The sequence below is a fragment of the Cryptomeria japonica genome, chromosome 2, assembly GCF_030272615.1.
Source record: "Cryptomeria japonica chromosome 2, Sugi_1.0, whole genome shotgun sequence".
In the NCBI taxonomy this organism is placed as follows: domain Eukaryota; kingdom Viridiplantae; phylum Streptophyta; class Pinopsida; order Cupressales; family Cupressaceae; genus Cryptomeria; species Cryptomeria japonica.
The window spans coordinates 209,003,135-209,142,595 of NC_081406.1; the positions used below are offsets into that span (position 1 = coordinate 209,003,135).

The 139,461-nt window shown below is 33.0% G+C and overlaps 3 protein-coding genes across 3 annotated transcripts; all 3 read left to right on the forward strand.

Annotated features, from left to right (window-relative positions):
- The first annotated feature begins 5,712 nt into the window (after positions 1–5,712).
- Positions 5,713–47,543, forward strand: LOC131074963 (peroxisomal (S)-2-hydroxyacid oxidase GLO4-like). Its single transcript, XM_059216528.1, has 11 exons — positions 5,713–6,075; positions 7,066–7,190; positions 7,286–7,332; positions 7,773–7,850; positions 7,998–8,122; positions 16,220–16,268; positions 32,448–32,510; positions 43,628–43,697; positions 43,920–44,020; positions 46,823–46,927; positions 47,191–47,543. The coding sequence occupies exons 1-11, from the start codon at positions 5,933–5,935 to the stop codon at positions 47,347–47,349; spliced, it is 1,065 nt and encodes a 354-aa protein (XP_059072511.1). The 5' UTR covers positions 5,713–5,932; the 3' UTR covers positions 47,350–47,543.
- Positions 47,544–61,416: 13,873 nt separating this feature from the next.
- Positions 61,417–77,892, forward strand: LOC131074944 (peroxisomal (S)-2-hydroxyacid oxidase GLO4-like). Its single transcript, XM_059213869.1, has 6 exons — positions 61,417–61,614; positions 66,973–67,097; positions 67,194–67,240; positions 67,627–67,713; positions 67,861–67,985; positions 77,773–77,892. The coding sequence occupies exons 1-6, from the start codon at positions 61,472–61,474 to the stop codon at positions 77,873–77,875; spliced, it is 630 nt and encodes a 209-aa protein (XP_059069852.1). The 5' UTR covers positions 61,417–61,471; the 3' UTR covers positions 77,876–77,892.
- Positions 77,893–78,078: 186 nt separating this feature from the next.
- Positions 78,079–121,456, forward strand: LOC131074947 (peroxisomal (S)-2-hydroxyacid oxidase GLO4-like). Its single transcript, XM_059213870.1, has 4 exons — positions 78,079–78,127; positions 117,991–118,091; positions 120,914–121,018; positions 121,298–121,456. Exons 1-4 carry the CDS (start codon positions 78,079–78,081, stop codon positions 121,454–121,456), a joined length of 414 nt encoding a protein of 137 aa, XP_059069853.1.
- The last annotated feature ends 18,005 nt before the right edge of the window (positions 121,457–139,461 follow it).

Genomic DNA, 139,461 nt, shown 5'->3' on the forward strand with positions numbered 1-139,461 from the left:
TCATTCGCAAGTTCCAAATTTTTTGAGAAATATCCAGTCAAAGTTTGATAATTTTTTGCACTTAGGGCACTTAAGTGACAACACTGCTAGGGTATGGCACTGAGCGTTAGGCTGAGTTGGGATACAAAATAGGAGTATCCCTAGGGTAAAACCGCCTAACCAAATGTGTTGGCACTACTGGTTCACACCCACGATGACTTTTGAATTTTTGCAATTACTAAGCATAATTAACCATACTTATTACATCCACATAAACAATGAATTTTTTTGGCTCAAATATGTCAAAGTGCATAGGAGGTAGAACATGAAATCAAATTATCTAATTTTGTTTACTTGTCATTTATCATTACTAATAATCCATGTTATAATTAATAACAATACCAATATGGTCATTAAATTTGGTGAAGTTTCCCAAGGCAACTAAATTTAACACTTTAGATTTAGATGGAACAAATTATATCGAATCTCAAGATTATATAATATAACTATGGTATTGTTCATTATTTAACCATTGTTCATTATTAAATTTAAGATTAAAGTTTCAAAGATTGAAGACATGCACATGAGGAACAAATTATATCGAATCTCAACTTCTATATATCAAATTGTCGAATAATTACAAGTGTATGCCCATATACAAAAATGGCATAAATGCCAACTCAAACAAGATGTATGCCCACATACAAGTGTATTTCCATATACAAAATATACATGCCGAATAGTCAATATATGAATCCCAAAATGTCTCTATCACATCCTAATCTACCGATGGGTCATCAAAGTCAATCCTCTTCAAAGCACTCTTTGGCTTTGAAGGATCCTGCACAAGAAATATTCAAACCACAATTGAGATTAGTTTATAATAAATACATTCAAAAAATTAGTTCATCAAACTCAATATACATTGAACTATAATTGAACTCTAAAATTGAATTCTTGATTACCTCAAGTTTACGTCTTCTCCTACGAAGGTCAGGAGCCCTAGAATATGCCTATGGCAAAGAAGGGATGTTACTGATATTTTTGTAGACAACCTATATATATTCACAAACATAAAATTGATACAAGTTAGCATATAATTGTCGTTGATAGGAACATATTTACTAAACACAAAATAAAATAAACACATACTTGAGGCATCTCTTCTGCTACTTCTTCAAGTATTGTGGAAGCAGTCAACAAGGATGTGAAACCAACAATTCCCTGTACATAAAAATGACAAGTATGTGAAACTATCAATCTATGTAGACATGTATAATCATTATAAGTTCTTTAAACTCTTAATTCAATCAAATTTGTGTTCAATTTCCTTTCCCTTGACTATCATTGCACTTCCAGAGTTTGGATAGCATTGCACCTCACTCGCACTAGGTGTGTCCTACAAGAGTAAAATAAGATAAACATACATAAGTTAATATATATAGTTTAATTAATGACAATTTTAAATTAAAAGCATGCATACAATAAAAAATGTAAATGACTAAGTGCAAAAATATGTATCGTGCAACTGTGAAGGCCAAATGAATTGGTCGAGAGGGTGGTTTATTGGACTTGTGACATCTCCTCCTTAGACATCAACTGTTAAATAGATCATGTATATAAATATCAATACTTAATACTATCTTTTATAAATGTTCATTTAAAATCAAATGCAGTATGAAATTGCAACTTAAGTCTTACCACTATATTTTCATTGTACGATGAAGGTACCTCCTTGTTTCTAGCATGTGAGAACTCCCCATAGTGTGCTCTAGTTCTTGTCCTCTCATTTGGTACACCAACCAATATCATGGACATCATACTCAAATGTGTCAATGGGATGATCAATAGGTTGTCCAAGAGGACCTAAGCATATGTGATTGCACATAGTGTAAGTATGTGACACACAAATATGTGGATGCAAGGAGGATGTGTTAGTGCTATCCAATCCACCGCCAACATCAAGGTCATGTGGCTAAGCTAGTACTGTGGTCTGAGAAACCAGAAGGCCACTCAAAGAGTGAATATCCGACATAGTCCATGATGTTGTATCTGCAATAATATATAGAGGCTATATTGGAGGTGGGCAAGAAATGTGAGGAGGGGGAACATATGGGCCTTGTACTACTTGAACTACCTCAAGTATATCTTAGGTCATGCCTCCCCCCACACCCTAGAAATGTCTGGTGTCAAAGTAGTTGACATGCTTGTCTAACATAAATTCAACATATAATTTCTTAATGAAATAAAATGGCACATCAAAATTGTTGTTGGATGGTCTATCAAAAACCATCCACCAACGATCCTAGAAGTTAACTCGCATAACATCATTTTGACATAATTTTGGTTTTTTAACATCAATGGGTTGTCCAGTGCAAGGATTAATAAATAGGGAGACTATTTCGACTTTTGATATTTTGAGGTTCTTCACCTTGTCATAGGACAAGGTCCATCCACATATCATTTCCTCATGGTATCTTGTGACAAAAGAAAGACATTGTGCTAAGAGGTGATGATTTATACATTAGAGATTATTGACTTTAATGCGGCTAACATCGGGGATAAATGAGGGATTGTACTATAGACATCAACAATGCCCCTGAACTATTCCTAATTTTGACCAATTAATTCATGAATTGAGGGGGGTTTGGTAGTGGAGTGTTTGGCAGTTGTGGCGATTGTGGTGGTTGTGGATTTTCATTGTTCTCAGCCATATTACTTGATTGAAGTCAAAATTTAAATTTAATTAATGGATTTTAAACAATAGAGTGTGTTTCAAATAAAAAACCTAATTTATAACTAAAAAATCATAAAACAAATGAAAAATGCAAATGAATGATAAAAAAGAAGTAATTCGAAAAAAAATCATACGATGAAAATTTGTTAAAGCAATCAGATATTGAATTAATTCGGATATCAAATCGCTCAAAACTCCAAACCTATGGGTAAAAATGACCCACGATGGGCATAGTCTGGGTATATAAAATACCCTCAAGTATTGGACATCCGATACCTTTTTTAGGTTTTCCATTACATATAGATAATATATAATTAAAATACACACACACACACATAACATAATTTTAATATAAATATATAATATATATTATTAATATATAATAATAAATATGTATATCAATATAACATAATATTAATATATAATATATATTTTTCACGTTTTTGGGCAAATGGAAAAGACGTTTTTTTCATATTGCCACTTTTTGGCCCCTCATGATCCTATACATACCCTAATTTTAATATGCTTTATTTTTTAAATATTGCAAGTAGGTTTTATAAATTTGAGAAGAGGCTGATTTGAAATTTTTTAAAAATTAAATCATATTAAAATATTTTACAAAATATTTTTTTCACTAGAGAAGAGAAAAATGACGTCGAATGAAAAATGAAAAGTATCAAATTCAGCTATGTTGGACTTTAAAATGTTATTAAGAGGAAAATATACATCAAAATTTAATTATTTATTTTTCTTTCTGTATTGAATATGTACGTCATCTATTTGGCAAATTAAAATCAAGAAAAAAACCTGATTTTCAACACACACACACACACACACAAATATATATATATATATATATATATAGAGAGAGAGAGAGAGAGAGAGAGAGAGAAGAGAGAGAGAGAGAGAGAGAGAGAGAGAGAGAGAGAGAGAGAGATGTTGAAAATCAGGGGATCTAGACGACGTCACAAAAACAAATTATATATATATATATATATATATATATATATATATATATATATATATATATATATATATATATATATATATATATATATATATATATATATATATATATATATCCCATTCTCTATTTTCCATACCCGCCCTCTCTGTCTCTATCTCTCTCTCGTGTTATCCCTCTCTTCCTATCATCTCTCATCTTTAAATTATTGGTACATAATAATTGATCAAAAGTTAGCGCACATGTGCACACACACACACACACACACAACTCTTTGTCTACCTCTACATCTTTGTATTTCTTTTCACACACATGTTTCTCTTCTCTCTTCTCCATTTCTCTATTCCTTTCCCTTCTTTAACAATTTGCATCTCTCTTTCTCTATGTATGTATGCATGCATGCATGGAAAGAGACATTTAATATTGTAGGAAGGGGCAAAAGCAATGATGTGAGTGCATTAAGCTAAACTCTTATATTTTACCTTAAATCTGACAGCTATTTTCATTCCAAAATATTTAATATAATATTATATATAATATATGAAATACCAATAAAATCTTTATTAAAATTTTTGCATTGTCTTTCTTTACCATAAACATAAATATAAATAAATTTTTTTATAAAATGTTTACATAAAATTTTTATTACTAAGACAAGAAAGCAATGAAAAGAATATAAAGATGTGTACAAATGAGTAAAATTATTTAGAGTTTTCATGAGTAAAATGGTAGCAAAGTCAAATTAGATCTTTTTTATTTAATTTTAATAATTTTAATAAACATTTTATTGGTATTTCATATATTATATTAAATATTTTGAGTTAAAATTGTGTGTGCTTATTTGATCCTCTTCTTGATGACAAATCGAAACGTCTATCAAATAAGCACACATAGTTTTAATCCAAAAGAATAGATCAAATAAGCGCACACAGTTTTAATCCAAAAGATTTAAATTTTGTATTCTAATTCATGAACTTTAGAAAATTGATCCCATCTAACACATAATTAAACAAGACGCATTGCCTCAAGTTCCTGTCTACAAGTGTTAGATATAGTAGTTATTGTTCGGTAGAGAAGTTAATGATTGTAATTAGATTAGTGGAAACAGAGCTTTCATGTATAGTAGTTATTGTTCGGTAGAGAAGTTAATGATTGTAATTAGATTAGTGGAAACAGAGCTTTCATGTACATCGTTAGTCATCTAGCTAATTGCTCTTTATTTCTAACTCCCTTTTTTTTTGGTGATGTGTAGGAAGACAAATGTTTGTAGCAATAAGGAACTTAGCACCGAATTTTCGCTCATCTTATTTTCAGTCAATTTAATGCTTTTTCTTACAAGTGTGTTTGAATAGGTTAGAATTGTGTTCAAGCAATCACATTAGAATTATAAAACATGGACTGTCAAAATTATTTGTAGCATCTTGCACCCCATCTTTGATTCAAAATAATGATTAAAATAAATTAAATATAATTAATAAAAAAATTGTTATTATTTGGAGTTATTATATATAGATTTTAAATATTTGTATCTAATTATTTTTTATGTCATAATAATGTATTGTATATTATACAAATAATAGATACAAGAAAAAAATTGAATAAAATATTTAAAAACAATCAAAATATTAAATATGATTAGTTGTTAGATAGACAATAAATAAAGTAAGTAAGTATTTTTTAAATTATAGTGTCTAATATGTTTTCGAAAATTGTATATTTAAATGAATAAATATAAATGACATCATGAATGAAATCAATTACAATTAGCAACATGGTCTATGCAAAAATCTCATAGATCTAATCACAAATGTCATCCAAGAAAACAACATAATGTTAAAGTCAACATGTACATTTAGTATGTTGTATATAATATTATATATGTCATTATGATCTCGCAAAATTTATAAAAAAATAAACAATAATTTGATTTTTACATTGAATGAATAGATCAATATCTTGGGCCAAAGTCAGAGTTTTAACTTTCAACTCTAGCCGCCTTCACACTTTCCTAGTCTTCACCAAACATAATATCTCTTACATGACATTACCAAAAATATTTCATTCCAACACGCCAATTGATGTTATCAGGAACCTGTACATGACGTGCCACTTTGGATGAATTGGATCTCAGCTTTTTATAATAACAAGTGCCTATTTAGATCCATACTGATACTGCTGCTTACAAAACATCTCTACAGCAAATTTCCACAATCTCAAACCCATTATCTGGCTTAGATATTAGTAAAACAACAATGGCTTCAGAGGCTGTAAATGTGAATGATTTCAGTGAGTTAGCAAGGCAAGTGCTTCCTAAGAAGATATATGAGTTTTTTGCGGGAGGTGCAGACGACGAATGGACACTCAAACAAAACATCGATGCTTTCCACAGAATCAGGTTGGTTTTTCTTGAAAAAAAACGTAAAAAGAAGAGAATTTGATATCTTAATTGATGTGAAATGCAGTGATAATTTACAGCAATATTGATAAATTCTTGTAAAATCTATTCATTTTAAAGGCGAATGTATTCTTGTAGTGTTTAGATTTGGTTATAAGTATAATGACCTGTGTTTGAATGGCTTTGGGTGTTGGGCGTTGTTCTTCAGCATTGGTTCTTGTCTAAGTCATACTTTTGTTCCTAACACTGGTTCATCTTTTAGTCATTTGTGAGTTTGTTTTTTCAATCTGATATAAGAGCATGAGTGTATATTGATAAATTTTTCAAAAAGAGTTAGGGATTGAAAGGTATCCATCCAGTCAAAATTATTTGGGGCATGATGACGTTATCCTTTATAATACATCTCTAAGGGTTTGAATCTTGGTAGTTGATCTAATCAAGGAACATAACATCACTCTTACCAGTTATACTCTACGAGTCTGATTTTTAATGGAAGATTTTATATCATCTATAAGTTTGTTTTGCTATCTGATGTAAAACCACAAGCCTATGCTAACACCCCTTTGACAAAGAGTGAAAGACGGAGGGATATCCACCTAGCAAAAATTGTTTAGGGAACAATCTTGGCCTCATCCCTTAGATAATAGTTCCAAGGGTTTGAATCTTGATAGATAGCATAATCAAGGAACATATCATCACCATTGTCAATTGTACTCCACAACTTCATTTTTTTAAATGAAAAATTTTATATCATATACAAATTCATTTTGCTATCTGATATTAGAATGCAAGCCTATGCTGATGCCCCTTCAATTATAAAAAAAAAATATATATACAACCTGTTAATTTTTAAAAAACACAAACCTGATCTTGGTTCATGCTATCAATAGCCATAATAATTAGACTAAACAACAATGCTTCAAATACTTCGTTCTTTGTGACCACAGAGGAAGCTAATTAAGGTGTTTTACATGCAAATTGATTTAACAGGCTTCGTCCAAGAGTTTTGATCGATGTAAGTAACGTAGATATGTCAACCAGCATATTGGGATTCAAGATCTCTTCACCGATCATGCTTGCTCCCTCGTCTTATCATGGATTGGCCAATCCTGAAGGTAAATTTCCCAGAATCAATTTTTTATTTATTTTTCGCTTAAGTTATCTTATTAGACTTGGTCCAAAGAATTTAATCGTGTCTGGTTTTTAACAGGGGAGCTAGCAACAACAAGGGCTGCAGCAGAGGCTAATACAATCATGGTAAAATCAATATACTGGTTTATAACTCATTCGTTTTTTGTTGATTTTACATTTGATGGCTCAGGGGGAGCTAGCAACAGAAAGGGGAGGTCTTTTCTCCAGCCGCTAAACCCCCTCGTTGGGGTGGGGAGGCTCTCCCTCCCTTGAGTGGGGTTTTTGGTCTTTTGATTGGATTTCTTGTCTGTTTGACTGTGTTTGTTTGTCACCGCTTTTGGGCTGTTTTTCTTTTTGCCAACATCATCTCTCTTGATGTTGCTTGTTTTCTTTTAATAATTTTTGACTATGTTAAAGATCAATGCCTTACTTAAAGCTACTTTACTAATAAAAAACAAATCAAAACTTAGAATATAATATTTAAACTCAAATCCCATAATATAAATCATTAAAATGAATATATTTCCTAAATCACCTAGAATGCTTACTTTACCCAGTCTTTGCAGATTGTTTCATTTTCCTCCAGTTACAATGTTGAGGAGATTGCAGCCACTGGTGATGCTGTTCGTTTTCTTCAAGTCTATGTATGTGAACTGTAAACCCTTGTGGGGTTTACTAGCTATCTTTGAATTTTAAAAGATTTGCACTTCGTATTTAAGGCTAGTAAAGAAGAAATTAAGACCAGAACCGGAATTTATACTATGCCATTTTTGTTTTTCTTGTTGAAACAGATATATAAGGACAGAAGTATCTCAGCTGGAATAATACGACGTGCAGAGCGTGTGGGATACAAAGCAATTGTTTTAACAGTTGATGCCCCGAAGCTTGGACGCAGAGAGGCAGACTTAAGGAATGAGTAAGAATTTCATGATAACCTTATTTTCGTATGGACAGAATGATAACATGGATTTTTTAGTTCTCCACAGGGAGGTTCCAATAGATATCTGTGAGAAAATCATTACGTTTTTCATTTACCAAAGCTCAATTTCAGGAAAAAAAAAAGTCTGTCTTAAAATTACTCATCTTTATTGAATTGGTTTCTAATAAGTGTGCAAACCTTTCTATGTGTTAGATAATTACAAAAGGATATTGAGACCACACACATAATAAATTGGAGGCTTTTAAAATTCTAATATTGATTATTATTTATCAAAATCTACTTGGTAGATATGGACAAATCTTCTTTGTGGCAATGAAATGGTTCTCATGTGGCTTGGAAAAACATACTATTAGGTTAACTTATCTTTTCTTTTTATAAGTGTATTATGTTGCTATTTAATCCTCTACATAAACAATCCTTTTCGGTCATGTTTCAATCAATCTTTTTTATCAAGAATGACAAGCTATCACACCCAAACTAGAAAAAACACAGTTTTCTCAACACATCACCATTGAATCATAAACCCAATTTTGCACATACACAACATATGAAACCTAGAGACAAATATAATTTACACTAGACCAATATTAGGGAAAGGGTTTCCAAATAATTCTTTCAACCTTCTATGCTTTTCATGCTTCCTAGAAAACCAAGTATATTAGAGAGGGCTAGAAACTTGTTATTAACATTTTTGACATTCTCTTTCTTTTGAAATCCATAAGTAGTAGGTCTTCAAAGCTCAAGATCCTTCTTTTGAGAAAGAAGATGCCCTTCAACAATGCATCAGTGTGGTTTTTTGTTGGGTATTTTATTTAGAGTGGGTTGTGTTTGACCAATTTCTCACATAAGTGGATCTATGTGAGACAATTTTCACTATAGGAAATTAATCATATGTAGGCAGTGATGGCGTCTCCTACAAGATCTAAATTGCTTTGTGTGATGCTATTTTTCTAGACCATGTTTAGGTCTATTTTGAAGCATATAATTATTGGTCTGTTAGCAATTATATCAATAAAGGAAAGATTAAATTCATGCCAAATCCCATAAATATAGAAGAAATATAATTGGTGGCCAATCATGTTGTCGAATATTTCTTGCAAAATCATTGCCAAAGTCCTTTCTCTTCATTTGTGTCATTTTCATTCTATTATCTTCCACGATGAGAAAACATGATTTATCAAGAGCAAATACATACTAGATATTACTATAGCTATTTAGAAAGGTATATTTAATACCAAGTTATTTTCATAAAAATGATTTTCCTAAATATTATGATTACATTAAAAAACCATTTAATTGTGCCCTTCTCTAGAGCTAGGGTTTGATCCCAAGTTTCTTTGTTCTATTGAAATGCTGCTTACAAATGCCTCAATTTTCTTAAAATTAATGTTAGGAACTCCTCCTCTTGGAATTTTCAAGTATATCCAACAGGTTTATTTTCTTGTTGTTTGTTTTTATGTATTGGATTTATAATTCTTTGGCTACTTTCTATTGTTGCTACATAGATGTGTGTCAAAGGTGTTTCCCTTACCACTATTGACCAATAGATTCTCAATGTCCACTTTACAAATGACTCTTTTCTTACTCACATGGAAGGAAAGGATAATGTCAAAGGTGCTTTAAAATATCTTGACACTTTATATTTTTCTTTGGGATATAGCATACAAAGGTAGAAAACCTAATTATATCATCAATCTTTTTCAACCAAACTTCCTTGGCTTAATGTCTTTCGTAGGAAATGGGTTGATCATGTTGAGATTTTCAAGCACATTGGAATATCCTTGGCTCATTATTCTTCTCCTTTTTACAATATGTTCTTGTTCATGAAATTGGAGATAAGTTACATAATTGTATAGTCAAACCCTCTATCTCCCTAGAAATTTTTAGATTGTTCCAAGGTGCTTGCAACAACTAATTATTACTCTTCCCATTAGACTCCATCTAAGGCTTCCTTAAAAAACTCAAAAAGTTGAAAATAAAATTTTGATGAGATTCTTCTATGTATGAAAATAAATTTTATAAAGTTACATAATAATTTTATTGTCTTTCTTACGACTTTGGGTGTCTTCATTTTATTAATGCCTAACATCCAAGTTTTTCCTTGTGTTCGAAATGGATTACTAAGTTTTTCAATGGAATGAGGCATATGAAATCTTGTTATGAAACAATATTTCTTCTAGGTTTCCTCACTATATAAAATCATGGAAAGGGATATAATTTCACTCCATTATCATTATGAAGACTCCTATGAAAATATTAGGCACCTTTTTTACGAAAATCATGTGGAAAGATTGGGATGGTAGTAAACCCTAGTTCTATTGGAATGTGAATGACTTTAGAATTGGGTTTTCTATCAACCAATTCTCTCTTTGGTAGTCTTCTATGACCAATTTATAAGATCAACCTTTAGCCAAAGTCTCTTGGATTCATGTTCTCGAATTTTCATCAATGAATTTAATTCATTTCATTACTCTTTTTGAGATCCACTATAAATTGGTTTTTGTAGCTTGAAGTGAATGTGAAATAGAAAATTTCCAACTAATATTTTTAATATTTTTAGATCATTATTAAATTTTTTCCTCTATAAATGCTTCATAAGGTTATGATTAGCTACACCTAACTACAATGGAAAGACTAGAAATGGTATCCAAATACTCCTTTCCACAATCATAATTCTTGTAAATTCTCTTCATGGCTTCCTCCAAATCTGCCATTGGTTCAAAAGGTCAATAATAAATGTAATATACAATCCATAAATACGACACAACAAAAATAAATCCATTGGTTAGTCATTTTCAAGCTTTCTCATTTGCTTCCAGTGCATTGTTAAATGAGATCTCTCCATTGGTTCTCATATAATCCATTTGGGTGTCTCTAACCCCCATTATATTTATTTTTATAGATATTTGAAAACACTCAAGCACCTCTTTTGTTTTTTTCCCATGGGCTCAAGTTGATTGGACTTGGATACATGATTTATTTACCTCCTTTCAACCTAGGCTTTTTTCTTGTCACATAATTCTTTTGAGTTCATTGGCCATGAATGTTGACTAAGTTCACCCAAATTTGACATGCTTTTAGAGAAGATTTTGTTTAATACTTAAAACGATAAAATCATAACATTTTTTTTAGGAGCTACTATTAAGTCATATTCCCCCTTATATACTAGGTGAGTGTACAAAGATGGGGAACCAAAAGGAGGTCTCAATTGGCCACTTTTTTTTTTCTAACAAAAATAAAGAAATTCTGACCTTGGATGAGAAATTGAAGATAATTATGCTCAAAATTTTAAGATGTGACAACAACAAGAGTTATGGTGCTCTGAATATATTTTCTAAAGTGATATATATTTTCTAAGTTGTAGAGATTAAGGGGTTCAAATAAGGGGGCCACACAAAGTGGTCTTGTTTTTATCAAAAAAATATAGCATAGCGTATGGTGTGGTCCTCCTAAAATGTTAACTTTTTTTAGTAGTTCAAAAATCACTTTAGCGATAAATTAGCGAACACTATGTAGTTTATGCCTAATTTTTCTTCTAATTTTTAATGAATATATGATTTTGTACTATTTTTCATAGTGGACACATCTTGAAAATTAGAAAATTGAGAATGCTCCCCCCTAATTTTTTTGAAAAGTAATCGAAAATGTTTTTTTTAACATGTTGAATGGAGTCTAGTTTCTAAAATTATATTTTATTCCAAAATTTGATGAATGAATAAAAAACTATTCCAAAATTATCACAAATTGGTTTTTGAAATAAAATGGATACACTAACAAAAGAAATTAAAGATGATCAAACCTTAACATACTCAAAATGTGAAAAAAATTATATGGTTAGGTAGCTAAGCGAGAGCTTAATTTTATTGTGGTATTTTTTAACTTTGCATTGAAACACATGCAAACGTGATGGACATTGCACTCAAAATTGTGTGAGATTTCTTACAATTTCAATACACATGTCTTTGGGTATTGAAATAGTCATCTAACCATTTGGGTTGGATGCCTAGGACAAATCCAACCCAAAGGGTTGGAAATTATCAATGCAGGTATTACACCTCATAATAGATCCTTCATTCTTCTCATAAAACTATGGTGTATTACTCAAATGAGAGAAATCCAAAGTCAACCAAAGGATCTTACCATTATCTAGACAACCTAAGGCATCCCTATCATGTGATTGAGAAGTGACAAACAAGACATAAGTTTCTTAAGACCATCCACAACTTAAATATTTAAGAGAGACATGTGAACCATAAGAGAAATTTCTATTATGATCAATGTGATTGCAACCACATATGTTCCCTTGAGAGGAAATGAGACCTTGGTAGAAGGAGAAGGTGTTATGTAGACAAAAATACACAAAGTGTTGAACCAATTCTTAAGAATAGTCTACAAATGAGATTTTTCATTTCAAAACCTTGGCATATTGCATCTAAATTTGTACAAAATTATTTAAAAAAAGAAGATTTAGTGGGAATCACTCCACTTTTTGGTCCCATCTGATGCAGAGGGGTATGGGATTGCTCCTAAATGGGCTTGGTTTCCTTCTTGTCTCAAAGGGTTTCTTGTTGGCACCATCCCATGGTCCAAGTCTCAACCTTCCAAAGGTTCAAGGTGACTTCCCTACACCCTCCAAGGGTTCCTCCTAATCAGGACAACTCACTTTCACAAGGAGACTCTCACTCCCTTGACTTCAACCCTTCAACCAAGACCACTAGCAACCTCAATCCCCCTACCAACAAGTACATCAACTCAATCAAAGAATTTCACACTTGCAGACATTAGGACATGTTTAGAATGACATTTAAGATGTTTGGAATCATCTGCACCACATTTAGAAGTTATCCAATATCAAATGCATCTTTAAGCCTAGACAATGCACTTAGGCATTTAGGGTCCTAAAACTGATTTTTCTTCAATAACCTCAAAGGGCTCCACATGATATAGGGGTTTAATTATTGTTTTGAACACCTTGTTGGTATTTCTCTCAGACTACAAATTTTGGTATGTGGGTGATGAGCATAAGTATCCTAACCCTATGACCCCCCTACAAAGGATGCACTAGCTAGTCTGCAACAAATAACAAGAAAACTCTTCACCAGTCAATCTGCCCAAGGAAATTATCAGATGGAGAGGGTCTGCACATGTGAGAAGAACATGTCCATGCCAAGAAACTTCAGGTTTCAATCCGCTGGTGAAGGTTTTTACCCTAATCTATGACTGCACAGGCTTGCCACATCCACCATGTCAAGCCTAGGGCTTCAATCCCAAGATGTCAAACACAATCTCCTGCCTTAAAAATTGAAAGAATCCTTTATAATACATTCCACTCCATCATTCCAAGAGGTTTCAATCCATTCCCACGTTGGAATGTGGAGTTTTGGGCCAAAAAGCATCAAATCCCTGGTTTTTGAAGGTTTAACAGGGCAGCGAGAAAGAAAATTCGATATCTCAGCAACCACAGAACTTCAAGACCTCATTCCAAGTGCAGATGAAAGGTAATTCATTATAATTCCTTCCCCAATGACTGCCCCAAGTCTAAAAATCCGTACAGGTCTGTACAACACGAAATAGCAGCAAATTTCCCAGAAAAAAACACTGTAACAGCAGTTTGAAAGCAAGAAATCTTGTTTTTTCTTCATTCCAACCAAATGACTTCGTCCTTTAGGCTCTTATCATTCCTAAGGACTGTTACAACCACCCTCAACCACCCAAATAGCGGTTGAGGAACCATTTTTCAAATGAATGTTCATGTTTTTACATTGACAACCTTATAATAAGGTCCTTAAGTGACCAAAAACTTAAAATCTAGCCTTCACCTAGAAAAATAACCACACTCACACCTATTTTGACCCTCTCACACCAAAAATGTATGCATGATACCCTCATAAGGCTAAAAAACCAAGGTGACAACACTTGGTAGCCTAAGGGCTTATTACAAACAAAAGGACCCAAATATAGGTCTTGAAATACAAAGGAAAAGAAAACCATTATAAGACCTTCAAAAGGTCATGGAGCCATGTTCCTTATAGAAAATGACATAAAAACTCATGGGGTGCCCCTGCACCACCATCTAAGACATAATGCAAGCATGTTATAACGTGTTCATGTTGCAGGCTCATGCTATGACTTTGTAATGGTCAAGCCTAGGCTTGGTCACTACAAGGCCATCACATGAGAAAATTATAACGTGCTTGCATTTTGAAGAATACAAAATGTTTCTAACTTTCCATTTCTGTCTACATCTCAGACGAATTCCCTTGATCATAATATATACATGAAATATACCATAAATATAAGTCATGTTTCAATATGTCTTTTTCCTTTCTAATACTTTAAGTTATATTTCATGTATATGTTTGTATGATGTTTGAGAATAGTTTCAAATTTCTAAGAGTTATAATGAAGATTCTAGATTTTAGAAGATTTAATAATTTTTTAGAGAATCAAATTTTAGTAATCAGGTCAAATTTTAGCAATCGACGAGCTCCTCTCTCTCTCTCTCTCTCTTGAGATCTATACCTATCTCTCTCCCTATCACTCTTCTTTTATCCTCTCTTTCTACCTCTCCCTATCTCACCCTCTCCTCTCTCCCCCAAGATATATACCTATCTTTCTACCTCTCTCTCACCCTTCACCCTCTACTCACTCTATATATATATACCCCCCCTCTCTCTCCTTCTTACCTCTATACTTATCTCTCCCCCCCTTCCCATTCTCTATCTCTCCTTCCCTCTATACTTATCTCTATTTTACCATCCTCCGTCTCTCTCTCTCTCTCTCTCTACCTACCTAACTACCTCTCCTTAACTCCCTCCCTCCTTCCTCTATTTATCTATATACCTTTACCTACCTCTTCTATTTCTTTATATTACTTTACCTCCCTTCTCCTTCCCTCCCTCTTCCATATTTAGTTGTTTCTTCTTTGTTTCATCTCTTTTCTGTCTACTTATCTCTATCTCCCCTCTACCTCTCTCTCTCTAGATACCTCTCCCTCCCTCCCTCTCCCTTCTTCCCTCCCTATCCCTCCTTCCCTCTCCATTTCTCTCTATCTCAATTATCTCTTCTCTCTATCTCACAACTTTCCTTCCCTTTCTATTTATCTCTATCTCTATCTTCCTTCATACCTTTGTTTTCCTCCTCTTCTTCCCCCCTTTGCCACTTCTACCTATATCACCTCTCTCTCCTCTCTCCCATCTCTCCCTCTCTCCCTCTCCCCCTACCTATTTCTTGACTTCTCTATCTTATATTATTCTCTATTTATTTCTATCTTCTATTTCTCTCTCTATCTACATATCATAACGTACTATAATTTATATGATATATCTAAAAAATTTATAGGATGTTTTCCAAATTTCAAGGGACACTTCTAGAAGATTTGTAGAGACTTTAAGAAAATTCATATAAAATATCTTAATCTTTTGAGAAATTCCCTTTTGAATCTTTGAGATGAGAAAGTGTCAATGTATGTGTACTCTATCGAATATGGAACTTTAAGTACTATTTATTATTTTTACAATTGTTATTTGGGTTTGAAGTAAAAAGACAAGATATTTGTGTTTTATTCTTATCATTTTCATAAAATTATGATATCATAATACAATATTTACATTAGAAGTACAAGTTTTGTGATTTATTTGGTTTAAATAACTTCTTGAAAATAAAATTTATAGATTTTTATATGTTCTTCTAATCTTTTTCATAACATAATGATACCATGTTGCTTTTTTAATGGTAGATATACTATATGTAAGAACTTTCTAATGTGGAAGCTAATAAATTCCTTTTTATTTGAAAATACCTAAACTCCTTTAGATTTGATTCTATTTAAAGATAGTTTATATTTGACATTTTATCTTCTTTTAATAGAAGGATAATTTATTTTAAATATTATTAGAAAAACTAAAAATCATTAGTAAGATTTATTAATATCCTAGAAAATATCTCAAGCTATCAAATTAACATGTGTTAAAGATAAGAAACAAAATTGATTCATACATAGCTAAGTCTTTTCCAAAATCTATATAATACTTTTGAATTGAGCTTCTAATAGATGGTGTAATCTTATGGCAGACTTGTTACACCTGTTCCAGGGAACCTTAAAGGATTGATATCAGAAACGGTGAGTGATCAAAGACTAATTAAATTTATGATCAATATTTCCTTCTTAATATGAATAATATGCTAAAGGACATCTTATTTTCTATATATACCTTTTTCAATGTCGGATTACTCAGATTTTTAGAATAGCAACAATCCTAATAATTGTTATTACTTCTTAAGGAATTATTTAAAAGGATAAGTTCAAATTGAAAAAATATATTATATAATCCATAAGTAGAAATCATATGATTTTTATATAATGATTAAATTAGCCTAATAGTTGGTAGAAAGAATACACAAATTTCTTGGGAAAATGGTACTACAAGTTTAATGCTTTCTTATTGAGGGTATGAAAAAGTTATTTTGTAACTACAACATCGTATGAATGTAGATCTAAGATAGTACCAGTGTTAAAGTTATTAATATGAGAGTTGATATCCTCTATTACCTTGAATTTGGTAACTCTACTCCAAATCTTCAGCAAAAGATGTCTCTTGTAACTTTTTTTATGAGAGGATCATTAAGGTTTTCAAGATGGATGTTATATCTACTAAAAAAAAGTAGTGCCACGCTACATCGCTTGATGAGTTATAAACCTATTGATTATGAAACACATATTCCTTTGATCCTATCTTTTGTTCATTTGCTTGAGCCTAATTTATCCTTCATTCAATACCTTTGGATTTTCAATCTTCTTCTTCTTTTTTTTTTTTTTATCAATGTCTATACTTTAATCTCTATATAGAGGTTTAAAAATGACCATCACTATTATAAAGCTATCATGATAAGTGTGAAAGATACCAAGCCATAATAAAAAAATAGAATTTCCATAACTTCCATAGAGGTTATGTAATTGGAAAGGGTGATTTTGATATTAAAATCTAAGAAAATGGTCATAGAACTTTACATAAAAAAAAATTCCATCAAGATAGTAGAGATATTTAAAGTATCAAAATAGCTAGAAAGAATTGGATGGCTTAAGTTGAGATGAGTGCTAGAATAAGAAAAAATAGACGCAACACACAAACACCACAAAAATATATAAAATTAAAAGAAGTTAAATCTTATGACTAGCAACTATGGAATCCTAGTCCATAGTCATAGCATTCAATGTATCTTTGCAATTAGTGGTGCCCAAAGTCATTTGATACTCATTTTTCATATTTTTCTTTGAAGCTTCAATTTTTTCTTCATTCTTTTTCATGTTGATCTTCATTTGAAGGTGATGATGCCTAAGATAGTTCTCTTCATTATATTATTAATTATCTTCATCAAATTATTTACAACCTTCTCAACCTTAACTAACCTATTTCGGTATAACTTCATAGTTTCGTACATATCATATCCCATTTCTCACTATAATTATCACACTCTTTGTCCATTTCCTAAATATTTTTAATAATTTTTACTGACATAAAGATCCTCAAGGGTAACAAAAATTTTACCTAATTTTTCATTATCATGATGCTCTATACCATCTTCCTTCATTTTATCATTATTGGAATCTTTACTCTTCATTCCTAATTATTCAATCTCCTCTTCCTTGTATGAATTAGGAAAAGTTAAATCATCCAATTATTCTCTCTCTCTCTCTATTTGAGGTCATTTCATTTAAAAAAGTTTGAAAAACCCTAGCATCATCTATTTTTCCCTGAACTCTACCCCCTTTATTAGTTGCACTCGCTTTAGTGAGGCCAATAAATCTATAACCTTCCATAATAATATTAGCTTCTAGACTTCCTTTAGTATGCATATCTGTTTGGTTTAAAGACTCAACTTCCTTGTAAAGGTCCAAACTAGCTTTTCCAAAGTTAATTTAATTTTTTTTCTTGGGATTATTAAACAAAGAACCTAACCTATCCACATTTTTTTTGAGAGATAAATATCTCCTGAGGGGTAGGTTTTTTATGTATTATTTATTTAAATCTTGAATACCCTTCTTAGTAGAAATAGGGGTGGGAAGGTGAGGGTCTCCCTTATCTATATCCTTAGCATTAGAAGTCGAATCCTTATAAAAAATCGTGAGTTTATTTTCCCCCTTCTCCATAAAATCATCCTAAAAATAATATTAATGTTCATCTTGAGCTTCCATAACAAGTTTTGGTGGTGGGAAAAGCGAGATCGGGTGACTAGGACCTAATCCCACTTTTGCCAACACATTGAGAATATGGAAGAGCCTAGGGAGATAGATCACTTTGGCTACTTCTTGTGATAAAGAGAGATAAATATTATCTCTTAGGGTTTCTATTCCTCTTGTTGCAAATAATGAGAAAAACTAGGGTTTGATTGATCAACTAGACTAGGAGATGAAGAATAAAGCACAAATGAACTTGAAATTGAACAAAATTGCAAATCTGAAACTGAGATACTAAAAGAATAAAAGTGAGAGGATTCTATATGTGTACCTAATTCTAAAAATTGAACAAAACTGACCTGGACTAGGGTGCGATGCCACTGTCTTGTTTCTGCAGATAGGAGGCTACAACTGAGAAACTGCAAATTTGAGATCCTGAAGCTGCAACCTACTAAAAATCACTGAAAATCAGGGGGAACATGGTGCCACACCACTTTCCTAGGAAGGACCATGAGATCACGCCTCTTTCCCAAGCAGATCTGATGATTCTGGGTGATTCTTGTGCCTTTTCCTGAGTTGAAAGTACCTCTGGGTACCTGTTTCTGCACCTACAATTGAAAAGGGAAGGCCTGGGTGGCTATATGGGGTTTTTCCTTAGTCAAACCCCTATTTTGGTGATTTCTACCTCCACAAATAGCTGATAATGTATTGAAAATGTGTGTGCTAGAACCTTGTGTGTATGCAAGATCCTAAAATGAAAGTAAACAATCTAGAGCAACCCTAAAGAGTAAACCCTAAATGTTTGTAATTGACAAAGTAAATGCTCTAAATCAATTATGAAAATTGATCTAAATTATGAATGTAAATATGCAAAGTGATGTAAAGAAGCTCATACAAAGACATGAAAATAACATGAAATCATACCAATCCCCAAGGGAGAGATATTGCCACTAGATCTCCTATTACTCTTCAATGTCTTCAAGGATCCTAATTGATGATGAATGCTTGATGAAATATTGTTGAATGTTGTTGAAGACTCCACATAGGCTTCTCTTTCACTACATAGAAGGCTCCTTGTGCTCGCTCCAACATCCATTTCCTATATTTTCTGAGATGCCTTCAAATGAAGAAAGAGAGCTCTTATGTATGAAACCCTAGATCTTAATTTCGACTTAATTCCGCCTTTAGGCCGACCTAGGAATTGAATTTCCCACCAATATTTTGGGGTTAAGAATTATAATATCATAGAATTGTGCTCCCAAAATATTGGGAAAAAAGTCGAGGACTGTGGCGGGAACGCACATGGTCCAACCAACTTTTCACCAAATTTTCAGGGCCATTAGATATGATGATATTAGAGTTAATCCCAAAGTTACAACTGATTTTGAGGTGTTTTGATATGTGAAATTGGGCCTTAAAGGTTGAAATAGGACATAATTAGGGTTTATGATTAAATGATTTATTGGAGGAATAAAATAAAAAGGGGCACACTTAGGGTAAAGGGCCCACTTTTATAATGTGTGAAGTGATGAAATATGACTTTAGATTTAATTAAATTAATTAATTAAATGCTTAAAGGGAAATAATAATGCAAGATGCAAACACACTAAGGCGGGTGCTAACCTAAGTGTGAAATTGTACCACCTTAGCAAGGGTGTACAATTTACGACACTAAACAAGTATTTTCTCAAGAATAGGCACACATTTATTTTTATCATTCCCACTCTATTTTGAGGTTTTTGAAGGATTATTAGCATGGATATTGGGGGGGGTTGAATAAAGATTAAATTAATAGAGGGAATAAAGTAAACCTAGTTGGAGAGGGGGAGATTTATCTCCCTAAATGAATTTTTGAAGTGAAGACATCTTAAAGAACAAAAACAATTAATAATATTTCCATACCTAAGGTTGTCTAGGAAGGGAAAACGATAATATGAATTGCAGAAAATTTATCTTCAAGTAGAATAATTAATGAGAGGAAAACTAACTAGGGATTTTGGTGAAGGGAGCATCATTCTATCATAACCATTCTAATGTCAAATAGTTGATTCTCTCTCCAAAAATGACTATGAATTTATTTTCTTTTGACTTTTCAAACTATAGAACCTTTTTACCATTGGAATTAACATGAATTGCTTTTCTAATAATATCTTCAATGATATTATTTTCTTTGTTTTCCATCTAATTATTTGATTAGTAGTATTGGATACACTCATGTAGATTATTGTCTCTAGAGAAGGTTCTTAATTAAGCACTATAGCAAAACAAAAATTTGATAGTTGTTTACAACTCCTTCATCTTTTAGATGATGTTTTTCATGTTCCTATTGTTTTGGGACACTAATTTGGAGGCTTATTGTGTTTTAGATGATGTTTCTTATGTTCCTATTCTTTTGGGAGACCAATTCAAAAGTTTCTTAGTCCTTCACTCCTTTTTCTCTCTTTTGGAGAGAGTTTTCTCCCAGTGGGTTTTTTCCTTTTGTTTAGTTGTGAGAGATTTGTTTTCCTTTTATATTAGGTACCTAATGAAGCCTTTATTTGTTTGGACCCATTCATTGAATTTTATGTATGTAGTTATTATTTACTTCTCCCTAAGTTTCTCATAAGGGGGGCCGATATTAGTACATTTTGTATTTAGGAAACATGCTTTTTTAAGCTTAAGTTCATTTAGTGGAACTAACTTTAGCTTATTTGATCTAATTTTAGTTCCTTAATTTTAGATTAGGTTTGTCTTGATTTTCTATAAAGAATATTTTGTGTTATTTTGCATTTATTATGTAATCTTTTCTTTTAAGGAATATAGCAATTCTTTTCATGCTTCTCTCATTTGTAGACGGTGTTCTCATTTCTTGTTTGATCTTATAAACTTGTGTTGCATACTTCAATAAAGAATGCCTTATATTTTCAATATAGTTCCTAAATTTCTAAGAGGGATTTTTAGTAATCTTAACCAAATCAAGGATGACCTTAGAGTCACCTTCTATATCAATATTTTGATACCATAAATAAGAATGTGTCTTCTTTTCCTCTAGAGAGCAATGACCTCAACTTCATTGTTTGGTTTTATACCAATACACATAGAAATTAATTCAATTAAATTTCCTTGATTAGCATGAATTATATCTCTTGAGGCACCTTTAGCCAAGTTTCCCTTTGAGGCCATCAAAATTCAACTTCATTCAACTCTAACATGGACATTTTCATTTTTTATATTTTTTGACTAAAGCCTCTTGGGAATCTATATTATTAAGATACTTTTTGATGCCCTAATTTTTTCTTATTATTATTTCTTGGGCTATTAGAAGCTTTTGGGGTATTTTAGAAGCAAAATAATTCACATTTTCCTAGATAGCATGATACACTATTAAAAAAATAGTCGAATAATCTCTTCTATTATCCAAAAAGTTCTATTATTATTTTCTTTCTAAACAGTCCAAGTAACATGGAGAGGCAATTGAATCCAAAGCTCTCTTATAATATGATGTTTAATTTTTTTTTTATCATTATAGATATGCATGAAGTATTGGCATAGATGTTTTTCCTTGACACATTTCAAATTTTCTCCATCATTTCTTTTAGAGGAAATAAAATTATTTGAAATAGATGATGAATGACTCTAAACATTTTTGAAACTTATCTTCTTGTTCACATTTTCCCTTTTTCTTTTTTAGAGATCACACAAGTGTTTATTATCCTATTTGTATGTAAGATTTGAAGGTTTTAGGTGGTTAGATAATCAAAATTAATAGTCCTACTCCAAATTTCTTGTAATATATTGTAGGAGTTGTAGACTCTAGGATTACCTACAAAAACAAAGATGCCTTCCACAAGTAAGTGTTCAAGAAATGAACTTTTTTTAAATATTGAGATATGAGATATGATCAATGGGAATATTACACATGTACAATGACCTTGATTATATAGAAAAGGTAAGTGGTAGGATTAAACAAGATTTTGACATGTCTTAATCCTATGCCATGCCACAACCACTTGGAATTAATATTTAATGACATAGGTAACTAAAAGTAAATGATCTATACATGACACCATTATAAAGAACCTCTATAAAAGGAACCTTATAACCTAAGTTAAATTAACTTGTGAATAGGTCCACATTAAGTAATTAATTAAGAAAATACCTTATTAATTCTAACATCCCCCTTAAGTGCAACTTAGGGAGGACTAAAACCTATGTAAATGATCTGTAAGAAGGGTCTAGACTATAAGGTCATTTTAGGTACCCATGTATTAATGATTGACAAGAATAAAACTACTTGGGAAAGAACCACCACTCACTCCCTGCCCCCACATACGAGGGAAAAAGAGAGACTATTTAGCCCCTCAAAAATTAATAATCAAGGGTAAGTGTTTAAGGAAAAAACATGATCCAATGTCAACAAACAAATTGTCTCCCTCTCAAAAGAAACAAAACTAATTACAAATATAGGAATAATTCCCATTTAGGATAGGAATTGAAAGAGAGAAGCATGAAGAAGAATGATGATGAAGATGACACAATCCAATCAAGTAAACATCCAATCAAAGAAGAAGGTGAAAAATTAGGACCTTATAGATTCAAGTGATTTTGAACAAGATCCCAAGACAATGATGATTTGACAATTGGAGTGTAATGACTATCATCAAAAAGGATAGATAAGTCCAAAATGTGTCCTTCAACTTTGAAGACAAATATACTTATGATGAATAGGAATGGTGGAAGTCTTCATCAATGACTCTACATAGGGATTTTGTTAGTGTGAATGTGGTTATATCCTAACTAGTTCTTAGTTGGAACCTATTCACATGGTAAGTTTAGTTAGGACCTAGCTTGCATTTAAATTAGTTTTCATAGGATTATATTACGTAACTTGTTATTTAATAGTGCTCATAGGATCGTGTTAGTTATCCTAGGTGACACTCTTGAAGATAGATTATAATGAGGCAATGCCTCATTATTTAATATTTGTTTTAGGCATTTATCATTATGCATTGGGAATTTACTATTTGTATCAAGGGTAGTTGTCCCTAAATCATCACACCTTTCCCATATATACAAGGTGCTTGTACATTGCATCAAATCACATTTTTATCTCCATTTGATTAATATCATTTGTCTTGTTCATGCAAGCTCTTGTTAGAACATTCTCTTGTGGAAGACATTTTTCTTGGTTGGTTCTTCAAGTTTGTAGCTTCATAACGGGTTCATTATCATTTCAACATGGTATCAGAGTTTTGGCCAAGTAAAATCCTTCCCTTGTTAGATAATTATTATTTTGAATGGAGATTTTGTTGTAGATTGATCAAGGGTTTCAAAAGAGCTAGTTATAAATTCTTGGAGGAAGTTGATTATCTAGAATATTTTGGGCCAAATCTAACCCTTTTGTTGCATCCATAAGACTTGAAAACCTCCAAAATGCCTACAAATTGACCAAATCTTACACAGTCATCCCAGGCTATCAAAGGTTTTCTTTGTCATCCCTATCGTCGTACAAAATGAATTCAATCGTATGAATCTATATTATATGGATTGCACGAACATGTCAAAAAAATCAGTCACTCCATCAAGATTATTCGCAAAGAAAATTGCTCTATCCAGACAATCTTTTGTGAAAATTTGACATTATTGGATACTTTTTTGGCATATATTTTCTTAGTCCCCAGAGATGGTATGATTGTAGGTATTGGTATTTGAATTTTTTTTACAATTTTCTATTTTGCCTCTATCAAAGGCCAATTTCATTTTTTGCATTCATTATTAAAGTTTTTGATTTAATTCGGGGTGCCTATTTTAATATTTGGTAGCTGCATAGTTGGTATGAGGCATCATTTTTTTGGTGATTGTTATATTATTTTCAGGGAGTGCACTTTTATTAGAGGCCATAAATTTTTTTTGTGGGGTCATGCTTTGTTCTAACTTCTCCTATCATAAGTCTTGTCACTCGGTCACTAGGACTTCTTATGGCCACACTTTTTGGGAAATCCATTATCTTTCCCATCGAGGTTTGTCTTTATGCTAAGGGATTTCTATCTTCTATTGCCACCTCCACCAATGTCAGTGGTTATTCAAGACATCCACTTGCTTTGCACTCACTTTGGCCCTTGTGGGCCCCTCTAGCCACCATTTTCCTCTTTGGGCCCATGCCCCTTGTTTTACCCAAGCAAATGGGCTCCTCTGTATCATGCACTTGATCAATGATTGGCCCACAATTTAGTCCTTGGGGCTATATATTTTTTTCTTTATCCAAGCACATGGTCATATTGGTGACCATGGCCTATTCGTCTAGGGCCCTTTCTTGGCCTCACTAGATTTTTCATTGGGCTCCATATAGGATTTTTTTTTCCACTGAGCATATCTTGGGAATTCAATATTAGATTTTTTCAAACCATATATCTTTGGAAATATGGTTCTACCAACTCCACGGTGATGCAGGTTATTTTTCTTGATTTTTTTCATTCATCACTCTTTCTTGTAGCTTGAAGTCAACCCTTTATTTTGGACTCTCGAGCTCATAAATTTTTGCAACGATCTCTGATTTATATGATTCTTGTAGCATCAGAAAGGTATTGAGGAGCTCTATTATTCAACTTGTGTGCTTTTTCCAGATTCAAGCCCATGTATTATCTATTAAGTTTTTGCAATTTTTGGAATTTTCTTGATAACTTGGACATCCTACTACTTGGAGAGGTACAATTTATTGGGGGGCTTCTTTTTTAGTTTCTTATCATATATTAGAGGTTTTAGATGAGTTTCTATCATATATTTTTCTATTTTCTTTATTCGTGTGTTGTGGCTCACATGGATGATTTAGGATTTGAGGTTCTCACTCGTCATAATTATCACACATGGAGGGTGATGATGAAAATATTTCTTTATTCTAATGGATTATGGTCTACCTTGAATGAGAGACAACCTACTTTCACCATGTAGCATGAGAAATTTGCACAAAGGAAAAAATGCGATGAGGTGATGGGCTTGATTTCCATGCATGTTTCATATTGCTTGTTCTTCCATATTGAGGGGTGCACTAAACCAAGAGGGGAATGGGATAAATATAAGGATCTCTTTCGATCAACTAGTGATGTAAGAGATTTGAAATCAGAGGTAGAATTGGCATCTCTTTGTATTGATTCATTTTATACTATTGAGGATTATTTTGTTAAGTTCAAGTCTTTTGTTTCTAAATTAGGGGGTTCTTGGCCACAGATTAGTCCCAACAACCTAAAAATTAGTGGGCTTTACAACTTGATTGGATTTGTCCTTTAGAGAAATATTCATTTCAATTTTCCAACTTCCCTTTGAAATTTTAGTAATCCTAGATTGGTGCTTGGGCTCTTCATAACTAGTTCTTAAAACACCATAGTAAGAGTTTAAAATCAATTTAGTATGAGGAGGATTTTCTCTTTTACTCAAATCCATCTTGTACCTATGTGGGGAATTCCTCTTGAACTTTATTTACTTCACAAATTTTTAGATAATCTTGGGGTGGAGAAAAATCTTGTATTGGAGACAACATCCTATTATCTATTTGTGATAGAGTGAATGCCACCTCCTTTGGATACATTTCCCTTACTAGTGATGAAGGTGTAGAATTCAACATAGGTTTTTCATGTTGAATAGGTGTAGGAATACCAATATTTTTCTTTTAAATTTCCCTTAAAATGCCTTGGATTATGTTTTTATTTTCATTTTCATTAGTGTATTTCATTCTGTTTTATCTTTACCACTAGTTTTAAAGGAATGATATTTTCTCTAAGTAGTTCAATAATTGAGTTTTTTATAGCATAAAAAACTATGTACCCTCAAAATTTTACATTGTGTCTTAAATCTACCATAGAATTTACCTTTGTAGTGTAATGCCCCGCCAGGAACCCCGAAGGAAAAACCCATAACAAGGGTGAAACAATTTTTTTTTTTTTAAGTGTAAACATCATAAATGCATTTACACAACATGCATGATAACACAAGCGTAAGTCTTACACCAGAATTCCTTAAGGGTTACCAACGGAGAATTACCTTCAAGAACAAAATCCACAAAATCATAATCCACATATGCATCATTAACTCAATGATCACAAGAAGCCATAAGCAAATAAGGATTCATCAAAGAAAGATTGAAAGGATACAATATAATTTCCACTTCAATAAGCATTTACTAATATCATCAAGGAAACTGATAAAAACATCCCAACAAAGGATTACATTGCTCTTCCAATACATAGCTTCTCAATAAACATATAATGAGAGATCTCATCCAATTACAAGGTTACATAAGATCAATATTACAATGATACAATGACCACAAGGGTCTCCAAATACCAATAATCTCCAAAACATGAGATGAAGCATGAGCCACGAACCATAGGAACACCTGCGAAGCCAATCCTCGCATGAAGGTACAAATCTGAACATCTGATGGGAAGTGTCACTACCACCCGACCATGTAATTCCCAAATGGAATCACCCCACCGTGCTAGGAGATAGCTGAGGACCCTCAAACAAGCATAAACATGACATGGTCGACAAAACAATATGACTCCATGACAGCACATAAAGACTCCACAAGAATCTAGGTGACTCAACATCACAAAGACACAAATGAACCAAATGAGAGAGTGTCATCGCATAGCTTAAGATGGATACCATGGTACAACCTCCACAGGTCCCGACTCACTATCCTGGTAACCTCTCCCGAACCTCCAGTTCCAACTAAGTCTCATGGGGAACCTACCAACCTTTCGTGAAGACAAGGTGGTTGGTTTGCCATTCCAGGCCTTCTCGCAACATTATGAGCCCTGTACTAGCACTCACCTATGCACGAGGTACAATTATCTTTATTAATGTTATGATACTACCCACCTAATCAATTCATTAGATTACCAATTATTATCTAACTTTCACTGGGTCGTAATGCCTACCACTTTGGGTGCAACCCCCAAGCGAAAGCCACTCTCTCAAAGGACACTACACAAGCATTGTCACTCCCCGAGGACCCTATGGCAAAGTAGACAACCATAACACCACTATCAGAAACAAGTGGTCAAACAAGGACATACTGACTCTTGGCTAACCATAAGGCAAAGACACTACATGGTTAAGACAATGAAGTCAACATATATCTCTTGGTCAAAGGAACCAAATACGCCTCCACAGGATGACTGAACCATAGACCAAAGCAACACATAATACACTTGCAACATCATTGATTGAAAAGAAATGAAATAAGGCATTCTTTCAACAGTCACATTATTCAATTTCCAATTCAATATTCCATCAGGAATGAAATCCACATTAAACATTCAACCGATTATAACATGAATTCCAAACAGGCTTTTAAATCATTTTTAGATTATATCCAAATCTACCAATTGGAATCTCTAATTCATGCCTTGATTTCCATTGATCAATTTATTAACCACATAATAAAAATCACATGAAACATCACCATTTATGCTTAACATAAACACCCACATCCACATGTTCACTTAATAAAATTAAATAAATTTATAACACATACTGGTTTGCACTAGTAAGGCACAGGGTCAAGTGGTGGCAAAAGACAACTCGTAGTAGTGTTGCTGCCGTGGCAACATACACTACCTACCGGTAGTGCCGCTACCACTAGTAACAACCCTACTGATCGGTAGTGCCGCTACCACTGGTAATAGCCCTATCGATCAGTAGTGTCGCTACTGCTGGTAATGGCCACTACCGATTGGTAGCACTGCTACCAATCGGTAGCGGTACTGCTGACCGGTAGTTCTGCTACCGCTGGTAGCAGCCGCTACCAACCGGTAGCAGTCCTACCGATCGGTAGTGCTGCTACCAACTGGTGGCAGTCCTATCGACCGATAGCACTGATACTGCATAGCGGTGCTGCCGACCGGTAGACACTACCGACTCACATGATGAGACAAACCCATCACGGGAGCAGTAAAGTCTACGAACAAACCAAAAACACTTGCCTCCAAAGCATTCTAAAACCAAAAGATCACAAAATCAATAACCAGAAATAAAATTCCATTTTCATAATTATTTCATGAGCACACACAATCAGTGCCAATTTCCAAAATCTCTAGGAAAAGTTACCAGCAAGGTAAATGGTGAAATAAACATACTGGAAAGAATGATTGGCAAATTCTTGATAGTAAGAAGCAAGGATGCAACCAACAAACCCAATCTAAAATTATTTCTTTCCAAAGAAGAGGTAAATCAAGAAGTTGTTTGCAATGAACAAATAACACACAACAAAGAAGAAATGAGACATTCCTTTCATGAATGCACCCTTATGCTAATCGCATCATAAAATCAACTCTATCAAACAATCTTTCTTCCATTTCAACATTCCAAAAGAATCTACATGCAGATTTCATTTTTCAATCACACAGGAAGAAAACTGAAATATACAAAATCAAATTAAAACATCAAAATAGATTATCTAAGCTAAAGAAAGGGCAAGCAAGAAAATGAAGGAACACCAGTCTTACAACCAGGTCGAATTTCCAGCTCCTCCAGGAGTTTTTTTTTTCAGAATTCTTTACTTCTCTCCAAAAATTCTTCTTCTTCTACTACCGTGAATCCCCAGAATGGATGCCCAAAAATATCTTTTAACCTATGCTTCTAGGTTAAAGTTATTTCATCCAATCAGATTTAAATATTTTAAAACTAAAAAGGCAATCAAATTTATTTCTTTCCCAAAAATAATAATTCTTTCCAATGATTAAATTAAAAAAGGCCAAATGGAAAAATACAAAGGAAAGATTTTATTTATTTCTTTTTCCATAAATACGTCCTTCAACATAAGCATTTAACCTTTTTAAATGGCTAGGCAATTTATTTATTTCACAAAATATCAATGCCACATTACACAATATATTAAGCCATTTAACCATTTAATCTAGCAATCATTAATTTAAATAAATCAATAATAGCAAAGCATATTAATCAACTAATTACGCCAACACAAGATAGCATCATCCATTTAAATTAAATAACTATTTAAATAAACAGAAACACGCAAAACCAATAAAGATGAAATGACGACTCCCAAATGACCAAACCAAGACACCATGACTCGCATAACAACCAAATGGGGAAACACAATCGAGTGACAACACTCACACGAGTGTAACTGCGGTCAAGCTAGGGTACAACAACTATCTCCTCCACTCCCATCGGATATATAAGGCATGCTCAGACCTGCGAAACTAGGTGGAGTCAATACCCCGTACCTACCCGATACTAGTACCTGCAATGTCCTGCACCAAAGAACCACACGTGCATATAGACCAATATATATACATATACAGACACGACACACACACACACTGATGAAGGAGAATCGTGATGTTTCCTATCTCAATGGAGTGAGTGAAGGAAAATCAACCCCTCGCATCCCAATACACTTGAAAACACACAACAAATAAATAACGCATCGCAATATAAGGGAAAAGTGTCAGTCCATGATAAAGATCCATAAAATAACATTATTCATAAGCATTGAGACACTGCATAAAATCATACACCATAAATCTAGATAAAGCATGAAATAACATCGCATAATATCTGAATCAAAATACAATAATGTTCCACAGAATAGTCACTGAAGTAACTCAAAACATACAAAAGAGGCTGATCGAGGAGCAGTTCTAGATGTAGCCTATTTTAGGTCCATTTGAGCCCAAACCTTGGCTCTTTTCCCCTACCAACATTTCCTTGGGTTTTGGATCATAGTATTTTTCTCACATTTTTTCTAGGAATGCATGTCAAATTCTAAAGAATTTTGTAGGTAGAAACCTTCACATGAAATTGAATTTGTGAAAAAAGAGTGTATGTACCAAACTTTATGGTTGGTAGAGATAAACTATGAATACTATAAACCATGTTAGGATCAATTTTTATGTCTTCTTTAGATTCTATGTGGCCTAAAAAAATTCCTTCAACTTCTAAAAAAATAGATTTATTTGGATTCAAGGAAATATAATGAGATATATACCCCTCAACTATTATCTACAAATGTTAGAAATGATCACCATAACTTTTTGAAAAGATTATAATATCATAAAAGTACACTATAATGATAGTATTTTCCAAGTCACTTGATGCATCATAGAAGGAGAGCCTAAAGATTGACTAGATGTCAATCTTGCAATAATTATGAACTTGGGACATCCTGATTTTTTTTCTCGAAATCACTTATTTTTTTAAAAATAAAATGATTTAAGCCTTGAGAAGTTCCATTTGAAGGATTTAAATTGAAGAGGATTAGATCAAACCCTCTTAGACGAAACGCCCTTGGATACAACCCCTTTAGTCTTAAATCATACATGCAATGATGTCTCCTCAACACTTAAGAAAACATTGTCAAAAATCCATTTTTATTTTATCTTTTCGAGTCTCAAATGAATTCATTTAGAAGTTACATTTTTTAAGTATGTAGCCCTTATTATAAGTTTTCTAAAAAGTATAAATTTGAATATATTTAATTTCATTAATACATTTTTTTTTATTTCATGTGAATGTAGTTTTTCATTGAACATTAAGGTATTTGTTTCACATGTGTGGAAAAATAGAAACTTAAGAAAAATGTTTAAAAATGTCTTTTTCCTAGGTATTGATATCCCCATTACAACAAAAAAGTAGAAATTAATTCAAATGCATTCAAAAAAGTTATGGATGACAACACACACCTGTATCCACATAATAATAACCCTAACTTAAAAAAATAACTAAAAAAAATATTTGCAACACAAAATTATAAAAAAAAATCCATGTACTAGATACTGGTGTGACATATCTATATTTTAAAAATTAAAATTTAATCCCTTCTATAAAAAATGTTATGCACAAGGACATAAACACCACTTTTGAAGAATGCCATTTTCAATAATAAAAAATAAGTTATTAAAAGTTATGTAAAAAGATTCACAATTTATTTCTAATTAAAAAAAACCATATATTTAAAATCGATAAATTTTTTTTCACAAATGAATAGCTTTATTCATTTTAAAATTCTTAATGAATTAGCTACTAAAGTGTTAGAAAGTGAAGATTTGGTGCAAAATACTAATTTCACTTTGCTGATTTGACCAAAAAGTGGGAACCATTATTGTGAAATTTAATTAGAGTTGAAACAACAATATATATTGAGAATAACAAAGAAAATTATCATTGATTTACTATTATAAAATGATTAGAAACAACTCATTGCCCTCTCACATTAAGATTATGAATAAAGACTATATCATAGGTCACCACATGCTTATTACAAGATTGCATGCAAATATATGACAACTATTATCACTCTACTACTATATTAATATCACAAATGAACTTGCTAATTACTATCCTCTTAATTATTCTATTAATTTTGGATGGATTCCAAGGATGTTTATATATTATCTCCAATATTTAGGAATGATCCATGTCAGTCATAAGATGTTTTGAATCTTGATGTCTAGTATAACATATAATTTGGACAAAACCCATTGGTGAAGGTTTGGGTGTTGAAGAAACTTGATTTAATTTTATTCAAAGGTCCCTGTGGTTTTGTATTTCCTTGAGATATATTGGGTTAAATTTCTCAAGGCATGGAAAGTTTATGTACACCTCACTTGATGAATTGAGTGTTTACTATCTTAAGTTGTGATCTTTTGACAATGACAACTTTTTACAATCAACTCTAAAATTTTTCAGATATAATGCATATAAGCTTATGTTAAACTTTGATTCTCTTTCATCATCACCAAATGCAAAATTTGATTTCTCTTTCAAAGTAGTAGTTGTTTTAGTGAGACCAAATGAGATTTATATGATTTTCTTGCATATTAAGCCTATGTTGCTTTTTTTTAAAATGGAAATTCTCACCATACATTTTTCATTTGTATAGAAACTTTTGTTCTTCATAATATTCCCTAGGTGTCATGTTGCTTCTATATGAGGTGTCAAACAACCTAAACTCACAAGTTCAAAAGATACCATGGTTGTTCCATACGAATACTAACTTTTCTACAAATTTACTATCTATTATTTATAATTTTCTGGCAAAAAATATTTAATGAAAGTAAAATACAATTTTTTTATAAAATATCAATGACTTTGTCTAACTTTTATGTCTACTCCTTGTAGGAGGAAGATTCAACATTTGCGTCTGCTGCTACTGCAGCTTTGGATAGCTCTTTTACTTGGAAGGTATTAATCATTTTCTAGAATAATAAAAATTCCTCTCTACTCATATATTTGTTCTTTTTCTATATAAAATGTTCATTTAAATACCTTTCTAATCTTACAACTACCAAATAAATGTGAAAATTGATTTGCACTTCTAATTTTGATATGCTTCAAATTTTGAAATTTTAATTATTTTTTATTATTTAAAAAAATTACAATTACAATTTAATTTTTTTTTATTTTATTTTTAATATAAATACTTACAACATTTAGCTATAATTTTTTGACACTTAGAAAAGGTTTAATTATCTACTACAAACCAAATATGCGACTTTCTCCAACTTCTATCTAAATTATGATTAAACTTTAGAGAAAACAAACTACATTATTTTTAAATAATTTTTATTCTTCATTCTTTAAATTTCTCTTTTGTTCATGATATGAAAATGTAGTAACATCTTTATTTAAATGTACCTTTAACATGCAGTATTATTCTTAAGCACAAGTGTTTTTATTTTCAATGCCTATTAGTGTTTTGATTTTCTTTTGGAAGAGGAATTAATCATATTAGTGTGTGAGGTAAAACTTATCTTTAAATAATTTGGGGAAGCTCTTTGAAATCTAAACTAACCCAGACATTAGACTATAGGTAAATATACAAAGAATAACACCATGCACAATAACTTTTGGAGACTTTTATAAGGAAAAAATTGTCCTAGAGTATGTGAACAAGACTAATATAAGATTTTATTTTAATTTTTTTTTAAATATATCAAATTGTAATGGTGAGAAGTAGAGCTCACATGTTTATGAATGCAAACTAGGAATAAAACGTACTTCCAAGAATTACATTTAAGGAGAAGGATGAATTCAATTGGTTCAATGTCATAAACTTTTGAAAAGCACTAAGCATAAGATGGATTCAGTTCTCCTTGATTTAGTTGAAAATGAACTATGAAAATAATGTAAATTGAATGTAATATCTAGGGTTAAAGATGTAAAATTGACAATAATCAACATGCACAAATAGTTTCAGATCATATATCTAGACAAAAGGTATAGATCTGTACATAGGAAACAAACAAGAACTTGTGTATGAAATTTGGTCTTAGAAATGTAGGACAATGGTGCTTGGGCACCACTATTTAGAAGTGTTGAATGTAGACAACAAATATATTTTTGGGATCACGATTTTGTTTTAAGTGTTTCTCTAAAGTTTCATCAGAAAAGAGTTAGACAATTGTGTGCAAGTGACCTTGTCCTTTCTTTTACACCTTTGCAAAAGCTAATTCTGTACATCTCTATTTTCTCTTTTGAAATTCGTATCTGTTGTCTCCTGAATCTGTTACCTACACATAGTAGAGGGAAAATTGATTTTGGCTTGATAGGGGTTTTCCTAGGTCAAACTCTAGGTTTGGAATTAACCCTATAATTGAATTAAAATTAAGTTGGAAAACGTGCCTTGAAAGGGCATAGGCTAGATCTAAAATTGAAATGTTGACTTGGAATGTTATATACCATCATGAGTCTCATTCGTGTTGTAGTCTTCATGAAAAGGTTGATGTTGTTATGTAGGAATGAATAGATGTCTTCATAAGAACCTAATCATGGATGCCATCTTGAATGCTTAAAATCTAAATACTCAACCTCTCCTTTGTTGCCTTGATGATGCTTGATTTCTTTCTTACTTGAGTTTGAATAAAGAGTAAATTTATTTAACAAGAGATGTATCAAATGAGGGATTAGGGCTTGTTTTTATATCTCACCTCATGAAATGTGTTTGAGATTATGAAGCATGCTGATACAGAAAAGGAAATCATGCCTACATTATTCAACCGTTGAAGGGTCCAAAATTGCCCCCTTTTGGCCTGGACAAGAGTGTTTGGGTGCCACTATCTAGAGGATTATTTTAGCACAAAAGGCCTTAATGCTAAAGTGGGGTCTAAGTGATTATGGAATTGTATAGGGATATAATTTATGATGCTGAACAAATGAAGAAAAAATTAAATAGAAACAATTAATACATTTCCACTACATTAAATGAGAAATTAATAAGCTTGTGTGCATGAAAATTGAATGAATAATTATTTTTGATATACAAACCATTGATGATTTTAAGAATTTAACAATTTAGCAAGATACAAAACTATAAGTAGGATGAATAACAACACCAATACAAATACTAATAATATTCTTTAATTTCATTCTAATTAATATAATCAAAACACTCTAGTCATATAGATAACTCAAATTCAATAATTAAATGATAATTTTACAACATAAGCATAGCCATTGTTTGAAGACATGCATGGAATCATTGTGACTAACCATAATATGTTAGTCCATTTTGAAAATAAATCAAGTGTAAAATACTTGCACATCAAGTCTTGATTGAGTTTTTCATAAAATCATATATGTATCTTCTTAAGTTTCCATTTTAGACTCTCCTGCAAGAAAAAAATAAAAAACACCAAATATTAGTTTTCACTCAAAATTTCATTATATTTCGTTGATTTTTATTGAGTATTTACCAAGTCCCACCTCTAAATCAGAATGTTTGAATGCCAAGTCTAATGTTTCCAACAATGAGTGTAACATCCACTATCATGTGAAAATATTTTTCTCAAAACACTTATTATAAGTTTACAAGGCCCAATCTTTAGGATTTCAAGATAATAATAATTAAAGTACCAAAAAAAATGTATTTAAAGCTAACCTCTTAAAATTTAAAAATAAATCACTTTCAAACTAAAGCTAATCTAAATAAAGTTTATATAGTAAAAGCTATCTTTATAAAAGTATGCAAACAAAATATATCCTTTGTTCTCTAAATATATGATTATCTAAAATAACAAACATCCTTCAATGTTTCATCTCGATAAGGTATAGTGTTGAAAGTAATGGAAGGTGACATTATTTAGGAAGTGGATAACATCCTCTTGCACAAAAATATCCCGCTAGGTAAGATAATGTTTAGGAGAGGATAGAGCACCTTTATTCATCACTGCTTTAGGATGAAGGTTTTCAAATAGGATATGATCCTCTTGCACCAAAGCATCCACATGGGGAGGAAAAAATTTGGGAGAGGGACAAGAATCCACATCATCATCATTTATAGAAGGCACATACTGTTGGTTCCAAAACCAATAATCCCCGAGTCCTAGAGGAATTGTCACTAACTCGTCGACAAACTCGGGGAAGGATTTGGCCAACTTGACAAGACTCAGTCACAAGATTGAGAAATCCTACACTTTTGGCTCTGTGAGACCAAGGTGGGTGAACCTATGTGATAGCCTACAACATTTAGCTTTAGTGAACTCTTGACATCACATGAAAACAACAGATCATCCCAATGAAAAAGTACTAAGGAAGATGGTTGAACTCCTGGTTATGGCTCTAACCTTAGTTTCAGCATCTATGCATCTCATTGAGGGGTTTTCTACATCAACCTACTCCTAATGCTAAAAGGAAATGCAAAAAGTAAAAAGATTTATTATGAAACGGGTCCTGAAAATTGTAAACAACCCCATGATCAGTTCCTTGTATGGGCAACAAAGTATACCCTCAGTACGCAACCTTACACCTCAATAGCTTGATTTGCAACCACATAAATCTTAGCATCAATGCCTGACATCAACACCATTTAGCTTGGTTCTTCCTATAGTCATACTTAAAACCCTACATACAAGAGATAATATCCATTATCCTATTCAAGCACTTTAGTCTCTTTCTTAAAGAGAAGCAGAAAATAGAATAAACACCAGGCTCGCTGGGATAAAACTCACAATCCTTGATTGTCTATTTCATAAACAATAGTGTTACATATAGGAGACAATAGTATGAGAAACCTGTATTCTTTACTTGCATAAAATGATTACAAGCACTAAAGTGCAAAGCATACACAAACTGAAAATAACTCTAACTGTCATAAAAGTCTATGCATTGTACATAGAAGCCATGCTTCGAGAATGAGGAATAAATTAAATTCAGAATCCCAATAACTTAGAAGAGAAAAGAAAGATATACTTCAGAAAGAAGACTTAGAATAAAACCCTAAAGGCATCTTGAGAAAGTGACTTGTCTTCTCTCTCTTGAAATATGCACTTCAAATCAGCTCCTCCTCTTCCTTCAAAATTTTCCAAAAATGTGCACTTGCATACCCTACTGGAAAATCTGTCAATATCTGTCAAAATATACAAAATGCCATGCTTAGGCACATGTTAATTCACTTTCTGCACCTTTGCCCAATATTACCACATTTAGTCACTGCCCACTTCTGACTTAAAAAGGGTTCCTTTCCCCCCTTTGGATAAAGTTATTCTTTATTTTCTGCTCACTGAGTGAGAACATCTCACTTTATGACCACACCATTTCCAAATTATTAACTGAAAAATGCTCCTTTCAAAGGAATATCCATTATGAATAATAATGCCCCTCTTTGTTCTCTTGATAGACAACCATCATTTGAGAAAAATACACCTATAATATTCTCATTTTTCTCTGCAACAAAATGTAATATTTCCACTTGCTATAGAGGTTTCACCCCTGGTAAAACATTTTACCCCTCATAGTTGTTTATATTTCTTGACACTGTTACCCTAAAAATCATGATTTCGCCCTTTTATTTCAATATCCATGTATATATTGATCTCCCTTTTTAAGTTCATAATTATCAATTAGCGCTGGGCTTTCAATCTGGCATTTTTCTCTTAATTCAAGAACCACCGCAAGCATAACAATGATGGTACCACCTTAAATCATAAACATAGCGTTGTTGTAACAATGTCATTTTTCAATTTTATGTTGTTTTTCTTTAGACTTAGCATTCAATTTTTCAATTTTATTAAACCCATTTTCAATCTCTATCAATTGTTGTAATCAAACCCAACTCCTTCTTGGTGATGTCCATCTAGTTTTCGTTAATAGGGGCCACATTTTTTAGCAAATCTGAATATTCATTTGCAATCTTTGTACAAAATAATCGGCGTTCTTTATGCTTTTTGGCATTCTTCATGGTGGATTAGGAGGATTCCATGACATACTTCCTAGAATGGATTCCTTGTCTGAGCAAGCGACGTTCACATTCACATTGCGCCCCATTGTGGTATGCATTCTCAACAATATTTATCTTACCTATCTTTGTACATCACTTTGTCACTGTTGAAAAGAAGTGTTTAGAATGATACACTCGACAGTGTTCGCCTAATCGGGCTTGCAACATAGAACCCATTCCACAATATGCCCAAATCCCACTTACGCTTTGTCCTAAATACCCACATGACTTTTCAACCTTCACATTATCAAGCCATGCATAGAACATCCTTCATCATTGAGCCTTCACACTATGAAGCAATGCCACCATTTTCAATCGCTCCTCTCTCTGCATCTTCCATATCTCATATCAACTCCATCGATCTTCGCCATACATACTCCGCAATGGACATCAATACAACCACATCGCTTCCCCTTTTTGGTAAGATTGGGACTTTGCTGAACCCCCTCTCTCACATGTTTGACCTCTACTATCTGCCACACCCCATGGCACTGGAACAAAAAACGAACCCTCAACAGGATCCATTTCATTTTACGCATCTTCTAAAGTTGCCCCATATCATATGAGAACCACTTATTTGTACTTCAAATGAGGCTCTGCAACAACGTCGATCTCCAACCTGCTTCACACACATATCTGGTAAGTGTCGTCGTACTCACCTCATTCTACATATGTTTCCTACATTAGTCCCTCCTTTAACCACGCGAGCCCCTTGAGTTACAGTGCTAAGCAATGGCGAATCCCTAAAAAAATTTCCCTTCGTGCAAATGCATCTTGCCCTAATTTCTTCTTTTCCTGGGCATTTACTTTGTGTTTGACCCGCATTGCCTTTGGGTGCCCACTTCATGACCTGCGGGACAACAATGCTTTATGCTTGTCTATTTTCTTATCCCGCGGATGTTCTTTGACTCCTGTTGGAGCCTACGGGATAACACATTTTTCTTTTGACCCAACTCCACTTCTTATCCCGCACTAGATTTTCTGCCCCCAAATTCCACGCGGGATAAGGTTTTATCCTTTCCCATTCGCATTTTAACTTACCTCGCGACCATTTTCATTTCCCCTCAAAACTATGCAGGATAACATTTGGTTTTAACCCGCCTCCCTTGCTTATCCCGCAGGTCAAATATGTGCTCCATAAGATGGAGATTTTCCTTCCTCATGCCAAACAATTATCTCGCGCATCACCTGGTCACATATAAAATGCCTTGATAAGGTCCCTGATTTGTTTTAAACTGGCAACGCCCACAAAAAGAGGGACCCATTGTGAAAGGAGGGATAACTTATTTGATCCTCTCAATGAAGTTTTATAATAAATGAATGACTTTATCCTCCCACTCTCCCTTTGATTTAAATTAGGCCCATGAAGGATTTGCTGAATGACTATCTCATCTCTTTTAAATCATCTAAAATGATTAAAAACATTTCTTCTTCCCAAAATTGGTTACTTGGGTAGGTAAAATAATTTACCGATCTTTATTTTGCCCCTCAAAACAATAATGAACATTATTGCAATATTATTTAAAAGAAATGATTTAAATAATATATTTTCCCTTCAATGGATTTTAACTGATCTAGTCTGGCCCCAAAGTGGGCCTGATTAATTTTTTTTTTCGTTCTTAAACAACTGAACTTCTCAATACGCTTTGTTTTACTGACTGAATGTCTCTAGGATCCAAGAAACAGAATCCAGAATATTTAAATTTGACATTTATGTAACCCTAGATTTTGCCCAAAACACTCGAGGAGCTCCCAGAACAGGCCTAAAATTGACCAAATCACTTGACCAAGACTTGCAAGCTGACACGCTGATAGACTGCAATACTGAGAATCTAGGGCATTTGACGGATCATCAAAATGACATCTGAGGCAAACGATATTAACTTTCAAAGTTGCCTACTTAGGCCTGTTTGAAACTGAAACTGCTGAGTCAATTTGAGTAGCCTCTGAAACTTGATTTGAAAAAATATCAAATTACCACTTAGGGAGCTGCCACTTGGCACACTAGTAGATGAATATACCATGAATAGGTGTGCAAGAGGGTTTGACCTAATTAGGTCACATGTCAAAATTATTAACCCTCAAAGTTGGCTTCTCTGATTGACTGAACTGCTGACACTGGGAAACCCTGAAATTTTTTCATTTGGAATGGGCTTCAAAAAGTGGACAAACGAAGAGTTGGGGGGCTAAAATCTTGGAATCTGGTAGATAATTTTATAGAGAATCATGGGGTACAACTGATTTAAAGTGTAGGTCAACTGAGCATGAAATATGAATTTTCAAAATGGCCCTCAAATTTCTGTTTGACAATGTTCAGTGGCAAAACTGAACTTTTTGCAAATGGAATCAACTTGGGAAACTTGTCAAACAGATTCATGGGGCTAAGCCACTTGGCATAGGGATTAAAAAAATATCAGGGAATCATGGATAACTCTCTATTTAGCTTGATGATCAATTGACAAAAAGATACAAGGCCTCAAACAGGGCTACTCAGAAAAATGCAAACAGGTAGAAAATGCAGACCTAACCTCAGGACCTCCGAAGGAGACTTCACAAATGCATCATAACTGATCTAGGGAGGCTGAAAATAAGCATATGGAATTTCTATAAGGTATATAACCATCCCCCAAAGGGATTTCTCTTGACAATTCACCGATGCAAAAATATGAGCTCACAAAAACAACTACTCAAGCTTGCTCGACAAGGCGATTCTAAATGCAACCTACAAAATTTTGAGCTTGGGTCTTCAAAATTAGACAAATTTTTAAAGTCCCAACACGTACCAAAGGTACACCATACAACATCTATTAAAGCTTTTAGGAAAGAAAAGCATGTTAAAAATATTTTTTTAAATTTCATTATGCAATAAATTAAAGTGTAATTAGAAAAATTCAAGTAATGATAATGAAATATGTAACTAATTAACAAATTGATAAAATGCAAGAATGCCTAGAAGTAAAAAAAATGTGTGATTGTATGATATGTCGGATTCACCAAAAATGACATGTAGGAAAAGTGATCCTAGACTAAACAATATATTTACCTAGGATCAAGGTCTTTTCCATCATGTAATTGAGAATATAAAAAAGAACATAAGGCTTGTATCTACAAGGGAGAGCCTAAGATGTTAAGTGTTTAGTCTTCTTTAGGATTGTGAAGTGTGTGCAAATGAACTATGCTAATAATATCTAAATGACTAAGCTTGATAGAATGAAACAAATACAACATAAAATACAAAAATAGTAACACAAATATGGAATGTGGACATGGAGAAGAACTTCAAAATAAAATTTGAAGCTGACTATGTAGGACAAAAGTGCTAGACGCTTGTCTTTGATGGTTGTGGATGCTCAAGAGATGACTAGAAATTAAATCAAGAACCTTTGTACACTCGTCTCCTAAAAAATTGGGTCAAATTGGTAGGACAGGTGTTGGGAACCAAAGTCCCAAAGTTTTTGTCTATTTAAAATTTAGAAATATCTATTAATGTTTTCTATGCCTTCTTGTATCTCCTCACAACTGGATCTAACTCTGCACACAAGAAAAAAAAGATAAACGGTTGTGTTGTATAGTGGTTTGCCTAAGTGAAACCCTATGTTAGTGTTCCTATCTTAACAACAACGATGATAAGATAAAGTGCGTCCCCTTGCAAGGATAGAGGCTAAATCAATGATAAATGTTAAAATGATAATATTATAATAGGTATGAAATCTACTCAAGGAGCTCCACATAAGGGTGGTGATGTAATAATATTATGAAAGTCCTATAAGTGTCAATGCAACAACATAGCGATGATAATAGATAAAAAAAATAAAATAATGACCTTGTTATAATTTAATACTAGAAAATATGCTTGAGATTCACTTATGTCAACAATCCACAAAGATTCTTTATCTCAAAGTGTATGCTAGAGATCAAATTATTTCATACTAGTTTATGAATAAAAAATGGTGTCCTTATATATGACTTCATATCCTTCAAATAAATTAAGCGAAGACCAACAAACATGATTGGGTTTTAGGGTTATCAAAGACTTATAATTGAAATCCCAAAATTCAAAGGGGAAAAGTTGGGACGTTGGCATTGGATGCACTAATCCAAGAATAACATATGTTTAAAAGGGCTTGAAAATCAAGAATTTGATAAATTTTGCCATATAGGTCCTCGATTGAGCATATTCAAACATGATCAAGCATATGAACTATTTAAAATGAGTGCTAAACATGATGTGAAATTGTAGGGTCAATAATTTATGATTCTACAACACCTATTCTAAAATAAACAATATAAGGCTCATGATTGCACTTTATACTAAGTTCAATTCGGGTCTACATCAAATGGCTATCAAATCAACATTTCTTAATGGTGATTTAAAAGAAGAATCTATCTTGTTCAGGATTTGTAAATAAAAAAAACTAGCATTCGATACGTAGGTTATAGAAAGCATTGTATGGTGTCAAATAGGCACCAAGGTCATGATATGAGAAGATTGATAAATTCTTCTTTCAACAAGGGTATATCAAGAGTTAAAATGATTCATTTTTTTACATAAATAAAGATGAACATGGAAATGTTGTTTTGATTTTATTCTACATGAATAGTTTAATCATAACAAGAAGTGCTATGGAGTTGATTGATGGAATAAAAAGAGATTTATCATAAGCATTTTAAATGAAAGATCTTGAAAAAATGTATTATTATTTAGGAATTGAAGTATAAAGACAATATGGTAAGACTTTGATTACTCAGAGTATGCAAAGAAACTGATCCAACCTTTTGATATGTAGGATTATAATGTTGTATCTACTTCATTAGAGCAATATTTAAATTTTTCTATTGACAATTGCACTACAAAAGTCAATAGGACTTTCATAGACAGATGGTGAGAAGTTTGAACTATCCAATCACTACAAGACCTAAAACTGCACCTGATATTACATACTTAGTATACTTAGCTAACTCGTGACTAAACTTCTTAGGCCTAATTGAGAAGATACAAAAAGAGACATTCAAAACTTACAAGGTACCATAAATTTGGGCATTGAATATACTAACCATTTCAATTGATGTTGAGTTGATAGGTTTTTCATATTTTGATTGGGTAGATGATTTAGATGATTGTAAATCAACAAACAGTCATGCATTCATCATAGGTGTAAGCATTATTTCCTTGTCTTTTATCAAATCCTAGTACAAAGCATTGCATGTACTACTTGTGAAGTTGTTTGGATAAAGTGTATTCTTGAAGATATTGGACATGAGCAAGAAGGGCCAACTCCAATTAAATGTGAAATTCAAAGTTCAATCAAGTTAGTAAATAGTCCATTTTATGATGCAAGATCAAAGCACATCGAAACACAACATCATTTTATTAAAAAAAGATTCAGTCACAAAAGATAGAGCTGCAATATTGTAACACATGACCATGTGACTGATTTATTCACTAAGCCATTGGACAAGATAAAGTTTTGCAATATTGTAACACATGACCATGTGACTGATTTATTCACTAAGTCATTGGGCAAGATAAAGTTCTACAATATTGTAACACATGACCATGTGACTAATTTATTCACTAAGCCATTGGGTAAGATAAAGTTTGTACTATATAGAGATATGTTAGAAGTCCATCAAAATTTAATTATTCATTGAGGAGGAGTGTTAGAGAATAATTTATAAAAGAACTATGCCTATAATGTATATTGTCAGTAAATGATTGTAAACATGTTTGTTAGTCTGTCAGTTGGCACTCATTAATCTTCTCTAATTTGTTGTCAATAGTTCCAATTTGTTGTCAATCATATTCATTGTTGTAAAACTCCTTAGCACAATTATAAAATGACTGTTGATATATATATATATATATATATATATATATATATATATATATATATATATTCTCTAGTGAATAAAGTATTCAGTGTGTGTTTGTTGTTCTATTCTTCAAACCCTATTTGTTATATGGTTACTATCTAGAATACGACCAATAACTCTCTAGAAGCCCCAAAATTGAGTTTTCGGCTTTAAAATACATTATGATATCTGCAACATGCCTAACTCTATTTGTATTATTGAGTTGGTGCAGGATATTAAGTGGTTGCAATCAATCACAAATTTACCAATTTTGTTGAAGGGAATACTGACTGCTGAGGATGGTTAGTATTCATGTAGAAATTCATCTTTCATTTTCTGAATTTTCTTTCATTGGATTTGAGTGTTCTCCACCTAATGTTATGGTACATCTCTTACAATCTCAATAAATTCTGGCCATGACCCAGCATTTAAATTTATCTTGTTTATTTGAAGAATAGCCTTTAAGCCAGGTTTTAAAAGAAAATATTAAAAACAATAACTTCAATTCTGTTCATGTTCAACAGCTGAATTGGCCATACAAGCAGGAGCTGCTGGAATTGTTGTTTCCAATCATGGTGCTCGTCAACTTGATTATTCTCCAGCAACTATTACTATTCTTGAAGAGGTTAGTTATCTATCGTTCCTTCTGTACAAAGGATTTTGTTGTCTAAACTAATATTTTTGAAGGTTATTGAATGTTATTGTTAGACGAGTATTCAATCCGAGTGGACTATAATTAAACTAGCATATATGTCTTAAATTTTAATTTAATCTATATAAAATATGTGGAGAGATGTCCCTTTTGGAGGCGTTTATTTGTAAAATTGATTAAAAATTGGTAGCTCGAGAACGATATTTCTCAACGTATTTTATATAGATTAAATTAAAATTTAAGATATATATGCTAGTGGCAATTGTGCAACGCGACATGGATTGCATAAAATAAATCAATATATAAAACGTTCTTTTGAGTTGTTCAAGATAAAAAATATTTTGTTTACAGGTTGAAAAAATTCTTATATAGTATTAAACATTTAGAAAAATAGTTTTATCTAAGAGCCAATCAGATCTTACTCTATTTATCAAGCATTTTGGTGAGGCTATTATTATTCTAGCTCTCTTGGTGGACGATCTTAGCTACATAGAAAACTTAATGAAAATCTTGTTCTAACATTTTGCAACACTTTCAAAAAATAATATGTGAAATTCCAACTAATGTAATGATAGTCTAGGGCTCTAGGCCCATATTAAACTTTTCATGGACTAGCTAAGAGTTGAACCTAGGATAGATCTCATTTGCTAGTGGTGTACTCTACCACTAAGTTGTAACCAACCCTCTTGATGTTTGGTATATTTTTGGTTTGAGTGGCTCATTTTTCAACACCCCCTTGAATGATATTACAGTGCTCAAGGATCCTAACTTGGCTTGAATTGGCTCTAATAGAATGTTAAACTTGTAATGGACTAGCTAGGATTTGAACCTATGACCCCTCATTTGTCATTTGGGTGTTCTACCACTAAGATACCATCCCTCTTGGTGTTTGGTTCATCTTTAGTTTGAGGGCGGCTCATTTTCTTACACTTTAGAAGTCTTTTTAAGTGTGTTAATACAAGATCACCCATTGTAATGAAACATACTTAAAGACATGCGATTCTCCTCAATGACTTAGATAATGGGTTACTAACTTGTAGTTGGCTAAGTACATATTTGATCTAATATTTATTTCTATTATAATAACACACTAATGTGATATCATATAAAGTTATAGATACGAGATCATAAGTAGCAAAATATGTAAATATATAATCACAATATTCATTGTACAAAGCCATCCTAACGATAACATGAACCTTCCAAGTACATGAGATGTTACAACCAAAAATAATATAGTAGACATGTCAAGTTAGAAAGAAGACTGAACATCAACATGCAGTCAAGATCATGATTTGCTTCATATGAGTGAGCTACGTGAGTATCTACATTGTAAAGATCTACTAGGCAAAGAGGGACCACTAAAAAAACTCAATGCTAGTTTCTTGTTGTATTATATTCACGCACAACTTGTAGTATAAAATTTCATAGAAGGTTTTGTCACAATAAGAATACACACCCTAACTTGTATATTTAAAATCAAAACCACTAAATATTTTAGAATTTAATTTTGAAAATAACATTATCATTTTCAGTGGAGATACATTACTTGTTAAATGTATAGCCAACTTCTTTGAAGTTATTTATATAATTACAATATAACAATTTATAATATAATGTATAATAAATTATTTTTTCTTGTTAGATTGAACTTTCATTTATTATAATTGCTCATTACCACTATAAAGAATGATCTAAGAATCGAGACAAGGTAGCATGGAGAGGGTTTTCTCCATTTGGACTCTTTAATTTGCAATTACTAGGCTATTGTTAAATTGCTAAAAGAGAAGAACTTCTTGTTTTGGGAATCTTTGATATATTTAAGATGATCATAATATTTAGTGTTCTATAAATGGGCTAGTAATATTGACTATTATGTAATTGAAAGTATACAAATGGGCCAATAGTCTTTCAAGAACCATTCAAAATGATATTATTAATGACTTGAGGGGATCTTAATTGAAAAAGGATTAGGGCTGATATTGAACTGCTTATCATTGTTTTCCTCATTGTCCCATTATGGATATGATGGAGCATGTCATTGAGATTTTGCACAAGTAGGGCGTATAGAACAGTACTCCAGTTCTGTAAAGAAAATAGTAGTAAACTATTATATTTCATCTTGAAATAGAGAAATTTTTTCGGCATAGAGGATGAATCGATTATATATTATTTTTCAGCAACAACATCTTTTTTGGTTTATAGAATTGGAATTGAGTATGGAACACTAGTGGATTTCATAACCTTTCAAATTTTAAATGTCATTTTTTACTTCAACATCTATTTCAAGTAAACTTATCTTGAGTAAAATTTTTAGTTTATCAAGTATTTTTATAATTTCTTTATATATATAGTAAATAATAATGATGAATATTACAAAAAATAAATAGTATTACTTTATTTTTTCTTCTGTATAATAGTTTTTGTAATGGTGGAGAATTTGCAGCCTTAAAAAAGAAGCCATAGGTTCAAATCTTACAAGAATAGGATGCATGGCCTCTATTAGAAGTACAATAAATTGCCTCTTGCATGTATGTTGAAAGTAGAGGTAGTCTCATAAACTAAAAACCATATGTAAACTAAAAAATAGATTATCCAATACCATAAACTATACACAAATTCTATTTCCATTTCTATTTTCAATGATCGACAACATTGAATATTATACAAAAGAAAGTGTTACTGAATACATTTTCATTATTTTGTCAATTTAATGGTATCTCCATACTTTCCACAACATTAAAATACACTAACACACATACTTATTATAAGCAGGTTGTCCATGTTGTACGAGGAAGAGTCCCTGTACTAGTTGATGGTGGCATTCGTCATGGTACAGATGTGCTCAAAGCATTGGCTCTAGGAGCACAAGCAGTTCTGGTGTGTAAACTCATCTATCTTGCACATTTGACATATTTTCAGAGGCATTTATATATACAAATTTTTGATGTACAATTGAAATATGGTAAGAATTCACTCACTAGTTTAAGACCCATTCTTTCATGTTAGATAATTAGAACAATTTTGTGGATGAAAAATCCTCCATCAAAAAATTGATTGACTTCACATGACTTCATTATTATTTTTTACATACAATTATGAGTCTTAATTTCTTTTCAAATTAACATTCAATTACATTGTAGGTGGGAAGGCCAATAATATATGGTCTTGCGGTGGATGGGCAAAGTGGTGTTAAGAAAGTGTTAGATATGCTTAATGACGAGCTTGAATTGGCCATGTCTCTTACTGGTTGTCCTTCTCTCAAAGATATCTCTAGATCTCATGTCCAAACTCATTATTAAATGATGAGTTTATTGCTATGATATTTTAAACACAAAGATGAGAGTTGAACATATATGTTAATTTCTCTTTATTAGTACAACGTGAATTTGAAGAGTCATTCATAAAAGAGACAATCAAGCTATTGAAACATTTAAGTAGCTTTGTTAATAATTTTCACTTCAACAATATAGTTGGTTTTCTTTTATGCTACTAATATATTCAAGAAGTTTTGTCAATTATCGATCTATCTTGAAAACCAATCTAATAAGCTTTCAAAGCTTTTAGAAATATTTAAATATTTTAAAATGTCAATGGACCCTTGATCTGCTAGTGAAGTTAAAAGATTCTTAATAAGCCCATTCCTCAGTCTTTGGCTCTTAGTTGAAGAGGTTCAACTTAAAGTTTGTGCTCTTGTATTGGAAAACAAAAATGAATTTATGGACAAACTTCCATAAAAAATTAAAACAAAATACTACCATGCCAACTAGCTGTAATAGCAATACGTCCATTTCTAGGATTTTATCCAAGTGGAAACAATAGCATTATTTTTATCTTGAAGTTTTTGTCTTGAGATTTTTTTATCATGCTTCTTAGTTTAAAACATGAATTTACCCTTCTTAAGAAAACAATGTTGATATGTCATCTATGAGTGTGTTTGTGATGGTCCCTATTAAATTAATTTTCAATTTTAACTGGCTATGTTTATGATACATAGTGTTGAAATATTATTCATATTTTCTTAAAATAAATTTGAAAAATCTTTGGGAGATAAATTTTAGAAGTTAAAAATATCTTTTATTGATTTCATATTTTTTAAAATATTGTTCAAGGTGTAGGTAGTGTGTTTAAAGAATGCAACATTTATTGATTTGAGTAATAGACTTTTAAATTTTCATTTCTTACAATGATATAGTTTTGGTGTGTTCATTAGTGATTAGACATTATGGATTATGAAATAACACATTTTAAAATTATAGCAAGTTCACAGAAATTTTTATATATTTAAATATGATCTTGTAGTAAGATTATAACAATAAACATATGTTAAATTAAAAAAGATTTAATTTTTATATTTTCAAATTAAATATCCATCAACTATCAATAATTTTGTAGAGGGATTGTGAGCCATCTTATCACCCCATTTTTCAAATAAGATAATACATTGGATTTGATACTTTAAGTAAGTATGATTTCAATTTTTTTTTTTTACATCAAATAACTAATGATATGATGATTCCTCCTCCACACCAAGTATTGATATGATGATTCCTCCTCCACACCAAATATTCCATTGATAGGATCTTGCAGTCTATTTCCCACTAGACAAGGCTTTCTACTCTTAATTCGTTAACAAATATATCATTAGTCATGGTATCAAGTCATGAATTATTTTGGGTCTTGTATTGTTTAGTGTTATAGAATTATTCAAAACCTATGTTTATTTTGCGTCCTTAAAGTTATATAGACCTATAATAGAGTTTATTTTCCCAATTTTGAATGGTTGTCTAGTCAATATATTTGTATGAATTATTATTAACTAATATAATAAAATATCCAAATGTTATGAGTGTTATTCATTTAAGTCCACATTCAATTTATTACTAAAGTTTGCACATCAATGTGATGATTTAATATTTTTAAAACTAATTATTATTTAAAAAATAAAGAATATTTATTGATTGTTCTAAAATTTTAATATAATAGAAATTTGTTTTACATAGCGCTTTACAATTTTCTATGTACAGCTAGGTATTTTTAACCCTTTAGAGGCTAGGAGAAGTTTACATTGGCATGATTCATTTGATAACCCCATATTGTCTTCCATTCAATAATGCATGGGGTTTAAAAGTGCATGAAGAGTAAATTCCTGCGCCTAATCCATATTGTGTATGAGAACCATCAAAGTACAATTCCCAAAATTTTGTACTTACTGTCAGAATGTCTGCATCAGAAAATTCAATGTGCAATGATATGTCATTTTGTAAAGGTGCTTCAAGTAATTGATCAACAATGACCTGTCCTTTGATAGCTTTTCGATCAACATACTCTATATCAAATTCACTTAGTATCATAACCCAATTGGCTAGTTTGCCTATCAAAGTTGACTTGTTCAGCAAGTACTTTATTGGATCTATCTTTGCTATTAGTTTCACAGAATGAGTCAACATATAATGTCACAACTTATGAGTTGCAAATACAACTGCTAGAAATGTCTTCTCTATTGATGTACAATTCAGTTCATAGCCGACAAGTGTTCTACTGATGTAATACACTGCTCTTTCTTTTCCTTCTTCATCATGTTGAGCTAGGAGAGCGCCTAATGATACATTTTTCGATGAGATATAGAGCAAAAATGGTTTCCTTTTGATTGGTGATACCGGTACTGGAGGATTCATGAGAGATTCTTTGATTTGCATAAAAGCCTCTTCACATTTTTTATCCCATTTGAATGGAACATTCTTATGTAAAAGATGAGTGAATGGATGACATCTATCTGCTAATTGAGAGACAAATCTTCTGATTGATTGCAATCTTCCTTGCAAAGATCGCAATTGACTTATGTTCCTAGGTGACTCCATCTCCGTGATGGATTTGACCTTTTTAGGATCTACTTCATTTCCACGGGCTGATATAATGTAACCAAGAAGTTTTCCAGAGGTTACTCCAAATGCACATTTCTTTGGATTTAATCTCAATGGATATCTTTCTAGCCTATCAAAGATCTTGTTTAAGATGTTCAAATATTCTTGTCTTGTATGAGATTTTGCAACTATATCATCTACATAATCTTCCATAAATGTATGCATCATAGCATGGAAAATTGTCGTCATAGCCCTTTGATAAGTCGCTCCTGCATTCTTAAGCCCAAATGGCATAACATTCCAACAATAAGTACCCCATGCACAAGTGAATGTTGTCTTTTCTTGATCTTCGGGGGTGATTCTTATTTGATTGTATTCTGAGAAGCCATCCATTAATGAAAACATCTCATGCCCTGTTTATAAGTCCACAATTATATCAATGTTGGGTAGTGGGAAATCATCTTTGGGACATGCTTTGTTCAAATCTTTGAAATCGGTGCAGACTCTTATGCTTTTATCTGCCTTTGACACTGGTACAGTGCTTGAAACCCATTCTGGATAGGCAATAGGTCTTATGAAACCCACATCTAATAGTTTCTTTAGCTTGGTTTTTACAAGAAGAGTGATGTGTGGATTCATCTTCCTTAGTTTTTTCTTAACTGGTTTTTCTTTTAAATCCACATTGAGATGATGCATTATAAGATCTAGATTAAATCCTAACATGTCTGCATAGGACCAAGCAAAATCTATTTGTCTTTGTTTGAAGAATTCTATGTATTCTTTCCTCTCTTTATCTGATAATAAGGCAGCAAAATGAAGTATCTTGGGATCCTTTGATGTTCCAATGTTTATTGGTTCTGTTGGTTCTATTAGAATAGCATATCTCTCCTGAAAATATGCAGGGAGGATGTCAAACTTTCCATCTTCTTGCACCTCAAAGAGGTTTACATCGTCAGATACGTCCTTTATTTTTCCTTTTGATTGATCTAGTGTTGCCATGAAATGGTTTTCAACAGTAGGTATCTTTCCTTGTTTTATTTCAATTTTGTGACTGGAAAGTTTGACATTCTCCTAACTGCAAGAAATGTTACTTGATTCTGCAATGGAAGATATCTTAGGTGTTATGGGTTCGACAACATTAAGATACACAACTAAGTCATGATCATTGGGAAATACATCTAATTCGGGGTTTTCTAGATTATCCCAATCAATTAGTTCAGGATGAAGAAGGGATAAGTCATAATCATTGTCATCGTTAGGTGCTTCAAAGTTCATGACATAATGGTCATAATTTGGCTTAGAGTAGGTAATGCGATAGATAGAATGATCTTGAGGATTATCTCTCCCAAGTGTTCTCTAATTAGTTCTAACAAAATCAGTATTAGTATTTTGTAGTTCACACTCAAATGGCTCTTCATCTGATGTTTGTCCCTTAAACGAATGGATTATATCAACACACACGTCTTTAGTACTACGATTTCCTTCTTGATTATTTTCATTAAATTCATTTGCATTTTGAAGTTGACATACTTGTGTACATGATATAGAGAATTATTTTGCTAACTTTTGTCTTCTTTCAAACTCAGCTTCTTCTGGACTAATAGTCAATGCTACTTGACTATCTCTTAGTTCTTCTATGGTTCTGCCATAACTTGGTACATCTTGCTCTTTATTTGATAGAAATATGATATTTCCAGATGCTTGATCCATATCTATTTGTACTTCTTGTGGTGTTACTTCTTTGTCTTTGGCATCCCCTTTCTTTTGTTGTCTTGTATATGCCTCTTTTCTCTGGATTCTGAGTTCTTCTTGTCTTCTTTCTAACTCCATCTTTTGTTTTGTAATAGACAAGTCTTCCTTTGTTATAGCTGCTTTCTCTTCATTTTTTCTTCACTTGATATACTAGATGAGACATCTGGACCCCATTCATATTCATTTGAATCTGTCTCTGAACCATTGTCTAGGAATATACCAGTATACCACACAGGAATGTTGTATGGTGCAAAAAGTTTCTTGATTTCTACCATCTTGATTTTCACTGCTTCTGGAATATCTTGTTCATATTTTGCACTTTCTCGTATTCCTTGAACTTTTTGACAAGATTCTTCTTTTCTTTTGATTGCAATCTCTTCTTCTTGTTTCTCATGTTCTTGTTTTTGCTTATTGGCTACTATTCATGCTGCTTGATGTAGCTTTTCTTTCCATTGTTCTTCTTTAGAGACTGATTTTTTTCTCCACTTTGGCTGTTGATGATTATGTTGGTTTTGATTTGATTTTAGATATCAAAGTCCTATTTTATCTTCTTTAGATTGCGAGTGGGGACAAATAGGTTCTGAAATACCTTGATGTCGCTTACGAATTGGTCCTTTTCCTTCATATCCCATTTTTTGCATGATCTTATAACCATTGCCATATTGTTCTATGGGAATATTGATTTCTACAGCTATTGCTATAGTTTCATTTTCATCTTTGTACAACCAACCAAGAATGTCCTTGTCTTCATTTTCTTCTTCAAGTGTTCTAGCTCTAACAGATGCTCCGTTAAACATGTCTTTTGATTTTTTTGAGGTCTTTGATTGGATATTTGTAGGCTTTCCATATGACTTAGGTGAAAGTGGAAAATTATGCAAAGAATATTTTCCCATTCCTTCATCATTTAATTTGAGCTTTTTCTCAAAGGTTTCCCATAAATTTTCTTGAATTTATTTGGTAGGATATACTAATTTTCTATTATGTGGAACTCTTGTATCTTGTGTTGGCTTCATATTATTGCAATATTGGCTAGAGTCTACAATTATAGTGACCTCTTGTCCTTCATGAGGAAATTTTACACATTGATGAAATGTAGAAGGAACTGCTTGCATGGTGTGAATCCACGGTCTTCCCAGAAGAATGTTGTAAGAGAGGTTCAAATCTAAAACCTGACATAATGTATTCCTTTCCACAGGTCCTATTTTGAGTGGTAACACCACAGTTCCTTTAGAAGAACACTTTGCTTCATCATAAGCCTTAATAGTTATTTTCTTCTTTGGATCTACTGCATTTTTTGAATATCCCAAAGCTTTTATTAAAATTAATGCACAAATATTTAAGCCTGCTCCACCATCTATGAGTACATGTTTGACACAATTTTTATTAATTGTGACTTCAACATGTAAGGGAGCGTTGTGAGGATGTTGCAAGGACGCGTCATCATTTTCAGAAAATGATAAGCAATGAGGGGCTATAAGGTGTCCCACCATGTTTTGGAATTGATCCACATCCAAGTCTTATGAAACTATTGTTTCCACTAAAGCTTTTTCCAAAATTTCCTTATGCATAGGTGAAACTTTGAGAAGTTCCAAAATTGATATTTGAGCGGGTATTCTTTGTAATTTCTCTACTAAATTGTATTGTTGTGAAGTGGATGTTGAGTCTTTTGTTATACCTGGAAAGGTGACCTTCGCTTTGCTTCTCGTAATGACATTGATTGGCTCTGAAGGTGGATTATCTTTAACAATGATGACATTTACCACATCATCATATGTATAAGTGTAGCTCACTTTGGCTTTTCCTTTGTCATCTTTTAATTGGGATTGTTCACCTTTGTCATAATTTGGAAGTGGAGTTTTGAAAGCTAGGTGTGATTCGTTTGTCTTATGGCTATCCACTGTGATAGTTCCATTATCGATTAGATCTTGGATAAGGTGTTTCAATATCTGACAATCATTTGTTTGTTGTCCTTTATTCTGATGGTAATTACAAAAATGATTGTCATTCCACCAATTAGGCTTGACTTGTGGTTCATAGCTTCTTGCTTCTAGTAAAACAATCAGTTTGTTTGCAAGAAGAGTTTTTAAAGCTGATTCCAATGGTTCTCCAATGTTTGTGAATTTCCTGCGAGGATTGGAGAAGAAAGACTTGGTTTTATTGCTTTCTTGATTGTTATTGTTTGGGATTTGACTTGATAGATTAAAAATTAGTTGTTGTTTTGTAGCACTATTGTCATCATTTCCTCCATTGATGACATTCCCATTCTTTGACCAGAACTTGGGTTTGTCATTATTGTTGTTGTTGTTGTGATTGTTGTAAAGTTTTATCTCTCCTTTCTTTACCATCGCGTCTTCTATTTTCAGACCATTCTCAATCATCTTGGCAAAAGAGGGAGGACATTACATTTTTAGTCGATAACTCATTTCACTAATAAGATTATTAATCAATATGTCCATCTTTTATTGATCAGGTACATCTCTTGGATACCTATTAAACATCTGTTTCCATCGCTGTAAGAAGATCATAAAAGACACCATTTTTTTGTTTAACATTGCATAAATCCGACATTATTATCTCATTCCTTACATTGTAGGAGTATTGTGAAATAAATCTATTCACGAGTTCTTCAAAAGATTTGATTCTGAATGGTAATCTTGAAAACCATTCCATTGAATGTCAATTTAAACTCCTAGGGAAAAGATGCATCAGGTAAGTTTCATCGTGCGCAAATTCCATACTCATAGTACAAAACTCCCTAATATGATCTTGAGGATCAGATTTTCCATCGTATTTGTCATATTTAGGGATCTCGCAATGCTGTGGAAATGGTACCAAATTCAATTTTTTATCGAAAGGATATGGACGGATATCTTCCAATGAATACTTCTTGGAACTTGTTCCATTTTGCATATCTTGTATCTGTTGTTGTAGAGTTTGCATTTGTTGAGTAAGGTTTAACAAAATATTATCCATATAGTTTCTCCTTATTTCTTTGTAAGTTCTTTTATCACTACGCTCTTTTATCATCTATGTTTTGGGTGTTACTTGCCTCCGCATCTTGTTTCAAGCTTTCTATGTTAAAGTCTTGTGGCAATTTAGCTCCTGATTTTGCCAACATCAAAAGATATTTGTCTTTTTGTTTTGCCAATAATTTTTCCATTAGTCTATCAAATTTGAAATCTTTCTCAAGGTCTCTAATGGTGTTGTTGACTGCTTCTTCGTCAACAACAGTATACCCAAAAGTTTGGAATATCGGATTATCTTCTTCCTCCATTTGTTTTTGTTGTTATCTAAGTTGTTCGTATTGAGCTCTAGTCCAAACTAGCATGTGATTGTTTCAAATTATTTAAAGTTTCCAAAGGACAACTAAATAAGTGATTATTGGTTTAGGAAGATATGCTTTGTTGATTTTACCACTATTGTTTGTTCATTGTGATAAAGCGTCTCTTTGTTGAAAAGATCGTCCTTGCAAAATTTCTCCGTCAAACTCTGTCCCGCAACCACGTAAATAGTGATGAAAATGGTGTAGGAATGTTCTATGTTTTAATAAGATCTTGCGATTGATATACAAGAATCTTATTCTTTTATGAGTGGCTTTATAACTGAGTTTTCTTTTCTTAAGGTGATACTGAAAATCCATATAAGCATCTCATACTTTACAAGTTTGTTGGATTCCAAGGTTGGTGCAATTCTGATTTTGATACGACCTATGTTCAAAATAGGAAATATATATCCAAGATAATGAACACAAAATGAATTGATCAAGCTTCGTGATAGAGGATTTGATATATCCTGATGAGAAACTTGACAATGATGTTGATTTTTGCACTTAAAATATTTTTGAATCAATAACTTGTTGAATGTTTATGCTTATGGAAACCTTTCAAAAATAGCCTATTGGATTAGTGACCCAGTTATTGAACTAGTTTGAAAATGTGCGATAGTTTAGAGACAAATCTACTCAAGAAGTGTTTTGATACTGATGTTGAAATTTTGGTTTGATATGCTTCGTTTTAGATATGGAAAAGCCTTTGTGCTAACTCAGATTGTGGCAAAGAGTGTTAAACTTATGGGATAAAAGCACTATTTTGTTGCTTGAAAGTGCTATTCTGATTATGTTTCAAGGATTTTTTCTCAAATCCTTCAACAAGTTGTTGGATTTTCACTCATTTGTAGATGATGATTTTCTTCAATTTTTGACCATTTTGAATATGTCATAGACATAGAAGACACAATGTTTTTGAAAAACAAAATGCATAAGCAAGTACAAATCCTATGGCAGGCCGAGACAATAATTGGTGATTCTCACATGGGGTTTCCCCCAAGGCTACGCTATTCAAAATGGATATTTAGATGCTTGACCCCACTAGCTCCACCCTCGGCACTCACTTCTTCGGGGCAGCCAAGCACCAGTTCCCATGAAAACTTCCCATGGAAAACTTTATATCTCTACTAAGAACCGTATGTGTGTGAGCCGCTTCAGAGGTCCGACCTCCTGCGCCAACAATTAGAAGGATTTTGGAAACTAGTACAAGTGTTTTTTAGTAAAGGCTTTCGATCATGTGGCCATACATGCAGCACTTTCAACTCTGTAAATACAAAAGGTTCCCAACCTATAGAGGTTACACTCCGTAAGGTTTATGGGAAACATAGTGTCAGTATGAACTTATCAACACATGTTGCTTGTGACTTTCGTCACAAACATGATTTATTTAGAGTGGATTGGAAGGACTCGGTATTAGCCCATTTCCACTTTGGGTCGTTCCCCTCTCACTGGCCCCCTAAATGCAGCTCGGGAAGGCAGACCCTCTAAAGGTTATACATAAAAGAAAGTAGGTCAAGTTTTCTGATCACCGTATGATGGTGAGAGCATATTCACCTACTACTTTATCAAGCACGGAAAACACAAGTCCATTTTAGCTTTCTAAAATCTATGTGCAACTATTTTAAAGAAGTCACTCAAAATGCAAGTTGCATGCTGTTAATTTATCCCCCTTAGTAAATGAGCATGACATGATGTGTTACTTTCCAAAATAGAACTCTTAATTAACTAGGTGAGGAAATGCATGAAATTTTCTTTAAAAACAATCCTACACATGCATGTCAGTAGTTTGAAAAATTTAAGTTCTTGGACATTCAGACCTGCAAGAAAATTCTGTCAGTTGCAAATAAAAGCGCTATCCTAACAAATGCATTGTCTTTCACCTCTAAATCACTAACCTAAAGGACACAAGCACTAACCTGAAACACAAAAATGCTTCTTTGTGGACTAAGAAGCGAGAATTCTCTGACAAAAGCGTTAACTGAACTAACAAATGCGCTAACATGAAGGGCAAAAACACTATTTTGAAGATTAAATATGTTGATTTACAGATAAAAGCGCTAACCTAAATGACAACTGCGCTAACCTAAAGGACAAAAGCGCTAACCTATCAAATAAAGGTGCTGCCAGAACTCACACAAGCATGAAAATGCGTTAAATTTTCTTTTTTTGCGAGAATTAGATAGGATATTAGAAAGAATATGTGAGGCTCTGAGCCCCACGGTGGGCACCAAAATGTGTCGACTTGAATTTCATCATCAAAATACTACCTGCAACACGTTAGTTTCACAAAATACAAAAGAAATGCTACAGGAAATCCAAATTCAACCAATGAAACTACATGAAATACATATAAAATAAAAATACTATTATTACCTTCATGATTTATGTCTCATTGTGTCCTAACTTCACTGTTCCTGGTTGCAGATGGTGTGCTCTTAGACAAGCACTTATAGCTTCCAAGATGGCATATGAAGAATGGAGTGATAATTGATAGTTAACCGATACTATGATATGCAATGCTAAATGACTATGCTAAACGATTATGCTAAATGATTATTGCTTCAAGATTAAAACTCACAGATGCATAAGTTTCACAAATGATTAGCTTGAAAACTCACTTGAAGACTAACTCTTTCTCAACTCAAACTCCTGATTTTATAGACTTTGAGAGGATAAGATGATGTGGCCCAAATCAACGGTCATGATCAGATCTGCAGATTTGGATGGCTGTGAGCAAAGGTGAAGGTTGAGAGAAAGGGGGAAGGAGAAGACAAGTGTCACTCATCTCACCTTAACTGAGGGAATCTAGGGATGGTTGGAGAAAATTTAGGCATGAGAAGATAAGTGGACTCAAGTCCTTCCTAAGATGTAGGGATGTTGGAGAGAATATAGAAGAAGGTTATGAAATATGTTCACGTACACAATATTTCATTAAATTTGGAGGTTGGAGATAAATGATGAATTAATATTTAAGAAATTTTAATATCTTTAGCCACATGATTGATGAGTTGGCAAAGGGAAGATGAAGTGGAGATGGAAGGATGAGTTGGAAAAGAGAATAAATAATTAAGATTTATTTAATATTTGAGACTATAGGATAGAAGAATAATCATTAAATATTAGATATTCGAATGATTGGAGGAAATAATTAAATATTCAGATATTCAATTAATTGATCAGAAGAATAATTAAATACTAGATATTTAATTAATTAGAGGAATATGATAGATGAATTAATTAATAAAATATTTCAATTAAATTAATTAATAGAAAGAAAGGAAATAAATTAAATAAATTAATATTTTTAAATTAACTATTTAATAGAAGAATAAACATTAAATAATTATAAAATATTTATTTAATCGCTCATAGCCATTTTTTATGTGTGTATCAAATTCAGCTATGTTGGACTTTAAAATGTTATTAAGAGGAAAATATACATCAAAATTTAATTTTCTTTTTTTCTACATTGCATATGTACAACATCTATTTGGCAAATTAAAATCAGGAAAAAACTTGATTTTCAACACACACACACACACACATAGAGAGAGAGAGAGAGAGAGAGAGAGAGAGAGAGAGAGAGAGAGAGAGAGAGAGAGAGAGAGAGAGAGAGAGAGAGATGTTGAAAATCAGGGGATCTAGACAATGTCACCAAAAAAAATTATATATATATATATATGTCCCATTCTCTATTTTCCATACCTGCCCTCTCTCTCTCAGTCTCTCTCTCATGTTATCCCTCTCTTCCTACCATCTCTCATCTTTAAATTATTGGTACATAATAATTGATCAAAAGTTTGTGCACATGTGCACACACACACACACACAACTCTTTGTCTACCTTTATATCTTTGTATTTCTTTTTATACATACATATATACATATATCCACCTCTCTTTCACACACATATTTCTCTTCTCTCTTCTCCATTTCTCTATTCCTTTCCCTTCTTTAACAATTTGCATCTCTCTTTCTCTATGTATGTATGCATGCAGGCATGCATGTAAAGAGACATTTAATATTGTAGGAAGGGGAAAAAGCAATGATGTGAGTGCATTAAGCTAAACTCTTATATTTTACCTTAAATTTGATAGATATTTTCATTCCAAAATATTTAATATAATATATGAAATACAAATAAAATCTTTATTAAATTTTTTGCATTGTCTTTCTTTACCATAAACATAACTATAAATAAAAACTTTTATTATATGTTTACATAAAAAAAATTTTACTAAGACAAGAAAGTAATGAAAAGAATATAAAGAGGTGTACAAATGAGTAAAAATATTTAAAGTTTTTACGAGTAAAATGGTAGCAAAGTCAAATTAGATCTTTTTTATTTAATTAAAATTACAAGATAGAGTTTAAGTTGGACTATACTTTTGTTAAAATGATTTTACAAGTATATTATAATATGCTTCTAGAATTAAATTACTTCAAAGTAAAATAAAATAGCTATTTTTTTAAAGGATTTAGTTATCTATTTATGTATTTGTAGTAGTTTAAATTAATTAAAAAGTAGCCAAACATATTAAATAAAAAAAAAATTATTATGTTTTGATTCATTTATTTATTAAATAAAAAAGATAGTTCTTCAATAAAAAAGTAATTAAGAAGCATAATTTAGAAAATAAAATAACATATAAAAGTATCAATTTTTTTAATTTTATAAAATTTTGATTTAATTGATATGATTATATATTTAAGATATGAAAAAAAAACTAGATAAAAATATCTTAATACATTTAAATTCATGAAGTTTCTATCCTAATGATGGATCATAGTGTTTGATTTGCAAACATTGACTACAAAAAATCTACATAGTCCAATCTAGAAGAAATGAATTTGATCTTAATACATTTCTTTTGAAAAAACCCAAACAAATATAACTAATAAAACATATAATTAGAATGCAAATTCTTTTGAGTTAAAATTGTGTGTGCTTATTTGATCCTCTTCTTGATGACAAATTAAAATGTCTATCAAATAAGCACACATATTTTTAATCCAAAAGAATAGATCAAATAAGCACACAAAGTTTTAATCCAAAAGATTTAAATTTTGCATTCTAATTCATGAACTTTAGGAAATTGATCCCATTTAACACATAATTAAACAAGACACATCGTGTCAAGTTCCCGTCTACAAGTGTTAGATATAGTAGTTATTGTTAGGTAGAGTAGTTAATGATTGTAATTAGATTAGTGGAAACAGATCATTCATGTACATTGTTAGTCATCTAGCTAATTGCACTTTATTGCTAACTCCCTTTTTTTTTGGTGATGTGTAGGAAGACAAATGTTTGTAGCAATAAGGAACTTAGCATAGAATTTTCGCTCATCTTATTTTCAGTGAATTTAATGATTTTTCTTACAAGTGTGTTTGAATAGGTTAGAATTGTGTTCAAGCAATCACATTAGAATTATAAAACATGGACCATCAAAATTATTTGTAGCATCTTGCACCCCATCTTTGATTCAAAATAATGATTAAAATAAATTAAATATAATTAATAAATGAATATAGTGTCTAATATTTTTCAAAAATTGTATATTTAAATGAATAAATATGAATGACATCATGAATGAAATCAACTACAATTAGCAACATGGACTATGCAAAAATCTCATAGATCTAATGACAAATGTCATCCAAGGAGACAACATAATGTTAAAGTCAACATGTACATTTAGTATGTTGTATATAATATTATATATGTCATTAAGATCTCACAAAATTTATAAAAGAACTAAACAATAATTTGATTTTTGCATTGAATGAATAGATGAGGGGACCTTGTGAGATAGCTGGCAGAGACTCGGTCAACATATACATTTAGTATGTTGTATATAATATTATATATGTCATTATGATCTAACAAAATTTATAAAAGAAATAAACAATAATTTGATTTTTGGATTGAATGAATAGATGAGGGGGACTTGTGAGATGGCTGGCGGAGACTCGGTCAACATATACATTTAGTATGTTGTATATAATATTATATATGTCATTATGATCTAACAAAATTTATAAAAGAAATAAACAATAATTGGATTGAATGAATAGATGAGGTGGCCTTGTGAGATGGCTGGCAGAGACTCAATCAATATTAGCAATGAGATCGAGGGGTGATAGCGACCTACTTGGATTTGTCTCGATCTACGTCAACTTCCAACTACTGAACTATCTTTTTGACATTACCAAAAATAGTATAGAGTTTTAACTTTCAACTCTAGCCGCCTTCACATTTAAGAATGTTCTGTTTGACATTACCAAAAATATTTAATTCCAACACGCCAATTGATGTTATCAGGAACCTGTACATGACGTGCCACTTTGGGTGAATTGTATCTCATTTTATAATAACAAGTGCCTATTTAGATCCATACTGATACTGCTGCTTACAACACATCTCTACAGCAAATTTCCACAATCTCAAACCCATTATCTGGCTTAGATATTAGTATAACAACAATGGCTTCAGAGGCTGTAAATGTGAATGATTTCAGTGAATTAGCAAGGCAAGTGCTTCCTAAGAAGATATATGAGTTTTTTGCGGGAGGTGCAGACGACGAATGGACACTCAAACAAAACATCGATGCTTTCCACAGAATCAGGTTGGTTTTTCTTAAAAAAAAAGTAAATAGAAGAGAATTTGATGTCTTAATTGATGTGAAATGCAGTGAATCTTTTGAATCAGGATAATTTACAGTGATATTGATAAATTCTTGTAAAATCTATTCATTTTAAAGGCGAATGTATTCTTGTAATGTTTGGATTTGGTTATAAGTATAATGACCTGTGTTTGAATGGCCTTGGGTGTTGGGTGTTGTTCTTCAGCATTGGTTCTTGTCTAAGTCATACTTTGTTCCTAACACTGATTCATTTTTTAGTTTTTCTTTTCAATGAATTTTTTATATCATCTGTAAGTTTGTTTTTTCGATTGGATATAAGAGCATGAGTGTATATTGATAAACTTTTCAAAAAGAGTTAATGATTGAAAGGTATCCATCCAGTCAAAATTATTTGGAGCATGATGACGTCATCTAAGGGTTTGAATTTCGGTAGTTGGTCTAATCAAGGAACATAACATCACTCTTACCAGTTATTGTAATGCCCCGTCAGGAACCCTAAAGGAAATCGACATATTTTATGCAGCTAAGGGTGAAATAATTTTTTTTTTAAATGCACGAATTAAACCTTAGTACATCTAGTAACATAGCGGAAGTTTTACACCTGAATTTCCTAAGGGTTACCAACGAATATTACTTCATAAATTAAATATTTAAGATAAAATTTCCGCAATGAAAGAATCTAAATTTCTTCAAGCAATCATATACATCAGAAATCAGTATTTGAAGTAGAAAATATTACAACATTTCTTTGCTTTCAATATTCAAAGTACAGGTTTTCAAAATGAAATTACATTATGAGCTACAATGATACATATAGTTTCTTTTCAAAACCTCTAGTATTTAACTGAAAGATGGATAGGAAGAAGAGTCGGTACATGAATCATGATCCAAGATCATCAGCGAAGTCCATCCTCGCTCGAAGATACGTACCAGAACATCCGATGGGAAGTGACACTACCACCCGACCATGTGATTCCGAAAAGGAACCACCCCACCGTGCTGGAGATAGTAGATAACCCTCAAGCAAGCAAAATGATACAAGAACAAAAGGCTACAAGACTCCACTTACATTCATGTAACCTAACTCACTGAACACTAGTGACTCTAAGGAGAAAGTGTCATCGCATGTCTTATGGTGGATACCATGGTACAGCCTCCATAGGTCCCGACCCCCATCCTGGGTTATCCTGGTGACCTCTCCCGAGCCTCCGATTCCAACTAAGACTCATGCAGACCTTACCAATCCTCTCATGAAGACAAGGTGGTAAGTTTGCCATTCCAGGCCTTCTCGCTACATTATGAGCCCTATACTAGCACTCACCTATGTGCGAGGCACATTATTTCATTTAACTTTTATTCTACCCTTCCCTAGTCATTTATTAGGTTTTCACTTTCTTAACTAACTTCCTACGGGTTATCCTGTTACCTCTTCGGCACAGTTCCCGCTCGAAAGCCACTCTCTCTCTTAGGACACTATGGGTTAGTTCTATCTACAGAACTCTATGGCGACACAAATAGCCATTCCCAAACTTGACCTATCTCTTTGAAAGATACAAAATTACTAACCCAAGGTTTGGCCATCACGAACAACTCATGGCGGCTCACTCCCCTAAGGTTAAACATCTAAATATACTGGCCAAGTCACAACACAAGACAAATTGACAACATGACATAATTTACTTAGTTGCGACCACCATAAAAAACATGATAATCCTATGTACCAATACCTATCACAACATTGACTTGCAAAACGTAAACATGACTGTCAAGGCACAGAGAACAATATGGTCGTAAAACACATAATTTAACACGTAATGACAAGTTTAAGAGTTATATTACTCTTGATAACAACTATAGGTATGTTACCTTAATAAATTCCATTTTCACAAATAACGAAGATTAAAATAGAAATATTCATTTCATCAGAAATATCTTTACAATAAAACGTAATACTTTTCTTCATAGAAGAATGCCTTTATTTTTATTTATTTATCTTTTTAATACAAGAGTGTTACATCATTTCTCCGGAAAATACGGAGAAGTACACTCGTTAGACTCAACATGATCTAAAGGAGTATATCCTTCAGATTTGCTTTCACTTCGGGGAATGTACCCCACAGACTCATTATCACTCAAGGGGGTATACCCCTCCGACGAGTCAGAACTAATCACTATTGGCTTTTCAGGCGAGCACTCTGGCTCGGGTTCTTTTCCTTTCTCAGTGGTAGCTGCTTTGGTTGGGCTCTGAATAGGACCTTTTTCCATTTCTTTGCTCCCTTCTGGAGCTGGGTTCTCTTTGGCAGGGTTGTCCTCCTCAATGGGCTGGACCGGAGTCAAAGAGTCTTTCTTGATTTTTAGGTGGTGAGCATAACCCGCTACTGATTTGCAAGCTGTTTGCTTGGTTCGTACCATCTCTGTCACATGTCAATGGTAAACTATTACTCCTTAGAACTCTCCTAGAGCTATGTCAAATAAAACTTAATATCTAGGTGTTGAACGTAATCATACCCTTCTTCCATTAAGAAATTTAAACTTAAAACTAATCCACTTCTTTAGTCCTAATGTAATCACAACTACTACTAAACGATTTTATTTAATCAAACCTAACGAACAACGAAAACATGACCATATTTATTTCATAAGCATGATATATAACTGAGATTGCAAATAATAATGATAAAACACCAAGAAATTTCCGACCTACTTGAAAGCGATGATCAATTAGCAAGTCCTTGACGCCCGTTTGCTGATAAATATACCTTGCTTGCTATACTCTTCACCAACGTTTCAAGCTCTATCAAGTTACGGGCAAACAACTCTCTCTCACTTGAAACTATCAACCACTATCCTCTCTAAAACATCACACACTTGACACTATAAAATGATGCGCTACTCTCAATATCTCTACTCTCCTCTCTACGTTCCTTTGTCCTTCCTTGGATGTCACCCCCAAAAAGCCTCCCTTTGCTCTCTACCCACACCCCCTTTTATACTAAAAGAACACATCTATCGCTCCCCTAAATTTGGCTGGGTAATAGCTATCGACTGAGACTCTATTTCCACTAACTATTCTACTTCCTCCACGCAGAGAGTTCACCTCTAGTTATCTTCAGTCTTTGGCGCTCCATTGATAATAATTATGACACCTATCGGCTGGGTGGAGGGGTTAACTTAATGTTTCATTCACCGATGCATCTGTAAATAGCGACTTGAGCGTTCTAACTGCCAGGTCTCGAGTCCATGGAGGATTACGGTTTAGTTCTACCTTGCGTGCCAGTTCATTTTCCTTTCAAACCGGTCCATCAGCTGTTGGTTGCCAACGAACTGGAGCTCGTGGAGAAGACTGAACGTGGAGAGGTGATAGTTATTGTTTAAAACTGCGAGAGGTATCCTGTTTTTATTTGCTGACTGCAGTATACCTGCAGAATACTCACCTCTACGTGTTGTCTGTTGAGTGATGTGCGAAGGAGGAGATGTGGCATGCGATGGAGAAGATGTGGTGTGCGAAGGAGGAGGGTAGTCGGTGGTAATACCGACCCCTCCCTATATTAAGGGGGGTGGTCAATATTACCATCGACCACCATAGCCCAAACAATCAAAACCAAAACCCGCCACCTTTTTAAAAGGTCGAAACAATTTCTCTTTGTTTCCTTTAATAAAATTTTGCTATTACATTTTAATACCCTTCCTTTGTTATGTTTAAATAACTAATTAATGACTTTTGTTAATATAATTATTTAAATATTAATCAATTAATGACTTTTGTTAATATAATTATTTAAACATTAATCCTTCCTTAGCCATCACATTTGTAAATGTGTATTTTGATTTTTCTAATATTATAACGAGTGGCGTTTTCCTACATATATATTTTCAAATAATTGAATTACGTATATATTATACGTTCGAAAAGTTTTATAAAACATAACATATTTATGATTCTAATTATATACACGCATAATCCACTATCACAGTAAACCGATGGCAATATAACTACTGATAATGCGATCACCTTATCTCAACTCAAATAACTACTCTTATGGACGAAATAAACGTAACAGTTACCAATTACATACGAAAATTGGGACACTGGATTCGCAAACTAAGCAAGCATCAAGCGACTTTTATAAAAATCAAACAACAAAATATGAAAACCCAACAAATCGACAGAATGACTTTACTGAAGGCACTCACCCGAGTGTAACTGACTAGAATTAGGGTCAACTACTATCTCCTTCACTTCCATCGGAAAATATAAGGCACGCTCAGACCTGTGTAGCCAGGTGGAGACGATACCCCGTACCTACCCGGTACTTGTACCTGCAACATCCTGCATCACCGACCACACATGCATATATACATATATCGAAATCATACACACCGATGAAGGAGATTCGCGACGTTCCCTGTCTCACCGAGATGAGTGAAGGAAAATCGTCCCCATGCATCACATACACTCGCAGATACACAACACACAGTGCATAGATGAAGTAAAGCGTCAGTACATAGCAATGAACCATATAATGCCATAAAACATAAATACATAAATACTGCAAATAAAACATATGTCTCATAATCAGATAAAACATGAAATATTGTTATACAATTCTAAATAACCAATGATAATGTATCTGCTGAGAATAATAAGAACAAAGTATCAGCTCACACAAGTGAGGGTACTACAGTTATACTCTATGAATCTGATTTTTAATGGAAGATTTTATATCATCTATGAGTTTGTTTTGCTATCTGATGTAAAACCACAAGTCTATGTTAATACCCCTTTGACAAAGAGTGAAAGACCGAGGGATATCCACCTAGCAAAAATTGTTTAGGGAACAATCTTGGCCCCATCCCTTAGATAATAGCTCCAAGGGTTTGAATCTTGATGGATAGCATAATCAAGGAACATATCATCACCATTGTCAATAGTACTCTACAACTTCATTTTTTTTAATGAAGAATTTTATATCATATACAAATTCATTTTGCTATCTGATATTAGAGTGCAAGCCTATGCTAATACCCCTTCAACAAAATGTTAAGGATTTAAGGGTAACCACCCAGCCTATGACATGACCTTAACCTCGCTCCTTATATCATACATGTAAAAATTTGAACCTCGATAAATGACATAAACAAAGAACCTACATCATCCTTATTAATTACAAAAACAATATATCTACAACCTGTTAATTTTTAAAAAACACAAACCTGATCTTAGTTCATGCTATCAATAGCCATAATAATTAGACTAAACAGCAATGCTTCAAATACTTCGTTCTTTGTGACCACATAGGAAGCTAACTAAGGTGTTTTACATACAAATTGATTTAACAGGCTTCGTCCAAGAGTTTTGATCGATGTAAGTAACGTAGATATGTCAACCAGCATATTGGGATTCAAGATCTCTGCACCGATCATGCTTGCTCCCTCGTCTTATCATGGATTGGCCAATCCTGAAGGTAAATTTCCCAGAATCAATTTTTTATTTATTTTTTCGCTTAAGTTATCTTATTAGACTTGGTCCAAAGAATTTAATCGTGTCTGGTTTTTAACAGGGGAGCTAGCAACAGCAAGGGCTGCAGCAGAGGCTAATACAATCATGGTAAAATCAATATACTAGTTTATAACTCATTCGTTCTTTTGTTGATTTTATATTTGATAGTCCAGGGGAGCTAGCAACAGAAAGGGGAGGTCTTCTCTCTTGTCGCTAACCCCCCTCGTTGGGGTTTGGGAGGCTCTCCCACTCTCTTTTGTCTTCTGGTTGGATAGGAATCTTTGTCTGTCTGACTGTATTTGTTTGTCATCGTCTTTGGACTATTGTTCTTTTTGTCAACATCATCTTTCTTACTGTACCTTAATTAACGCTACTTTACTAATAAAAAACAAATCAAAACTTAAAATATAATATTTAAACTCAAATTACATAGTATAAATCATTAAAGTGAGGATATAATTTCCTAAATCACCTACAATGCTTACTTTACCCAGTCTTTGCAGATTGTTTCATTTGTCTCCAGTTACAATGTTGAGGAGATTGCAGCCACTGGTGATGCTGTTCGTTTTCTTCAAGTCTATGTATGTGAACTGTAAACCCTTGTGGGGTTTACTAGCTATCTTTGAATTTTAAAAGATTTGCACTTCGCATTTAAGGCTAGTAAAGAAGAAATTAAGACCAGAACCGGAATTCATACTAAGCCATTTTTGTTTTACTTGTTGAAACAGGTATATAAGGACAGAAGTATCTCAGCTGGAATAATACGACGTGCAGAGCGTGTGGGATACAAAGCAATTGTTTTAACAGTTGATGCCCCGAAGCTTGGACGCAGAGAGGCAGACTTAAGGAATGAGTAAGGATTTCATGATAACCTTATTCTCATACGGACAGAATGATAACATAGAGTTTTTAAGGCCTCTACAGGGAGGTTCCAATAGATATCTGTGAGACAATCATTACGTTTTTCATTTACCAAAGCTCAATTTCAGGAAAAAAAAAACAAAAACAGTCTGTCTTAAATTTACTCATCTTTATTGAATTGCCAAAGTTCATTTTCCTTATCGTTTAGTATCACTTCATTGGCCTGGTCATTTATATTGCCTACAATCTAGCAAAATGTAAGATTTAGTACAGATGCTAGAGAGAGAAAAATGACCCATGGGAGCTGGAAATATGTGTTAAAAGAATCGAAGTGGGTGACTGTTACTTCACTAAACCTGTTCTTTATGTCAACTTGTCAAATACTTGCTTTAAATGTTAGGCTCCAACCCACATAATTAAGGGATAATAGTCATGGCTCGTCAAAAATCTATACTCACTTTAAAAGTTTTCTAATAGTTGTCAAGAAAGGAAACGATTATCTCGTCATCAGGATGCATCATGACATCTATGGCTGAATGTTACATAACTAAAGTTTTGTCTTCTAATCAATGAGGATTGTTTGCAGCTTGTTCACTATACCATCGTCTCAAATGAATAACTTTATGAGAATTGTTGGGAAAAAAGTCAACACAATTTCTTTGTAAGAACCCTACATCTTCTTTAGTCACCTCAACCAAACTAGTTCTTAATTAATAATAGAGTACTCTAGTATTCCCAAGTGCCTCATTCTATCTCAGTTAAATATTTGGGCAAGCCTAACTTAGAACCCAATATAACTTTATTGTCATTTCACACCTTGAAGAATCAAAGTCTTGATTGGTGCGAAGTTTCTAGGAAAAGAAAAGTGACACATGTTTAATTTTGGTGATTTTGTATAAAAAAGAATTTCTAGATAACAATTATTTTGTAGTTTCAGATTTGAGAATATAACCTCAAGTAATATTTTCACACAAATAAGGATATGAGCTACGAAATGGTGAGCAATGTCTTACCTAAAGATTCATGTATGTCAACTTGTCTAATGTATGCTATAGGTGTCACTCCTTTGATTACAAAATTAGAGATTGAGCATTGATCTCTTAGCTACCCAAGCCAATTCCTAATCCTTCGGAGGATTGTTCTTATCAAATGAATGAGGATGACTAGACCAAAGTATATAACTGGAAGAATTATTACAAAAATGGAGTGAAAGGTCTAGTTTTTGGTGGACCTCAAAACCAAACTTCTAGTCTACAAGTTTCAAAACCTATTAATAATGTGAAAAGGTTGTCACTTCGTAACCTATTGTGAATCCTTCAAAGAGGTAAGCAATTATTGATTCAATAGAATATATTTTCTTATATCTTATCAAACTACTACTTAGGAAGTTTCTTCTCTAGTGATTGCAAGTACACACCAAATGAATTCTAGTCTCATGACCCACCATTCTAGTTGCAAAGATATAAATTGTTTGAAAGACTTAAAAATGAAGGTTTTTTAAGAATAGCTATGAATGTCTTAATGAAATTGATAATGATGATTTGCCACTTATCTCCCACCATCCATAAATTTTCTTACATGATATTTTTGGGTTCGAATAGACCTCAAAACAAAGTATACTGTGTGAGATTTCCTATGATCCTCAATATGCTTTTTTTATAGGGATTAAATATTTTGGGCCTTTTTCTTTCTATTAAGTGTCATTTCATATGGCGTACTAGCTATTTTTTTCATAGTGATCATGAGCTAGATTTTGATAGCGTTGTTATTTCCATTTCTCTTAAATGTTACAACAAAATTTAGTTAATTAATGTTGTGACTCAACCTACCATATTTATGGTCTGTATTTAATATTAATATCTACTCTTTTAGTGTTATGAATATTTATACCTCTAATACAACCATTAAAAGATCTAATCATTGGTATTGAATCACCAAAAATACTTTTGACAACTTCTTGGGTCATATATAGGGATTTTAGCAATTGGTTTCTAATAAGTGTACAAACCTTTCTATGTGTTAGATAATTACAAAAGGAATCTTGAGACCACACACATAATAAATTGGAGGTTTTTAAAATCCCATGATTGATTATTATAAATCAAAATCTTCATTGTGGCAATGAAATGGTTCTCAAGTGGCTTGGAAAAACCATACTATTAGGTTAACCTATCTTTTCTTTTTATAAGTGTATTGTGTTTCTATTTAACCCTCTTCATAAACAATCCTTTTCGGCCATGTTTCAATCAATCTTTTTATCAAGAATGACAAGCTATCACACCCAAACTAGAAAAAAACATAGTTTTCTCAACACATCACCATTGAATCATAAACCCAATTTTGCACATACACAACATATGAAACCTAGAGACAAATATAATTTACACTAGACCAATATTAGGGAAAGGGTTTCCAAATAATTCTTTCAACCTTCTATGCTTTTCATGCTTCCTAGAAAACCAAGTATATTAGAGAGGGCTAGAAACCTGTTTTTAACATTTTTGACATTCTCTTTCTTTTGTTTTCCATAAGTAGTAGGTCTTCAAAGCTCAAGATCCTTCTTTTGACAAACAAGATGCCCTTCAACGATGCATGAGTGTGGTTTCTTGTTGGATATTTTATTTAGAGTGGGTTGTGTTTGACCGATTTCTCACATAAGTGGATCTGTATGAGATAATTTTCACTATAGAAAATTAATCATATGTAGGTAGTGATGGATTCTCCTACAAGATCTAAATTGCTTTGTGTGATACTATTTTTCTAGACCATGTTTAGGTCTATTTTGAAGCATATAATTATTGATCTATTATCAATTATATCAATAAAGAAAAGATTAAATTCATACCAAATCCCATAAATATAGAAGAAATATAATTGGTGGCCAATCATGTTGTCGAATATTTCTTGCAAAATCATTGCCAAAGTCCTTTCTCTTCATTTGTGTCATTTTCATTCTATTATCTTCCACAGTGAGAAAACATGATTTATCAAGAGTAGATAAATACTAGATATTACTATAGCTATTTGGAAAGGTATAAAATGGTCTCATTTCTTTTAATACCAAGTTATTTTCCTAAATCTTATGATTACATTAAAAAACCATTTAATTGTGCCCTTCTCTAGAGTGAGGGTTTGATCCCAAGTTTCTTTGTTCTATTCAAATGCTAATTACAAATACCTCAATTTTCTTAAAATTAATGTGAGGAACTCCTCCTCTTGGAATTTTCAAGTATATCCAATAGGTTTATTTTCTTGTTGTTTCTTTTTATGTATTGGATTTAGAATTCTTTGGCTACTTTCTATTGTTGCTACATAGATGTGTGTCAAAGGTGTTTCCCTTACCACTATTAACCAATAGATTTTCAATGTCCACTTTACAAGTGACTCTTTTCTTACTCACATGGAAGGAAAGGATAATGTCAAAGGTGCTTTATAATATATTGACACTTTATATTTTTCTTTGGGATATAGCATACAAAGGTAGAAAACCTAATTACATCATCAATCTTTTTCAACCAAACTTCATTGGCTTAATGTCTTTGGTAGGAAATGGGTTGATCATGTTGATGTTTTCAAGTACATTGGAATATCCTTGGCTTCTCATTATTCTTCTCCTCTTTTACAATATGTTCTTGTTCATGAAATTGGAGATAAGTTACATAACTATATAGTCAAACCCTCTATATCCCTAGAAAATTTTAGATTGTTCCAAGGTTCCAAGGTGGTTGGAACAACTAATTATTACTCTTCTCATTGGACTCCATCAAAGGCTTCCTAAAAAAACTCATAAAGTTGAAAATAAATTTTTGAGTTGATCCTTCTATGTACGAAAATGAATTTTATAAAGTTACATAATAATTTTATTGTCTTTCTTACGACTTTGGATGTCTTCATTTTATTAATGCCCAACATCCAAGTTTTTCCTTGTGTTCGAAATGGATTACTAAGTTTTTCAATGGAATAAGGCATATAAAACCTTGTTATGAACCGATATTTCTTCTAGGTTTCCTCACTATATAAAATCATGGAAAGGGATATAATTTCACTCCATTATCATTGGGTCAGTGCAAGAAGATGAGTCCACTTTTTGGCCAAAAAGTGGAAGTGTTTTCCCTGATTTTCAGATTTTGTTTCATTTGAGCTTAAATTTTGAAACACTGAGAGATTGAATCTTGGAAAAAGTCAGTAATATAAAAGATAGCACTCTGAGTGTACTTTCCAAATATATAATTTATTTTAATACCCACATAATAAAAAATAACTTTTTAAATGGAGTTCTGAAAACTATGTTTTAAAAATGTCTGTTTCAGGACCATACCATGCATGTGTACGACCCACACTTTTTGACACAATTAAAATTATTTTCTCAAACCATTTTGGGAAATGGTTTGTAACACACTGAAGATTGATGAACATATTTTTCTGTATTTTTTTTTCTAATATTTTTTTTTAATTAATTTTTTAATGGCCGTAATTATCTTTTTAAAAATTTGACGTGTACGACCCACATAATTTGATGTAAACTTAACATTTTTTTATTTTTTTATTTTTTAAATACAAAAGAATTTTGTGTAGATTGATGACATATAATTTTTTTTCCAAAATTCTTTAAAATAAAAAAGTTATTAAATTAACAAAATTAGTTAATATTTCAAATTTATGGACCCAATTTAGTATAAATTAAATGAAAAATAGTTAAAATAATCAATTTTTAAATAAATTTACATATTTAGAATCTAGACAGTATAATCTGAAATGGGTTTTAATTTCGTATAAAAATTCTCTGATTAGAGGCGCGTAAACTATTTCTGAAGTTCATATTTGTGCTTTCATTCATGGAGATTTGAATTTGCAGGTCCATGTCTCAGGTGTGGCCATCCCAGGCCTATCCCGGGCCTAATCCCGAGCCAAGTGGTGGGTTGTGGAATCAACTTCCACAAAACGGGCCCCCGTTTTCAAACAAGGGTGGCTTGTGGAAAAATAAGGAAAAATGCCATTTAGAAACGGGGGCCCGCTTTTAAACAAAATGAGCCCCCATTTTTAAAAACGGGCCCCCGTTTCTAAAAAATGGGCCGCCGTTTTGTTTAAAAGCGGGCCCTCGTTTTAGAACAAAACGGGGGCCCATTTTTTTTTGCTTCGAACCCCCGTTACCTTTCGGCTCGGGAGCCCGAAGCACAAACGGGCCCCCGTTTATAAGAGCATGTTTTCCAACACGCAGACTTCCGCAAATTTGTGACTCATTACCTTGCACTTGCCCCATTATAAAAACTCTTATGCAAATTTTAGGCACCTTTTTTATGAAAATCATCTGGAAAGATTGGGATGGCAGTAAACCCTAGTTCTATTGGAATGTGAATGATTTTAGAATTGGGTTTTCTATCAACCAATTCTCTCTTTGGTAGTCTTCTATGACCAATTTACAAGATCAACCTTTAGCCAAAGTCTCTTGGATTCATGTTCTCGAATTTTCATCAATGGATTTAATTCATTTCATCTCTTTTTGAGATCCACTATAAATTGGTTTTTGTAGCTTGAAGTGAATGTGAAATAGAAAATTTCCAACGAATATTTTCAATATTTTAAGATCATTATTGAATTTTTTCCTCTATAAATGCTTCATAAGGTTATGATTAGCTACACCTAACTACAATAGAAAGACTAGAAATGGTATCTAAATACTCCTTTCCACAATTATAATTCTTGTAAATTCTATTCATGGCTTCCTCCAAATCTACCATTGGTTCAAAAGGTCAATAATAAATGTAATATACAATCCATAAATATGACACAACAAAAAATAATCCATGTAGTTTGGTTAGCCATTTTCAATCTTTCTCATTTGCTTCTAGTGCATTGTTAAATGGGATCTCTCCATTGGTTCTCATATAATCCATTTGGGTGTCTCTAACCCCCATTATATTTATTTTTATAGATATTTGAAAACACTCAAGCACCTCTTTCGTTTTTTTCCCATGGGCTGAAGCTAACTGGACTTGGATACATGATTTATTTACCTCCTTTCAACCTAGACTTTTTTCTTGTCACATAATTCTTTTAAGTTCATTAGCCATGAATATTGACTAAGTTCACCCAAATTTGGCATGCTTTTAGAGAAGATTTTGTTTAATACTCAGAACAATAAAATCACAACATTTTTTTAGGAGCTACTATTAAGTCATATTTCCCCTTATATACTAGGTGAGTGTACAAAGATGGGGAACCAAAACGAGGTCTCAATTGACCACCTTTTTTTTTTTTTTTTTACAGAAATCAAGAAATTCCGACCTTGGATGAGAAATTGAAGATAATTATGCTCAAAATTTTAAGATGCAACAACAAAAATAGTTATAGTGCTCTTAATATACTTTCTAAAGTGATATATATTTTTTAAATGGTAGAGATTAAGGGATTCAAATAAGGGGGCCGCAAAGTGGTCTTGTTTTTATCAAAAAAATATAGAATAGTGTATGGTGTGGTCCTCCTAAAATGTTAACTTTTTTTAGTAGTTCAAAAATCACTTTAGCGATAAACTAGCTAACACCATGTAGTTTATGCCTGATTTTTCTTCTAATTTTTTATGAATATATGATTTTGTACTATTTTTCATAGTGGACACATCTTTAAAATTAGAAAATTGAGAATGGTCCCCCCTATATTTTTTTGAAAGTAATCGAAAATCATTTTTTTTTAACATGTTGAATGGAGTCTAGTTTTTAAAATTATATTTTGTTCCAAAATTTGATGAATGAATAAAAAACTATTCCAAAAATATCACAAATATGTTTTTGAAATAAAATGGATACACTAACAAAATAAATTAAAGATGAAAACCTTAACATACTCAAAATGTGAAAAAAATTATATGGCTAGGTAGCTAAGAGAGAGCTTAATTTTATTGTGGTATTTTTTAACTTTGCATTGAAACACATGCAAACCTAATGGACATTGCACTCAAAATTGTGTGCTGTTTCTTACAATTTCAATACAGATGTCTTTGGGTATTGAAATAGTCATCTAGCCATTTGGGTTGGATGCCTAAGGCAAATCCAACCCAAAGGGTTGGCAATTCTCAATGCAGGCATCACACCTCATAATAGATCCTTCATTATTCTCATAAAAGTATGGTATATTTCTCAAATGAGAGAAATCCAAAGTCAACCAAAGGATCTTACCATTATCTAGTCAACCTAAGGCATCCCTGTCATGTGATTGAGAAGTGACAAACAACACAAAAGTTTCTTAAGACCATCCACAAGTTAAATATTTAAGAGAGACATGTGAACCATAAGAGAAATTCCTATTATGATCAATGTGATTGCAACCACATATGTTCCCTTTAGAGGAGATGAGACCTTGGTACAAGGAGAAGGTGTTATGTAGACAAAAATACACAAATTGCTTAACCAATTCTTAAGAATAGTCTACAAATGATAATTTTCATTTCAAAACCTTAGCATATTGCACCTAAATTTGTACAAAATTATAAAAAAAAATAAAAAAATTAGTGGGCATCACTCCATTTTTTGATCTCATCTAAGACATAATACAAGCATGTTATAACATCTTCATGTTGCAGTGTCACATTATGACTTTGTAATGGTCAATCCTAGGCTCGGTCACTACAAGGCCATCACATGAGATAATTATAATGTGCTTGCATTCTAAAGAATAAGAAATGTTTCTCACTTTCCATTTCTGTCTACATCTCAAATGCATTCCCTTGATCATAATATATACATGAAATAAGCCATAAATATAAGTCATGTTTCAATATGTCTTTTTCCTTTATAATACTTTAAGTTATATTTCATGTATATGTTTGTATGGTGTTTGAGAATAGTTTGAAATTTCTAGGAGTTATAATGAAGATTCTAGATTTTAGATGATTTAATAATTTCTTAGAGAATCAAATTTTAGTAATCAGGCCAAACTATAGCAATCGACGAGCTCCTCTCTCTCTCTCTCTCTCTCTCTCTCTCTCTCTCTCTCTCTCTCTCTCTCTCTCTCCCCTTAGATCTATACCTATCTCTCTCCCTCCCCCCCCCCTTAGATCTATACCTATCTCTCTCCCTATCACTCTTCTTTTATCCTCTCTTTACACCTCTCTCTATCTCACCCTTTCCTCTCTCCCCCAAGATATAGACCTATCTCTCTACCTCTCTCTCACCCTTCACTCTCTACTAACTCTATCTATATATACCTCCCCCCTCCCTCTCTCTCCTTATTACCTCTATACTTATCTCTCCCTCATTTCCCATTCTCTATCTCTCATTCCCTCTCTCTCTCTCTCTCTCTCTCTCTCTCTCTCTCTCTCTCTCTCTCTCTCTCTCTCTCTCTCTCTCTCCTTCCTCTATTTCTCTAAATACCTTTACCTCCCTCCTCTATTTCTCTATATTACTTTACCTCCCTTCTCCTTCCCTCGCTCTTCCATATTTAGTTGTTTCTTCTCTCTTTGTTTCATCTCTTTTCTCTCTACTTATCTCTATCTCCCCCCCCCCCCCCCCTCTCTCTCTCTCTCTCTCTCTCTCTCTCTCTCTCTCTCTCTCTCTCTCTCTCTCTCTCTCTCTCTCTCTCTCTCTCTCTCTCTCTCTCTCTCTCTCTACCTACCTACCTACCTAACTCCCTCCCTCCTTCCTATATTTCTCTATATACCTTTACCTCCTCCCTCTTACATATTTAGTTGTTTCTTCTCTCTTTGTTTCATCTCTTTTCTCTCTACTAATCTCTTTCTCCCCTATACCTCTCTCCCTATTTCCCTCTCCCTTATTCCCTCCCTATCCCTCCTTCCCTCTCCATTTCTCTCTATCTCTATCTTCCTTCATACCTTTGTTTTCCTTCTCTCCTTCCTCCCTTTGCCACTTCTACCGATATCACCCCTCTCACCCCTCTCTCCCCTCTCCCCTCTCTCCCTCTCTCCCTCTCCCCCTACCTATTTCTTGACTTCTCTATCTTATATTATTCTCTATTTATTTCTATCTCCTCTTTCTCTATCTATCTACATATCATAATGTATTATAATTTATATGATATATCTCAAAAATTTATAGGATGTTTTCCAATTTTCAAGGGACACTTCTAGAAGATTTATAGAGACATAAATAAAATTAATATAAAATATCTTAATATTTTGAGAAATTCCCTTTTGAATCTTTGAGATGAGAAAGTGTCAATGTATGTGTACTCTATCGACTATGGAACTTTAAGTACTATTTATAATTTTTACAATTGTTATTTGGGTTTGAAGCAAAAATACAAGATATTTGTGTTTTATTCTTGTCATTTTCATAAAATTAAGATATCATAACACAATATTTACATTAGAGGTACAAGTTTTGTGATTTATTTGGTTTAAATAACTTCTTGAAAACAAGATTTATAGATTTTTATATGTTCTTCTAATATTTTTCATAACATAATGATATCATGTTGCTTTTTTAATTGTAGATATACTATATGTAAGAACTTTCTAATGTGGAAGCTAATAAGTTCCTTTTTATTTGAAAATACCTAAACTCCTTTAGATTTGATTCTATTTAAAGATAGTTTATATTTGGCATTTTATCTTCTTTTAATAGAAGGATAATTTATTTTAAATATTATTAGAAAAACTATAAATCACTAGTAAGATTTATTAATATTCTAGAAAATATCTCAAGCTATCAAATTAACATGTGTTAAAGATAAGAAACAAAATTGATTCATACATAGCTAAGTCTTTTCCAAAGCCTATATAATACTTTTGAATTGATCTTCTAATAGATGGTGTAATCTTATGGCAGACTTGTTACACCTGTTCCAGGGAACCTTAAAGGATTGATATCAGAAACGGTGAGTGATCAAAGACTAATTAAATTTATGATCAGTATTTCCTTCTTAATATGAATAATATGCTAAAGGACATCTTATTTTAACTTTAAACTATATATACCTTTTTCAATGTCGGACTACTGAGATTTTTAGAATAGCAATAATCCTAATAATTGTTATTACTTCTTAAGGAATTATTTAAAAGGATAAGTTCAAATTGAAAAAATATATTAAATAATCCATAAGTAGAAGTCATATGATTTTTATATAATGACTAAATGAGCCTACTAGTTGGTAGAAAGGATACACAAATTTCTCGAGAAAATGGTACTACAAGTTTAATGCTTCCTTATTGAGGGTATGAAAAATTTATTTTGTAACTACAACATAGCATGAATGTAGATCTAAGATAGTGGTGTTAAAGTTATTAATATGAGAGTTGATATCCTCTATTACCTTGTATTTTGTAATTCTACTCCAAATCTTCAGCAAAAGATGTATCTTGTAAATCTTTTTATGAGAGGGTCATTAAGGTTTTCAAGATGGGTGTTATATCTACTAAAAAAAGTAGTGCCACGCTACATCGCTTGATGAGTTATAAACCTATTGATTATGAAACACATATTCCTTTGGTCTTATCTTTTGTTCATTTGCTTGAGCCTAATTTATCTTTCATTCAATACCTTTGGATTTTCAATCTTTTTTTTTCTCTATCATTGTCTATACTTTAATCTCTATGTAGAGGTTAAAAAATGATCATCATGATTTGTTAGGCCCAATATGGAAAGCTAATGTATTGAGAGGGGAGGGGTGAATCAGTACTTCAAAACATTTCTTCAATAATAACTTTACTGTTATGCATAAACCGAATAGTGCAGTAACATAATATAAAGCTAAAACAAATAGATAACAGTCATACATGATTCACTCCATAACACATATATTTTGGTTACGCAGAAACTCTTGGTTAGAGAGAAAAACTGTGGTGGGGATGGCACCCACAACTTCACTACTACAATAATAAAGGTTGCTCGGTTAGAGCTATATGTTTAGCTATTTTTGATAGCTTACCCTGTTAGGAGTATCAAGATCTATTAGATCTACCTTGCTAAAGGATTTTACAACACTTAATCTAAATGTTGCACCTGGTTAGAGGCTTTACAATTTATAGACTTGATTAGAGTCTTTTACCCTGTTAAAGGTTTCTATTACAACTTCAAAATATTACAATAAAATCATTACAAATATCTGCAACTTTACATCTGGAATGTTATAGCAGATTCTATGTGCTCAGAATAAGATTACCTTGCTTATAGCATACCTCGGTAACCCATATAGTAACTCAGTAAACCCTTCTGTTTACTCTGTTCTTTGACTGTTCTCTGAAATCCTTTTCGGTGACCTCTGTGTCTCTATAACAATCATAATACTTAGTGCTTTCACATGTCTTGCTTTGTATATTTCTATATCTTCCTTTCTGTCGTGCTACATGTATATATCTGATCTTAATCCATGTTGTATAAATAGATCTCTTATGTTGGTGATCCATTCATTGCTTCGATCTTACAAATATATTTTATCGAATGAATAACCATGCAAAATATTTTATTGGTTAGATGACCTCAAAATCATACACATTCTTTAAGTGCAATTTCCAATGTGATAACGGTTCTATGTGCCTCGATCTTGTAACACGTTTTCATATGTATGTCCATGTTCAATGAATCTGGTAACATGTTTCACTCGGTGTATATCAACTCGGTGTGTCATCTTTGCTACTCGGTAGACATGAAATGATACTCAGTAGACAGCTCGGTGTATACTACGCTCTGAGACTACTTTCTTCTATAACTGACTGGACTGTGCATACCGACTGAATATTTCAGTAGTAGTAACCGACTAGAGTATATAGAATAACTTTGAACATAAAACTAATGGGAACTTGATAAGTAGTAACAATCTCCCCTTTTGACATTAGTTGAGATGTTTGACAAAAACTACTTTCAAAGTTATAACTCAATAATCTATATACTTGCAAAATTTGACTATATTGACAGTATATACAATAGTCAATGAAATAGTAAATCCAGATATACTCCCCTTATCGATATACTGTACAAAACTTCTAATTTTGCATGCTCGGTGATCAATGTTCTATGTGTTGTACTTGTTCTTTGCTTACTGTTTTGTTCACTGCTCTTGGGTACTCTGCTTACACTACTCGGTATACTCCCCCTGTATAGTACACTCCTTTTGCTTGATACTTTGAATACTATATCACTCCCCCTTTTTGACAAACATCAAAATTTAGTTACCATTCAGTGGTGGCAACTGGTCAAAAATGGATTTGTACTTGGTCCGTGCTTCGGTGAGAACGACAGAGAGTGCATCCTTTACACTGTCCATTAAAGAATTATGCGCTTGAATATCAGCCAATAATGATATTAAGCCATCTAAAGTGCTTCCCTCTTGTGTAGTAGATAAGGAGGTGGCTCGATTGATCTGTTCTTGGATGGATGAAAGATGAGGAAGGAATAATGTCTGAAGTGTCATTATGTCCATCCTAATCTTGTGTTCTTCATTTCTTAGGTCCAATTGTTGAGCCATGAGTTGTTGTAGCTTGGTATAGAAATTCTGAACTGAATTTGGCTCTGTGGTCAACTTATTTGAGAGATCGGTGATCTCTTTCTCAATTGCCTCTGTTTTATTTTTGATGTGTTTAATGAATAAAGAAAATGTACAGAGTTTCTGAAATAAATAAAGAATGTGCTTGAGTTGAGGAGTCAACTCAGCAATAAATTTGACAATTTTAACTTTGCCAATAGCTATAGCTTTTTGTACCTCTTCTATCATTTTTGCAGTGAGCTCCTTGTCTTTTAGCTTGCTCAAATATTTCGATGCATCTACTCCAGATGTCTCTATCTTTGTTAGGAGTTCATCCAATTGAATGTGGATGGCTGCATCTGTTGACACTGTAGCTTCAGGTAGCATATCCATTAAGAGTGCTTTCACCTTCTTAAGTACTTTATTTTTCTTTTGAATCACCATTTGCTTCTCTTGTTTGACCTTTTCTTTGCATAGTTCATTGAAATCAATGAGTGCTTGCCCCTTTAATTTTGATATGTCTACATTGGGCAACACTATTGGTTTTGACAAATCAACTTTAAAACTCTGCTTTTTCATCTTCTTTTCTTTACCTTTCACCGATGGAACTAAGACAATGGCTTGTGAGGCTTGATGACCCTCGGTAGGTTGCTCGATAGAGGCAACACTTTGGTCGGTTTCTTTAGCCTCTGTAGAGTCCTTTGGTGTCTCGGTACTCGATGTCTCAGTTTCAACATTTTCAGTTCTAGAAGGTGCTTGAGACATCTATTCTTGAGTAGTACCTTCTCTTGCTGTAGACTTGTGACCTTCAGTGCCTTGATCCATATCCTGAGGGGTTTCGGTTGAGACAGGTTGATTGAACGGTGGATAAGGCTGAACTTGTTCCAAGACTGATTCACTGGATACAAGTTTTGCATATGCATTGCCTTCTATCATTTCCTATTCCGGTGCCTCTGTATCCATGATATCTTTATCTATTTGAATGGTGCCAGCAAGGTCTTGCTCGGGAACATCAGGATCTTGCTTAGTGACATCAACAATTTCAACTTCAGCTTGCTCACTAGCATCCTTCATTTTAAATATTTCCTACCACTTTGCTTTTGTCTCATTTTCTACTTCAATATACAGCCCATTCATCAATTTTAAGGCTCTTTGTTTGATGAGAAACTTTGAGTTGTAGGTTGTCAGATGTTCTTTTATTTCAGCTACTGACATGTCAGGAAAGAGATGTACCAGACTTCTTTCTCTGATCTATTTCTCCGAGTCCATTGCATACTTCCACCTATTATCAATATGTAAATGTAATTCATTTTGAAGTGACTTAGATAGTTCCAATGGAGCTAACTGAAATTTTAGAAGTGTGCAAATGACAGCTTCTTCAATTTGTCTCTTTTCATCATTATTTTTGGTTTCATACTTAACATATCTGAATGATCCAAATCCACAATATTTTTTCAGATTAGCACAAAAATTTTCAACACTATGTACATTTACCTTCTTGCTCTTGACAATCTGAAATTTGCTTGCATCCTCAGATTCGGTGTCACTACACTCTTTTGCCAAAATGAGTCTCCGAGTAGTTTTCTTGTAAGTTTTTTTTACCTTAGGAATAGTAACACTCTTTGTTTTCTTACTCAGTGAAGCTGCAGATGCTCTAATGTTAGGTCGCTTTGCTGGTGGAGTCGGTGAGGCCATTGATGTGTCATGTTTCTTTCTTTTCAACACTTTTCCTTTAGGCAATTTGGTGCTCAGTGTTATAGCTACCTCTTGGGCTTCAGATTCCTCTTCAATAATGGCTAAAGTGTCTTTGACAGGTGTGGAGGAAGAGTCTTCTCCGAATTTCTCCGATAATGCCTTTATCATCTTTGTTGCCTTTCTTGTAGCTTTGGGTATTACAATGCTCATTTTTACTTTTTCCTTCACTTCTTCATAGGTTCCATACCTCAGCTCGGTAGCATGTCTTGGCAATGTAAGAAATGCATCAATTTGCTATTGTGTGATGTCAAAATCAATCCCGTAACCCATCGGTGACAAAGATTGAGTTCTTGGTTCCACAAGATTCACATAACAACAATTAGTGTCTACTTCAAAACATATGTCATTTTTGTATTTCTCCACTAGCTGGGGTGGAATCCAGTACCTGTTATGCATTTTCTCTTGAAACTTACTGAAGTAATCATCCATAATATCATTAAAATTATCACCTAACTTTTTGATGAAGTCATTAATCTGATGGGTGATTGGTTGGTGTAGTTCCCAAACAACTTTACTGACTAACGGAAAGAATTTTTCAAAATAAAAAAACATGCATACAAGTAGTGATCCAAACTTTAGTGTATTAGCCGAGTTGTTCTTCTTCGACTTCCTGATGGTGTTCAGATTCTCAAACAGGTTTTTCAACAACACCTCACAAAGATTAATTTTCATTCCCTTTTTCACAATTTTATATGCTAGGTCTACTGCTGCACAAGGTACACTATTTTCCCTTGCCGATTGGAAGAAACAGTAACCTATTACTCTAATGGCAAATTTTAGTTCTTCATCTATGACATTGTTCAATTTTAGTCCTCTGCAATCCGATTCCACTCCGATTAAACTGATCAATTCCTTTTGTGATATCATCTTTTGGGCTCGAGCATGATCATAAATAGGGTAACCGATAATCAGATGAATGATTTCCTTGGTAATCTTAAACAGTTGCTCTTCTAACCACATGAAATCATCGTGAACTCTGCTCAGAACAAACTTGACCCACTGGGGTTTGAACACTTGGGGATAGGTTAGGGCTTTAATCCCTTGATCTTAATGTGCTCATACTTGCTATTCAATTTACCATTTGTGCATAATTCATCATAGGTGTCTTTGATTTCAACATGACCGAGTTCTTCAACATGACATTTGGTGAAGAATCTCACATCCTCGACTAATAACACTCTATCCAAGATGAGTGAAAATGCATTTTTGTCATCCGGTTCATATGCAACTTTGGGAGTTAATGAGTATTTTAGTGAGGGATTCTCAACATTCTTGACAACAATGGGATCTTGGATCTTAGGTGCCATTTGTAGATTTCAGATTAAAAAACTAACAAAAGATCCTTGGGGTTTCAGGATTTTCAAATGGCAGATGCTTCACACTTAGCAGATAATAGCAACTTGATAAGATCGATAAACCAGCTTAACAATACGTTGAGATTGATGTAAATACCTTGAATTTTCTTTGTAGGAGGTTTGATCACCTTAGATTCGCTTTGCTCTACTCTCTCGAAAACTTGGTAAGTAAAAATGACCGCAAAAATGCTTTAAGTACATAATATGCCTTATCAGGCTCCGTGCAGGTTAGGTCAAAAACATTAAATGCACTCGGTTCCACTAAACTTTCTTTCCTTTTTCTGCTTTAACCGAGTAACCAAACTTCCTTCATTTACCGACTTGATAGGTTTCCTGTATTCACCGACTTGATAGGTTTCCTGTAAAGTGCTCTTAAAAGACTTCGATAGAATTTCAAGCTTACTATTACATCTTAATTATGCAGATTTTGAATTAAGTACATAATGAAGTAGGAATTGTTAAGATTTAACCTTGAGAGAATGCAGTGCCTTCATACCTTTACTGATTAATTTGGAATAGGTGCACCTAACTCAGTAGGTAAGGTGCTTTCTTCATTTGACACAATTTCCTTCTTTTTCCAAATCATCTGTAATTTGTCTTTTATTTCCTCAGTGTCTTTTCTAGGTTGATCTCTGCAATCTCCAGCCAAGTGTTGAACTTTGTGACAATGAAAACATGCCATACCAGGATTTCTCCATGATCTTCGGTTGTTCATCCCAAACCTTATAAAGCAGTTGGCACTTATATGTCCATATCTTCCACAACATTCACACCATATCCTTGTATTCTAATCCCATGGTACTGCAAAATACTGTCGGTAAGGATTTGTGTGAGCTCGGTAACCTCTAGCATTTGCTCGGTGTGCAGACGACATATAGTTCTTTTGCTTAAACCAACACTTCTCGGTACTATGTCCATATCTATTGCAGTTTTCACAAAACCCTTTGAATTTTGCCTTTTGATAATTGTTAACAGACTTTATCTTACATTGATTAGATGTGTGACCATATTTATTGTAGTTGTAACAATAACCATTGGACTTAGTGACATTTGGTTGCTTACCTTTTCTGATTTGGCACATGTTGGCAGTGTGACCTTGATTTCCATAGTAGTTGCAAATAGGCTTCTTTCCTTTGATGTTATTCTTGATTCCAGCTTGCTTTGATGATTCTCCTCTCTTGGTAGTATGAATTCCCTTCTCGGTAGAGTCTTTTCCTTTGTAACCGAGTCTTGCATCTTTGTTGGGTCTTCTTGTATTCATTTGCTCATCCAACATCTTTGATGCTTCATAACTCTTCTTCGGTGTTTCTTTGGATTTCTTCTCTGTTTCAAGTTCATTGGTCAACCTTGATACTTCAAGTTTCAATGCTTGATTCTCATCATCTTTCAGATTTGCTTCATGATGTGCATAACCTAGTTGATCTGACAGGTTTTGTTGAATTCCAGTCATCCTTGTGATTTCATCATTCTTATTAGATACTAAGACTTCAAGATGTTGTTTCTCTCTTTCTAGATCTCTTACTTTATCCTCGGTTGTCCTCAATGCATCAAGATTTTCAATCATCTGTGTGCTGAAATGTTCATGCTCTCTTTTCATTGCTTTTAGTTGATCGACCAGTGCTTTGTTCTTTTCTTTCAATACTCCAATCATTTCTTCAGTCTCTTCAGATATGCTTTTCTCAGATGATGTCTCAATTTATTCCACTAACTCTTGAGAGTCCTGCAAATCATCAGATAATCTTCTTCTCACTTTCAAAGATTTTTGCATTTGCCTTTGCATGTCTACAATCACTTCATTAGCATGATCCAGCTCTTCTTGCAGATACACAATCCTCCAAGATTGTTTATAGTATTACATTGATAAGACCTTTCTCTTTAGGCAGTTAAACCCTTTTCCAAGATTGAAGCTCTAATACCAATTGTTAGGCCTAATATGGAAAGCTAATGCACTGAGAGGGGAGGGGTGAATCAGTACTTCAAAACATTTCTTCAATAATAACTTTACTGTTATGCATAAACCGAATAGTGCAGTAACATAATATAAAGCTAAAACAAATAGATAACAGTCATACATGATTCACTCCATAACAAATATATTTTGGTTATGCAGAAACTCTTGGTTAGAGAGAAAAACTACGGTGGGGATAGCACCCACAACTTCACTACTGCAATAACAAAGGTTGCTCGGTTAGAGCTACATGTTTAGCTATTTCTGATAGCTTACCCTGTTAGGAGTATCAAGATCTGTTAGATCTACCTTGCTAAAGGATTTTACAACACTTAATCTAAATGCTACACCTGGTTAGAGGCTTTACAATTTATAGACTTGATTAGAGTCTTTTACCCTGTTAAAAGTTTTTCTTACAACTTCAAAATATTACAATAAAATCATTACAAATATCTACAACTTTACATCTGGAATGTTATAGCAGATTCTATGTGCTCAGAATAAGATTACCTTGCTTATAGCATACCTCGGTAACCCATATAGTAACTCAGTAAACCCTTCTGTTTACTTTGTTCTTTGATTGTTCTCTGGAATCCTTCTCGGTGACCTCTGTGTCTCTGTAACAGTCATAATACTTAGTGCTTTCACATGTCTTGCTTTGTATATTTCTATATCTTCCTTTCTATCATGCTACATGTATATATCTGATCTTAATCCATGTCGTATAAATAGATCTCTTATGTCGGTGATCCATTCATTGCTTCGATCTTACAAATATATTTTATCAAATGAATAACCATGCAAAATATTCTATTGGCTAGATGACCTCGAAATCATACACAATCTTTAAGTGCAATTTCCAATGTGATAACAATTCTATGTGCCTCGATCTTGTAACACGTTTTAATATGTATGTCCATGTTCAATGAATCTGGTAACACATTTCACTCGGTGTGTCATCTTTGCTGCTTGGTAGACATGAAATGATACTTGGTAGACAACTCAGTGTATACTACGCTCTGAGACTACTTTCTTCTATAACCGATTGGACTGTGCATACCGACTAGAGTATATAGAATAACTTTGAACATAAAACTAATGGCAACTTGATAAGTAGTAACAATGATTATGAAGCTATCATGATAAGTGTGAAAGATACCAAGACATAATAAAAATAATAGAATTTCCATAACTTCCATAGAGGTTATGTAATTGGAAAGGGTGATTTTGATATTAAAATCTAAGAAAATGGTCATAGAACCTTACATAAAAAAATTCCATCAAGATAGTAGAGATATTTAAAGTATCAAAATAACTAGAAAGAATTGGATGGCTTAAGTTGAGCTGAGTGCTAGAATAAGAACAAATAGATGCAACAAAAAAATACATCAAAAAAAAGAAATTAAATCTTATGACTAGCAACTATGGAATCCTAGTCCATAGTCATAGCATTCAATGTATCTTTGCAATTAATGGTCCCCAAAGTCATTTGATACTCATTTTTCATATTTTTCTTTGAAGCTTCAATTTTTTCCTCATTCTTTTTCACGTTGATCTTCATTTGAAGGTGATGATGCCTAAGATAGTTCTCTTCATTATATTACTAATTATCTTCACCAAATTAATTAAAACCTTCTCGACCTTAACTAACCTATTTTGATATAGCTTCATAGTTTCATACATATATTGTCTCATTTCTCACTATAATTGAAATCTTTACTCTTCATTCCCAATTATTCAATCTCCTCTTCCTTGTATGAATTAGGAAAAGTTAAATCATCCAATTTCTCTCTGTATTTGAGGTCATTTCATTTAAAATAGTTTGAAAACCCCTAGCATCATCTATTTTTCCCTGAACACTACCCCCTTTATTAGTTGCAACCACTTTATTGAGGCCAATAAATATATAACCTTCCATAATAATATTAGCTTATACTTCCTTTATTATGCATATCGGTTTGGTTTAAAGACTCAACGTCCTTGTAAAGGTCCAAACTAGCTTTTCCAAAGTTAATTTAATTTTTTTCTTGGGATTATTAAACAAATAACCTAACCTATCCACATTTTTTTTGAGAGATAAAGATCTCCTGAGGGGTAGATTTTTTTATGTATTATTTATTTATATCTTGAATACCCTTCTTAGTAGAAGTAGGGGTGGGAAGGTGAGGGCCTCCCTTATCTATATCCTTAGCATTAGAAGTCGAATCCTTATAAAAAGCATGAGTTTATTTTTCCCCTTCTCCATAACATCATCTTAAAAATAATATTAATTTTCATCTTGAGCTTCCATAACAAGTTGTGGTGGCGGGAAAAGCGAGATCGGGTGAGTAGGACCTAATCCCACTTTTGCCAACACATTGGGAATACAGAAGAGCCTAGTGAGATAAATCACTTGGGCTAATTATTGTGAGAAAGAGAGAGCCAATGATTATATCTTACGTTTTCTATTCCTCTTGTTGTAAATGATGACAAAAACTAGGGTTTGATTGATCAACTAGACTAGGAGATGGAGGATGAAGCACAAATCAACTTGAAATTGTACAAACTTGCAGATCTGAAAATGAGATACTAAAAGAAGAAAAGTGAGAGTATTATGGATATGTACTTGATACTACAAATTCAAAAATACTGACCTAGACCAGGGTGCCACGCCACTGTCCTGTTTCTACAGATAGGGGGCTGCAGCTGAGAAACTGCAAATCTGAGATCCTGAAGCTGCAACTTGCTAAAAAATCACTAAAAACTAGGGGGAACATGGCACCACACCACTGTCTTAGGCAGTAATAGGGTTCCATGCCCCTATCCCAGGTAGATTAGGGCAAATATGATGATTCTAGGTGATTCTTGTGCCTTTTGTTGAGCTGAAAGTGCCTCTAGGTACCTGTTTCTACACCTGCAACTGAAAAGGGAAGGTTTGGGTGGCTATGTGGGGTTTTGCCTTAGTCAAAACCCTATTTTGGTTATTTCCACCTCCACGAATAGTCGATAATATACTGAAAATGTGTGTGCTAGAATTTTGTGTGTATGAAAGATCCTAAAATGAAAGTAAACAATCTAGAGCAACCCTAAAGAGTAAACCCTAAATGCTTGTAATTGAAAAAGTAAATGCTCTAAGTCAATGATTAAAATTGATATAAATCATGAATGTAAATATCTAAATTGATGTAAAGAAGCTCATACAAAGACATGAAAATAACATGAAATCATACCAATCCCCAAGAGAGAGATATCACCAGTAGCTCTCCTATTACTCTTCAATGTCTTCAAGGCTCCTAATTGATGATGAATACTTGATGAAATGTTGTTGAATGTTGGTTAAGACTCCACATAAGCTTCTCTTTCACTACATAGAAGGCTCCTTGTGCTCGCTCCAACAACCTTTTCCTATATTTTCTGAGATGCTTTCAAATGAAGAAAGAGAGCTCTTATGTATGAAACCCTACATCTTAATTTTGACTTAATTATTCCTTTAGGCCAACCTAGGAATTGAATTTCCCACCAATATTTTGGGGTTAAGCATTATAATATTATAGAATTGTGATCCCGAAATTTCAGGAAAAAAGTCGAGGATCATGGCAGGAACGCACATGGTCTGACCAACTTTTCATCAAATTTTTTAGGGCCATTAGATATGATGATATTAGAGAAAATCCCAAAGTTACAACTGATTTTTAGGTGTTTTGATATGCGAAAGCGGGCCTTAAAGGTTGAAATAGGACATAATTAGGGTTTATAATTAAATGATTTATTGGAGGAATAAAATAAAAAGGAGCACACTTAGGGTAAAGGGCCCAATTTTATAATGTATGAAGTGATGAAATATGACTTTAGATTTAATTAAATGCTTAAAGAGAAATAATAATGCAAGATGCAAACACACCAAGGCGGGTGCTAACCTAAGTGTGAAATTGTACCACCCTAGCAAGGGTGTACAATTTACGACACTACACAAGTATTTTCTCAAGAATAGGCACACATTCATTTTTATCATTCCCACTCTATTTTGAGGTTTTTGAAGGATTATTAGCATGGATATTGGTGGGGGTTGAATAGAGATTAAATTAATAGAGGGAATAAAGTAAACCTAGGTGGAGAGGGGAAGATTTATCTCCCTTAATGAATTTTTGAAGTGAAGACATCATAAAGAACAAAAAAAATTAATAATATTTCCATGCCTAAGGTGGTCTAGGAAGGGAAAATGATAATATGAATTGTAGAAAATCTAGATCTTCAAGCATATAATAATTAATGAGAGGAAAACTAACTAGGGATTTTGGTGAAGGGAGCATCATTCTATCATAATCATTCTAATGTCAAATAGTTAATTCTCTCTCCAAAAATGACTATGAATTTATTTTCTTTTGACTTTTCAAACTATAGAACCTTTTTACCATTGGAATTAACATGATTTGCTTTTCTAATAATATCTTCAATGATATTATTTTCTTTGTTTTCCATCTAATTATTTGATTAGTAGTATTGGGTACACTCATGTAGATTATTGTCTCTAGAGAAGGTTCTTAATTAAGCATTATAGCAAAACAAAAATTTGATAGTTGTTTACAACTTTTTCATATTTTAGATGATGTTTTTCATGTTCCTATTCTTTTGGGACATTAATTTGGAGGCTTATTGTGTTTTAGATGATGTTTCTCATGTTCCTATTCTTTTGGGACATCAATTCAGAAGCTTCTTAGTCCTTCATTATTTTTTCTCTCTTTTGGAGAGAGTTTTCTCCTAGTGGGTTTTTTTTCGTTTTCTTTAGTTGTGAGAGATTTGTTTTCCTTTTATATTAGGTACCTAATGAAGCCTTTATTTTTTTGGACCCATTCATTGTATTTTATGTATGTAGTTATTATTTACTTCTCCCTAAGTTTCACTTAAGGGGGGCTTATATTAGCACATTTTGCATTTAGGAGACATGCTTTTTTAAGCTTAAGTTCATTTAGTGGAACTAACTTTAGCTTTTTGAGCTAATTTTAGTTCCTTAATTTTAGATTAGGTTTGTCTTTATTTTCTATAAAGAATATTTTGTGTTATTTTGCATTTATTATGTGATCTTTTCTTTTGAGGAATCTATCAATTTTTTTCGTGCTGCTCTCATTTGTAGAAGGTGTTCTCATTTCTTGTTTGATCTTATAAACTTGTGTTGCATACTTCAACAAAGAATCCTTTATGTCTTCAATATAGTTCCTAAATTTTTAAGAGGGATTTTTAGTAATCTTAACAAAATCAAGGATGACCTTAGAGTCACCTTCTATATCAATATTTTGATACCAAAAATAAGAATGTGTCTTCTTTTCCTCTAGAGGGCAATGACCTCAACTTCATTATTTGGTTTAATACCAATACACTTAGCAATTAATTTAATTAGGTTTCCTTTATTAGCATGAATTATATCTCTTGAAGTACCTTTAGCCAAGTTTCCCTTTGAGGCCATCAAAATTAAGCTTCATTCAACTCTAACATATGGATATTTTCATTTTTTAAATTTTTTGACTAAAGCCTCTTGGGAATCTATATTATTAAGATACTTTTTGATGCCCCAATTTTTACTTATTATTATTTCTTGGGCTATTAGAAGCTTTTGGGGTTTTGTAGAAGCAAAATAATTCACATTTTCCTAGATAGCATGATACACTATTAAAAAAATAGTCAAATAATCTCTTCTATTATCATTTTCTTTCTAAACGGTCCAAGTAACATGGAGAGGCAATTGAATCCAAAGATCTCTTATAATAGGATGTTTAATTTTATTTTTTATCATTATAGATATGCATGAAGTATTGGCATAGATGTTTTTCCTTGACACATTTCAAATTTTCTCCATCATTTTTTAGAGGAAAGAAAATTATTTGAAATAGATGATGAATAACTCCAAACATTTTTGAAACTTATCTTCTTGTTCACATTTTCCCTTTTTCTTTTTAGAGATCACACAAGTGTTTATTATCCTATTTTTATGTAAGATTTGAAGGTTTTAGGAGGTTAGATAATCAAAATTAATAGTCCTACTCCAAATTTCTTGTAATATTGTAGGAGTTGTAGACTCTAGGATTACCTACAAAAACAAATATGCCTTCCACAAGTAAGTATTCAAGAAATCAACTTTATTAAATATTGAGATATGAGATATGATCAATGGGAATATTACACATGTACAATGACTTTGATTATATAGAAAAGGTAAGTGGTAGGATTAAACAAGATGTTGACATGTGTCTTAATCCTATGCCATGCCACAACCACCTGGAATTAATATTTAATGACATAGGTAACTAAAATTAAATGATCTATACATGACCCCATTATATAAATAACCTCTATTAAAGGAACCTTATAAACTAAGCTAAATTAACTTGTGAATAGGTCCACATTAAGTAATTAATTAAGAAAATACCTTATTAATTCTAACATCCCCCTTAAGTGCAACTTAGGGAGGAATAAAGACTATGTAAATGATCTGCAAGAAGGGTCTAGACTACAAGGTCATTTTAGGTACCCATGTATTAATGATTGACAAGAAGAAAACTACTTGGGAAAGAACCACCACTTACTCTCTGCCCCCACATAAGAGGGAAAAAGAGAGACTATTTAGCCCCTCAAAAATTAATAATCAAGGGTAAGTGTTTAAGGAAAAAACATGATCCAATGTCAACAAACAAATTGTCTCCCTCTCAAAAGAAACAAAACTAATTACAAATATAGGAATAATTCCCATTTAGGATAGGAATTGAAAGAGAGAAGCATGAAGAAGAATGATGATGAAGATGACACAATCCAATCAAGTGAACACCCAATCAAAGAAGAAGGTGAAATATTAGGACCTTATAGAAAGTGATTTTGAACAAGATCCAAAGATAATGATGATTTGACAATTGGAGTGTAATGTCAGTGGTCATTCTAGACATCCACTTGGTTTACACTCACTTTGGCCCTTGTGGGCCCCTCTAGCCACCAATATCCTCTTTGGGCTCATGCCCCTTGTTGTACCCAAGCAAGTGGTCTCCTTTGTATCATGCACTTGATTGGCCCACAATTTAGTCCTTGGGACTATTGTTTTTTCTTTATCCAAGCAGATGGTCATATTGGTGACCATGGCCTATCCGTCTAGGGCCCTTTCTTGGCCTCACTAGATTTTTTATTGGGTTCCATATAGGATTTTTTTTTTCCATTGAGCATATCTTGGGAATTCAATATTAGATTTTTGCAAATCATATATCTTTGGAAATATGGTTCTACCAACTCCACGGTGATGTAGGTTATTTTTCCTGATTTTTTCCATTCATCACTCTTTCTTGTAGCTTGAAGTCAATCCTTTATTTTGGACTCTCAAGATCATAAATTTTTGCAACAATCTCTGATTTATATGATTCTTGTAGCATCGAAAATGTATTGAGGAGCTCTATTATTCAACTTGTTTGCTTTTTCCAAATTCAAGCCCATGTATTATCTATTAAGTTTTTGCAATTTGTGTAATTTCTTTGATAACTTGGACATCCTACTACTTCGAGAGGTACAATTTATCGGGGGGCTTCTTTTTTAGTTTCTTGTCATATATTACAGGTTTTAGATAAGTTTCTATCATATATTTTTCTATTTTCTTTATTCGTATGTTGTGGCTCACATGGATGATTTGGGATTTGAGGTTCTCACTCCTCATAATTATCACACATGGAGGGTGATGATGAAAATATTTCTTTGTTCTAATGGATTATGGTCTACCTTGAATGAGAGACAACCTACTTTCACCATGTAGCATGAGAAATTTGCAGATAGGAAAAAATGCAATGAGGTGATGGGCTTGATTTTCATGCATGTTTCATATTCCTTGTTCTTCCATATTGAGGGGTGCACTACACCAAGAGGGGCATGGGATAAATATAAGGATCTCTTTGGCTCAACTAGTGATGTAAGAGATTTGCAATTAGAGGTAGAATTGGCATCTCTTTGTATTGATTCATTTTGTACTATTGAGGATTATTTTGTTAAGTTCAAGTCTTTTCTTTCTCAATTAGGGGGTTCTTGGCCACAAATTAGTCCCAATAATATAAAAATTAGTGGGCTTTACAACTTTATTGGATTTGTCCTTTGGAGAAATATTCATTTCAATTTTCAAACATCCCTTTGAAATTTTAGTAATCCTAGATTGGCGCTTTGGCTCTTCATAACTAGTTCTTAAACCACCATAGTAAGAGTTTAAAAATCAATTTAGTACAAGGAGGATTTTCTCTTTTACTCAACTTCATCTTGTACCTATGTGGGGAATTCCTCTTGAACTTTATTTACTTCACAATTTTTTTAGATAATCTTGGGGTGGAAAAATATCTTGTATTGGAGACAACATGCTATTATCTATTTGTGATAGAGTGGATGCCACCTCCTTGGGATACATTTCCCTTACTAGTGATGAAGGTGTAGAATTCAATACAGGTTTTTTATGTTGAATAGGTGTAGGAATACCGATCTTTTTCTTTTAAATTTCCCTTAAAATGCCTGAGATTATGGTTTTATTTTCATTTTCATTAGTGTATTTCATTTTGTTTTATCTTTACCACTAGTTTTAAAGGAAAGATATTTTCTATAAGTAGTTCAATAATTGAGTTTTTTATAGCGTACAAAACTATGTACCCTCACAATTTTACATTGTGTCTTAAATCTACCATAGAATTTACTTTTGTAGCCTATTTTAGGTCCATTTGAGCCCAAATCTTGGCCCTTTTCCCCTACCAACGTTTCCTTGGGTTTTAAACCATAATATTTTTCTCACTTTTTTTCTAGAAATGCATGTCAAATTCTAAAAGAATTTTGTCAGTAGAAACCTTCACGAGAAATTGAATTTGTAAAAAAAGAGTGTATGTACCAAACTTTATAGTTGGTAGAGATAGACTATGAATAATATAAACCATGTTAGCATCAATTTTCATGTCTTTTTTAGATTCTATGTGGCCTAAAAAACTTCCTTCAAATTCTAAAAAAATAGATTTATTTGGATTCAAGGAAATATAATGAGATCTATTCTCCTCAACTATTATCTGCAAATGTTAGAAATGATCACCATAACTTTTTGAAAAGATTATAATATCATAAAAGTACACTATAATGATAGTATTTTCCAAGTCACTTGATGCATCATAGAAGGAGAGCCTAAAGATTGACTAGATGTCAATCTCGCAATAATTACGAACTTGGGACATCTTTATTTTTTCTTGAAATCACTTTTTTTTTTATATAAATAAAATAATTTAAGCCTTGAGAAGTTCCATTTGAAGGATTTAAATTGAAGAGCATTAGATCAAACCCTCTTAGACGAAACCCCCTTGGATACAACCCCTCTAGTCTTAAATCATACATGCAATGTTGTCTCCTCGACACTTATGAAAACATTATCAAAAGTTCATTTTTATTTTATCTTTTCAATTCTAAAATGATTTCATTTAGAAGTTCCATTTTGTAATTATTATAAGTTTTCTAAAAAGTATAAATTTAAATATATTTTATTTCATTAATATACTTATTTTTTATTTCTTGTGAATGTAGTTTTTCATTGAACATTAAGGTCTTTGTTTCACATGTGTGGAAAAATAGAAAATAGAGAAAAAAGTTGAAAAATGTCTTTTCCCTAGGTATTGATATCCCCATTACAACAAAAAATGTAGAAATTAAAATATATGCATTAAAAAAAGTTATGGATGACAACACATGCCTGTATCCACATTATAATAACCCTAACTTAAAAAAATGTTTGCAACACAAAATTATAAAGAAAAAATTCATGCACTAGATGCTGGTGTGGCATATCTATATTTTAAAATTTAAAATTTAATCCTTTCTATAAAAAATGTTATGCACAAGGACATAAACGACACTTTTGAAGAATGCCATTTTCAATAGTAAAAAATAAGTTATTAAAAGTTATGTAAAAAGATTCACAATTTATTTCTAATTAAAAAAAAATTATATATTTAAAATCGATACAAAAATTCATTTTTAAATTCTTAACGAATTAGCTACTAAAGTGTTAGAAAGTGAAAATTTGGTGCAAAATACTAATTTCACTGTGCTGATTTGGCCAAAAAGTGGGAACCAATATTATGAAATTTAATTAGAGTTAAAACGATAATATATATTGAGAATAACAAAAAAATTTATCATTGATTTACTATTATAAAATGATTAGAAACAACTCATTGTCCTGTCACATTTAGATTATGAATAGAGACTATTTATTAGGTCACCACATGCTTATTACAAGATTTAATGCAAATATATGACAACTATTATAACTCTACTACTATATCAATATCACAAATGGACTTGCTAATTACTGTCCTCTTAATTATTCTATTAATTTTGGATGGATTCCAAGGATATTTATATATTATCTCCAATATTTAGGAATGATCTATGTCAGTCATAAGATGTTTTGAATCTTGATATTTAGTATAACATATAATTTGGACAAAACTCATTGGTGAAGATTTGGGTGTTGAAGAAACTTGATTTAATTTTATTCAGAGGTCCTTATGGTTCTTGTATTTCCTTGAGATATATTGGGTTAAAATTTTCACTTGATGAATTGAATGTTTCCTATCTTAAGTTGTGATCTTTTGACAATGACAACTTTTTACAATCAACTCTAAAAAATTTCAGATATAATGCATATAAGCTAATGTTAAACTTTGATACTTTTTCATGATCTGAAATGATGTTATATGGTGAAATGTGATAAGATACATTGGGATTCTCTTCCATCATCACCAAATGCAAAATTTGATTTCTCTTTCATCATCACCAAATGCAAAATTTGATTTCTCTTTTAAAGCAGTAGTTGTTTTAGTGAGACCAAATGAGATTTCTATGATTTTCTTGCATATTAAGCCTATGTTGCATTTTTTTTCAATGGAAATTCTCACCATATATTCTTCATTTGTATAGAAACTTTTGTTCTTCATAATATTCCCTAGGTGTCATGTTGCTTCTATATGAGGCATCAAACAACATAAACTCACAAGTTCAAAAGCTACCATGGTTGTTCCATACGAATACCAACTTTTCTACAAATTTACTATCTATTATTTATAATTTTCTAGCAAAAAATATTTAATGAAAGTAAAATAATTTTTTTTTATAAAATATAAATGACTTTTTCCAACTTTGATGTCTACTCCTTGCAGGGGAAAGATTCAACATTTGCGTCTGCTGCTGCCGCAATTCTAGATAGCTCTTTTACTTGGAAGGTATTAATCATTTTCTAGAATAATAAAATTCCTCTCTACTCCAAATTTGGCCTCTAAAAGGCTTGTACTATGGGCAAGTTCTATCTCTCTCTTTGGATCTTTGGGGGGCTCCTTCTCATAGCCTCTTTTCCTCTTTGTTTGTTCATTGTATCTGAGCAAGGATATAGGGTTTTCTTCCCGATTATTTTCCTATTGAGCTCTTGAATCAGTTAATATATATATATATATATATATATATATATATATATATATATATATATCAGTGGCTTGCCACTTTTTTTTTTTTAAAAAAAATTCCTCTCTACTCATATATTTGTTCCTTTTCTATATAAAATGTTCATTTAAATGTCTTTCTAACCTTACAACTACCAAATAAATGTGAAAATTGACTTACACTTCTAATTTTGATATGCTTCAAATTTTAAAATTTTAATTATTTTTTATTATTCTTAAAAATTACAATTTAAATTTGATTTTTTGTTTTGTTTTTTTAATGTAAATACTTACAACATTTAGCTATAATATTTTGACACTCAGAAAAGGTCTAAATATCTACTACAAACCAAATATGCTACTTTCTCCAACTTCTATCTAAATTATGATTAAACTTTAGAGAAAACAAACTACATTATTTTTAAATCATTTTTATTCTTCATTCTTTAAATTTCTCTTTTGTTCATGATATGAAAATGTAGTATCTTATTTAAATGTACATTTAACATGCAGTCTCCCATTTATTATTCTTAAGCACGTGTTTTTATTTCATACCTATTAGTGTTTTGATTTTCTTTTGGAAGAGGAATTAATCATATTAGTGTGTGAGGTAAAACTTGTCTTTAAATAATTTCGGGAAGCTCTTTGAAATATAAACTAACCTAGACATTAGACAATAGGTAAATATATAAAGAATAACACCATGCACAATAACTTTTGGAGACTTTTATAAGGAAAAAATTGTCCTAGAGTATGTGAACAAGACTATTGTAAGATTTAATTTTAATTTTTTTATATATATCAAATTGTAATGGTGAGAAATAAGGTTCACAAGTTTATGCATGCAAACTAGGAATAAAACCTACTTCCAAGAATAACATTTAAGGAGAAGGATGAATTCAATTGGCTCAATGTCATAAATTTTTGAAAAGCATCAAGCATAAGATGAATTCAGTTCTCCTTGATTTAGTTGAAAATGAACTATGAAAATAATGTAAATTGAATGTAATATCTAGGGTTAAAGATGTAAAATTGACAATAATCAACATGCACAAATAGTTTTAGATCATATATCTAGACATAAGGTATAGATCTATACATAGGAAAAAACAAGAACTTGTGTATGAAATTTGGTCTTAGAAATGTAGGACAATGGTGCTTGGGCACCGCTATTTAGAAGTGTTGAATGTAGACAACAAATATATTTTTGGGATCAAGATTTTGTTTTAAGTGTTTCTCTAAAGTTTCATCATAAAAGTGTTAGACAATTGTGTGCAAGTGACCTTGTCCTTTATTTTACACCTTTGCAAAAGCTAATTCTGTACATCTCTATTTTCTCTTTTGAAATTTGTATCTGTTGTCTCCTGAATCTGTTACCTATGCATAGTAGAGGGAAAATTGTTTTTGGCTTGATAGGGGTTTTCCTAGGTCAAACTCTAGGTTTGGAATTAACCCTATAATTGAATTGAAATTGAATTGGAAAGCGTACCTTGAAAGGGCATATGCTAGATCTAAAATTGAAATGTTGAATTGGAATGTTATATATCATCATGAGTCTCCTTTGTGTTGTAGTCTTCATGAAAAGGTTGATGTTGTTATGTAGGAATGCATAGATGTCTTCATAAGAACTTGATCATGGATGCCATCTTGAATGCTTAAAATCTAAATACTCAACCTCTCCTTTGTTACCTTGATGATGCTTGATTGCTTTCTTACTTGAGTTTGAATTGTGGAGTAAATTTCCTTGATGAGAGATGTATCAAATGAGGGTTTAAGGCTTGTTTTTATATCTCACCTCATGAAATGTGTTTGAAATTATGAAGCATGTCGACATGGAAAAGGAAATCCTGCCTACATTATTCATCCATTGAAGAGTCAAAAATATCCCCCTTTTGGCCTGGACAAGAGTGTTTGGATACCACTATCTAGATGTAAAGGGAATTTGGGTTCCCTTGTCTAGTCCATTACGGATGAACAAAGGACCCGAGAGAAAGGTAAAAAATGAGGATGGCAACTTTGAAGCTTGTGTAGGCAAAATTAGGCATAATTTTAACACAAAAGCCCTTAATGCTAAAGTGAGGCCTATGTGATTATGGAATTGTATAGGGATATAATTTATGATGTTATACAAATGAAGAAAAAATTAATACATTTCCACTACCTCAAATGAGAAGTTAATAAGCTTGTGTGCATGAAAATTGGATGAATAGTTATTTTTGATATACAAACCATTGATGATTTTAAGAATTTAACAATTTAGCAAGATACAAAACTATAAGTAGGATGAATAACAACACTAGTACAAACCCTAATAATATTCTTTAATTTCATTCTAATTAATATAATCAAAACACGCTAGTCGCATAGAGTACTCAAATTCAATAATTAGATAATTTTACAACATAGGCATAGCCATAGTTTGAAGACATGGATGGAATCATTGTGACTAACCATAATATGTTAGTCCATTTTGAAAATAAATCAAGTGTACAATACTTGCACATCAAGTCTTGACTAAGTTTTTCATAAAATCATATATGTGTCTTCTTAAGTTTCATTTTAGACTCTCCTGCAACAAAAAAATAAAAAAACACCAAATATTAGTTTTCATTCAAAATTTCATTATATTTTGTTGATTTTTATTGAGTATTTACCAAGTCCTGCCTCTAAATCAGAATATTTGAATGCCAAGTCTCATTTTTCCAACAATGAGTGTAACATCCACTATCATGTGAAAATATTTTTCTTAAAACACTTATTATAAGTTTACAAGGTCCAATCTTTAGGATTTCAAGATAATAATAATTAAAGCACCAAAAAAAACGTATTTAAAGCTAACCACTTAAAATTTAAAAATAAATCACTTTCAAACTAAAGCTAATCTATATATAGTTAGTGAAAGGTATCTTTATAAAAGTATGCAAACAAAATATATCCTTTGTTCTCTAAATATATAATTATCTAAAATAACGAACATCCTTCAATGTTTCATCTCGGTAAGGTATAGTGTTGAAAGTAATGGAAGGTGACATTATTTAGGAAGTGGATAACATCCTCTTACACAAAAATATCCTTGTAAGTAGGATAATGTTTAGGAGAGGATAGAGCACCTTTATTCATCAATGCTTTATGATGAAGGTTTTCAAATAGGATATGATCCTCTTGCACCAAAGTATCCACATGGGGAGGAAAAACTTTGGGAGAGGGACAAGAATCCACATCATCATCATTTATAGAAGGCATGTACTATTGGATCCCAAACCAACAGTCCTCAAGTCCTAGAGGAATTGCCACTAACCCATCGACAAACTCAGAGAAGGATTTGGCCAACTTGACAGGACTCAGTCACAAGATTGAGATCTCCTACACTTCTGGCTCTGTGATACCAAGGTGGGTGAACCTATGTGATATCCTACAAATTTCATCTTCAGTGAACTCTTGACATCACATGAAAACAACAGATCATCCCAATGAAAAAGTACTAAGGAAGATGGTTGAACTCCTGGTTATGGCTCTAACCTTAGTTTAAACATCTATGTGTCTCATTGAGGGGTTTTCTACATTAACCTACTCCTAATGCTAAAAGGAAATGCAGAAAGTAAAAAGATTTATTATGAAATTGGTTCTAAAAACTGGAAACAACTCCATGATCAATTCCTTGTATGGGCAGCAAAGTCTACCCTTAGTACGCAACCTTACACCTCAGTAGCCTGATTTGCAACCACATAAATATTAGCATCAATGCCTGACATCAACACCATTTAGCTTGGTTCTTCCTGCAATCATACTTAAAACCCTACACACAAGAGATAATATTAATTATCCTATTCAAGCACTCTAATCTCTTTCTTAAAGAGAAGTAGAAAATAGAATAAACACCAGGCTTGCTCGGACAAAACTCACAATCCTTGATTCTCTATTTCATAAACAACACTGTTACATATAGGAGACAATAGCATGAGAAACCTGTATTCTTTACTTGCATAAAATGATTACAAGCACTGAAAGTGCAAAGCATACACAAACTGAAAATAACTCTAACTGTCATAAAAGTTTATGCAATGTACATAGAAGCCATGCTTCCAGAATGAGGAAGAAACTACATTTAGAATCCCAATAACTCAAAAGAGAAAAGAAAGATATACTTAAAAAAAAAAGAATTAGAATAAAACCCTAAAGGCATCTTGAGAAAGTGACTTGTCTTCTCTCTTTGAAATCTGCACTTCAAATCAGTTCCTCCTCTTCCTTCAAAATTTTCCAAAAATGTGCACTTGCATACCCTGTTGAAAATTTGTCAAAATCTGAAAAATGCCATACTTAGGCGCATGTCAATTCACTTTTTGCACCTTTGCCCAAGATTACCACATTTAGTCACTGCCCACTTCTGACTTAAAAAGGATTACTTTCCCCCCTTTGGATAAAGTCTGCTCATTGAGTGAGAACATCTCACTTTATGACCACACCATTTCCAAATTATTGACTGAAAATGCTCATTTCAAAGGAATATCCATTATGAATAATAATGCCCCTCTTTTTTCTCTTGATAGACAGTCATCATTTGAGAAAAATACACCTTAATATTCTCATTTTTCTCTACAATAGAATGTAATATTTTCACTTGGCATAGAGGTTTCACCCCTGGTAAAACATTTTACCCCTCATAGTTGTTTATATTTCTTGACACTGTTACCCTAAAAATCATCATTTCACCCTTTTATTTCAATATCCATGTATATATTGATTCCCCTTTTTAAGTTCATAATTATCAATTAGCGATGGGCTTTCAATCTGGCATGTTTCTCTTAATTCAAGAACCATCGCAAGCATAACAATGATGGTACCACCTCAAATCATAAACATAGTGTTGCTGTAACAATGGCATTTTTGGTCACAACACAAAATCAATCCATCTTGATTTCATTCTGCAACATCATTTTTTCCTCAACTATAGAGCATGCAAATGTGTTATTTTGCAACAATCATATGGTTAATAGACATTTTGATCTATCATTTGATGCATTCATCGATTATTTAGGGCTTCCATCCATTACATATTGCAATCCCTTTTGTCAGAAAATTCTTGATTTTGCAAACATCTGGAAATTGTGGTACTCATCTCCCAACAATACGTAGTTGATTACCTATAGCCAGCTTGACTACAAACCTCCTTTCCTCCACAAGAGACTGGCATCCGTGATTTGAAGGTTCTAACATTGTAACAAACCTGTATATCTTCTATATCATTATAAAATCCAGGTTAAACACAGATCCACCTTTTCTTTTGAGAATCAAGGAATCCCATGGCAGCCAATATCTAGAAATTTACTATCGCCCATCGTTTCCTCTCCAAACGATCTTCTCAATGTTTTCCAAGATATGTATTTCACTATTCATCTTCACTGTCTACAAATGTTGCTCCTTGTAGTTTGTTGCATTTTATATTATCCATCAGCAAATCGTTCTCTTAATACATGGAGCTGATTGTTTATTTTAAGCCCATTTTCCCTAGTTTGTTCTAGTTGATGTTGTTTTTCTTCACACTTAGCATTCAATTTTTTAATTTTATTGAACCCATTTGCAGTCTCTATCAATTTCTATAATAAAACCCAACTCCTTCTCTGTGATGTCCATCCAGTTTTCGTTAATGGAGGCCACATTTTTTAACAACTCTAAATGTTCATTTTCAATCTTTGTACAAGATAATCGGCATTCTTTACGCATTTGGCATTCTTCATGGTGGATTATGAGGATTCCATGACATACTCCCTAGAACGGATTCCCTGTATGAGCAAGCGGCGTTCGCATTCACATTGCACCCCATTGTGGTATGCATTCACAACAATATTTATCTTACCTATCTTTGTACATCGATCTATCACCGTTGAAAAGAAGTGTTCAAAATGATACACTCGATAGTGTTCGCTTGATCGGGCTTACAATATAGAACCCATTCCACAATATGCCCAAATCCCACTTACGCCTTGTCCTCAATACCCACATAACTTTTCAACCTTCACATTGTCAAGCCATACATAGAACATCCTTCATCATCGAGCCTTCACACTATGAAGCAATGCCACCATTTTCAATCGCTCCTCTCTCTGCATCTTCCATATCTCATATCAACTCCATCGATCTTCACCATACATACTCTGAAACAGCCATCAATACAACCACATTGCTTCCCCTTTTCGGTGAGATTGGGACTTTGCTGAACCCCCTCTCTCACATGTTCGGCCTCTACTATTTGCCACACCCCATGGCACTGGAACAAAAAATGAACCCTCAACAGGATCCATTTCATTTTACGCATCTTCTAAAGTCGCCCCATATCATATGAGAACTACTTGTTTGTACTTCAAACGAGGCTCTGCAATAACGTCGATCCCCAACTTGCTTCACGCACAGATCTGGTAAGTGTCATCGTACTCACCTCATTCTACACATATTTCCTACATTGGTCCCTCCTTTAACCACGCAAACCCCTTGAGTTACAGTTCTTAGTAATGGAAAATCCCTAAAAAATTCCCCCTTCGGGCAAATGCATCTCGCCCTAATTTCTTCTTTTCCTGGGCATTTACTTTGTGTTTGACCCGCGTTGCCTTTGGGTGCCAATTTCATGACTTGTGGGATAACAATGCCTTATGCTTGTCTATATTCTTATCCCACAGATGCTCGTTGACACCTGTCGGAGCTTGCAGGATAACACATTTTTCTTTTGACCCCTGCTGGAGCCTGCGGGATAACACATTTTTCTTTTGACCCCTGCTAGAGCTTGCGGGATAACACATTTTTTTTTTGACCTAGCTTCACTTCTTATACCGCACTAGCTTTTCTGCCCCCAAATTCCACACGAGATAAAGTTTTATCCTTTCCCATTCTCATTTTAACTTACCCCGTGACCATTTTCATTTCCCCTCAAAACTATGTGGGATAACATTTGGTTTTAACCTGCCTCCCTTGCTTATCCCGTGGGTCAAATATGTGCTCCATCTCAATGCGCGAGATAAGATGAATATTTTCCTTCCTCATGCGAAATAATTATCCCGCGCATCACCTGGTCACATATAAAATTCCTTGATAAGGTTCCTGATTTGTTTTAAACTGGCAACGCCCAGAAAAAGAGGGGCTCATTGTGAAACGAGGATAACTTATTTGATCCTCTCAATGAAGTTTTATAATAAATGAATGACTTTATCCTCCCGCTCTCCCTTTGATTTAAATTAGGCCCATGAAGGTTTTAAAACTTGAACCCCTATATTACTTTATCTCATCTCTTTTAAATCATCTGAAATGATTAAAAACATTTCTTCTTCCCAAAATTGGTTACTTGGGTAGGTAAAATAATTTACCAATCCTCATTTTGCCTCTCAAAACAATAATGAACATTATTGCAATATTATTTAAAAGAAATGATTTAAATAATATATTTTCCCCTCAACGGATTTTAACTGATCATGTTAGGTCTTAGCCCTAGTCTGGCCCTAAAGTGGGCCCAACTAATTTTTTTTTCATTCTCAAACAACTAAACTTCTCAATATGCTTTGTTTTACTGACTAGATGTGTCTAGGATCCGAGAAACTGAATCCAAAATCTTTAAATTTGATATTTATGTAACCCTAGATTTTGCCCAAAACACCTAAAGAGCTCCCGGAACAGGCCTAAAAAATTGACCAAATCACTTGACCAAGACTTGCAAGCTGACACGCTGATAGACTGCAATATTGAGAATCTGGGGCATCTGACAGATCATCAAAATGACATCTGAGGCCAATGATATTAACCTGCAAAGTTACCTACAAAGGCCTGTTTGAAATTGAAACTGTTGAGTCAATTTGAGTAGCCTCTGAAACTTGATTTGAAAAAATATCAAATTACCACTTCAGGAGCCACCAATTGGCACACTAGTAGATGAATATACCATGAATAGGTGTGCAAGAGGGTTTGACCTAATTAGGCCACATGTTAAAATTATTAACCCTCAAAGTTGGCTTCTCTGATTGAGTGAACTGCTGACACTAGGAAAGCCTGAAAAATGTTCATTTGGAATGGGCTTCAAAAAGTGGACAGACGAAGAGCCAAGGGGCTAAAAAATTGGAATCTGGTAGATAATTTTATAGAAAATCATGGGGTACAACTGATTTAAAGTGAAGGTCATCTGGGCATGAAATATGAATTTTCAAAATGGCCCTCAAACTGTTGTTTGATAATGTTCAGTTGCAAAAATGAACATTTTGCAAATGGAATCAACTTGGGAAACTTGTCAAATAGATTCATGGGGCTAAGACACTTGGCATAGGGATTCAAAAAATATGAAGGAATCATGGATAACTCCCTATTTATCTTGATGATCAACTAGTAAAAAGATACAAAACCTCAAACAGGGCTACTCAGAAAAATGCAAACTAGTGGAAAATGAAGACCTAACCTCAGGACCTCCAAAGGAGACTTCACAAATGCATCATAACTAATCTAGGAAGGTTGAAAATGACATATGGAATCACTATAAGGTTTATAACCATCCCCCAAAGGGATTTCTCTTGACAATTCACCGATGCAAAAAGACGAGCTCACAAAAACAACTACTCAAGCTTGCTCAACAAGGCGATTTTGAATGCAATCTACAAAATTTTGAGCTTGGGTCTTCAAAATTCCCAACACGTACCAAAGTTACACCATACAACATCTATTAAAGCTTTTAGAAAATAAAAGCATGTTAAAAATATTTTTAAAAATTTCATTATGCAATAAATTAAAGTGTAATTAGAAAAATGCAAGTAATGCTAATGAAATATGTAACTAATTAACAAATTGATAAAATGCAAGAATTCATGGAAGTAAAACAAAATGTGTGATTGTATGATATGTCGGATTCACCAAAAATGACATGTAGGAAAAGTGATCCTAGAAAGGAGATTGTTGGCATTACAATAGAAAGGAGATTGTTGGCATTTCAATAAGGATATTGAGAAGGTTGTTGGAGATTATTGATATAACTGAAGAAGGATGATTATTGTCTTTATAATATTATTTTGTCATTGATGTCAAGAAATTGACTTTCTGATTCAATATGATGTTGCCATATCTTGAGAAGTATGTATTGATGAGAATTAAGATGTCGGTAAGTGACATAGAAAGAATGTGATGAATAAGGGGAGAAACAAGTTATTCACTGGGCAACTATTACCGAGTTAGACAATGATGAGATCATGTTGTTTTGATTGTTTTGATATCCTACATATGTTATTGATTGTAAGGTTAATACTATACTATGTCACCGAGCAAAGAACCTAGTCGGTAAACCCTAAGGAACCTAGTTGGTAAACCCTAAGGTTATCGATATCAGTTAATGAAGGCAGAATGTCTACTGAGTAAAGTTTAGTATTTACTGTGTAACAACCGAGTTATGACAGATCGCATTGGATGGATAAAAGCATTATTTAATGAAGGATGCTGATGAGCTAGATATGAATAGATGATTGGTATTCGCGCATGAAGTTTGTTAAGGATCTACGGCAATGGAAAATCAAGAGGAAGATCTACAGCACAGATTGAACCGCAATAACCTAGCACAAGTTCCTAGGAAGGAATGCAAGTTCCAAGGTGAGGTAAAATGATTTCAGATCAAAGGATACATTGAACCTAGTCAAGATTGATGATCTGATGGCCAAGATTGATCATGGGAAATGTGATCAAGGAGATTAAGCGGTTAGCAAATTGTTTATAAATAAGGAATTGGTGATAAACAATGTATGCGGGCAAGTGTAAGCACAGGGATGCTACATAGTGATTACCGAGCATAGAAGCTTGAAGACCTATTTGAATAACAAAGTAGAGAGCCCAGTAGAGGGACAAGATAAGTCCTATGACAAGATTCTTTTGAGCAAATAAGAATCCGCTTTAGCATTTTAGATGTGAAGTTGCAGATATATTTTTATTACTGTTATTTTGTAAAGTGACAGAAAATCTCTTAACCGAGTGGACTTAACAGTCTTATTTGTAAATCCTCTAGCAAGGTGACATTCTAAATGAGTGTTTGAAATCCTTTGACAAGGTCACTTCTAACAAAGTGAAGATCCTAACAGATCTGAGGGAAATCCCTTAACCGGGTCACATCTAGCAATGTGTTTGTAATCTTTAACAGGATTTGCTTTTAACCGAGCATACTCTAGAAGAGCATATTTCTTAGTGGGTCTGAAATCCCACAGTGGTTTTTCCCTATTTGGGTTTCCACATTAAATCTGGTGTTATATGTGTGTTAGCATGTTTAGCAATTTTTGGTTATATTGCTGAAGTATAAGTTGCCGAGGTTGAATCTGTTGATTTTATGGAATATTAAGTTTGTATGATTCAACCCCCCCTCTCATCTTGTTAGCTATTGGCATTAGAACTTTACAATTGGTATCAAAGCACTGGACTCCAGAAGAAAAGTTTAAAGGTACTTGAGGCAAAGATCCGAAGATGTATAAAAGGGATGCACCAGAGCTGAACAAGTCAAGTTTCTCCACATGGCAGAAAAGGATGAAGCTGCATTTATTAGGAATTGGAGAATATGCAACATATTATTTAGAGAATGATTACATACCACCAAGCACCAACCCGATGACCTTGGAGGAGATAAAGGCAAAGCAAGAACATATTCAAGCTATGATTGAAATAACATCAGCATTAACCGGCTTAGAGTTTAATGATCTAGAAGGTTGTAATGATGCAAAAGCAATGTGGACCAAGCTCATATCTATGTATGGCGGTGATGAAGATGTTCAGAGAGAAAAAGTAGATAGTCTAAGAGGACAACTTGAATCCATGAGAACGAATAAAGGTGAGAACATAACCCAATACAGTACAAGGTTAAAGGAGACTGTCAATCAAATCAAAGGAGTAGGAGGAACTATTGAAGAAAAGGATGTAACAAGTAAGTTGCTTAGAACCCTTCTACTTGCTTATGAAATCTGAGTCTCTGCAATCAATGAACTAAGGTTTGTACCAAATATGCTAGTTTCTTTGGATGATACTATTGGTAAGTTGCATGCATTTGAGTTAAGTAATTTTGATAACAGTGGGTCTTCGGTAAATAAAGTAGAACCTGCATTCAGTTCTTTCATATTGGTGAATTTGATGATTACAATGATAGAATGAGTAAGTATTATGAAGGGAATCATAGTGGAGCAAGTGAAAGATTTCGCAAAAACATGGAAGAGGTACATAAACTATATGAAGAAATCAAAAAGCAAGAAGAGTTTGAAGCATTATTAGCCAGGAGGTTACCGAGAGGAAAAGGTAAGTATAAAGGAAAGCTACCTTTAAAATGTTTTAACTATGATAAAATAGGACATATGGCTTCTAACTGTCCTGACAAAAAACCTAGTGAAAAGAGAGAATACCGAGATAAAAAGCAGAAAGACAACCAATACAGAGGACACCGAGACTTCAGAAGGAGAGACAGAAAGACATGCCTAGTAGCTGATGAGGAATCCAATGATGATAAATCTGATGAAACTGATACAAAGGAAGTTGTTTATGTGGCTATTAAAGATGGATCAGATGAAGATAGGTATGAAGAAAAAGCCCTAATATCTCACATAAATAATAATGATTCTTGGATCATAGACAGTGGATGCTCACATCACATGATAGGCGATAAACACAAATTTGTTAAATTAGAAGATTATGATGGAGGCTATGTAAGATTTGGTAATGATGCACCATGTCCGGTAAAAGTTAAAGGCTCTATCACACTTCTTGACAATGCTAAATGTGACGATGTATACTGGGTTGAAGGTTTGAAATACAATTTGTTGAGTGTAGCGCAACTAAACAATACAGGATACTGAATAGAATTCCAGAAGGGATGTGTCAAAGTTCATGACAAACATGGAAAGTTGGCTGCTACCGGGACACAAACAAAAGGTAATACATTTCATCTTGATTCAACTCGGAACAAATGTCTATATGCAAAAATAGAAGATACCTGGTTATGGCATAAAAGGTTTTGTCATGTAAATTTTGATAATCTGATCAAAATAAGTAAGAAGCACCGAGTAAGAGGTCTACTGAGCCTGGAAAAACCTGAGAATGCTATGTGTCGAGGATGCCAGATGGGTAAGATGACAAGATCAAGCTTTACAAGTAAGTCCTACACTTCTAAAGGAATTTTAGATCTAGTACACACTGATCTTTGTGGTCCCATGAAAGTTCAAAGTTATTATGGTGATAAATATTTCATATTATTTGTGGATGATTACTCAAGGATGATGTTAGTTATGTTTTTAAAAGAAAAATCAAAAGCTTTTCAAATGTTTAAATGGTACAAGGAAAGAGTTAAAAATGAAACAGGAAGATAGCTGAAATGTCTTAGATCTGATAGAGGAGGAGAATTCACTTTTGATGAATTTAACTTATTATGCAATGATCATGGTATAAAAAGGCAAGTGTTTGCACCGAGAACACCTCAGCAAAATGGGATAGCTGAGAGAAGAAATAGATCAATTGTAGATTGTTCCAGAACCCTGATGATAGAAAAGAGGGTACCTCAAACATTTTGGAGAGAAGCAATCAACACTACAGTTTACACCCTGAACCGAGTACAACTGAAGAAAAGAACTATGAAGACACCATATGAAATCTGGTATGACAAGAAACCTAATGTAAGTTATTTTAAAATCTTTGGAAGTAGATGCTATGTACACAAAGATGACAGAAATGGAAAGCTTGATTAGAAAAGTGAAGAAGGAACATTTCTAGGTTATTCTTCTAGAAGTAAAGCATTTAAATGTCTGATCAAATCATCTAAAAAAATAGTAGAAAGTGCAAATGTGAAAATTGATGAATTTGCAAAAAGAAATGATGAAGGAAATTCCAAAGAACCAAAAAATTATGAAGAATTTGTTTATGTTCAACCGAGAAATCCTACCGAGAAAGTTGTTGAAGAAAATGAAGATAATGTCCAGTTACCGAGTGATGAAGAAGATCATAGAGAGCCTACCGAGCCTGTATTAGCCAAATATGTCAGAAGACATCATACATCAAGTCAGATTATAGGGGATAAGGATGATCCGGTGATGACAAGGAACAAACTGAGATAGAACACATGTCTGATATCTAAATTTGAACCAAGAATAGTAAAAGAGGCATTTAATAGTGAAGATTGGGTAAATGCTATGACAGAAGAGATTGATCAAATCAAGAAAAATGAAACATGGACACTGGTCCCAAGACCGAAGGACAAAAATATAATTGGTACAAAGTGGATTTTCAGAAACAAGCTAAATGAAAAAGGTGAGGTCATTCGCAACACAAAGAAAGACTAGTTTGCAAAGGTTATGCTCAAGAAGAAGGAATAGATTATGGTGAGACTTTTGCACTTGTGGCTAGACTTGAGGGAGTAAGAACATTGTTGGCATATGTTGCTTTCAAAAATTTCAAGGTATATCAAATGGATGTTAAATCTGCATTTTTGAATGGTATACTAGAAGAAGAAGTTTATATTGAACAACCTGAAGGATTTGTTGAAGACGGGAATAAAGATCAGGTATGTAAATTGAACAAAGTTTTATATGGTCTGAAACAAGCACCTAGAGCATGGTATGAAAGACTGCACTCTTATTTGATCAAGATTGGATTTATAAGGACAAGTGAAAACAACAATATGTACATGAAGAATGATGGGGACAATGGAATACTGATCTCAGCCATATTTGTTGATGATATTATTTTTTGTGGTAATGACTCCTTATGCAAGAACTTTGGAAATGAAATGTGTAAAGAATTTGAGATGTCATTAATTGGTGAGATAAAGTATTTTATAAGTTTACAAATACTGCAAATGAAAGATGAGATTTTCATTACTCAATCCAAGTACATAGAGGAAATCTTGAAGAAATTTGGAATGGAGGATTCTAAACCTGTAAGTACTCCTATGACTACTAACTATAAACTATCAAAGAATGATGAATCTACATCTATTGATGAGACACTTTACCAATCTATGATTGGAAAGCTGCAATATGTTGTGCATAGTAGACCAGATATAGCACATGCAGTAGGTATTGTTGCAAGATTTTCTGCAAATCCCAAAGAAACCCATATGATAGCAATCAAGAGAATTTTCAGATAGCTAAGAGGCACTGAAGACTATGGCTTAGTATATGAAAAGAGGAATGATTTTGATTTAAAAGTTTATACTGATGTTGATTGGGCAGGAAACATTGATGACAGGAAAAGAACAAGTGGTGGAGCTTTCTTCTTGGGAGATAGACTAGTAAGTTGGCTTAACAAGAAACAAGGATGTATTTCATAGTCAACAACTGAAGCTGAATATGTCGCTGCAGCATTGAATTGTACCAATATTGCATGGATCAAACAACTGTTGGAAGGTATAAATGAGAAGGTTACCGAGCTAGTAACTATATTCTGTGATAATACTAGTGCCATTAACATTTCAAAGAATCCAGTAATGCACTCTAAGACAAAACATATCTCTATAAAGTATCATTATCTCAGAGAAGAAGTTCAAGAGAAGAAAGTTGTGCTGGAATATATCAGTTCAAAGGAGAAAATAGAAGACATCTTCACAAAGCCACTGCCAAGGGACACTTTTGAGTATCTCAGAAGCAAGTTAGAGGTCCTACCCCTATCTTCTATTCACTGACAGAATTCAAAGAAAGCATCAATTCGATGAATCTACAGAATATTATGTGTGGATTGATGCTGATTTACGCACTTTAGGAGGTTTTCTAAAGGTGTGCAGGAAATAGTATTGAAGGAAAGATTGCTTTGATCGAGTTTTAGATGTTACATTTGCATGTGTAACACAGCAAAGCAAGCACTTCACAGCAGAAGAGTTCATGATTTAGTTCTTTTACTTTTTGGCATTGTTGTCAAAGGGGGAGAAGACTAAATGGTAGACTAAATAGTAAAGCCCTAAAATGAAGAAGATAATAGAAGACTACTGACAGGGGGAGAAGATTACTAAAAAGGGAGAAGATTAAAATGCAAGATAACAGCTCAGAAGACTAATGGAAGAGGGAGAAAGCCTAGAAGACTTCAGAAGAAGAAAACAACTCAAGGATAACAGGAGAAGTCTCCACAGCAATCTAAATCAGAATCAATTTGAATACCTTGTTGGTATTACCATTTACAAGTTGGTATTGCCATCAATGCCAAAGGGGGAGATTGTTGGCATTACAATAGAAAGGAGATTGTTGGCATTTCAATAAGGATATTGAGAAGGTTGTTGGAGATTATTGATATAACTGAAGAAGGATGATTACTGTCTTTATAATATTATTTTGTCATTGATGTCAAGAAATTGACTTTCTGATTCAGTATGATGTTGCCATATCTTGAGAAGTATGTATTGATGAGAATTAAGATGTTGGTAAGTGACACAAAAAGAATGTGATGAATAAGGGGAGAAATAAGTTATTCACTGGGCAACTATTACTGAGTTAGAAAATGATGAGATCATGTTGTTTTGATTGTTTTGATATCCTACATATGTTGTTGATTGTAAGGTTAATACTATACTATGTCACTGAGCAAAGAACCTAGTCGGTAAACCCTAAGGAACCTAGTCGGTAAACCCTAAGGTTATAGATATCGGTTAATGAAGGCGAAATGTCTACCGTGTAAAGTTTAGTATTTACCGAGTAACAACCGAGTTATGACAGATCGCATTGGATGGATAAAAGCATTATTTAATGAAGGATGCTGATGAGCTGGAGATGAATAGATGATTGGTATGTCGTGCATGAAGTTTGTTAAGGATCTACGGCAATGGAAAATCAAGAGGAAGATCTACAGCACAAATTGAACCACAATAACCTAGCACAAGTTCCTAGGAAGGAATGCAAGTTCCAAGGCAAGGTAAAACATTTTTAGATCGAAGGATACATTGAACCTAGTCAAGATTGATGATCTGATGGCCAAGATTGATCATGGGAAATGTGATCAAGGAGATTAAGCAGTTGGCAAATTGTTTATAAATAAGGAATTGGTGATAAACAATGTATGCGGGCAAGTGTAAGCACAAGGATGCTACATAGTGATTACCGAGCACAAAATCTTGAAGACCTATTTGAATAACAGAGTAGAGAGCCCAACAGAGGGACAAGAAAAGTCCTATGACAAGATTCTTTTGAGCAAATAAGAATCTGCTTTAGCATTTTAGATGTGAAGTTGCATATATATTTTTATTACTGTTATTTTGTAAAGTGAAAGAAAATCTCTTAACCGAGTGGACTTAACAGTCTTATTTGTAAATCCTCTAGCAAGGTGACATTCTAAATGAGTGTTTGAAATCCTTTGACAAGGTCACTTCTAACAAAGTGAAGATCCTAACAGATCTGAGGGAAATCCCTTAACCGGGTCACATCTAGCAATGTGTTTGTAATCTTTAGCAGGATTTGCTTTTAACCGAGCATACTCTAGAAGAGTATATTTCTTAGTGGGTCTGAAATCCCACAATGGTTTTTCCCTATTTGGGTTTCCACGTTAAATCTGGTGTTATATGTGTGTTAGCATGTTTAGCAATTTTTGGTTAAATTGCTGAAGTATAAGTTACTGAGGTTGAATCTGTTGATTTTATGGAAGATTAAGTTTGTATGATTCACCCCCCCCCCTCTCATCTTGTTAGCTATTGGCATTAGAACTTTACAAAGAGGTGTTATGGAGTTGATTGATGGAATCAAAAGAGATTTATCATTGACATTTTAAATGAAAGATCTTGGAAAAACGTATTATTATTTAGGAATTGAAGTATACAGACAACATGGTAAGACTTTGATTACTCAAAGTATGCAAAGAAACTGATCCAACATTTTGATATGTAGGATTATAAAGTTGTATCTACTTTATTGGAGTAGTATTTAAATTTTTCTATTGATAATTGCACTAAAAAAGTTAATAGGACTTTCATAGATAGATGGTGAGAAGTTTGAACTACCCAACCACTATAAGACCTAAAACTGCACATGATATTACATACTTAGTATACTTAGCTAACTCATGACTAAACTTCTTGATCCTAATTGAGAATAAACAAAAAGAGTCATTCAAAACTTACAAGGTGTAGCGTCCTAAAATTGCGACACTTGCAATTTTGACTGCATTTTGGTCTTCACGATGGCGACGCAACACGCAACCTGAATGGAGACCCCGAAACCTGATTATGACACTGAAAACTGCATTTTTCAAGCACCCTGGCCTGAACCTCCTTGCACCCTACTGTCCCGGGAGGTGGGACCAGAGTGCCCAGCGCCCTGGTCCTTCAGGACCAGGGCCCTGGTCCCCCAGGACCATGGTGCCCAACGCCCTGGTCCCTGGGTCCTATTTTGGGCCCGGTCTCCTTTGGACTTCGGGTCTTTTTGTTTGCAATTTGGAAAATAAACTTTCCTGGTCGGCCTAAGGTCGGGAAAATCAGTCTATCAGCCCTAAATGACAAGTATATAAACTACATTTTCCTCTCCCATTTGGGTAAGAAGGTCATATGATGGAAAAGGCGTGGAAACTATACTCAAGCATTCAAGCATTCAAGCATTCCTTCAAGCAATTGATCATTTCAAGTCTCCATTCAAGGCTAAGTGTTGCATTCAAGACAAGGATTCAACCATTGAAGAGGAGATCACATACTACTACAACATACAACATACAACATCTAAACCTTCGCACATAAGGATACAAACATCCTTAGAACAAGGTATTAGTACTTGTTTTACAGTCATTTACATTTACAGCTCTTGCTCATTTCTTGGTTAATTCCAAAACCGGGGTTTGACCTAAAGGCAAACCCCTAATCCCTAACCCCCCAATCGTCTTCGCTTTTCTGTGTGTAGGTTGCAGGTACGCGGCTGAGATTGAAGATCTGGAATCCTTGTGCAGAGACGAACAGATCCCCCTTCGTTTCGCGGATTTTTCGGAGGACCGTGGCGCCGGGCGCCATCGTCCCGACAACTTTTGCTCAAATTTGCAGAACAGCACCGTATCGACATTTTACTGCTAATTCCAGGTCCGCAGCTTCATCCTATATCCCTATCTCAGTTTATAAAGCGAATCTTTGTCACTTTCTATGCATTCCTAGCTCAATTCTTCTATGCACATTCTTTACAAAAGAGGGTAGCCTTGTTGTCTTAACCCTTGAAACTCATTTAGCATCCAATCTTGCATTGCGTGGGATTGGATCTTGTGGGTTTCAACCCCTCTTTTGAATGTAAAGTCTCTCCCCTAAGTGAAAACCATCAACCCTAGAGTGAATCTCCCTTCTCTCTCCTTGGAGTTGGAAGAGGGGAGAGCAACTAGGGTTCGATCGCGATTTTCCACTTTACATTTTGGTGAACCCGACGTGAACATCCTTTCTGATTTTTCATGCTTAGATCTGAAAAAATTGATTACATTTCCATGTTTGATCTTTTGCAAAATTTTAGAGGTGATTGCATAAAAACCCTAAAATTTCTTTTTAGTAATTAAGCTTGTGAAATGTTTAAATGTTAATGCTTGTTTCAGATCTATCCTTCTATTACAAATCATCAATTCATATCTATGCTTTAATTTTGAAAATTAAGTGGTTAAGTATCAAAACCCTAATTTTTGAAACCTTCTTGATTCAACCTTTGTCTGACAATTTCACTGATCAAAACATCTCTAAATCAGCTGTAACTTTGGATTCCGCAATAAAATCACAATATCTTTCATCCCTGAAAATTTGGAAAAAAGTTGCGAGGACCGTGTGCACTCCGAGCGCCATCGTCCCCGACATTTTTTCCGAAATTTCGGGAGCGAGATCTTACTGTATTTTCCTGCTAAAATCCAGAATTTTGGCTGATTTTATCAATTTTAACACCTTCAAAATTACAGTCAAAGTTGGTCTTGTAATTGCTTGGATTAAGGCTTTTAAACATTCAAAAATCATTGAAACTGAAATTTTGTGTCAAAATTGTGTTCTTACTGTCCTAAATCTGAAAAGTGTGTTTGCATTCATTAAAAATTTCAGTGCTTTATTCAGATTCTTACAATTTGTGACTTTTGAAATTAAGTGCTTAATTACAACAACTTTGATTTCCGCTTTCAAAATTGAATTTTGCGTGAAATTGAGTCAACTTTTAAATTTCAAAATTTGCATTGCTCTTGACATTCCCTCTAAAATCATAAAATTCAGAATTTCAGTTTCCCTCTATTTTTCAAAATTCAAATTTTGCATTTTTCGACAATCTTGATAGGGTTCAATTTTGAGATTGCAACTTTAATTTGGCCTATCTACAGATCGTAAAATCACTCAATTTTTTCAGATTAGCTTTAAAATCATCATACCTTTCATCCCTGCAAATTTCGAAAAAAGTTGCAAGGACCGTGTTGCACTCCGAGCGCCACGGTCCCGGACATTTTTTCCGAAATTTCGGGAGACTGTCGTGATTGCATTTAACAGCTTAAATCCAGAAGATTGGCTGATTTTACTGAAAATTGCTACCTCTAAAATCAAAATTTTCTCTCTCTCTCTAGTACATGAGTTTTACAACAATAAGTCCTACTTACACTATTCCCGTTAGACGAAGCCGTAGAATTAAGTCTTTCCGAGGTTTAATTATCGAGGAGATGGAACCTAATTTGAATAGCCTTTTTAACGAGGACATGGGTAATTCCTCTAATCCTCCTAATGATGAAGAAGCTCTCCATGAGGTTTCTGAAGAACAACTTTCGAAATTGGATAACCAATTTGATGATTTTCGACAATGGATGTCTCATGAGTATCCCGATAGTCAAGCTCTTCCTTTAATTGAGGGTCTAAAACGTATGCTTCAAAGTGATAAGAATGGAATTGATATTTTGCGTGGTATTGCACACATTGTGGATTCAAATGTGATGCCTATGAAGAGTTGTGCCGAAACTTTAGGTTATACACAACCTCCTACACAAGTCAATCATTCTATTCCTTTCATGACTTCTATTGCTAGCATACCTACCTTTACATCAAACATAATGGCTACTTCTACACAAGACATTCCTCCTGTGATCACTAGTCATGGGGGCAATCCTTCTTCTTCAATTAATCCTCTTCCTTCATTTAATCCGACTTCTTCATTCATTCCTTCAATGAGTGTTCCTATTACATCTCCACCAATGAACATGACGCAAGGGGGCAATTCATCCAATCATTCCATTCCTCCTTGTAGTGTTCCTCCTGTCCAATCATCTCCTATTACTAATTATCATAGGGTCCCACCACCTTACTCTTTACCTTCTTTCAATAACATAACACCTCCATCTCAATCTAACACATCTAATATGAACTCTTCGACTGAAGCGACCATTAACAATCTTGCACAAACTGTCTCTTCTTTACAGCAACAAATTGCCTCTATGAACCAATCTAAGTTTAGTGTGCCCACATTTGATGTTGCGAGCCCACTTTCTCTTGACATTGTTCGAGCTATTCCTCCTAAACATGTTGAAATCCCGCATTTGGAACTTTATAATGGTAAGGGTGATCCTCTAACACATGTTAAGACCTTTCAAACAATATGTACTGATTTTGCTTATGACCAAAGGTTGCTTGCAAAATTGTTCACTAGAACATTAAGAGACAAAGCCCTACAATGGTATTGCTCGTTGCCTTCTTATTCTATTACTTCTTTCGAACAACTTGCAAATGCTTTCATTCAACAATTTCAAAACAATATAAGTCCTAAAGTTACTTTGATTGATTTAATGCATTGTAAACAAGGTGTTAAAGAAAAAGTGACTGATTTCATTGGTAGATATAAGCATTTGTATGCTCAAATTTCTTTTCCAGTGCCTGACAATGATATTCAAAGAATCTTTATTTCTAATTTACAAAAAGATATTCGAGACAAACTTCTGTTTTCTGAGTTTACTTCTTTCCAACAGTTGTGTGCAACTCTTCACAATTATCAACTGACTGTGAGTCAAATGGAACAATCACATCCTATGGCTCCGAGTGATAAGGGTGATAGCAGTCAACAACCATTTAAATTTACCTTGTTTATCTGAAGAATAGCCTTTAAGTCAGGTTTTAAAATAAATTAAAAAAACGATAACTTCAGTTTTGCTCATGTTTAACAGCTGAATTGGCCATACAAGCTGGAGCTGCTGGAATTGTTGTTTCCAATCATGGTGCTCGTCAACTTGATTATTCTCCGGCAACTATTACTGTTCTTGAAGAGGTTAGTTATCTATCGTTCCTTCTGTACAAAGGATTTTGTTGTCTAAAGTAATTTTTTGAAGGTTATTAAATGTTATTGTTAGACGAGCATTGAATCTGAGTGGACTATTATTAAACTAGTATATATATCTTAAATTTTAAATTAATCTATATAAAATACGTCGAGAGGCCTCTATTTGACTTTAGTATGTAAAATTGATTAAAAATAGGCACCTCGAGAACGATGTATTTTATATAGATTAAATTAAAATTTAAGATATATATGCTAGTGGCAATTGTGCGACACGACATGGATTACATAAAATAAATCAATATATAAAACGTTCTTTTGAGTTGTTCAAGCTGAAAAATATTTTGTTTATAGGTTGAATTTTTTTTTATATAGTATTAAACATTTAGAAAAATAGTTTTATCTAAGAGCCAATCAAATCTTACTCTATTTATCGAGCATTTTGGTGAGGCTATTATTATTCTAGTTCTCTTGGTGGACGATCTTAGCTACATAGGAAACTTAATGATAATCTTGTTCTAACATTTCACAACACTTTCAAAAAATGATATGTGAAATTCCAACTAATGTAATGATAGTCTAGGGCTCTAGGCCCATATTAAACTTTTCATGGACTAGATAAGAGTTGAACCTAGGATAGATCTCATTTGCTAGTGGTGTACTCTACCAATAAGTTGTAACCAACCCTCTTGATGATTGGTATATTTTTTGTTTGAGTGGCTCATTTTTCAACACCCCCTTGAATGATATTACAGTGCTCAAGGATCCTAACTTGGCTTTACTTGGCTCTAATACAATGTTAAACTTGTAATGGACTAGCTATAATTTGAACCTATGACCCTTCATTTGTCATTTGGGTGTTCTACCACTAAGATACCATCCCTCTTGGTGATTGGTTCATCTTTAGTTTGAGGGCGGTTCATTTTCTAACACTTTAGAAGTCTTTTTAAGTGTGTTAATCCAAGATCACCCATTGCAATGAAACATACTTAAAGACATGTGATTCTCCTCAATAAGTTAGATAATCGGTTACTAACTTGTAGTTGGCTTATTACATATTTGATCTAATTTTTATTTCTATTATAATAACACACTAATATGATATTATATAAAGTTATAGATACGAGATCGTAAGTAGCAAAATATGTAAATATATAATCACAATATTCATTGTACAAAGTAGTGCTAACGATAACATGAACCTTCCAAGTACATGAGATGTTACAACCAAAAATAATATAGTAGACATGTCAAGATAGAAAGAAGATTGAACATCAACATGCAGTCAAGATCATTATCTGCTTCATATGAGTGAGCTACGTGAGTATCTGCATTGTAAAGATCTACTAGGCAAAGAGGGACCACTAAAAAAACTCAATGCTAGTTTCTTGTTGTATTATAATCACGCACAACTTATAATATAAAATTTCATAGAAGGTTTTGTCATGATAAGAATACACACCCTAACTTGTATATTTAAAATCAAAACCACTAAATATTTTAGAATTTAATTTTGAAAATAACATTATCATTTTAAGTAGAGATACATTACTTGTTAAATGTATAGCCAACTTCTTTGAAGTTATTTATATAATTACAATATAAATAATTTATAATATAATGTATAATAAATTATTTTTTCTTGTTAGATTGAACTTTCATTTATTATAATTTCTCATTACCATTGTAAAAAATGATCTAAGAATCGAGACAAGGTATCATGGAGATGGTTTTCTCCATTTGGACTCTTTAATTTGCAATCACTAGGCTATTGTTAAATTGCTAGAAGAGAAGAACTTTTTGTTTTGGTAATCTTTAATATATTAAAGATTATCATAATATTTAGCGTTCTATATAAATGGGCTAGTAATATTGACTATTATGCAATTGAAAGTATACAAATGAGCTTGTAGTCTTTCATGAACCATTCAGAATTATATTATTAATGACTTGAGGGGATCTTAATTGGAAAAGGATTAGGGCTGATATTGAACTACTTATCATTGTTTTCCTCATCGTCCCATTATGGATATGATAGATGTAGAAGCTAACAAACACACAAAATGACATGATGGAGCATGCCATGGAGATTTGCACAAGTGGGGCCTATAGAACAATACTCCAGTTCTATAAAGAAAATAGTAGTAAACTATTATATTCCATCTTGAAATAGAGAAATCTTTTCGTCATAGAGGATGAATCGGTTATATATTATTTTTCAGCAACAACATCTTTTTTGGTTTATAGAGATAGAGTTGGAATTGAGTATGGAACACTAGTGGATTTCATAGCCTTTCAAATTTTAAATGTCCTTTTTTACTTCAGGATCTGTTTCAAGTAAGCTTATCTTGAGTAAACCTTTTAGTTTATCAAGTATTTTTATAATTTCTTTATATATATATAGTAAATAATAATGATGAATATTACAAAAAATAAATAATATTATTGTATTTTTTCTTCTGTATAATAGTTGTTGTAATGGTGGAGAATTTGTAGCCTTAAAAAAGAAGCCACGGGTTCAAATCTTATAAGAATAGGATGCGTGCCCTCTATTAGAAGTACAATAAATTGCCTCTTTCATGTATGTTGAAAGTAGAGGTAGTCTCATAAACTAAAAACCATATGTAAACTAAAAAATAGATTATCCAATATCATAAACTATACAAAAATTCTATTTTCAATGATTGAAAACATTGAATATTATAAAAAATAAAGTGTTACTGGATACATTTTCATTATTTTATCAATTTAATGGTATCTCCATACTTTCCACAACATTAAAATACACTAACACACATACTTATTATAAGCAGGTTGTCCATACTGTACGAGGAAGAGTCCCTGTACTAGTTGATGGTGGCATTCGTCGTGGTACAGATGTGCTCAAAGCATTGGCTCTAGGAGCACAAGCAGTTCTGGTGTGTAAACTCATCTATCTTGCACATTTGACATATTTTTCTAATTATTGTTTGTTCGAGGCATTTATATATATAATTTTTTGATGTACAATTGAAAAATGGTAAGAATTCGCTCACTAGTTTAAGACCCGTGCTTTCATGTTAGATAATTAGAACGATTTTGTGGATGAAAAATTCTCCATCAAAAAATTGATTGACTTCACATGACTTCATTATTATTTTTTACATACAATTATGAGTCTTAATTTCTTTTCAAATTAACATTCAATTACATTGCAGGTGGGAAGGCCAATAATATATGGTCTTGCAGTGGATGGGCAAAGTGGTGTTAAGAAAGTGTTAGATATGCTTAATGACGAGCTTGAATTGGCCATGTCTCTCACTGGTTGTCCTTCTCTCAAAGATATCTCTAGATCTCATGTCCAAACACATTATTAAATGATGAGTTTATTGCTATGATATTTTAAACACAAAGATGAGAGTTGAACATATATTTTAGTTTCTCTTTATTAGTACAACATGAATTTTAAGACTCGTTCATAAAAGAGACAATCAAGCTATTGAAATATTTAAGTAGCTTTGTTAATCATTTTCACTTCAACAATATAACTTTGGTTTTCTTTTTATGCTACTAATATATTCAAGAAGTTTTGTCAATTATCGACCTATCTTGAAAACCAGTCTAATAAGCTTTCAAAGCTTTTACAAATATTTAAATATTTTAAAATGTCAATGGACCCTTGATCTGCTAGTGAAGTTGAAAGATTCTTAATGAGCCCATTCCTCGGTTTTTGGCTCTTAGTTGAAGAGGTTCGGCTTAAAGTTTGTGCTCTTGTATTGGAAAACAAAAATGAATTTGTGGACAAACTTCCATCAGAAGTTAAAACAAAATACTACCATGCCAACTAGCTATAATAGCAATACGTCCATTTCTAGGATTTTATCCAAGTGGAAACAATAGCATTATTTTTATCTTGAGGTTTTTATCTTAAGATTTTTTTATCATGTTTCTTAATTTAAACATGAATTTACCCTTCTTAAGAAAACAATGTTGATATGTCATCTATGAGTGTGTTTGTGATGGCCCCTATTAAATTAATTTTCAATTTTAACTGGCTATGTTTATGATACATAGTGTTGAAATATTATTCATATTTTCTTAAAATAAATTTGAAAAATCTTTGGTGGATAAAGTTTAGAAGTTAAAAATGTCTTTTTATTGACTTCATATTTAAATATTGTTCAAGGTGCAGGTAGTGTGGTTTTAAATGAATGCAACATTTTTTGATTTGAGTAATAGACTTTTTAATTTTCATTTCTTACAATAATGTAGTTTTGGTGTGTTCATTAGTGATTAGACATTATGGATTATGAAATAGCACATTTTAAAATTATAGCAAGTTGACATAAATTTTTATATATTTAAATATGATCTTGTAGTAAGAATATAACAATAAACATAGGTTAAATTGAAAAAGATTTAATTTTTATATTTTCAAATTAAATATCCATCGACTATGAATAAATTTGTAGAGGGATCGCGAGCCATCTTATCACCCCATTTTTCAAATGAGATAACACATTGGATTTGATACTTTAAGTAAGTATGATTTCAAATTTATGTTTTTTACATCAAATAACTAATGATATGATGATTCCTCCTCCACACCAAATATTCTATTGATAGAATCTTGCAGTCTATTTCCCACTAGACAAGGCTTTCTATTCTTATTTCTTTAACAAATATATCATTAGTCATGGTCTCAAGTCATGAATTAGTTTGTTTCTTGTATTGTTTAGTGTTATAGAATGGTTCAAAACTTATGTTTATTTTGTGTCATTAAAGTTATATAAACCTATAATAGATTTTATTTTCCCAATTTTGAATGGTTGTCTAGTCAATATATTTGTATGAATTATTATTAACTAATATAATAAAGATCCAAATGTTATGAGTGTTATTCATTTGAGTCCACATTCAATTTATTACTAAAGTTTGCACATCAATGTGATGATTTAATATTTTTAAAACTAATTATTATTTAAAAAACAAAGAATATTTATTGATTTTTCTAAAATTTTAATATAATAGAAATTTGTTTTACATAGTGCTTTACAATTTTCTATGTACAACTAGGTATTTTGAACCATTTAGAGGCTTGGAGAAGTTTACATTGGCACGATTCATTTGATAATCCCATCTTGTCTTCCATCCAATAATGCATGGGGTTTAAGGTTGCATGAGGAGTAAATTCTAATGTGAGGGATCCTTGGCTATATTTTTCATGGTTGAGGATTCTCATTGTTCCTTTGGTGAGGGATCCTTGGCTATATTTTTCTTTTATGCCTATCAGGTGTTTGGCGATGTCTCTATTTGTGCCTTGGTGTTGTAGTCAATGGAGTTTGTTGGTGGGAGGTCAAAAGGGGATTCGTTTGGGTGTCTTAAGAGGTGGTTGTTGCTGTTAAGGCCTCTACTTTAATGTCAGTCAGGGGTGATTCTATTTGTGGAGAGCATTTTGGGCTTCCTTGTGCTCTCCTCTTTGAGGATACTAGTGACTTTTCCTAGACTAGTTCTTGGTTGGTTGTCTTGGCTTCTTCTCTCAACTATGCTTCTTTGAATATTTTCTATCTAGGTTTTGTTCTTATGGCTTTTGTCTTTGAGGAGATTTCTTCTTTAGCATTTTGTACTTTACCTATTACTTGTTCTATTTATGGCGACCCTTGGCTGGTTTTGTGTGGTTTCTTCATGCTCAATGGTTTTGATATGAGGGGTATGTCATTTACTTTCCTATACTAAGAGATACCCACATTGTGTTTCTAGTTTTTTTTTTTTGTTGTTGGTTGGTTGGTGTGCTCAATGTATGTACAACAACTATGAGGGGGGTCTATGGGTTTCTCCTTAAGTTTTTTCTTAGTGCCCCTAAATTTTTAAAGGAAACTTTTACTATTTTTTGGTTGGGGGTTTCTTCTTCTGTTATGGGGGAGAAGTTCTATCTTGTTGGTTTTAAATGGGCTTTACTTGCAATTCTCATTGCTTATCTAATGAGGGCATATACTTCCTTTATCTTGACTTCCCACCATGCTTCTCCTATAGAGGTGGAGAGGACTCCTATAGAGGTACGGATCTTCATGTGGATAAAAATGAGGGTTTGTATCTTTTCTAGTTGGTCCCCTCTTTATCCATTCCTATTGAAGTGGAGTGTGGTTGTGTGGGAGAAGTGTGGTTCTATTACAAGGGGGTTGTTGTTGCTCTTCCTCTTGTTCTTGGTTGCAACAGAGCTATTGTTTCCCTTTATTCCAGACTTCTTTATTTTATCTCCTATTGAGGTGGATATTAAGGAAGGTAAAAGGAGATTTGTGTTGTATCATATCAGGGTTATGGGAACCTTTTCAAAACCCATTGTTATAGATTATATGAGTTGATTTCTTCAGTGGATTTGGTCTTATTCTTTCACATATAGTTTGATGATGTTTTGATCATTTTGGTCAATAATTGTTGGCCTGTTATTTGTCTTTGTTTATTTTGCTGACATATTTTTTAAGTGGGTTCCATATCCCTACAAAATCTATTTGTAAGGGTTTGAGGTACCTTCAAAACCTATTGTTGTTAACATTGCTTATCTGAAATGACAATTTTGTCTATATCAATCATTTCCCCTCCTATTGTTGTTAACATTGCTTTTTCTACATATATCAACGTACATTAGACATTGTAAGATTTCCCAAGTCGAGATCCCATCCATTTCTCATAGGAATCTTGGCATTTATCTTGTGGTACTAGTGCTCAAACAAATTTCATCCTTGTTCAAACAATTTGGCATGTCTCACACTAGCTAGGTTATCTAGTGACCCATCATTTGGGCCTTTTGGACCATTGACTTGGAGTGGCACTCTCTTGCCCTATAACAACTTTAGCAAGTCCTCATCTATGTTATGAGAGGGCTTGGAAGTTGATGCCTTCTTACTATTTTTTTCAAATGAGCTAATTTGCAAACTAGACTCTATAACCTAGGCTTCAAATAGCCTCAAGAATGAATTTCACTTTCTACTATCCATAGTTGAAAAAATGTATAATATGAACATAAAACTGAAAAAAACTTAGAAAATAAGTTTACTTATTTCTCAAAGTGCATTTTTTTTGTTCTCACCTACAAACCCTAATTCCATCTACAACTAACTCTAGAGATTGAATTGGCAAATTACGACTAATATATATGATTGTGGTGAAGAAAATGGTCCTAAATCTATATTTCATTGCTTGCAATGACCAAAATTCAACCTACTTTTGTCATCTCACCATTACTACATTCATGTGAAAACTATATTAACAACTTAGTCATTTTTTATGGTTTGAATGTGCATGATTGATAGTCGAGGATCACGGTAAATTGGACAATGGAAATTAAAAGATTTGATTTAAAAATCAAGTCCAGTTTTGTTGAAAAATTTGATCCAATTAGAACTTGACATGTTGGCTTCTACTTGGACATGTGTCACCATTTCGCTATGTTGAGCGTTGACAAAGCTCTTGTGCTTTTGATAGTGCAAGGCTAAAGAAGGCTTTAGTAGAGAGTAGGCCCTTCCACGTGTCATCACTACGTCGTGTTGCTAGGGCGAGTAGGCTCTGACAACTCTGGCACAACGGGGGCATGCTCCAATAAGAATGAAGGTAAGTTCTCTAACATATTCTACTTGGCACTGGGGCCATCTTTGATTCAATGGGTTGCACTACCCCAGATGTCTAGCAAGTCTAGCATAAATTTGGGCAATGGTTGAATGTGAGTCGTCAAGTCGATCAACATAGACTTGGGAAAATTTTCACACATAGATATAGGAAATATTAAAGGAATAAAGTCAATAGGTGGCTAGAACAAGGGATGAGTAAACCACATAACTTCACCCTTTGAAGTCATGACTTAAAACTAGGTGACTCATAAACATTGTTATACCTATAAATTTATTTTTGCTACTCCTAGTTTTGCTTAAATGCAACAAACTATCATTAAATGGTTTTTCCGCTACTGCTTTTTCCCTGATAGTACATATTTATTTGGAGTAATTTCTCTTAAATTAAAAAGTTCCAACAACAAAATATAACGAAAGGGTTTAAAGGCTTAAAACTATAAAACAAATCTAAAGTTTTAGGGTTTTAGGATTTTGGGGTTCAACACATATTTAGGACAATTTGAAAGGAATTTCATCCAACTGTTTAAGGCTCTATGAAGAAGTTTGCACATTTTCTATAAATTATCTGTGCTAGTTTTTTATTTGATTACATGTTGGATTGAGAGGAAGAGACTCCTTACATCACTAGTCAAAGGGGTTTAAGGTTGCATGAGGAGTAAATTCTAAAGTGAATCCTCAATATTGTGACACATCAAGTATGGTGGAATAATTTCTTCATTTTTACAATGCCCCTATCTTTGTCAATAGTGGGAACAACGCTTTAATTTTCTTAGTTGTTTTGACTATAAGGCTCCCCAACACATGCCACATGGCACCTTCTTGAGGTTTAAAGCAACTAGAATACAATAGCTCCTTCATAAATTAGTGAGGAGAATATAATATACTAAGTTGGTTTAGATCTAACAACATTCAAAGAATTTAAAGGAAGAGGCACACATTAGGGCATTTGGCATGCGATAAACTTTGTGGCACTTGCCTAACAACTTTTAGATGTAGAGTTCCATGTCAAGTGGGTTTTGATTCATTAGTTTTAAATTCTTTAATATTAATTCCATACTAATCGTTCTCAAACCTAAAATAAGATAATAGATATTTGTTTGAGAAAATCAAATAACAAAATAATCAATAGAATTGTTTTTTTTACGTTTAAATTGTATCTTAATGATCTCATCAATGTGTTGGTAAAATAAATGATAAAAATAGTATTCATTATCATTTTATTTTTACCATCACTTGATTAAGGAAATTTTAACTAACTAGTGCTCACCAAAAAAATCCTAATAGAAGGCGGCGAAGATGCTTGATACTTTGTAATTTGATGAAATTGGTGGATACAATTGTAGCTCTTAACCACACAATGTTCTTTTTGTTGAAATTTCCTAATAATATCAAAGACCCAATGGTGACTACAAATATATTTTTCAATTCTCCTTGGACAATAAATGAACACTTAATCTTAGGACACATTTCATTTTATGTACTAGATTTGATTTCATTATGTCTAGAGATCTTCAAGTTGAAATTTCTAAGAAGGAAACATGTCATGTCTATTTTGGAGGTTATCTCCATCTCAATTAGTCCCTTAGATGGCATAGTTCAACCTTTACTAAAAACAAATATGAGAGGATTGTATGATTCTTAAGAGTGTAACTATAATGGTGGTGAGTACAAGAGGTATGGAATGAAAACCCTAGTGGGCTTACTATATTCTATGTGATACTTTGCAATAGAGATAAGGAAATGAATTCAACAAAATGTTGAGGTAAAATTAATAAAGGATAAAATGAAAGGTTTTCAATATGAAAGAAATAATATAGTAGTAATACCTATGGTCAATTTAAGAGTTTTATAGTGGTAATTAATGAATCACTTTTGTGGTTTTCAAATAGGGTTTAAATTCAAAATATTGAGAACAACATAGTTGTACTAGTAAAAGAACAAGATGCCTATTGAGATGGTGTGTGGGAGAGTGAAGAGAATTGGAAAGGGACTAGCTAGGGTTTTAAATTGAGGTGTAGCATGGGGCTATAAACTATGATGATGGTTTTGGGTTGGCCATAGGCTATCCTTGCCTTTGTTTTGTGGGAATTTCTCTCTTACTACCCTAATGGCTTTATTTTTTTCCATTGTGTGCTAGGTGTTTGTGGTTTCAGTGGTTTTCATAGTTGAGGGTTCTCTTTGTTCCTTTGGTGAGGGATCCCTGGCTATGTTTTTCTTTTATGCTTATCAGGGGTTTGGCAGTCTCTATTTGTGCCTTGGTGTTGTAGTCAATGGAGTTTGTTGGTGGGAGGTCAAAAGGGGATTCGTTTGGGTGTCTTCAAAGGTGGTGGTTGTTGTTGTTAAGACCTCTATTTTTATGTCAGTTGGGGGTGATTCTATTTGTGGAGAGAATTTCGGGCTTTCTTGTGCTCTCCTCTTTGAGGATACTAGTGACTTTTCCTAGACTAGTTCTTGGTTGGTTGTCTTGGCTTCTTCTCTCAACTATGCTTCTTTGAATATTTTCTATCTAGGTTTTGTTCTTATGGCTTTTGTCTTTGAGGAGATTTCTTCTTTAGAATTTTGTACCACTTTACGTATTACTTGTTCTATTTGTGGCGACCCTTGGCTGGTTTTGTGTGGTTTCTTCATGCTCAATGGTTTTGATATGGTGGGTGTGTCTTTTATTTTCCTATGCTAAGAGATACCCACATTGTGTTTCTAGTTTTTTGTTGTTGTTGTTTGGTGGGTGTGCTCAATGTATGTACAACAACTATGAGGGGGGTCTATGAGTTTCTCTTTAAGTTTTTTCTTAGTGCCCCTAAATTTTTAGAGGAAATTTTTATTATTTTTTGGCTGGGGGTTTCTTCTTCCATTATTGGGGAGAAGTTCTCTCTTGTTGTTTTTAAATGGTCTTTTCTTGAAATTCTCATTGCTTATCTAATGAGGTCCTATACGTCCTTTATCCTGACTTCTCATCATGCTTCTCCTATAGAGGTGGAGAGGACTCCTATGGAGGTAGGGATCTTCATGTGGATAAAAATGAGGGTTTGTATCTTTTCTAGTTGGTCCCCTCTCTATCCTTTCCTATTGAGGTGGAGTGTGGTTGTGTGGGAGAAGTGTGGTTCTATTGCAAGGGGGTTGTTGTTGCTCTTCGTCTTGTTCTTGGTTGCAACAAAGCTATTGTTTCCCTTTATTCCAGACTTCTTTCTTTTCTCTCCTATTGAGGTGAAGATTAAGGAAGGTAAAATGAGCTTTGTGTTGTATCATATGAGGGTTATGGGAGCCTTTTCAAAACCCATTGTTATAGATTATATGAGTTGATTTCTTCAGTGGATTTGATCTTATTCTTTCACATATAGTTTGATGATGTTTTGATCCTGTTGGTCTACCATTATTGGCCTGCTATTTGTCTTTGTTTATTTTGTTTACATCTTTTTAAAGTGGGTTCCATATCCCTACAAAATCTATTTGTAAGGGTTTAGGGTACCTTCAAAACCTATTGTTGTTAACATTGCTTATCCGAAATGACAATTTTGTCTATATCAATCATTTCCCCTCCTATTATTGTTAACATTGCTTTTTCTGCATATATCAATAGACATTAGACATTGTAAGATTTCCCATGTCGAGCTCCCATCCATTTATCATAGGAATCTTGGCATTTCTCTTGTGGTACTAGTGCTCAAACAAATTTGATCCTAGTTCAGATAATTTGACATCTCTCACACTAGCTAGGTTATCTAGTGACCCATCATTTGGTCCTTTTGGACCATTGACCTAGAGTGACACTCTCTTGCCCTATAACAACTTTAGCAAGTCCTCATCTATCTTGTGAGAGGGCTTGGTAGTTGATGCCTTCTTACTATTTTTTTCAAATGAGCTTATTTGCAGACTAGACTCTATAACCTAAGCTTGATGCTCAAATAGCCTCAAGAATAAATTTCACTTTTTACTATCCATAGTTGAAGAAATGCATAATATGAACATAAAACTGAAAAAAAATTAGAAGATAATTTTACTTATTTTGAGAGTGCATTTTCTTTGTTCTCACCTGCAAACCCTAATTCCATCTATAATTAACTCTAGAGCTTGAATTGGCAAATTACAACTAATACATATGATTGTGGTGAAGAAAACGGTCCTAAATCTATATTTCATTGCTTGCAACGACCGAAATTCAACCTACTTTTGTCATCTCACCATTACTACATTCATGCGCAAACTATATTAGCAACTTAGTCATTTTTATGGTTTGAATGTGCATGATTGATACTCGAGGATCACGGTAAATTGGACAATGGAGATTAAAAGATTTGATTTAAAAATCAAGTCCATTTTTGTTGAAAATTTTAATCCAATTAAAACATGGCATGTTGGCTTCTACTTGGACATGTGTCACCATTTCGCTATGCTGAGCGTTGACAATTCGAATGTGAATCGTCAATTCAATCAACATAGACTTGGGAAAATTTTCACACATAGATATAGAAAATTTTAAAGGAATCAAGTCAATGGGTGGCTAGAACAAGGGACGAGTAAACCACATAACTTCACCTCTTGAAGTCATGACTTTAAACTAGGTGATTGGGTATTGCAAGTCAACAACAAAATATAACGAGACGGTTTAAAGGCTTAAAATTGCAAAACGAAGCCAAAGTTTTAGGGTTTTAGGAGTTTGGGATTCAACCAAACATATTTAGGACAATTTGAAAGGAATTTCATTCAATTGTTTAAGGCTCTATCAAGAAGTTTGCACATTTTCTATAGATTATCTTTTCTAGTTTTTTATTTGATTAAATGCTGGATTGAGAGGAAGAGACTCCTTACATCACTAATCAGCAAAATATTTTTCCTCATTGTCAATATTATATTTTCCTTCCTTTATTTACATTATTTAAGATAGATTTACTTCTCATTATTTACATATATAGCTTTAGAATAAAAACAAGCTCACATTTATGATTTACATTGAATAATGTTATATTTTAATGTATTAATATAGAAAATATAAACAAAAAAATCATTCCATACTCATCTAATATATTTAAATAAATTGAAAACTTGGGGTCCGTTCAAAACTTGTCTTACCCTTTAATAAAAAAATAAAACAAATTGAAAATGGGGTCAAATTCCAAATAAAATTAAAGATATAACAAAAGAATCCTAAATGATAATATTGATCCACTAATTAAAATGATTACATTGATCCAATAATGAAAATAAATAATAATATGCAATGAATTACCCTCGATAAAGGATAAAGGAACTTTAAATGAAATTTTAGACACCTAAATTTGTCCATACCCAACCACACTTGACCTTACCCAATTCTAGCTAATTAAATAAATAATTATTATTTATTTAATTAATCATATACCTTTATCCCTCACCCTTAATTAAATAGATCTATATTTATTTAATTAACTTTAGCCTTCACCTTTATTCTTCATTAATTAGATAATTTATATTTATTTAATTAACCTTGACCTTATCCTACAAATCCTCCTACAAAATCAATTAATTAAGACCTTTTTAATTAATTGATTTAAGCTAATTAACCCTCATTAGCATTTTCCCTATTATTAAATTTCACCTCACCTTAATCTTAGCCCTTGAAACCATCTACATGGATCAAGATCTAAACTTGTCATCATGTGACAAGTGTCCCTACCCTCCTCTTGCTCACACATGTGTGAGTATGAAATGTCACCTCATAGCCACCCTACCTCTTACACATGTCATAGACATGCCACTTTCACAAGCCCTCTACCTTTTACACGTGACTTTCACAAGTCAACCTATCTCTTACATGTCATAGAATGTCCCTTTAATGAGATTCCCCATTTATGCTAACACATGTGTGAGCACACTTACTATTACACCTCACTTCTCCTTGTGACACTTGTCACAAGGCTAAGCCTTCAAATCTAGGACCACACTCCAATCAATCCCAACCATCCATTTATCTTTTAATCTTGGCCATTGATTTCCATCATGAAAAATCTATAAATTAAGGCCTATTCTCTCTTTTTTATCATTCTTCATCTATCCTATCCTTATATTGTAATGTCTTCTATCCAATTTATACTAATCCTCACATCATGTTATTGATCTGAGCAGCCAAATTCATCCCATCAACAATATTACATGAGAAAATCAAATGGACAAGGGTGGATCCATTTTTAGCTCAATCCATAAGACATGAAGGTAATATGTTATGTTTTTAATTAATTAGATGTTTTACATGTTTAGTTTGCATCTTGCTTTCCATAGTCTTCAGAATTCCTAAATATGAGGATTAAATTAGATCATGGCATGTCCTAATCTTATCACTTAAGATCAAAATCACATGACGTAAGTAAGCTTAAGGATGCTAGTGTAAAAGGGACCTAATAATTAATTAGTTAGGTAATTACCATTTTACTCTAACACCCCCTCAAGTACAACTTGGGGAGAAGCTAAATAATCTAGCCATGAATGCATGGTTGAATGTTGGCTACAAGGCCTAATAATTTACTCAGGTAAACCCACAATAATAGGTTACAAACTTGGGAGGAAACGTTTTTGCAAGTGGAGGAAAAAACTTTCCCAGGCACCTTTGCTCGAAGGTCCTTTACAACCTTTGAGAAAAGATAAGGACCTTTGTTTCATGGTCAACCTTTGAGCATACTATAGGTTATAAAGGTTTTTTACATTGTAAAAGGTACCTCCAAATGAAGGTACCTTCGTTCAAAGGTATGTAATATGTTCATTCAAAGGTACCTATGAGCGAACATCCTTGACTAGGCCTCTCCCCAGACATCCTCTTCAATTTTCTATAGAAATTTGACTTTCAAATCTCAGGTTGGCCCTACAAATGGAATCAACATGACAAACCAAATTTTAGGATTGTAACCCTTGAAACGAGAATTCCAACAAGTATAATTCTAATATATTTTGGTCTTATTATCTTTTTTTATGTTTTATAGATTTTTCACCAAACATAAAGTTCTTTGATCTGGACGTGGAAAAATAGTAAATTAGTAAAAAAATTATGAAAAATATGTACACATTAGGTATTAATGTCCTTGTTTGAACAAAAAAATTCAATTTTTGATACATACAAAACAAGTTATATGCAACATCATACACCTATGTCTAAATTATATTTAGTTTGACGTCAAAACTTAATTAAAAAATTATCAAAACATTATGAAACCCAATGCAAGTGTAAAATATTGGTGTTGCAAATCTAAATTCAAAAAAAATCAAAATTTTATCCTTTGCAGAAAACAAAGTTATTGGTGACATCATAAACACCACTTTTGTAAGATGTTGTTTACTATAAAAGACAAGTAATTAAAAATTACGTTTAAAAAAATTGTAGAAATTTGATTTTGATTTTTTTGAAAAAAATAAAATTGGAATCCACAAACAAAATCTCACAAATCACTAGTTCACATCATCTTCAAATTCCTAATGGTTTGGTTGTTATACGTGTTTTTAAGTGAAGATTTAGTTCAAAATGTTGATTGCAATGTCAAGTTTGGCCAAAAAGTGTAATCTATTATTGTGGGATCACCCACCCATGTACAAATAAAAAATCTCTCACACCCATAGAAAAGGAGAAAATATTATGGCACGAAAATCCTCTCCAAAAAAGAGACGTGAAAAGCGAAGGAACAAGGACTCAAGAAGACCCCCACAATTACAAATTCCTTCACCCCAAACATCAATATTAATTGAAGATAATGAGGTGATGCCAAAGGTTTATTAAGTATTCCCATGACTAGTTCCTTGGAAAATACTGTGAGGAGAGATGATCATCATGGATGAGATTTCTATAGAAACTTGCATGTGTAAATTGATGAGTTTCATCTTCTTATGCTCAATTAAGTTGTGTTATATAAATGGAACCTCAATTATTATACCAAGAAGTGTAAGAATATTAGGTGGTAGATCAAATTTTGTCATTTAATCTATTAAAGCCACAAAACCTCTTAGTTGGCAAGAACTGTGCCTCAATACTTAACCTCAATAAATGGTAATGCAATGGTAGTTTGCTTCTTGCAAGACCAAGTATCTGGGCCAAAACCAAGGCAAAATACAAACCCAACAGTGAAAATTTATGATTCATAATCACTTGCCAAATATCAATCATTAAAGCCTACTATCTCTAAAGGTCTTGCTATCTATTGAATGCTAAAATGTGTAGTGTTTTTTTATATACCTCAAAATGCACTTGGCTACCTTCTAGTGACTCTCATGAGGATCAAGGAGAAAATGGGAGATAATCCCAATAGAAAAGGTGATATCAAGACACACATATATGTCAAATATAAGAGTTTGCACACAAACTGTCTATACAAAGTGGCATCAATGGTAGGTGTGGTGCAAGTGGCACCCAATGTGCCACTAGAAAGAAAGGGTATTGGAGTTAGCTTTTAACCAACCATGTCGGAATGAAGAAGAAAAAATGACACACTTTAATTTATGAACGAATATTACCCTTAGAATCTTGGAGAACTTGTAGACTAAGAAAGAAGTACAAAATCTCAAGATCTATCATGTCAAAGTGCTTAATCAATGAATGCCATATATCTTGGAACATGAAGGATAAGCTATTGATGAGGATAAAATTATCTAAGTATAAGGTTGATATCAAAAGATCAACTCCATGTCTTTGAATATACACTATGTGCTTAGAGTAGCAAATATGAAACCATATGCAAGAAAGAAATCATCTATCTTCTTATATGTGTAAATATCTCATACTTGTAAATACACTCAACTTATGGGAATCACTTAACAAAATCATCTATTGCATACCTGGTGTAGTACACCCACTTACATAAAACCATATTTCAATCTTGAGGAAGAAAAGACAAATTCCATGTGTGATTCTTTATCAATGAAGAATAGTCCTCATCCATAACATGATCCCATTTTGAAATTCTTGAATATTTAAAAAAAATATGGATTAGCAGATCTAGCATGGCACAAAAGACTAGTGCTAGACGATTGAGAATGAGCACAATGAGAAACCATAAGATCACTAGCTAAAGATCTAGCCTCTTGAATAGAATTGTGTGCCCATTGAAGAAGAAATGAGTGATAGGAGGAAAAAGTGTCAATGTAAGAGGTGGTGGTATGGAAAAATCATTTAAAACTATCCTCTAATGCATAGGTGTACTCATGAGATAAAGAAGGTAGCACAAGTAGTGATGAAAAATAAGTGAATTTAGAATTTGACTATAGAAAAGCCTCATCAAAGGAGACATCTTTGTAAAAGTAGACATCTCTAGTGGTAAGATCAAACAACCAATAAATTTACACATCCTCACAATAGCCAACAACAATGAATGGTTGACTCTTCTTCTCCATTACCTTACACTATCCATCTAATATGAATTTCTCAGACTCACTATGAAATACCATGGGAAAGGAAATGTTAGGATTAGTATTAGACCAAGTCTCCCCAAGAGTGATATTAATGACTACCTTTTGGAGAATGGTTTGATATATAATTAGCATAGTTGATTTCCTTAGCCCAAAAGGATAAAGACATAGATTGAGATTCAATTAGATGATTGACCATCTCCTTAAGGGATTCAGTCTTATATTTTACAAAACCATTTTGTTGAGGAGTATACGGAACCAAAAATTAATGATGAATGCAATGCTCAGTGTAATAGTCCTAAAATGTTTACTTCACATATTTCCCCCAATATTTTGTGCATAACTATTGAATAAAAGAATCTAAGTGCTTCTCCACAAGCACTTTGAATATCTTAAAAGTGTTGAAGACATCACTCTTGTACTTGAGAAAATATGCCCATGTGTGAGAAGAGTAATCATCAATGAAAGTAACCACATACTTGATCCCTAAAAAGGGACTAGACAAGGACATAAAGTCACTATGTATCAACTTTGATAAGGTGGAAGAATGGTGTGCCTTGGCCTTTAGAAAGGGGTCCTAATAATGTTTTTCAAGAACACAACTTGGACATATTTCCTTTGTGCATGAAACCTTAGGAAGACCAAGTACAATTTATTGTGTACTCAACTGCTATAGATAATTTTAGTTGATGTGACCAAAATGTTCATGCAAAATTTAATCAATGAATTTACATGGGAAATGTGTGATGAACCATTAAATGAATATAAACATGAAGGCTATACAATTTAGACTTATGATCAACTCTACCTAGAGTAATAACTATCTTTGGATGATGACAATCATGAATTACAAAGTCACTGGGGAAAAAACTTAACCATCTTATCCCCTAGAATGACAAATTTGGTAAAAAAAAAGGAGATTTACTTAAAACTCAGGAACATGGAGAACATCCTTAATGTAACAATAGGTCATTTGCATTTTCCCTAACCCCAAAATTAAAATATCTGAAGACTTATCTATTGCAATCTAAGAAGTAATACTATAAAGAAGGGAATCCGGTAAATTAGGTGAATGAATCATGTGATTTCAAGCTCATGAGTCTACAATCCAATCGTGTGTTGAAGATAAAGCCTATGTTAAAAGTGAACAACCTTTGCCTATGCTGGAAAAAAAGACTTAAAGGGTGAAATGGTGTGTTGTGCATGATCTCATCTAGTTCATCTAGCCTCTTCCAACATTTGATAAGTGCATGTCTTGTTGAACACTATTGGATGCTGAGAGGGGGGGTGAATTAGCATATGCTGAAAATTGAGCAGATTAAATCACATAAAACATATCATCCATTAATTATATGTGCATGAAAGTAAATAATTGAAACAACAAATGCATCCACACAAGAACACCAAGATTTTTACGTGGGAAACTCAAACTAGGAAAAACCATGTTGAGAATCAGACCCATATTATATGTATTAAGTGCTTACAAAGATTTGATCATAGACCAGGGAGCTCACTATTTCAATCTTGCAAGCTAAGGCACACAACCTTAGGGCAAGATACAAAAGAGAGACTTCCACAATTGAAGATCACTTCTTTAGGGCAAGAGACAAATCAGTTGTCTAGATACAATAAAATTGAAAGATTGATCTGCAAGAAAAAGAATGTATCTATCAATATGTAGGTAATAGTTCATTGATTAGTACTCATTTGATCTGATCTTCATTCCTGCACTGTAACACATCCGAACCTTTGTATCACTTCAAACTTACATCACATTTGCACCATATGTCTTACATCCATAACACCATACAACCCACCTCATAACCCAACTGACCTATCTTATATATACCAACCATCTTATTGTAGTGTCCTAAAATTGTGACCCTAGAAATTTACGGCTACATTAAGGTCCTCACGCATGCGAACTCGAATCCTCTAGCCTAATCGGAGACCGAAGAGTGCTCGGCTTGCAAAAGCAACTTCTTCCTTGGCCTCTGCATCACTATGTTCGCACTCTGCCCTAGAGAAAGGGGTAGGACAGGGGCGTGGTGCCCCTGTTCCTGCCCTATTTTAGGGCAGGACCTTCCTAGAGCATGCATTGTGGGTTGTGTAGTGAGCAGGAAATCTCCCAAATGTCGGCCCATGACAATATTCAAATCCTTAAAACATGTATTTAAGGGGGGCATTCGTCCTCTCTTTTGCATAAGTTGGAGTTGGATAAGATTGGAGTATGCACAAGCGATCAAGTATTGAAGAGCATTCAAGCATTCTTTTCCAGCATTGAGCATTCTCAAGTCTCCCTTCAAGGCTAGGTGTTGCATTCAAGTCAAGGATTCAACCATTGAAGAGGAGATTGATTTCAACATACAATTCCATACAAACATTTCTATCAACATTGCTACTACAACCTCCCTTGGGGTGATTTACAATTCAGTCTTTCATTTACATCTACTTGCAAGTACTTTCTTTCATTACTTGGTTCTTTGTCACTTTTGCACTACATAATTCAATCAATTTCCATTCCAAATCAAACAAGGAAGAATGGATCATCCTAACATTCTTAATTCATTCATAATTCAATCTATCATCTTTGTGTGGAGATTGAATCTAGTGAATTATCCTTTATCTTCCTAATGTAATGGTGAAAAGTGCTTGAAGGATAATCAATAGTGAAACTCTCATCTCTCTTTGAGGGAAAGGGTTAGTTTTCCTCTTGATCTACCACTCATCATTTTCCCACCATTACACTTGTCAATATTCTTTATAAAATCAACCTAAAAAAGATGTAATGTGTACATTTACCATCGACCCAAAAATAATTCTATACAACTCATGCAGAAGAAAAAAGAGAAATATAGAGACTTACACCAAGTTAACACACCTTCCAGACACCTCCAAAAAGAATTCTATACTCGCTAGATGCAACCACTCGCATAAAACATCTTCTCAAGATAAAGCATTGTACACAAATTCTTAATCCAAACCAAAATGTGATAAGCAAACCATCACAAAAAAAACATAACATTCTAGGAACATGATCCAATGATCCATAGCATCCTTTGAGTACCAACAAGACGAGAAATGCAACACATTCCTCTGCAACATCTTGAAACTGCATAAACTTTGCGCTTATCCTTCAAAACACTCATCTGACATAACTAGACCAAACAAACATCACATATACTCTAGAAGAAGAACATGCTTACAGTATTTGCCATCTGAAATATATCCAGATAGACTCCAAACATCTACACAATATCTATTCATGCATACATTATATGTGTTCAATTGGACTACTCTGTACACAACTAGACTACTTTGTACAAAACCAAACTACTTCCGGACCAAGGAGTTGACATCAATGACAATCTAAATAGCATATTTGAAACATGTCCCTTCTTGCCACAAAAAAATATAAGTATCTCTTGATTTCTTCTTTTCCTTAGAGGAATACTCACCAAGCTTAGAAGATTTATCATTTTTAAGTGTAGATTGGTGTTTTTGACGTGAATTCTAGATGGGTTTGAAGGACCACTCACTTCTTAGTGTAGATTTCATATTAGGCTTTTGTGTCTTCTTACCTTTTCCTTTAAATGATTGGGTGACCAATGCATGAGTTTTGAAACTAGAAAGTGACTCTAATTGTGTCAACTTCAGTGAAAATTTTAGTGGCTAATATTCACAAATTGGCTATTTTTTGAAATTTGGGAATCAAGATTTTGCTAATAAGTTCAACTTTTGAGGTGACTCTAATCACCACATTTTTTCAGATTTTTATTTTTGTGTTTTTTAAATCACCAGAGAATTTAATTTTTTAGTTTTTTTTAACTGAAAGTTTTGCCATAATATTCAATACATGATTGGATAATATTCACCAACATTTTATAATTTATTGTAGAAATGTAAATTAAATTACCAATAATATATCATAATTATTAGTTACTTTAGGGTTATATCAACAATCTTTAGTTGCCACCATTGATTTAAAATATAATCTAATGACCTTCATTGTATTCTATGAAGTAAATTATAGCTACAAGTTGTAATGGCTTCAATGAAAATCAATCGTCTAAAATAAATTTTTGGCCCCATGAGTATTACAAATTGTTTGTACATTTTATCTCACAAAATACGAAGAGGACTATTAGATTATTTTAAGTTAATGGTAAAAACTAAATAAAGTAGATTCTACCCCTTAAACTCATTAATGATTTCCACCTTTGGGCCTCTACTTTTCTATAAAAAACTATTTTTTTAAATGAGAGGATTTGCAATAAAAATTAATGCATACTCTTATTATTTTTCAAGATTCGCTAATATTTTCTACCAAAAAAATTGATATAAAAAAATTCGTCAATAAAATTAATATTTCTTAAAAAAAAAAGAAAGATTCACCAATT

Excerpts from the sequence above, each read along its gene's own strand:
- LOC131074963 (XM_059216528.1), top strand. The coding sequence starts at position 5,933 with ATGGCTTCAGAGGCTGTAAATGTGAATGATTTCAGTGAGTTAGCAAGG. Across the intron at positions 8,123-16,219 it reads GAGGCAGACTTAAGGAATGA|ACTTGTTACACCTGTTCCAG; the intron begins GTAAGAATTTCA and ends ATCTTATGGCAG. Across the intron at positions 32,511-43,627 it reads ATAGCTCTTTTACTTGGAAG|GATATTAAGTGGTTGCAATC; the intron begins GTATTAATCATT and ends GAGTTGGTGCAG.
- LOC131074944 (XM_059213869.1), top strand. The coding sequence starts at position 61,472 with ATGGCTTCAGAGGCTGTAAATGTGAATGATTTCAGTGAATTAGCAAGG. Across the intron at positions 67,098-67,193 it reads TGGATTGGCCAATCCTGAAG|GGGAGCTAGCAACAGCAAGG; the intron begins GTAAATTTCCCA and ends GGTTTTTAACAG. Across the intron at positions 67,714-67,860 it reads TTCGTTTTCTTCAAGTCTAT|GTATATAAGGACAGAAGTAT; the intron begins GTATGTGAACTG and ends TTGTTGAAACAG.
- LOC131074947 (XM_059213870.1), top strand. The coding sequence starts at position 78,079 with ATGAGCCTACTAGTTGGTAGAAAGGATACACAAATTTCTCGAGAAAAT. Across the intron at positions 78,128-117,990 it reads ACAAATTTCTCGAGAAAATG|CTGAATTGGCCATACAAGCT; the intron begins GTACTACAAGTT and ends CATGTTTAACAG. Across the intron at positions 118,092-120,913 it reads CTATTACTGTTCTTGAAGAG|GTTGTCCATACTGTACGAGG; the intron begins GTTAGTTATCTA and ends TATTATAAGCAG.